This window comes from Acipenser ruthenus, chromosome 6, assembly GCF_902713425.1.
Source record: "Acipenser ruthenus chromosome 6, fAciRut3.2 maternal haplotype, whole genome shotgun sequence".
Lineage (NCBI taxonomy): Eukaryota > Metazoa > Chordata > Actinopteri > Acipenseriformes > Acipenseridae > Acipenser > Acipenser ruthenus.
In genome coordinates, this window is record NC_081194.1 from 26,435,764 (window position 1) to 26,579,942 (window position 144,179).

Below are 144,179 nucleotides of genomic sequence, written 5' to 3' on the forward strand. Positions count from 1 at the left end.
AATCATTTAACTTTTAATGTTATTCTTACAATTCATTTTAAACCAAATGTTATCTTAATTTCAGGTATATTCAATCAGCAATTTAAGACTGTTTGTTTCATTGCAGTCTTTATTTAAGTCCAATTTGACACATTGATTTTTGTTGGGTTTTAATCACTGCTGTTAGTTTTCAGTTTACCCAGACTACAAGGAGACATTCTTCTCCCTCATTTATGAATTGCTGCGTTCCTTTAACATGGCTATAGTTCTTGCACATCCGCCCGGAGCTCCAGGGATGATGTGAAGAATTATAATCGCATGTTGCAGTGTTTCGGATTGGTCTTTAGGAGCGTTCCCCTATATTTGCATCATTCCATCACATTGTACAGGCAGTTGACTTCGAATTACATTTTCTCTTCTTATCTTTAAACCTTTTGTGTCTGTCCAATTACTACAACACAGTTTACAACATTTGTATTGGTTAATTTTAATTTTTAACCTGGTTTTGTCCCAGGCCTGGTTTTGCTATATCACGTGATTATTTCTTAACATATTTCGTGCATCAATTTTAAATGCAAAAAAACTCTTATTCAAAAATGCACTTCAAAATGTAAAAATTCTAAAAATGTAAAAATTAAAAAATGCAAAATTAAAAAAAAAATATGCCAAGGCTTTGTATTACTTGTGGTATTATGTTACATTATACAGATGCGCACAAAAATTAGAAATATTACAATTACTTTATCTATATTATATCAAAATGAATTCGGCAGAATATGTTCGTGCTCCCCCATTTGGTCAATGGCCAAGGAGACATTTGAACATCTTTATTCTTTTAATTTATTCCACAAGGAGTTATTGGACTTATGACGCCATATATTGGAGGTTTTAAATTTAATTATTTTCCTTTCCATTTTTAGATATTGACATTGTCTTTTGTAGTTATGTTTCTTTCTCGACAGTGGTTGAGATAGGTCTTGCCTTTTCCAGAAAACATATTTTCTAAGTTTTTTTTTAGTTCTTCATTTTCTTTCTGCTAGCATTATTGTCAATAGAGTGGCAGTTTTTATTCTATTTTTTTTTGTTACATCTAATTTTACTGCCTGATTCCTGCCACCAAGTGGTTCTTTTGTTTCTTTTAATATTTTATTTATTTTCATTAGCGCGTGTTCATAATACGGTGGTATATTGGCCATGTTTACTGCAAACTGTTCTTTCTATAATACTGTAATGCTGGTGTACAACTCAGATTGATATCTCAGTATTTAATCTTTGACTGTCTGGACTGCAAATATGCACCTAGTCTGCCCGAAGGACTCACATACCAGGATTTAAAATGATTTACCTACTGCCCGAAGGACTCACATACTAGGATTTTAAATGATTTACCTAGTCTACCCAAAGGATTCACGTACTAGGATTTAAAGTACTTATCTAGTCTGCCCGAAGGACTCACATACTAGGATTTAAATTACGTAACTCTATTTGCCTCAAAGGGACTGTAACAGGGCGAGCAGCCCTGTACAGGGTTTGTTTATTTTAGAACAGGGTTTCCCCCTCCGCCCCCTGTGTTATTTTGTATTTGTTTATTGTGATTTATTTATGTATTTATATGACAGCGAAGCGCCGTATGTTTTGTTATTGTTTTTGTATTATTGTATGTAAATATGACGGCGAAACGCTGTGCGGTTTTGTTTATTTTTAAAACGCGTTCTGGCAGAGGCGAGATTGGTGCTCGTCCTCTGCCAGGAATAATTAATAAACTCATGCAGAAGATGACCATCTCCCAAATTAATTAAGTGATTAATTTTGTTGCTAATCGGGAGATGGTCACCTGAATATAAAAGCCTGCAGCTCTTGGCACTCGGGGTGGGTGTGTTAGGAGCGGAGAAAGAGCGAGAGGAACTAGAGAGAGGAAAACGGAACTAAACGACTCCAGGATCAGTGAAGGCTACTGCCCAGCCTGACCTGGATCATTTATTGTTTATTTTGTCTGTGTGACTTGTTTTTGTTTAACTATTTATTTTGCTCTGTGAGCACAGTTTCTTTTTGTTAAAATATTTGATTTATTTTTGTATTTAAATAAACGGCGCTGGCGCGTCTTTCTTTTGAACTGCAGTGCCTGGTGTCAGTATATTTTACTGCATCTGTCCTGACGTCACTGTCTCAGCCAATCCTGTCACAGGGACTTACGGTCGAGATTTTTGAGCTCACCTGATATGCCTCAGTGGGACTTATAGATCAGGATTTAAATTACATAACTCAATCTGCCTCAGCGGGACTTATTGTTGTATAAGTTGTATATAGACTTATGTCAGTATTTATACATTTGTCTTTATTATTCCATCTGACTCAGTTTTAATATTTATTTCTGTTTGTGAATTCCTGGAAGTCCCTGTCACTTAGAAAACCACTATTCAATTTTATTTTCCTAGTCTGGGATTCCCCACTGGGAATTCTAGCCCTGGGCACACTCGACCCTTACATCTTATTAATTTCACTTTCCTTTTTCATTATTATGTGTGATTATTCAAAGATTGACTCATCCGATCAAGATGACGATAATGGACCCGGTCATAAAAATGACAAAAATTAATCTTTACAACCAATGATTGTGAAACATTGTTTCAGGAAGTTTCTCAGGAATCCCGGGTATTCAGCACCAAAAACTGTAGGGAAATAAATCTGACAAATTATTTTTTTAATAAAAAATATTTTATATGTATAAAAGAAAATAATGTTAATACAATCGTGTAAACATTAGATATAAGCAAGCAAAGACGCGCAGGTCACAGCATGCCCTAATGTATACGTTTGTATCATAACACAGACGTCCGTGGAGTCAAATCAAAGAATTGACTGATGATTCAAACAAAAACATTACATTAAATACTATGAATATATTAGCATTTCCACCCCATTTCTTATACTCTCTTCCAATCAGTATGGATCCACCCTGCTATCACACACCTTCAACACACCTCCTGGTAAGGGGGGGAAACTCGCCCAAATCTATCACATTCTATAGTGCGTCACATTTAATCATTTTAACCTAATCTGTTAGAAACCGTTTCAAACTAGTCCTTTGTTTGTGGTGTTCTGTTTTCACACTGTGTCTCCACTCCTCCCTCCATCTTGATTAGACACCTGGTAACTTTGGCACTCTGCCCGGACTCCAAGATACAAGAGACTGCAAATGTCTAGTTTTTTTTTTTTAGAGAGAGACAGGAAAATTGCAGAGTCTTGTTTAGCTAGTTACATGTGCTTTTAATATGTATCAAAATATGAAAATATAAAAACTCATACAAATCAATTACATAATTAATACTTTATGAAGAATGTCACCATTACAGTAAACATCATACTTACCGTTGCAATGCCAATTATAACACTGACAGAAATATACCACGGCCAACTAAGTTACTAAAGATTCAACTTGCGCTTTCTAAAAACACCTCCAACTTCTCCAGAAACAGGTGGAGACTTGCCGGGGTATCTGGGAGAGTGTATTTCCATTGTGAAATTACTTCTGTTTTGTGGGCTTTTTGTATTTGGTGTTTTCTGTTTTTGTATTTGTGTTCTCTGCTTTTGTTTTTGCGTTATTTGCATTTGTGTTTTTTGGTTTGTATTTTAGTTTTTTGATTTCTATTTGCGTTTTTCAATTTGTATTTGTGTTTTGCACTTCAGGGCCACCATACAAATTGTATGCAAACTGCTCCCATTAACAAACTTTCTTTTCAGAGCCTCTCATTGAAAAATATGTTCTTCATTTCTATTTATGAGTAAAGGATATAATATTGTTACCATGAATAAAGTGGTACTGTCAGCAAATCCAGAAAAAGCTACTGTCATACTGTATAAAGCCTCCATATCCTTCTAAAAGCGCACCATATAAGCTACGTACTGGGTGTTTGAAGCATAAAAATATGAATTACGTATGACATTTAAATGTAATGCTCAGCAATTTTGCTACATAGCTTGAGTTTGCATGTTATCAAGCTTTGTGTACTTTGTTGGTTCCCAACATCTCAATGGTCAATTGTGAATATACTGCATGAGGTAGCTAGAAAATGGATCATAGAAATCCCTCTTTCAGCTAATTGTAGCCTGCCTGGGAATTGTCAGAAAGACGTGATCATTAAGTCCAGGTTTTCAACAAATAAATAAATAAATAAATAACCATGTGGTTGAATCTACTCCAATGCAAGTTTGTGACTGTAGAATAAATGACTGGATTCTTGATCCTTAGGCATCGTCTTGGTCCCCCTCAACCTAACCTAGCAATTTACCTATCTGTCAACTGAATTTGTGGAAGGTAAATCTATATAATAAATTCAATATTTTTGTGCTGGAGAGAGTCAGGATGTTTTATATTGCTATAGCAAGGCAATCAATAAGGAATACAATAGTGCTGTTTCATTAGTAGCATTAGTGCAGCAGCGTTACATTTAATTTAATTTTATTATTAGGGAGCGTGTCTGTCGACTTGAAAAGGGCCTAGTACTAGTGGTAGGACTCTGTGAATGCAGTAGCTAACTACATATTCATATTATGAAGGCAGGACTAAATGGCTGTGAAAAATACATTGTTGGATTTCTTTTCATGTGGATAATAATAATAATAATTACAACTCCCACAAATTATTTTTTGGTTTGTTTGTTTTAATGAGATAATATAACCAAGGCTTTAATGCATGTACTTACCTTTTTATTAGCAGGTTAAAATGATGCTGTAATATCAACAATGGTACAGTACAGTATCTCTGCTTACTCCTGCAAGGTTAATTTCTTACATTATTACATTTCTGTCATCTGACTGATATCATTACTTTCATAAAATACTCAGAACATAAGAGCAGTTGCCTCAAACTGTTCTTTGGAATACATAATATTCTGCTGTTAGCCTTCTCCTTCTCCTCCATCTAATGTTATATTTGACATTAATAATTAACTGTCTGCTGAATTGCCTGTGTGTTTGTGTGGGGAATATTGGGTTGGCAGGGAGGGGGTTAAATTTCTCTGTGTCAAAACACAGATGTATAAAATAGGTGTTCACAGATGTTAGTTTAGAATGAGTAGAATTAATATTGGTGATAGAGGTGGAGGTGCGTGTTTGTTCTGTGCTGTGCTGTCCCGTCTTATTTACCTTTGTGAGTTTTTGTAAACCCTTTTGTTTTAGCCCTTGTGCCATTTATTTTGTTAAATGTGCATTAGAGCATGAAACTTGCAGCTTTCTGTGTCTGAATCTCTATCCCCACCAATACCATCTCGGTTGTGACACTACTGCACAACATATGGTCTCAGAAGCAGGATTGTGCCCCTAGAGGAACTGCAGGTTATTTTGAAAAGAGAAAAAAAAGGAAAAAAATTGATTACAGTATGCTGCCTGTCGTGCTGAACACCTGGGACCAGCACAGGAGGGCAGAGGTAAAGAGATCAGATGCCAGGGACGTGCAGCGGCAGGAGGAGAGGGGGCAGCAGTATGCCATCCTCGCGGAGGTGAGGAAGATGTGCAAGCTAGCGTTGCCACTGCTGGAGTGCCCCGCGCTGAGGTCAGCATTGGCACTGCCATTGCTGCTGCCAGCACCACCACTGCCAGAGGGCCCAGCGCCGCTGCTGCTACAGTGCCCCGGGACATTACCAGTGTTGCCATTGCTGGAGTGCCCCGCACCGCTGTCAGCATTGCCAATAGCAGCATTTCTGCTGCCGGAGTGCCCCGCACCGTTGTCGAGTGTTTCCCACTGCTGCCAGCATTGGTGCTGCCAGCGTTGCCTCTACCGGGGCGCCCAGCGTCACCATGGCCGGAGCAAGGGATGCTGCAGCCAAAACTGGGAGGAAAAGAGCCACCAGCTTTAGAGAGGGGGGAGGAGGTCCTGGGTCCCAGGGCGATGCTCTACCAGGCACAGTTGGTCACCTACTGTGCTCCCCCTGAAACCCCCGACGTCACTGGGGTTTCCCCCAGCTTCCTGCTGGGTTCCCCCTGGGGGTTCAGATGTCACTGCGCCGGCTTCAGGGCTCTCACCTCTGCCTGCTGGGGCAACAGCCCGGTCACCGGCCTGTGCTGCAGTCGCCCCTGCCACCCTGTTTGGGTCCCCTGTCGGAGAGGCACCAGAAGGTCGACTGACCCCCCCTCCAACCTGTCAATGAAAGTCTGAAGGGATAAGGATGGACATGAGGGGAGCGGGATGTTGTTTCAGGAGGGGAGGTGGCTGATGGCGGCCATGTGTGCTACGCACAAGGGGAGAGGAATATGGCAGGGCGAAAGAGAAAGTGTGTTTGTGTGGGGAATATTGGGTTGGCAGGGAAGGGGGTTAAATTTCTCCCTGTCAAAAAATGTGGGAATGTGGCTGGAGCCAACAATTGAATAGATGATTAATTAGGATCCAGCCACAAGTGTATAAAATAGGTGTTCACGGGTGTTAGATTAGAATGAGTAGAATTAATGTTGGTGAGAGGTGGAGGTCCGTGTTTCTGTTCCGTGCTGTGCTGTCCCGTCTTGTTCACCTTCATGAGTGTTTTGGCCCTTGTGCCGTTTATTTTGTTAAGCGTGTTTTGTCTGTGTTTATTTGCACATTAGCAAGTTTTTGTGTCTGTTTCTTTCCTTGCCAATACCATCTGGGCTGTGATGCTACCGCGCCACACCCTCCCATTATGTTTTGGGCCTATTTGACCAGACTCTGGTTTCCATTGACCTTAAATGTTATATTTATATATATATATATATATATATATATATATATATATATATATATATATATATATATATATATATATAAGGAATAAAACTTCACTCTAGCTACATTAAGTAATACTAGCTAGTTATTTCAATATTTAAATACAAATTGTGTAATATAAATAGGCTACATCTTAGATTATAAGAACCCAGAAAATGATTGATACATTAAAACGCTATTTGCATATCATACATCAAGAAAATACACTTAGAATGATGAATGGATTATAAGTGCACGCACGTAAAGTATAAAGTCCATTTAAAACATTAAGAGTAACGTTAGCTACTAATTGGTGGTGCACTTTGAGTTGTGAGAGCGACCCAGAAAATGTATTTCGTAAACAATTAAAAGTCTAAACTACACAAGAACAACACTGTCCAATGCGTAATTAATTAAAATAATTACATGTAAAGTCCACAAGAAAGCAAAAAAAGAGACCGGAGACCGCATTACAGAAGAAAATCATAACTTCGTGCTCGGGTACGTGAATGGCTAGAAATTGCAGTGGGTAACATTAGCTATCTAACGTTAGTTAATGTAATTGTAATCGCTTTAGCTAGAGGAATAAATTATGCAAGGAGAAGTACAGTAGTCTGCCTACCTTATCAGCTTCAGGTGATCTCTCTGGAACAAAGAACGATTGAATAGCCTGATTGGTGTTACCGAATTTGCTATTATGTCCGAAATCGGTCAGCTAGGTTATATTTTTCATATCTACATAGCTGACAGCGGCACACACCACCCAATAGGATTTAGAACTGCCTCGCGTTAGTCGATCCTTTTCGCGCAGTATGTGTAAAGTGAATAATTGTTCATCAAATGAACTACTCCTCCCATAATTACCTGATAACTCTGAGATGGATCCGGTTCCGGTAGGAAGTTGGTGCTTCACCAGAGACGGAGATCTCTGACTTCTCATGCTTGAAAAATACATTTGGCTCAGCAGTGCAAAATACGGAACAAATTGTGTTCCGTATCGATTTGAAACGGAACGCAACATTGTATTTAACAATACGGGACGATTCCGTATTATACGGAACGGGTGGCAACCTTATTTCTGATGCACCTTTTCTTTGAATCAAATGAAATCCTTCATTTAAAATTTCCTTTAGTTTCCTAAACATCCCTCTGTTTTGTTCTGTTTTCACAGATGGCATTAATGCTATGGAATTCCCTAACAAACCGTTTTCAGAACACCAGGCCCCAGAACAGTTCACAATGACCTATCAATTACTTTGTAATAATTGTTCCATGAACTAACACAATATATAGCAGAGTAGAGAAATAATGTTATTATTTTCAAACACGTTGGATATTCTCATTTCCACTTGCTGTGGCTGCATTCTGAACTATTAATGTAAGTTATTGCAATAACATTATTGCAAATTTCGTCTTAAACACAATTGAGATGTTTTCCTAAATGAGCTCTGAATGGCAAAAGTATCTCTGAACAAGAAACAAGGAGATTGTATAAATGTAACAGGTTTTCTCTCGGAGGTAGACAAAACCTGTGAACTGTGTTGCAATCCACCGTATGAGTGTAACTGGTTACCCTACAGACACTTTGCCCACATTAAAATAGAAAACTACTCTTTAAGACCAGCTTTTCGCCGGTCTCAAATAATGCATAATAATGGTGGACGGTTCCCGTCCGCCCGCACACAAACACACATAACAATAATACTAATAATACAAATGAAAACATATGCATAAATACATATACATAAGGGCTGGGCACCCCGTCACACCATGTCATGCAAAGCTTCATTAATGTAAGACAAGCCGTTCTCAAGATAACCCACACAGTACCACGAATTTAAATGATTTGAATTTAAATATATGAACAGAGCCCTTCAACTGGGCATTTTAATTAAAATGGTTCAGACAGTAGTCCAACATATAGCTTTCAAACATTCTAAACTTTTTAAAGTTAGAACCAATCAAATGAAAACAAAAAGAAAATATATTTATTTCCCTTAAAACTATGGACAATAAAAATGCTCATTTAAAGAGAAGTGCACATTGGAAGAAAATGCAGGCTAATTATCTTGAATCCTAAAATCACCTTCATTTCATTGTTGTAGCTTAACCCTCTTATAACTTACATCTCTTCTTTAAGAATAACGTAATCCTAAGAGACAATGGCTTCCATTCAAAAGATATAATCAGTGGTGGATCTAAATATTATTACCATTTAAATCGTTACAAACTTAAGAGACTAATATGCACTCTTTGGTGATTTACCCCTTGTACCCTTTAATAATGATTTTAAATGTCATCATACCAGCAAGGCTTGAAACTTTCAGAAGCACTGTCTGATTCCCTTGACAACAAATTCACTTTTGGAGTCGTGGGCAAAGGTGGGGGTGCTAATAGCAATAACACCCTTCAGGGTGTTTAAGTATGGCCCTGAATCCACAAGCCTTGGCTGTTTAATAAAATGAGCTAAATTAACTATAGACTTCTTGTGTTATTACTTTCATAATACATTTGTACTATATGGACACAACTTAATAACTGGAATTATCAAAGCTGTTTTATAAATTAAAATACTGTTTACAGCAGTAGGTAAACCATACCCAGAAATGAAGTAGCCATTCCATTAATAAACACACCTGTTCTTAAGTAATACTGTTATTTCAGGTCAACATCTGAACTGATTTCTAGGAAAGCAACAGATACTGTACAGTAGGTCAACCAATCCCAGAAATAAAACAGCCATTCTATTAATAAACACATCTGTTTTATGTGTTACTTCAGGTCAACATCTGATTCCTAGGAAGGCCATTAATAGAAAACATCTGTAGTTTTGATGACAGCTCATTCACAGCAAGTACTTTGCTTATATGGTTCCTGTTCATATCACTAAAATAATGCAAAACTCCTGGCACAAAGTGTACAACAGTTACTGTAGTATTGTGCATTAGACTCCTGAGTTAAAGTTGGCACAAGTTCAGCAATCTGGTATCAGCCTTGGGTGTGTGAGTTTTTCTTTTCTGTTTATTCCCTGTGCCACTGTGTTCCTACTAGATTGCTCTTTATCTTTTCACTGAATGCTATTCATGGTCTTGCTGTATTCTATTTCTATTTCCCGTTACATGCTGGCACCCACTCTGCCTGGCAAAGCGCTGTATATTTCTTCATTTCTTTCAGTGTTCAAGTAGAAAAGTGTTTGCCTAGGGTGTGTGCTTGAACGTGATTATGCTCGTTATTAAGATACTAATGTTATGTCTGTGTTTTGATGTTTAGTGCTGGCTGCATTCTGGCCAGCCACTGTTTAATCTGTTTTGGTTTCACAGCAGTTGCTGTTGAGCTACTGCTTTATGGCTGTTGTACTGCACTGTATGTTTGTACACTGAGTCTAACTGCCATAAGTGGAGTGAATGTACAAGAGTCAGCGCGAATGTAATAAATATGTTGTTGTTGAAAGAAGCATCGTCTGTGTGTGTTTATGTACATAACAACTACCAGGTGGGTTATAAACCATGCAAGCTTTCATATAAACACACAAACATCCATTTATTTTTATAATTTTACACTTGATTAGTTCACATTTTATATAGTATTGTCTAGCACTTTGTAATTGATTTGTATTACTTTCTAGTAGCTTCTTCACCCAGTCCCTTATATCTTATTGGGCATTGACTCATTTAATTATTACACACCTGAATATAAATAGTTCCACATCTCTTGCAAACGGGATGGCCATCCTCAGGGTTTGTGTCTGTCCGTCCTTTGTTGTGGTTTTGTTTGTGCAGGAGTGGGAACGCAGGTTTAATGTTTGGAACATACAGTAACAGAAGGAAGTGAAACAGGCCCTTTCCTGATGAGAATTATTCGGCTGATGTACAATATGATGGTTTGAACAATGAGCTTGAGTGAATTAAGACTTTTTTTTATCCTGTTGGTAGCTGATTGGAACCTATGGTATGGAAACTAAAGTAAGATATTGTGATACAGATATTTCTCTCACTCTGATGTACCCTCCCCTGCACAGACGTGTTATGTGTTTTGATTTTACAATGGTCAGTGTTTGTGAAATATTGCAACTATACTGAGCATCAAAAGAAACTTCTCACTTATATTTGAGCAGCAAAAGAAACGTATCACTTATATTTGGATAAAATTCACTAGATGTGATCGAAAAATGACAAACTCTGTTTTAGAGCAGGTGCAGTGACTTTTTATTGTGCTGATTAACAATTGACATCACGAAGATGCTGCAAAATGATCTGTTGATCTTGGTCTCCCAGTTCATGGCCTGTCATTGACAGAGTGTGTGTGGTTATACCATCTCTCCAGGCTTTAAATTGCTGACTGTGAGCACCCAAGATGGTGAGCCACAGTACGTTGCCCTAGTCCAGCCTCCAACATGCCGATTGCATCAAGGCGCTGGTCTCTTGACAGACGTGGCATATAGTTTTTTTTCTGTGATTTTCTTTATTCCTTTTATTCAAGCTTGCAATTCAACAGCTGAAATCACTCCATATACAGTGTCCAATCAGCTGTCTCACTAATTAGGTGATTAAGTGCATATACTTTAGTCATAGTCACTCAAGCGTGTCATGGTCAAGGATGAATGATTGAGTGATTAAAAAGAAACCAAAAACATTTCGTCAATGTCCATCATTTATATACCTTTTTTTTTTTTTTTTAAATAAATGTGTTATAATAGTGATAAGTTTCTTTTGATGCTCGGTATATTTTGACAAATCTTAATTATGATGACCTGTTAATGGAAAATCTGTAATTGGTCACTTGTTGCTGAATTGAATAGTTGTGGTGCTCTATAAGGATATTGAACAATGTGTTGCTGCTGCTTTTAAACATGCTGTGAAATAATATAATTCTCATTGATTTTCTATGTATTGTCTGTGTTTTCCTGGTGACACTGGTCCCTGTATTTTAGATCTGGATCTGTATAAAAATAACCTCATACATTATGATCTAATATTTTGTTCTGTGCTTTATCGCATTGAACTGGAGTAGTCTGTTTACATATTAAAAATAACTTCTCTGTGTTGCAAAGCTCAGTTGATATACTGTTGTTGTAAGCCCTATGTCTGAGGGGGTGTTACACAGGAGTTCTCAAACTTGGGGTTACATAAAGAATTCAGGGGGTCATGACTAGGGCCCACATTTTTTACGACTTGTTTTTTTTAACCTGCAATTCAGTCCTAAACCTCCAGATGTCCGTGTAGCGACTTCAGCTAATCTGATCAAAAGAATAATTAAGTAATCAACCCATAAAATTCTAGCTAATTAGAAAACACCCTCTAATTTTGAGGGACAATTATTGCCATTCTGGAAACTGATGTGTTTAAAAAAAAAGCTTACCTCAAGACTTGCTGTTTTAGAACAAATAGATGCACCAACAAACTCAAAAAGCATTTCTTTGAGCAATCGCACGCAGCAATAGCCATCTGGTGGGCTGCACGCTGTTTGTAGTTTGGATAAAGAACCCCTCCCGTTAAATTGTATTTCAAGGTTACTGTAAATCAGAAATGGAGGGATATCAATTATATGCAGAAGAAAACGGTAGTGGAATTTCTCTAGCCGAATTTTGGAGAAATGCAGAACTATTTTCTAATTTAGCAAGAAAGGCTAAAATATATTTGTCAGTTGTTACCCAATTCTGTGGATGCTGAAAGTAGTGTTTCTTCATATGGACACATTTTCAGAGAGCAACGTCAATCTATGTAAGAACCGTGTAGTGTTAGAAAGTGGTACGCTGTCACATTGAAAGTGGTATGCTGTGAGATTTTGGTACAGGTGCAATCAATTGTGATGTGATGTGTTTTCCTATTGTCAAACAGAGGTACATTTACTATTAATTATACATTATTTTTTGCAAACCATTAATTATCATTAATAATATTTTTTTCATAAACTTAAACTGGAAACAGATAACCAATTTCTCTAAAAAGAAAAAAAAATATTCACGACAAACAAGACAAAAAAGTCCACCGCAAAGTTGCAGAGGTAAAAAAAATGTAAGACCCAATGTATTGCATATGATAAATATTTACATACTATTATCTTAATGGTGGGAAAATATGATAAATTCAATTTAAAAAGATTTAAAAGGCCAGAATCGGCATAATATACCAGATTTGAAGGGGCACTTCCGTGCTTTCTAAGCAGAAGTTGTTTAGGCATGCGCGAGCAAGTGCAGAGTGCAGAGTCCCACTTTTTACCTGAAAATAACACTACAACGAGTTAACCAACTGATGATGCTTAAATTTAACAGCAGAATATAATGCACAAGAACAGATAATTTTTTTGTCTTTCATGGAAACATGGGCTTCTTATGAACACATTTCTTTTTACATTATATTTAAAGAACAAAACAAAACCACTAGAAACAAAGAAAATAAACACTGCTTACATATGTTACATATACAAATCAAAGCCAAGATTCCAATAAATGGTTATAATATATATACTGTTCAGGGATCTGTGCCAGAAATGGGAAATCTATTGACGAAATGATTTACGGAAAAGTGAACTGGTAAATTTAAAACCTATAAATAATGAGTTCTCTGAAATAATATTGAAAAACAAAAACGTTATTTTAAAATCCTGTAATGCATATTCACAAGGTTTAATAACTGTCAGTAGCCACCTACAGTGTTCTGTTTATTAATCTGCTAATATGTTCTTTGTAGTAATTGGATGACCAATTCAAATGGTTAAAGTAACGTAATGAGATGATTGTTTAATGATTGCTCATTTACGTGGCTTGCTGTGGAGACTATATCGACATCTTGGGGCTGTAGGACTAAATTACAGGTTAAAAAAAAACAAGTAGTGAAAAACATAGTCATGACACACAAGCAGACCAACTTATTACTTTTTCATTTTTTATATACCTGCTCAGTCAATTGCAGTGAATCTTTTCAGTTAGATTATGAAAGTTAATACAAATAGTTATGTTTTTATTTTTGTTCAGCCAGCATTAAACACAGCTGGATATGTCTGGTGACACACTACAAGTATACCTCTAGCTTCAGATTGTCAACCCAAGTACATTTTAGAAACACCTGCTGAAATAGGGCCTTTTCTTGTCATGGAATTGACTGTTTCCAGAAAACTAAGACATGGTGGAAAAGACTCTCATGACGTACTGCAGTGTATTGTGAAATTCTGTGTTTTACTAGGAGTTTGAATATATTAGTCACACAATGTATCTTTCTTTAACATCTATAGTCTCATTCCCCAATGTGGAAACTTTGCATAGGTGACAATATTGTATTCAAAGTACCAGTAAAATACAGGATCACTCAAAATACAGTTTACCTCCCAAATCATCTTATATTTATACAGTTTATTAAATCTGGCTGACTGGCCTCAAGAAAATGCCAGGCCCAGTGAAAAACAATACTAATTGAAGAATGGATATAGTGAAATTACTTACAGGCCAGACATGTATTGCTACTGTAGCTGACCAAACACTTCATGTAGAGTATAAAAGCTGATTCAGTAGAAACTACAGCTGTAACAGCAGAATGTAATCTCTGTTTCATTGTCTATTATAAATCTTGCTGTGGCAGTCCACCAGTTAATGGTGCACCGAGCAGGCTTTAAAATTGATTATACAGCCTTCAAGATCATGACTGTGGACTGTACTATGATCTATTCCATACTCGTCCTTTCAATCTCTAACTTGTACCAAATAAGACATTAAGCATGAAATTATGTCATAAAGAAAACTATGACCTTCAAGGCAATTTACTGTGGACTGTACAACACTACTGCAATATACTTTATTACCCTCCCTGCCTCATAAATGTGCTGCTTTGTTTACATTCAAAAAAATACAAAGAAAGGAAAATAATACTGCAATTTGCTGTTTTCTAACATTTCATTGTACATTCCAACATCTATTTAACCAGAAACTACTACTTAGGCTGGATAATGTCTCCACTGCAACATGATTTGCCTAAAACTAAAGTTCATACTTTAAAGGCCATAATGTAGCTTTGAATGCTTCAATGATAGGGACACTATTGTCACAAAAATCAGTTTAGAGGAAGCTTCTTTAAGATTCAAACCATAAATACAACCTGAAACTACACAGTTTCAGGTTGTATTTATGGTTTGAATCTTAAAGAAGCTTCTACAGTGGTTCAGTTCTCACAAGTACAGTATAGCATTTTCATTGGCTCCATTACATTAACATCTATGATCACCAATAGGTAACATGTTGTGGCGGAGTGTCCCGCCCCTAGGTATATAAATATATATGTGCGTTGCTTAAATTATTTGTGTTATTGTTTGCGGTGCGGATGAAAAGCCACAGCCATTATTTGTTATTGTTTTGTATTTTTGATTTTACGTACCTCGTGAGAATGTCAGCTACGGTTTAACTAGCTGACAGTCACGCAGACTTGGTAGACCCAGAATGTGACCGAGGGATAATATGATAATTGACAGTTAGTTAGTCCCTCGGTCACAAATTATAAATGATCTGCCATTTGGCTGCACTCGGGGAAGGGGGTTCAGAGTGGAGAACGAATTTGGAGAGGAGGTAATAAGATAAACAGAGAGATAATAATTGCTAAACGTGCTGGTTAATAAACCAGCACGATACTTGTTGTTGTTTATTGTTTGTTTGTCTGTTTGGCCAACATGCCCTTTTGTTTTGTTTAAATCTTTTGTTTTATTATTTAATAAAAGCTGAATGCCTTAGCGTTAGCCAGTACTGTCTGTGTGTGTTCCTTTCTGGTCTGACGTCACCACTGCAGCCATCCTGTTCACACATGTTGACACATTACTAAACTAAAAGCAGTTCTGTGTGTTCAGCAAGTATTAACTTTAAAAAGTTGAGAGCTAATATTTTGGGATTCCTCCTAAAACACTCCCAATAACATGAATATGTAATATCAAAAGAACTGGGACAGTGAGACACACAAAATACATTTAAACTTAAGATAAGGTTTTTGCTCAAAAGAGCCAACTTCTCAAAGTTTCGGTACGTTTAACGTACCTTTGTCAAGGGAAAGTGTGTAATTCTGTATTGTACATTATCTAATTGTATTTCTTCTAAAACTACAAATTGTAGGTCATTTGTGTTATGTTAATTTTTTTTGTGAAGTGCCGAACTACTGTTTAATTTACTTTTGTATGTATTATGTTTGATAGGAGATTCTGTATTCTTTTATATAATGTTGTATCTGTCTCTCCTACATGTTTTATTTTGTTACATTTTTGGCAAAATGTACCATAAACAAGGTTGCTAGTTTTGCATGACGGGTTTCTTATGACTGAATATTTATTTTCTCTATTTGCGATTTCACTTTTATTTTTTCAGATATATTGAAATACTTTACATGTGCTCTTACAGGTTGTAATGTCCTTCAATGTGTCTATGATCCGTTTATGTTTGCTGTGGATCAAAATGTCAGCTAAATTTGCATCCCCTCTAAAAGCCACTACCGACGCTTTTGGAAATATTTTTTGATTTTTTCTGAATTATGAAGTAAACATAAATGCTTCCAAACTATTGGGTAATAATTTAGAACATGTAATTATTAATGGTAGGCCTATTCTTTCAAATGTATTTTCTCTTGCATTGTATTCAAGTAATTCATTTCTACTGAGTTGGTCAACTCTTTAATTCTCTCTCAGTAATCTGTTCTTTATATCCTCTTTTTCTAAGATTTATTTTCTCTTCCTTTCTCAGTTTTTTAGTCATTTTATCAGAACAGAAAGATAAACTTAAGATAGATACACTACAACCTAATCCAATTATGACCCAAAGGACCAAATTTGTACAACTACCAGGAGCTGAAACAGGTTTTCATGCAGGCTAAGTCAATGTCTATTTACCAAGCATGCAAATACTGCCAAATTAATGAGTAAGAAAAAAAATTACCCTGTACTCTGTAAACACATAAATTACCTTAAAAATAGTCGTTATTTGTTTTTGTTTAAGTTGTTGAGTAAGACTTATTATTTATGATCAGACTATAGTGGGTGTCTGGGTTGTGGTGGTGATGAGTCTACACAGATGAAGTGGATTACAAATCTGCAATATTATTTATTATTTACTTACTAGTTATTTTGAGTATTATTGCAATAGGGGTGGGGGTGCTTGTGTACAGTACATAGTAAAGTATGATTTATTATCAATCAAGCTTTTCAATCAATCTTTATGTTATATAGTGCCTTTCATAGTGGACCACCATAAATACAGAGAAATGCATAATACATGCTATACAGTTAAAAAAAAAAAAAAAAAAAAAAAGCATAATACATTAAATACAGTGGAAAGTGCATAATACATGATAGTACTATAATACATGAAATAGTAGCAGCAAAACAGCAGCTAATAGCACATATCAGGCTTAAAGCGTATGGAAAGCAAGAGAGAACAAGTGGGTCTTGAGAGTTGATTTAAAGCGAGCGACGGTGGGAGCATCACGCACCAAAGCTGGGAGAGAGTTCCATAGAGTCGGAGCCATTAAGCTAAACGAGCGTTCTCCAAGTGTGGTGCACTTTTGCTTAGGGATAACAAGCAGGCCAGAGTCAGAGGACCTCAGCTTGCAGGCAGGGACATAGTGGGTAAGCAGGTTGAGGAGGTACTCGGGACCTGTGTGATGAAGGGCATTGTAGGTGAGCAGGAGAGTTTTGAAAATAATCCTGAACTTTACAGGTAGCCAGTGCAGCTGGGCAAGATAGGGGGTGAGGTGATCACATTTTTTACATCTGGTAAGGATCCTGGCAGCGGCATTCTGGAATAGCTGCAGTCGGTTTATGGTGCATGCCGGGAGACCACCATATAGAGAGTTGCAGTAGTCGAGTCGAGAGGAGACAAATCCATGACAAAGTATCTCCACATCCGGGAGGGAAAGGTAGGGACGGACTTTAGAGATGTTTTGAAGATGGTAGAAGGAAGATTTGACCACAGAGGAGATGTGGGCATCAAAGGAGAGGTTGCTGTCAAGAAATACACCAAGGCTTCGTACTGTGGGGGAATTCCAGCATACTTCTGAAGGCAGTCAAGAAGAATGCCATGATCTATGGTGTCAAAAGCAGCTGTTAGGTCAAGGAGGACAAGCACAGAGGGAGCACCAGCATCAGCATTGAGCAGGAGATCATTCACAATCCAGAGTAGAGCTGTTTCAGTACTGTGATACGGTCGGAAACCAGACTGTTGAGATTCAAGCAGATTGTTATCCGTGAGATGTTTCATCAGCTGACTGACTACATCCCTTTCGAGAGTTTTTGAGAGAAAAAGGAGATTGGAGATGGGACTGAAATTAGATAAGTCAGCCAGATCAAGGCAATGGAGAGAGAAGAAGGAGAGGGCAGGAGGGGCAACCGGAGGAGCATCAAGGTGGTCAAGGGTTATTTGGGGATTTTATATATATATATTTAATATGATGGAGAGGTTAATAGCTGCCTATTGAATGTGCAAACTCAAAAACGCAGAAACTTTGGAAAGTGGTTAGTGGATGTATCTCTCCTAAAAAAAATACAATGCGTTGCCCTTTAAACCACACAACCTGTGAAACAAAACAACGCACACAACTCGTGAAACATATCTTTGTCAGTCTTCTGAAAAGCTAATTTTCGATCAACAAAACACACAATAGCTTGTGTGGGCAAAGTAAATTAAAAGCAGTTACTAGGTACTTTACAGGCATGTGACTTATTACGTGTCACCTGTCTGTATACCAGTACTACTTGTACAACATTAAATAATAAACCTAGGGGATAATTCCCAGAAGGTCATTATTATAAGATTGGTAGCAATATTTTGAATTGGTTAGTTTACTCCATGCAAACCAGTCTGAAGTGTAGTGTGAAATGTACTAAACAAATGCAACGCTGTTAACATCATTTTAAGGAATGCTTTGCAGCCGCAGTTCTATATAATATGTAATTCTGGGCGTTCCTGCAGAAATTTGCGAAAACAGGGTGGAGACAGTGCAAATGAGGGATCAAAAATATTGTAATGAGATGTACTAAAGCTGCAGGCAATTGCGACTCTTACAATTGCATAAATTTGTTAAGAACTTTCAAAAGCATGTTTTAAAACAGTCGCAGTTGTTGCTGGTATTTCCCAGTCCGCTTTTTGCCAATTGTGCTCAATGCATTTTTGAGACCAACACCCAAGAACCTAATTTTCACTAAAGTCAGCGTGTACTTACAAGCCTTGAAAACAAATTTTTCTGACATTTCTGGTTTTCCCAGCATGTTGGGAGCAATAGACTGCCGCTAATCCCTCCAGCTCATTCTGAGCATCTGTATAGGACCATGATCTATTGTGTGTTAATTGTCTATGCTACTAAGTAGACCAAGTAAAAAAATAATAAAATTAAATTTAAAAAACCTAAAAACATTTAGTTTCCGTTTAAAATAATCTTGTATTCGCATTGTACACCAATGTGTACAATGCAGCAGCATGATTTATTTTGTTACCAGTAGGCTAAAGTAAAAAAAAAAAGTGTGCTAGGTATTCATTTGATTTTACTGCTGTACTGTATAGGCCTACTGTACAGATTTATATTTTTACATAATATAATGTGTAGCCTACCCAAAACACATTAGTGTTATTTCAGCACAATGATTTATATTTAAAATACATCAATAAATGTAAATGTATGTGTGTGCGATTTTATTGTATTTTTTTAAACCCAACACCTCTTTATGTCAGACAGACATGTCTGGTTTAGCAAGGGGCTACTGTATGATTATGAAAAGCTTTTTGGGGGTGAAGGTTGGGGCCCCACTATAGAATCTGATGGGATTAAACTGCCTTTCATTTTTTATATATGTAAAAGTATCAAAATAGGTAAAATGAAGACGGAACAGAATGCATTGTACAGGTGACGTTTACATTAACAAAACAGTGTTATTTTGATTCTTGCACCCTTGTATAGACGTTATCCTTCGGACACCCTCTGCTGCAGCAAACCACAACTCAACTGCCACTATTTTATTTTAAAAAATGTCGCACAACTCTCGCTAGATATCTCACTAAGATGACACAAATAATATTCAAATGAATAGATTGCGGCTCTGTTCATTAACATATGTTTTCTTAATATATACGACAAAATGTGAACTTTGCAAATTGTTGTAACAAAAATGCAAACTGTGGTATGTTTGCACTGCGACTGGCCTATCATAGTACAGCTACCCCTTAGTGTTCTCAGTAGGTTGTTATAGGTAATCATAAGGTAAAAAACACACTCCAAATGCCAGTATTTTATCGAAATTTTGAACTACCTGAGCTGAGGACACCCTGGCCGACCAAACCGTCCCCCCTCCGCTCGGCCAATTGTGCGCCGCCCCCTGGGAGCTGCCGTCCACGGTGGGCTGTGGAATAGCCTGGACTCGAACTCGCGATGTCCAGACTATAGAGCGCATCCTGCACTACACGTGGAGCGCCTTTACTGGATGTGCCACTCAGGAGCTCCGGAAAAGTAATCTTTTAATTATCAGTTGCTTGTATAAAGGTATAATAGATGCCCTGGGGTTCATACATTTCCCAGATGTACTTACATTTCAAATAGTTCCCATATATTTTGGTTTTCTGTGCAGGTTACTGAATTGTCCTTTAATGCCAGTTGTTTATTTTTTTTTTAAAGAGGCTACTAGGTATATATAATTTTAGCATTTAATAAAGCCCAAAACAATGGACATATATTTTGTAAAAAAAAAAAAAAAAAAAAAAAGTGGGTTATATTTATTATTTTAATACTTTTGTTCATATTACGATTAACAATAGTAGACTATGTAATGCTGCTAGAATACATAGGCCTATTGTTTTTTTTGTTATTAATAAACAGAATCGGCTTTCATGTAGCCTACCCGTACCTGTAATATGAAGCCATGACAGTTTTTGCTTGCAGCTTTGAACATGGACAATCACAGACGCTTCTGGCGTTTAAGTATGATAATTCTTACAGAAAATGACACACTTACTCCATTTAGGTTTGAAAATAGCTCATTATTAATAAGATAACACATTGCAACAAATCAGCTGATCTAATCTCATTAAACTTAACTGGATCTGTTAGTTAGCAAATAAGTTTTGATACTCTCTAAAACTATCCATTTGTTACAGAAAATTCAATTAGAAAAAATAACATGGATTTCTGATAATCTTGCCTCTGACCTCAACTAAAATAACAAAAAAAAATGAAGAAAAAATATATCCTGTTCTATTTTTCTAATGCTAAAACTTATTTTGGTTTAACTAAAACAAGGAGAGGAAGACTGAAAGACACCACAACAAAATATATTTTACTTTTGTTAAAATAAAAAGCCCAGATATACTTGGCCTATTGCTTTGCTTTTCATCAAAATGCATTGAAAGCAGCAGCACGTATTATTTAAAAATAATGTGTCTTTAAAAAGTACACCCTTCAAAAATCCCAAAGTGGATGTATAGATTTGAGTGAGATCATTTGTAAAACATTGCAAATCTTATGTAATATATCTCATTGTCTGATGCTGAGAAACTAATTCATATTTCTGTGAATTCCCTACTTGACTACCGCAAAGCTGTATTTGTTGGGCTATATAACTCCCGTGGAGGCCTCACTGCACTGGTTCCCAGTGAAGTTTAGAGTTGATTTAAAATGTTATTTTTTTAATTATAAAGCACTTAAAGGTATGGTACCAGACTATATAAAGGAGCTTTTATTCACATATATACCTCCACGTGATTTAAGGTCTGCTGATGCAGGCCTTGTGTGCAGCCCACAAGGATACACATAGAACGTTTTACTCAATTTTAATATATTGTTTTTTGTTGTTACTGTGTTCGTATTATCTACATAAATGTATTTTACTTTGACTTTCTTTGACTAAAATGTATGAAGAATTCAATGACTCCAGCATTGCTCTCTTTGCTCTGAAACAATACTGGAGGACTGCTGTTTTAATGAAGGCGCCAGACTGAACAGACCTGCAGTGTCTGATCTGGTGAAACCATTCCACCCCTTCTGCCATGGAACATGTTCGGTTTGTTCAGTCGAAAACCTTTGGAAAATAATGAAAACATTGTTCAAACAGTGCATTGTTCAAATGCAAATAATATATGAACATTAACATTACACTTTAATTTTATTGCAGTGCAATTTACTAGCAACATTTGAAGGCGCAGCAAAATAGCTGATAAGTATAATTTATAGTGTGTACAGTATTGTTTCACTTTGGCACTGCAGGCTGTCTGTGCCTGCATTGCACCTACAATTTAAATGCTAAAAAACATATGGTTGTTTTTGTTGCGGAAGAGGGTGCTTTCAGTTTTAGAATAGACAAAAGCCAATAACCCTGCACTTCTTGTATTGTTAAATAAATACAAAACAATGATAAATATTGCATGTAAAATATACAGTATATTGCATGGGCTAAAAAAAATAAAAAGGACTTTAGACGCATATTTCCAAATGCATTCTCCATTTAAACAACAATCTTCACAAAACAAACCTTTATATTTTAAATTGTCAGTATTATTTTTTAGCAGATGCCCTTATCCAGGGCAACTTACAATTGTTATAAGATAACACATTATTTTTACATACAATTACCCATTTATACAGTTGGGTTTTTACTGGAGCAATCTAGGTAAAGTACCTTGCTCAAGGGTACAGCAGCAGTGTCCCCCACAGGGGATTGAACCCACAACCCTCTGGTCAAGAGTCCATAGCCCTAACCACTACTCCACACTGCTGCCCTTAGTTTTTCTAGTCAGTAGTTCTTCTAACCTCATTTACATGTCCCAACTACGTGCTGTACTCACGTTACACCAGTGTCTGTCGCCGGAACTGCAGAGCTTGGAAAAACAGTTCCTACTTTTCAACCTCTGCTATAAAAAGTCAGTATTTTCTGTCTTAGCAAGAGGAGTAAGTGGGTGCTTGTAATGCTCCAGATTTCACTTGCATGCATCTTTTTTTAATAATGTGTCAGTACTTATATGAGTTAGGAGCTGCCGGTGTTGTGCCAAATCGTGTCTGCCAAATAGTGTGTCCTGGCAGGATTTGGCACCTTAGGTGCCAAATACTGTCTCCAGGAAGATAATAAAATGTGTTTCGTAACCACATTATACAGGATATTATAGCGGCCGACCATGTGTGCGGATTCCAATGGTAAAGGAAGCTGACAAACAGGCCGGAGCGGGCTGCTCAAAAAGAACGAGAGAGAGAAACCAGCATCAGCAGGCGAAACAGACTTGCATTCACTCACATGCTGCAGTGCACATTACACATTATTGTAAACAGCAAAGTCCCACCCCCTTCCCCAGTCCATAACACAGTCCATTTCCTGCGTATCCCTTGTTGCAGCTGCCTCGCCGCTCCAGAATAATTAGAGATGTATGACTGGGATCAATGCAAACTTGGCAAGAAGACATCAATGATGTGTGAAAATTATCTAGGACCTGGTTCAATCATTTCCATATAAAAACACATCCCATCCAAATGGCTTGATAACTAAGTATAACCGCCCTGTAAAATCAAGAAAGTTGTCATTTTTTAAGAAACAGAACAACCAAGATCTCTAAGTTCAATTTATTTATCAATGATAAAAAATACTGAGATCAAATATGTTCTATTGTGAGGTGTTCAGTGATGTGTTCTATATAGGTGATCAAGAATACATCTAAACAAATTAAAACAAGGAGAAAGACTTGACAAAACAGAGGAAGATGCATTTATATAAATAACATTGACACCAGCATTGTCATTTTTAGATCTACATCTTTGAAAGAATATTATATTTTATTACAGGGTAAATCCAAGCACCTATATTTATAAGACTGGACTAATGCCAATCTACCAAGGGAAAAGTATGCAACAGAGTTTTACACTGTGTAATGTATAACCTGATCCAAATATCAACAACTTAGTTTTAGAAGTATTCAGGACAGGTCTGTTCTTAATCAAGGCCTGTTTATCTAAAAACGTTCGCTGAATCAATGAATCTGAATTAAAATACAATTTTATCCATTGAATTACACTATGTAATTATTATTGTATTTCTTGCTCTTATTGTATTACTTGTATTGTAACACTTGAAATGTATTTGCTTACGATTGTATGTCACCCTGGATAAGGGCGTCTGCTAAGAAATAAATAATAATAATAATAATATGTAACACAATTTTTGTTCCTGGGTAGTAAGTGTTATTTCCTAATTGCTTATGCCTCAAAAGTATAGAAAATGGCTATTATTCCCCACAAACTTTGCTTTTGTGACCAGGACAGTGATATTTTGAAATTTACCTATTTCCAGTGAGAAAACAGGCGAATTTGTGTCTTTTCGTTCACATAAAGTCAGAAAAAAAACAACAATTAACATGTATTTATACTAAAGTAATACAAAAATGACTACAAAAGATTTAGAAGTGAGTAGTTTTTTGAGATTTACGATTATACTGTAAATCACTTTCACGAATCAGCCCCCAAATGTAGTCTCCCATCATGTTCTCGTTATACTGTCCTTGGTAGCGGCGTTCAAAGTCCAGTATATCCTGGTGGAAGCGCTCGCCTTGCTCCTCCGAGTACGCTCCAATGTTCTCCTTGAATTTATCAAGATGAGCATCAAGGATATGGACTTTGAGGGACATCCTACAGCCCATTGTGCCGTAGTTCTTCACCAGATTCTCAACCAGCTCCACATAGTTTTCGGCCTTGTGATTGCCCAGGAAGCCCCGAACCACGGCGACAAAGCTGTTCCAAGCCGCTTAGTGAGCTTCTGGGGGAATTCATTGCACTCCAGGATCTTCTTTATCTGTGGTCCGACGAAGACACCGGCTTTGACCTTTGCCTCAGACAGCTTAGGGAAGAAGTCTTGAAGGTACTTGAAGGCTGCCGACTCCTTATCTAGAGCTCTGACAAATTGTTTCATAAGGCCCAATTTGATGTGCAGTGGTGGCATCAGCACCTTCCGGGGGTCCACCAGTGGCTCCCACTTGACGTTGTTCCTCCCCACAGAGAACTCGGTCCGCTGTGGCCAGTCCCACCTGTGGTAGTGCGCCTTGGTGTCCCTGCTGTCCCAAAGGCAAAGATAGCAGGGAAACTTGGTAAAACCGCCTTGGAGACCCATTAGGAATGCCACCATTTTGAAGTCTCCTATGACCTTGATGCCATCTCAGAAAAATGCAGATATGTATCCACTTAGGCAGCTGGATCTAAACTGAACTGGTGGGCTAAGGCCCCTGTATTTATACTACTATTTATATTACTGGAAAGTTCTAGAAAGTTCTAGAAGTTACTCCAAGTTTACTCAGCACTGAATCTATCTGGAATGTTCTGGAAAATAGGTCAATTTCAAAATATCACTGTCCTGGTCACAAAAGCAAAGTTTGTGGGGAATAATAGCCATTTTCTATACTTTTGAGGCATAAGCAATTAGGAAATAACACTTACTACCCAGGAACCAAAAAAAATAATAATAATTGTTACACGGTGTTATATATGTGAGAAAGATCACTAGTGGTGTATTATGTTTAGGATGAAAACCTGATTGATATGGAACAAAAATGTATTCTCAGTAATACTTCAACAGTGGCAACAATTTCTTAACTATAAGAGAAAACATATTCTACAAAGTGTGTGGAGAGTATTTAAAGTATAAGGGCTGAAAACACCAACAATCAAAAGCCGTAAGTATAAACCAATGCTAATCAAAAAGGATTGTACCTAAAGTATACATTATTTTTAAGGCATGTGCGATATTAACTTCTAAAACAATTAACATGTAACATACTTTTGTGAAAGAATATGAATCTCCGACGCACTGTTGTTTATTAAATTCAGCAGAAAAAAACCAAAATAAACAAAAAAAAAACCATCATGTTTGGGGTGATGAATGTGACAGTTAAAAGGAATACCAAGCAATAAATAATACTAAACAAGTTTTCATTTTTTTTTTAGTTAGTATTCTTTATTTTGGTAACTGTAACACTGAATGATCTTCAGTCTAGAAATCGTACCACCACAGTGTGGTACTGCAGGTTTAGCTACTTACGTAAGTAATTGTGACCAAGGCCATTTTTCTATGGGACCACGTGTTACCTTGTAACAAAAACAAAACCATGCGTTTAGAGAATTTCTGGTTATCCAATCAAAACGCAAGCAGGACTTCTGGTACAAACCATCAGGCACTTGTGACGGACATCCTGTTTAAAAAGCCGACAGTTTATAATATCTGTGGCTACTGGCACTAAGGAATCAAATAAGGTGTAGTTTTAATCGAATGTTTGTAATGCTTCTAGAAAGGTAAGCCATTAATTGTATTGAATTGTAATAACGATTTCAGTTCATCGTTCAATTTGAGTTTCTATAATGATGCGGCAAACTAGTATACAGCAGTACACTCAAATCTGGTTCTAGGCGGTTTAAACTGCCGAGATGTAGCGAATGGGTCTTGTTCTAAACATTTAGTGTTTTTTTCAAGGAAGTTATATCTATGTCTAAGTTTTCGTTATTTCCATGTTATATTTTATTAATTTTTTAAACGTTGGAAAGGTGGGAAATCGATTTTCTTTATTTATTATTATTATGTATTTCTTAACAAGACACCCTTATCCAGGGCGACTTAGAATTGTTACAAGATCGGTAACAAATTGCATATTATTTATTTTAAGAACGTGTATTAAATTAGCTACATTTGTTTTAATGACGTTTAAAATTAAAGTAGTCGCCAGTGGTGCTCTGTACTGTGTGTTTGAAACGGGAAAAAAGCAATAAATTATATTTAGTTTCCGTTATTTTATACCTATTCAGTTCTTTGGTCACAAAACCTTTTTTTTTCAGTCAGCTTGCCCAGTGTGGCAGTGACTCTGTCTCTACTGGATTTTGTTTTAGTTTGCTGTAGGTTATCTTATAATTAACACTTTAGCCGGTGTTGTGAAATATCCTGCACCTGGGGATTTCGCTTTCTTTCAATTTACTTGCACTCGCAGCTACGGAAGAGCCCTAGGGCCAGACAAGAAAATTCGATATTCTACATACGACCAGAGACTGGAACAAGCGGCGCTCGGAACTCCTCAAATTCACTGCAGTCGGGTTGTAAAAGTCTAAACTGTCTTTTCTAGTATACATTCCTTTTCCCCACATATGTTTATGTAATCATATCTGTTTATAAACAGCTAAATATTTGAATAAGCGTGTTTTTACATGATCAATAATGAATATACATTTCCCTTTAGGCAATATGCAGTTTTTAATTAAGGCTGTTTTATCAATACAAAGCATTTTGCCCCAACATCAATTCATCTTTTTTATACAGCATAGACAAATGTCTCTTTGAAACAATGCCTACGTTTGGAGCAATGCAAATGATTCATATCTTACGTTTTATAACGACGTCACCAAGTTGTCAGTGTCTTTAGTGTATGAAGTACGAATTTCAAAGGTAACTTAATTTTTTATATATGTGTGTGTACACATGTCTTGGGGGAAAAAAATGTTTTGAACCAATACGTTTTACACACCTGCCCTCACCCGCAACGTAATAGTTACTTATGGCTGGCCTGTCTGTTAAAGAACGCCTTGGAAACTATGAAATTCTTGGGGCAATGCGTTATTCATATAGAAATGACAGCTGCAATGAACCAGTTGGTGACGTCATTTCAATAGTTAATACAACTACGTAAATCGCATTGTCCCAAACCTTTAACTACACGAGTCTGTTACGAAACATGTCGCTTTAGCCTCAATAATTAGTGTCTGGTGTTGAGAAACGTTTTCTGAAACTTCGTGCTTACGTTTTCTTCAGTGAGTGATTCTTCAAAGTTTTATTTTGAAAAACTGTCATTCGGACAGCCATTTCTGTCGGATTTTCCACCTGTTTTTTTATATACAATTTAAGGGTGCTTTTACATGTGAACCACCTTAAAAGCAACCAAATTTGAATGAAAGTTGACCGAGTTGGTGACGTTTTTTTTTAGTAGCATGGCATGAAAGAGCAGGCTACATGAAGTATATAGATATACAACGGCAGAGTGAAAGCTGCATCAAGACGAAATTGCACTGACGGGGCACTAAATCAATGCAATAATAATAATTATGAATTTTCATACTTTAATTGTGTGGTGTAGTTTGTAAGTCGTTGCTCAATGATTGTGCCCTCATGGGGCTGGATTGTCTTTGTCTGTGAGCATTTTGATTGATTAAAAGATGCACATTACTCTAATTTGTAATATTTATAGTGATGGATTAATTGTGTGGTATAGTTTTAGACATTTCGCCCTGTTTTAGTCCAGTCCGGGCAGTGTTAAGATTGAAAAATGAACTAGTGAATCAAGGCCTTCTGTTAGATTATAAAAAAATAAATATATAAAAACACAGAGAAAATAAAAATGACAAACTAATCTCATGCAATTCTCAATTACAATGTGTAAACATTTAGACGACCTGGGTTATGGACTGCAATAATATTTTGACTGTCCTGTTTATGTACATGCATTAATGATCCGCAAATGCGATGTCCATTTTGTGGAGTTTGCGAATCTCAACTGTTTTTCCTGAGATATAGGTCCTACAATATGATACACTTGGCATTTATTCCAGGGGAAGGCATTTTTATATAGAAAAGCCAGCCTTAATGGAGTACCTCTGTAGGGCATGTTTTTCTTATTGGATTTCACGCAGCTTTTGATAAAGCAGGGTTGCCCTGGGTGGCAGAATGAAGTGCACAATGGCTATAATATTTGGCATCACCTGTCTTTCAAGGGTTAACATCAAATGACACTAATTTTAACTTCTCTTGTATTTGGTAGCACAGGAGGGTGTGTGCAGTGCTGATTAGCCCATTCTTTGGCTCCCTCCACCTTTTTTTTTTTTTTTTTTTCTCTCTAGGGCAGTGCGGTTCCCAACAAACTAAAAAAAATGCTTCCTCGCATTGGCAAGTCCAATTTCACAAGGCAAATAATCTTCGGCAGAACGTAGCGCCTGACGCTGTATTACACTAGTTGCCGCGTGTGACGTGTTTAGCCTGGTGACTAAATCGCATCACATGCCAAAACTCGCTGCACATTCGAAGCAACCCCATGTGGTTCATCCCGCTGTGGGAGGTATCAGCAATGGGTCACTGGATAAAAACAGGGTCTTTGAACAGGAAAGCGAGTGAAAATGAAGCAAGTGGCAGTGGAGTACAGAGGCAGCTCGTCTTAATTGAGAAACACATTTAAGCACAGTTAAGCATGTATATATTAAATACATTTAAGGTCACAAAGGTGCTTGTGACATTATAAAAGATCCCAAAAAAGAGACATTCAATTGTTAAGGATGGCAGAATAACACTAGGACTGGAGATTTTGAAAAAAAGATGGTAACGAACGAGACAAGGAGTCAGTAAAATGGCAGGCAGTGCTATGAACAAGCTATTGTTGGCTATGTTTCCTTCTTTCAGCTAGAGGCAAAGTTTCATCTCTTTTAATGGGCGTACAACTGTCAATTTCTTGCCATGACATGACAAGCTGCCTTGTTTTTTTTTTTTAATTAATGATTTTGTGATCTTGTATTTGTGTCTTTTTTATAGTGAATGTTCCACGCTATAATAAGATCCAAAATGGAAAAGTACCTATATAGTAACAGTATCCTGGGAGACAGTCAGCATGGTTTTAGGAAAGGGAGATCGTGTTTAACCTGCTTAACTTTTCTGAGACATCGACAGTGGATAACTGCAAAGCATATCACATGGTTTATTTAGATTTCCAGGAAGCTTTTGACAAAGTCCCACATAAAAGATTAATTCTCAAACTGAACTCGGTAAGGATTCAAGGAAATTCATGCACATGGATTGGGGAGTGGTTAACATGTAGAAAACAGAAAGTACTGATTAGAGGAGAAACCTCCAAATGGAGCGAGGTAACCAGTGGAGTACCACAGGGATCACTATACGGTCCTCTGCTATTCCTAATTTACATTCATGACTTAGATTCTGGTATAGTAAGCAAACTTGTTAAATTTGCAGATGACACAAAAATAGGAGTGGCGGCAAACACTGTTGCCAGAGTTCCCACGCGTCCTGGAAAACCTGGAAAATTACAAACTAGTCTTCCAGGCCTGGAAAATGCATGGAAAATGAGAAAAAAAATAAAATGTCCAGGAAAACTGTGTCCTGGAAAAATCATGTAAGATTACAGATGCCATAGTAACTTGAACGAATAAGCAGTTGCATCAATTCAAAACATATTTGGGCATACTGTAGCTTGTATTAACACATGGCGGCAACATCAGAGTCCAGGGAAGGTCCATTCAGTGCAGGTTGAAAGCATCAATAACTGCGCCGCTTGACCGCGCTCTCGGTTCAACTCGTTGAGGACAGAAACTGCGATGTGGTGAGAAGTAAGACAATTTGTGTCGCTAACATTATGCATTGAGACTGGTTGTTATGTTTAATTGCAATTACTTTGTTGTATGTTATAATCTAGCTGGAATCAAATTTAGTAATGATAGCAAGCTACCGAGCTAGTCAACATGTTGGCGTGAGAGATGGTGCGTGAGTGTGATCCTGATGCTGTGGTAATCTTTGCTCAGAAAGATAGGCTACTGGTAGCTAGCGAATCTTGTTGTTGGGAAACAATATGCAGCATGAAAGTAGCTGTTGTGCAGTGCTTCCTCATTGATGGATTCATGCTCACTTCGGGTAATGCATTGAGAATGAGAGCGGACTTGCAGTCACGCGTGTGTGTACGCGCACACACATGTGTATCAACATGTGAAGTCTCTTATCGAAAACTCAAAACTCTGTGTGAATGCACCTGTGAGTGTCTGTACACTGTGCTTGTGTTACTGTATTTCTGTGTGCATTCGTGCCTAACGTGTATCTCCTATGTGTAGTCTCTTTTCAAAAACTCAAACCTCTGTGTGAATGATGAGTGCTTGTACTGTCTGTGTGTGTGTGTGCGCGCACCCAACGTGTATCTCCATGTAGTCTCTTATCAAAAACTCCAAACTCTGTATGAATGCACCTTTTGAGTGTTTGTGCACTGTGCTTTGTGTATACTGTGTGTGTTTGCGCACATGCACGCATGCATAACATGTATCTCCATGTGTAGTCTCTTATCAAAAAATCCAAAATCTTTGTGATTGCACCTATGAGTGCTTACTGTCTTTGTGTGCGTGCACTTTTGGTTGTGTGTGTGGATCTCCATAGGTAGGCTGGTCTCTTTTCTCAGTATGTGACTGAAGGGTGTGTGCACGTGCAGCTGACTCATCCTGACATTGACTGTGTAGTTCAATGAAGCTAGAACCTAAACCCTCATTTGATATGATAGCTTGAGTAATAAAAATCCCTCAGTAGGCAACTTTGTGTATGGGTTACAATTTTCATTGGTTTGATATGATACAGAGCTCTCACTCCCAAGTTGGAATTAATTTAGAGCTCTATATCTATGGTGGCTCTTTGCTAATCGTTACATTCATTAGACGCTTTTCAATCTCAGTTGCAAAAGTGATTTAATGCTTTGTGTTTTATTATTAAAGGAGTGAGTGAGGAGGTCAGGATGTCAGGAAGGCAGTGAAAGTTTGAAGTGGAGTGGAAAGAGCCTCTTCAGGGACTGGATAGGGGAAGTATCAGGAGATGTGCTCAGGGCATATTTCAAGTTTTGTAGGAAATTCTTTGATGTCGGTAATATGGCACCTCGGCACTCGAGCCGTGCATGAGGCCAAGGACATCTGAAAGTGGCAGGACAGTTACAAAATGAGCCTTGCATGACACATTTTATGAGAAGGCCATCTGAGACGGCAGTTGAGGCAAGTGGCAGTCAGGGAGGAAGCACAGGACCACAAACGGCCAATGCAGAGGAGGAAAGTGTCAATCAGGGAGGAAGCAGAGCAGGACTACAAACATCAAATGCAGGTGCCGGTGAGGGAACAAGCTCGGGACCACAACAGTCTTCCTCAGTTTCAACTTTTTTTTCGAACGAAGCTGTACTTGAAGCAGAGATCCGCTGGATTATCAAAATTGTGATGTCACACTACTCCTTCAATTCATGCACAGATGTGGCTGACATTTTTGGAAAAATGTTTCCAGACAGTGAAATTGCAAGGAAATGTTCGTGTGGTGCAACGAAAGCAGCCTACCTTGTATGTTTTGGTTTCTCACCATATTTCAAAGAGAAGCTAATCAAGGACATAAGAATGTCAAAGTGCTACGTTGTCTTTTGATGAATGCCTAAACAAAGTTTCAGGCATTCATTAAATGCCTAAAACTTTTTGTTTACGACTGTAAGTCGCCCTGGATAAGGGCATCTGCTTAGAAATAAATAATAATAATAATAAAAGTAACACAGACAGAACAGATGGATGTGGTCGTTTGATACTGGAGTGAGGATGAGTGTAAGGTTGTGGTGCATTATCTTGAGTTTTTGGGACACACTCAAGCAGAGCGGCTCCTTGAGAAAATCAAAATAAGTTTCTCTCCTCTTGATCCAAAGAAGCTCCTTCAAATCTCCATGGATGGCCCAAAGGTCAACTGGAAGTTTCTGCGAATATTTGAAGAGGAAAGAAGACAAGTCTACCACATCTTCTCAACCTGGGAAGAGGTGGTCTTTATGTTGTTCATGGCAGTTTTCAACAGGGTGAGAGAGACTGATTGAAAACTGGGAGAAACACTGAGAGCCCTGTGGCAGCTCTTTCACGACACACCGGCCAGAAGAGACGACTTTGCTGACTTGATGAAAACAACAACATTTCCTCAGAAGTTTTGTGCCCACAGATGGGTGGAAGATCTGCAAGTTGCAGAGCGTGCAATTGAGATATGGCCAGCTGTACTCAAGTATATTGACAGCCACAAGAAACTTCCTAAAAGCAAAGTTCCAACCTCAGTGTCCTACACTTTGATGAAAGAGGCAGCTGCTGACCCACTCTTCGAGGCAAAACTGCATTTTTTTGCATTTGTTGCAAGACAGCTGAAACCATTTCTGGAAACCTTTCAGACAGATGAACCAATGGTGCCCTTTTTGGCAGAAGATCTGCAGTCTGCTCTGATGAGCCTGCAGTCTTGCTTCATCAAGAAAGACGTCCTGGAGAACACAGACAGTCCTCCAGATGCTCAAACTTGACCCACTGGACAAAACACTATGTACCAATCAAACAGCTTGAAGTCGACTTTGCCACCAAACAAGCTCTGGATAAAGCATCACAGAAACTTCAAGCAAATGCACTGAGGGGACAAGAGTTCAAGAAGGAATGCATCACCTTCCTCACGACAACCAGCAAAAAGCTGCTGGAGAGAAGCCCTCTGATGTATCCTGCGGTAAGACTCCTGAGCTCCTTTGACCCAGTGGCCATGGTAACTGAGGAGAAAAGTTCAATATTCAAATTTGAAAAACTCTTGCAACTCCTTCTCAATGCAAAATGGTGCACCGCTCCACAGTGTGACCAGCTCCTCCGAGTACAAACACTTCCTCTGATCCAGCACAACAAGGCTGAATTTCTGGATTTTGTCCACAAAAGTGATTCCTGCAGGGTTGATTAATTCCTTGGGAGATTTGTAAGTGGCAGAGCAGAGTATGAGAATCTCTGGGATTTGCTGAAGTGCCTTTTCACTCTCTCACATGGGCAAGCAGCAGTTGAAAGAGAATACTCTGTTAATAAAGACATGCTGGTTGAGAACCTAAAGGAGAGGACTCTTATTTCACTCCGCTTGGTCCAGGATTCTCTGGCTGGACGTCCCATGGAAGATGCCATTCCAAAGGCCCTTGTCCAACATGCCAAGGCGGCAAGGATGAGATATGTACAGTACCTAGAGAATGAGAAGAAGAAAAAAGTTGCAACAGAGAATGACAGGAAAAGAAAGGAGCTAATGTCTGACAGCGAAGAGGCAGAAGATTATCAACAGCATTGAAATAATGCAGAGAGGGGCGGATGAAATGGCAGAAAAGGCAGAGAAGAAGCAAGATTTCGCACTACTCTCGAAGTCAAACGCCTACCGGAAGAGTGTCAGGTGGCAGCTCTGGACCAGAGTCTTGCACAGTTAAAAGAGAAAGTGAAACAATTGAAGTAAAGAGACTAAAAGGTGTTTTGTTTTTGACCGAGAAATAGCTGTATAAATATGTTGTATTGAGTGACTGAAAGTGAATAAAGTATTCCATATCTGTCCTAAAGTACTTATGTTGGTTGTTTCATTTCAGTTCAAGTTATGACATTGGATGTGCTTTTCATGTTTCTACTATTCTCCACTCCTTGTTCTGGAGAGGTGCAGTGTGTGCAAGATTTTGTCTCTGACAAAGGTTGTCTTGCTGATTTAATTGATCAGGTGTGTTAATGGTGGGCTGTATAGAGAGCCTGCACACACTGCAGCTCTTCAAGACATGAAGTGAAGAATACTAACCTAATGAAAAGTCTGGGTGGAAGAGATTAAAGTAGCCTAATAAAGAAACAAGATGATCAATATTGAAGTTTAGAAACATGAACACAAGCCTATTAGTAAATCTTTAGATATTAAAGTAGTAAAGAAAAGGGAGAGGGTCAATATTGCTGTTTTAAAATGGGTTCATTGATAGGTTTAGAGATTGATTAGCAGGGATTGTGTAGGGACAGTCCATAGCCTGGAGCTGTTGCCCTGTAAGCAAGCACCAGGGTCTTGAATCTGATGCACCCTGCCACCGGAGGCCAGTGGAGAGTGCAGAGGAGAGGTGTGGCATGACAATGAGGTACCTGCTGAGCCTGTGTGGCAGCCAATCATTGATAGTAATTGCGTGTTTCGCCACTCGGTGAGTAATGTCTCCCTATTTATCATAAAATGTCATTGGAAATGTCCTGGAAAATTATTTCTTGAAAAGACTGGGAACCCTGTGTTGCAGCAGCAAAGGTAATTCAAAATGATCTAGAAAGAGTGCAAAGAAGAGCGACCAGGATTATTCTGGGTTTAAAAGGCATGTCATATGCAGACAGGCTTAAAGAATTGAGTCTATTCAGGCTTTAAAAAAAAATTAAAAATTACTATGCGGCTATCTGATTCAAGCATTCAAAATTCTGAAAGGTATTGACATTGTCAACCCAAAGGACTTTTTTCGACCTGAAAAAAGAAACCAGGACCAGGGGTCACAAATGGAGATTAGATAAAGGGGCATTCAGAACAGAAAATAGGAGACATTTTTTTACACAGAGGATTGTGAGGGTATGGAACCAACTCCCCAGTAATATTGTTGAAGGATCCCAGGGTGTCTGCTTTAAGAAGCTGCTTAATGAGATTCTGGGATCAATAAGCCACTGACAACCAAACGAGCAAGGTGGGCCGAATGGCCTCCTCCTCGTTTTGTAAACTTTCTTATGTACTTAATCACTTGTAGAATTAAATAATACATGGTTTTAAGTTTCTGATTTCTGAATTGATTATAAAAATTTGTATCTGCAATTCTGTAAGTTGTGTGTTTACAGTGCTAATGTTGCTTTTTTTAACACAGCGACTGCAGTCTATTTGAATGCATTATATATATTTTTTGTATTTGGTGGTTTTTAGGGTTAATTTGTTATGTCAATGCAATTGCTTTTTTGGGGAACCCCAACTGCCTTTACTTTGGTATCAAATTGCTGTAATACTTTGTGTAGCCTAGCGTGCTAATTTACAAACACAACATTGGAAACCAGTATTAACTATTGTAATGCTAACTGGGTTGGGGGAATATGCTGTTCCAACTGAATCATTGTTGGGGTCCCACAACTGGTTACATTTGGGAGAAACCACATAACATCTCATAATAGTTGGTATCTCTTGCCTAGTATGGTGGGGTAACATGTTAAAACAATACAACTGCCTGTTAGTAATCTCTAGTTATGAACATGCAAAATATTCCCTTTACATTGCACAGCATGCTACCTCATAATGGTTCATAAACAACTCCTACATGTTAATGTGAATAACTCAATTTAGACATCGCTGAATTTACTCCATAGCATCAAGACTTTCATGGGATGCAACATCATTCTTTAAGTTTGTTTGTATATAGGAGTTATAAACCATTGTATTTTGCAAGCTAGGGTACACAAAGTATTATAGCAGTTTGATACCAAAATAGTTTCCCAAAAAGTAATTGCATTGACACACCAAATTAACCCTAAAACCAACAAATACAAAATAAGCTGAAGTACTTTCTCATTTAATGCTAACCCCATAATATATGTAATATGTGGCATTCCCTCAGAATAAAAGAATGGGGAAGTCTAAGAAAGGGTAAAACAGCACAGCACACACCTTCCAGTGCTACCAAATACAAAATAAGTTGAATTGGTGTCTCATTTAATGTAAATCCTTGAAAGACAGAGGGTACTAAATATTAGGCTATAGCTGTATACCATAATAATAATAATAATAATAATAATAAAACGGGATTCAACTACAACAGATTACTTTACGTCAAAATAATGCACTAAAGCTATTTTGATTCAAACCATTGTGCTTTGAAAAGTTAGTAACGATCTGTATTTAGGTCAGTAAAAGGAGTCTTGTGTAATACGTATTTTTTTTATATTTTTGCCTACTGGTTAAACAAAAACCAGCACTCGTTTAAAATGTTATCTGGTTTTTTTTTTTAATTTTTATGTTACCGTAGAATAAAAATGGCACACAGCGATTACATGTTCTTATTCCAGTCTCCCTGTCGTCTGTCTCATAGCAGCAAGTGAAGTGAAAGAAACCAAGGAGGTGTTCTGAAGGGTGGGATGCAAAGATTCCACAGGATGCAGGATATTTCACAACACCGGGAAAAGGTTCTAAACGTGTTCCAGTATTCATTTTTACTACGGATTCTTCTTCGTACCAGAAAAATAAATTAACCCCTTCTCTGCTGAGACTCCTGCTGCAATAATTGTGTGATTTTGGGAGATGTCATTAGCAAAATCACCTGAAAGTTGGTTACTTATTCCCGGTTCGTTATGCTTGGTATAGTTGACAAAGCAGCGTGTCTTTTTCTGTGTGTTTTAAATAGCTTGAAATTAACCTAATAATTTGATTAGGTTAATTTGATGTAAATTTTCCAATCCCATTTTGGCGACAGAGGTTATGCAAGATTTACTTTTTATAATGACAGTGGACATTTCCTAAGAGAACACTTCGCCTAAGGAACATCCTTGTGGTGAAACAGATTTTTCCCATTATAAAATGCTCCGGCTAAAGGAACAGGAACTTCACTTAAAAGAACACCTTCTTGCCACCGATAGCGATTTGTTCACAACGGATTACTGTTTTGTAAAAAAGCGACTTGTCATCGCGAGAGTGTCTTGAGGGACACTGATTGGTTTATTAAATCTTTCCAGAACCGCCATCATATCATTGAATTGTTTTATATTTTAATTTCCACAAGTGCACCTCACTGCTACAAAATGGCATGTAAACAAACTGCAAAATGCACCTCTGTTTCTCTTGCTACACAAAGTTGGAAATTGTTCAAGCTCTTTAAATATATAAAACTTGAATCGGACACAATTAAGTCACTGAACAGTTTGGTGTTTCCCATTCTGGTGAGTTGCTTCACCAGTCTGTGAAATACTGTGCTTGTCTTATATATTGCTGCTGTATTTTTGTAATGTGTGTAGGGGTGCTGTGTTAATTTATTTTGACAGTTATTTAGGTTTATTAACATTAAGTTAACCCTAAGTAACAGCCTTTATTTTTGCCTTGCCATTGTGATAGACCAAAACACACCCGGCAGCTAATTTCATAGTACATAGAGATTTAAGCTTTTTGAACTGCCAGGTTCGGACACACTGGAGGAAGTGTGAAGTACTGTGACTTGTGAGAATTATTTATTTCAAACTGGCTACGGTACCTTTGTTTTTTAATTAATGCTTTAGTTATGCATTCATTTTTGTCTGGGGGGGAAAAAACACACGTTTAAAAAAAAAAAAAAAAAAAAAAACGTGCTCGGTTTGGATAACTGCATCGCATGAAAAGAAAATACAGCTCAAGTGTGTGAAAAAAATGTTTGTACTTACTCCCCAAACGCCTGTTACCATACAGGGATGTCGGTAAAATTCAATTTTATAAAAATGAGCACAGCATTAACATTGTTAAAGTGGTTAAGGTATGTAAGGCTTCTGTTTAACTTTGCAAGTAGCGTACAGTTACATTGTAGATAAATGCCGTTTCATTGTGCTTTAAACAAGTCATAAATGGTTGTTTTGTGATTTTATATTGAAGTTCAGTAAGACCATTAATGTAGCATTATGGATTTTGGTAACGGTAAAATATTTCTTTATGTAAGGACTGGGAATCGCCGACCCACATAAGTGTAATCCTGTTTAACTGTATAGCTAAATATTTATGAAAAAACGGCCATACAAGTAAGCGTGTTAAAGTGGGACTTAATACAACTACTACTAATAATAATGTAATATCAGAACTACCAATATATGCTTACTGATACTATCTTTTTATGGAGCGCTCACTGCAAACGAATGGGTTCAGTCTTTTTTTTTTTTTTTTTAATTCTCTTTTAATCGCTGAAATCCTTTACCCTCCTGTCTGGATCAGCAGGAATCCTGTAGAAGGAAACTTTATTTCTGTCCAGAACAAAAGAATCGGGCACTACTGTAATGTTACCGCGCTAGGCATTTTGGTCATCATCCACAGTAATGCTGACTGTGAAAGAGTATTCAGCTTGGGGACCAAAAACAAAACCCAACACAGAGCCAGCCTGAGCACAGACATGCTAAGTTCACTGGTAACACACAAAATCATGATGTCAGCGAAGCAGCAAGTGTCACACACAAACTTTTAGTGACGCCTTGCTCAGGAAAGCCAAGTCAGCCACCTATGAAGCTAAACATTCAAGATCTGAAAGTGCAGTTTGACCTCTTGGATTCCTTTCTGTTCCAAAACTCACTTTGTGGATAGCAATTACATTTGGTGCTGACTCGGTGACTATTTACAAGTTTTTTTTCTTTTTTTGAAAGTGCTTTGTTTCTCTGTTTTAGAAGCTTATACATTTCAATTTGTTATGTTTTGACAGTAAATAAAATACAAACATACTACAAAAATGGCTATTTTCTGTACTTGAAATAATTCAGTTGGTATAAATTAAAAAGGTTTCATCTTTACTAAAGTAAACAATTAAATTTAAACTGAAACAATCATAGCTATTTTTTTTTTTTTTTTTTTTTTTACTGAAAAATTCATACTCAAAACTCGCCAGAGTGTAGCATTTAGCTGTTTTATACCCTAAAACAATTCTGGGGGTGCATTATGTTTTACTATGCTATTTTTTGTTGCACAATTGGATTAATTTGTTGTAGAGGCTATATATTGCTGTAAAATATTAAACCGGAATAATTAAAGGTATTCTTAATTTGTTTGTTTTACAGGTGATCTCAGTCCATATTTGCTTGACATCTTCGACCATGGCTTGTACTCGGGTCACTTTTCAAGTGAGGGGAACAACCTCTCCAGGTAAGGCGGGCTACATAATCTAAAGAGAAAAGCTTCAAAGGCTGTAATAGAAAATAACTTGCGGTGCGCCATGCATTGTTAAAGTGAAATGTGTAGTGTGAATTTACTTTATTTTAAAGAAACGGTGAAAGTTGTAGATCAGAAAACTACTGTATGTACTTTGTTACATTTCCTCAATATAGTTTCCTAAAATGTAAGTCTACTATTAAGGACATTATGCTGCTTGCACTTTCATAACATGAATGAATCTATATTCACTATTTTTTTTTTTTTTTTGTGTGTATGGTTAAGCCAAGAAAACTATTTATTTGCTGTTGAACAACTGCACGATTCAGAGAGGTGGCGGCAGGACATTTACAAAAGAGAACTCGCATGACTCGGTGCCGGATTGCACAGTCAGATTTGTATTGATTTTAGACAGACTCAATCATGCTGTATTCCAGAACAGACAGGTTTCAGAATATAGAGGGTATTGCACCATTCATTTTAATAGGGATTTGGTAGGGAGCCGAAGACCATACTGAATTAGACAGAATGCTGGTATGTGGAAGGACTGGATTAGTCTAGGCCTAGCCTACGTTATACAAGGACTGTCCTCAATAGGGTTAACTTTTCTTAATATTTTTCCCCAGGTGAATTTTTAGCAGTTTGTGGCAGCTGTGGGGATCTCGGAAGCTGGCTTCCAAATAAAGCTGTGCTCCTAGAGCAAGATACAAATGATTGGTAAGCAAAACATAACATTTTTGTTCCGTTATCAGAAATAGTTTTAGATGTTTATTTGAATAGTGACCTATTTAAATCAACCCAGAATAGAAGCTTTAATGTTTGTGTGAACGATCGCACCACTCACAGGTTCGTGCCCCTTTAAAATTACGACCCAGCACAGAAAAATTGAGTTTTAAATATGACAAATGAAATTGCAAACTGTTTATTTGTCATGTTATTTGTATTTTGAAATGGAACCAAATTAAAGTAACTGCACCTGTTTCTAAACAGTCAGATGTGCCCTAGTGTTAACCACCAAATATTAATGAAAAAAAAAAGGATTTTATCCCTGATGTGTTAATCAAATCAAACTGGGTTTCTCCACAATTATTCCATGAGTTATATACTTAAATTACTGAATTGGGGTCTATTATCAACTGTAAAATTAACTAAGCACTGCAAAATAGTGCATGTTACAGTAGTAAAAACTCTATGTATTGTTGAAAAATAAAAATCTAAATCTAATCTTTCAACTTCAACAGCACACTGTGGAAAAAAGCAGTCGCTGTTCCAAGAGGGGCACCTTCAAACTATCGTTATTTTAAAGGCTTTTTTCTGACATCGAAGGTGAGATGCCCCATTAATAAAATGATTGTGTTCTTATTCCTGTTTAATTTAAGATGCCAACATTACACTGACACTATCTGACAATGTTGCATGCTCATTGCAAATAGAAAAAAACCTAAACGTAAACTTTTTGACATGAAGCACAATGATCTTCAAGTAAAACTATTGGAATGCTAGTTTTATAATAAAGGCTTGTTATTGATCTGATGTGTGAAATTTGAAATCTGTTATGTCAGTGCATTTGTTTTGAGCAACATGTGGAAAATAATAATTGAGTATATAGTTTGATTATTTTATTTATTTTTAAACCTGTACAATTCAGATTCATCTAATAAAGATGTTACTTTTGTATGTGACCCTTGAAGAGTCTAGGTGGTTCCTGAATAAAATCCCAAACTAGGTTACTACTTTTACCCAGTCCCACAATCCCTGTTTACTGGAATATGTGCATTAAATGTAACCAGAGAATGTCAATGTATTTCTTATGCTAATCACTGCATTTGCAGTTAAAATGCTGTTTCATATTTAAAATATATATTTGTATCCATCTAATAGTTTCAGCAACAAGTCTGTATCTGGTTTAGAAGCATACAAGAAATCAAGACTGTTGAAAAGCATATTTTTCGGGTATACAAGAGCCAATCTAATGCAATATACCTGAGGCAAATGTTTTTTTTCTTGGATTCTATGCCTTTTGGAGTTGTATGTTGGCCACTAATCTGCATCTGAAAATGTATTGACTTTTTTTTTATAAATGTTATATAAATAACCCTCTTCTGCCAATACACAGATATATTTTCCTGTCCAGTGGGGGATTCAAATTAAAGTGTAAAAGGGTCCTATATTGACACTTGTGTTCAATATAGAAATGATGTGCACCGCACAGGTTGGCTGATTTTGAATTGTACTTATGACTTTTGATACTGAAGCGCTGCGACGTTTTTATTTATTTACTGAAGTCTGCAGTAATTAAGCTTCATATGCAATCAACTTTTCAGAAGGAGGCCTTGATAAGTTTTACAGCTCTTGGTTGCAATCATAGGAAACCAGATTCCCATCCTCCTCTGAAACCTGCTCTCCTTTTCCCTCCCCTCCTGTGTTGCTTTGTGATCCAAACATAGATGCCCCTGCTACTACCTGCAGTTGTTACAGATTACAAATATCCACTTCAAGCTCAGGAATAACTCTGGAAGGAGAACTAAATAGGAAATGCCTATAAAAATGGAAAAGCATGATGAGAAGCAGTTTCTTTTTAATGGCACAATAACTAATTGACCTTTTTACTGAAATTATAATAATGTAATTGTTCACTTGGATGATGGTGTAGCTAGTTGGCATGGCGCATGTACTGGTCAGTTTCACCTACCTTTCCACTGGCATTTAAATGGGTCAATTTTCATATTGAAATGTTGACTAAAGCAAGAATTAAATTAATTTAATACAAAAATCTGATTTGCTTGATTTTAATGCAATTTTCAGGTCTCAACCTTTCTCTGCTCCCCACAACTGAGGTATTTGTGAATACAGCAGTTGAAATTATTTTGTTTGGATACTATATTATGCTAAAAATGACAAAGGTATGCCAAAATGCTTTTATTAATATTTAATGTTGGAATTGCAGAATGCAGGTGATCCATGTCCAGTCATAGTCAATAAGTGGGAGACCCATCAACATCCACGAGCATTGAATCCTTCAGGTATAAAGATGACCGGTTTTGTTAAAGGTGTATAATAAGCGACTCCTGATTTTATCCCTATATTTAAAACCGGTTCCCCATTGAGCATACCTTTTGTAAAGTAAACTGTTAAAGAAAAACATCCAGATGTTGTGAGTGGTTTGAATAAAGCAACCAGTTCAAGCATGTTCCAATCAACTTTATCGCCCTTAAATTTTAAATAAAACCTTCAACCATAGGACTTTTTTTTTTCTTTTTTCTATATACAGAATGTTGCCTACATATACAAGAATGGGTCTATGACCAACAGACAGATGTTCAATTTAAGATAAAGGGTGTGCACAATGTCCCCTTTTCTGATCTGCTTTTGTGTAATTTTGGAGCATTCCACCAGTACTGTATTTAAATATTCGTAACTGAAGCCATCATTAAGAGTAAGAAAAGTAAGTGTAGTGTGCGTCAAGGTATCAGTCTTGAGGGGCACTGATGGTTCCAGGGAATCTGTTAACTCGTCAACCTTTTTATTTTTGCTTCCCCCCCCTCCCCCTTGGGTTTCAGAAATGATGGCTTCGGTTATGAAATCCGTAACTAATATCTAATCTTATAAACGGTACTTTTGAGCTTATCGTGTGTTGGGTTGAAAGGTATTTCTTTAATTAAAAAAAGTGAAACAACCTTATCTGCATGTTATGCCTTATAAGAAGAAATGTAATCTACTCCTTATCTGAAACTTAATTTGCAAAGTTTCTGTGAAACGTCATTTTAAACTAGTTGACTTTGTCACCCATGAAATGTTCTTGGGGAATTTTTACAATGACATACTGGTACACTGTTTTTTTTTTTTTTAAAAAGTGACTCCTCTAATGCCTGTATTCGTACATTCTAGAACCAGAGCTGCTTGTTGATGATGGCGAGTTTGGTTTTTATAGTAAGTAATTGTTGTCTTGCTCACAATTCATTGTCATATCAGGATTCAGAATGTTGTATAGGCTGGTCATTTTAATATTTGATTGATACAGAACTAGAGCTAAATATAATTGGGGCTTCTGATTTTCGGTTTTAACCGATTAAAACACCCCGATACAAAAAAAAAAAAAATGAAATCGGTGGATAGCCAGTAAATACCGGAAAAACTGTGGAAATGGTTAATCCATTCATGTTGACTTTACCCTATTCCCATTAAAAAATAAAACCGACTACAACAATAATAGTAAATATATTTCCCAGTGCTGCTGGGCAATGTCCCACCTTCCTGACTTGAATCTTTCATTGATTTGTTCTCAATACTTTTAAACCTGCCCTAACTACTGAGTGACAGCACATTCCTGCATTTCTATTGGAGACTCCGCTTGCAAGATTTAAAACGAGATTACAATCAGGATGGAGGCTTGATAGCGGGATTTCAAGCTGTATTAGTCAAGATACATAGGATTTAAAACAGAATTGTGGCGAAATGTACAACAATGCTACACACAAAAACCCCAGAAGAATGTGCCCTACATATAATGTATCTTTAATAATGGCTAATACTTGTATGGACTGTTCTTTTGCAGTTATTAGTCTTTTTTTTTTTTTTTTTTTTTTTTTTTTATATGTAGATGACCATGAATGTGTAGATTCAGGATGGTTAACATTTCAGACTGAAATTCGCCTGCGACTTCATTACTCTGAAAAGCCTCCAGTATCAATTTCAAAAAAGAAGTTTAAGAAATCCAGGTTTAGGTAAGTTGAACCATTCCATATCCTCCCCACCCACGGCTGTTTTACTGCTCTGATTTTAGTAATAATCACACTTGCCAATGTCACAAAACTACGTTAGGGTGAAGCTGACATTGGAGGGTTGTGAAGATGATGATGATGATGATGATGAAGAGAAACTGTCTCCTTCCTCCTGGCACAAAATGGCAACCACTCTGGGAATCTCTTTAATCGGCAATGGTGATTATAAGTCCCGCCACTCCCAGCCGGATTTTGGTTATGCTTTAGACCCCAACCTTTGGACTGAGTACAGCATTCATACCATGGATCCAGATAACTTGGAATTGACATTTGAGTTTTTTGAGGTACATGTGTATTCTGTCTTTTCATTTTTTTTGTGTTCTCAGATATTTTCAGAAATCTGTTTATTAGCAAATAAATACACTGGAATTGCTGATATTCAGAGGCCAGCCGCTACCATATTTGTGCAGACATTTTTGTTAATCATGGCATTTTTTAAAGTTTCAAACAATTTGATTAAAACTGTAAATTGTGTGCTTCAAGAGCAAATGGTTTATATTGACTCTAGCTTGATTTTGTAATTTTTTAACTTTTTGATTCTCAGGAAGATTTGAGTGAGACAGTAGTTCAGGGAGACACAGTGCCAGGCCATGTGGGAACTGCTTGCCTGTTATCTTCTACTTTTGTGGACACTGGTAAAAACACTGGATTTGTCATACTTCCCATCATGGCTAGGAACTCCAGACAGACGATTGGAAAAGTGAGAGGTATAATTCTTACTATTGGCATTTTTCCCAACCCACTGCATCATGTGAATACAAGCATTTTTACAAAAATCACAAACCACTGGTATGAATGATTCCAAAATTATTTCTCTTGCAGCAAAACAGAATTTGCAAAAATGGTAAAACTTTAATTCTATTTAAAGAAAACATGAATATTCTTAAGCTTAAATACAGACCTGCTACCTCTACGCATTTTGCGTATCCGCTACGCATTTTGAGTTGGTAATACGCGGGTTTGCTTTTATCAGAGATGATACGCAATAATACGTAATCCATATTTCACTCATCGTCTATGATGTTGCCTGTAGTTGGTGAAAGTGTTGCATCTAATATCGGGGTCGACCTTAGGGCAAGGCAAGCAAGATAGATTAACCAATCAGTCTGCTAAGAAATAAATAATAATAAACCAATCAGGTTTTGAGTTTTGTTACGTGATAGAATAACCAATTTGCTTTTGAGTTTAGTTGACGATCCAACCTCTGTTTAAAAAAATAAAAAGTAAGTTATCATGGGTAGACTGACAGAAATTCCTACCACCCAGTTTCTTTGTATAATCACTGCCATTCTACTGTAGCCTATCAGGCTTTGTTGAGCTGACTCGCTTGTGTTTCAACTGCCAGTTTCGGACACACTGGAGGGAGTGTGAAGTACTGTGACTTGTGAGGAAATTTATTTATTTCAAACTGGCTACGGTACCTTTGTTTTTTAATTAATGCATTAGTTATGCATTTATTTTTGCCTGGGGAAAAAACCCCACTTGCGTTAAAAAGAAAAAAAAAAAAAATGGCGAGGGAGTAAGTTCAAACATTTATTATAATATAGTACAATATTTAAGTTTAATATTCTGTTTTTGGCTCGTTATGCCGTTTTTCACAAACGCCTGTTACCATACAGGGATGTCAATAAAATTCATTTTTATAAAATTGAGCACAGCATTAACATTGTTAATATGGTTAAGGTATGTAAGGCTTCTGTATACTTTGCAAGTAGCGTACAGTTACATTGTAGATAAATGCCGTTTCATTGTGCTTTAAACAAGTCATAAACGGCTGGTTTAAAACCCATTTGGCAGCTTGAGAGGCTATATTCATGTGATGGGTATACTCAATTGTAAAATCTGCTTTTTGTTTTCTTCTAGTTGACTACATTGTAATAAGACCAATTGAAGGTCAGATATGTGATATGAGTACTTCATTTACCAAGTACTGGAAAAAACGAACTGCTTTGGATGTGGGTCATAGGGGAGCAGGAAGCTCCTCACATATGGACAGGTAGATTTAGCTTTTATTTAGATGTGTCTATAAAATACATCCTCTAATTAAAAATAGTTGTTAGACACTAACCTTAGTAAGTGACTTGGATTTCTCAATGGAATTGTTTGAATAGCATTTGTTCATGGATGGCTATTGGGTAAATTGCAGCCATTAATACTGTATTCTCTGCACCCCTTATTTTGCAAGTGAGCATTTTCTTCATTTTAACAAGTCTCAAGCTATAACACTATTGATGAGCCTTCTCATTTTGTCCGTCTACATGAATTAAGTGCCTCATTCTGTTAAGCAGACACTTTACATGGGATTTGGCATCTTGCTTTATTAAGTGTGGGTCTGGTGATGATAGCTAATTTATTTACACTGAAATGAGAAGTCGAAAGCTAATTCAGGATAAGAAAAAAAAAAATTGTAGACAATGCCTAGGAAAAGTTCAAAGTGTAATATAAAAGAAGGTATGCATGTGCATAATATAGTTTTGTTTGGTTTTCTTTAGATATGCTAAAGTCAGGGAGAATACAATTGCTTCCTTCAAAAGTGCCGCAAGTCATGTAAGTATCTACTGTAGATTTGTGTGGGGGAATATAATTATTTTTTTTGGAATATTTTAGGGTTCTCCTGTAATAATTGGACATTGGTATAAAATTCAGGTTTTGCTACTGTGATACAGTATTGTTGCATGCATCCCCATAAAAAAAAAAAAAAAAAACTGTATTAGCTTGCAATCCACTACATTTACTTCTATATTTTATAAACCATTTAAGTTGGCAACTTCATATTTCAGTGTTGTGAGTACAGCCTAACAGCACCCTTCGCTTTGACCTGTAACCTAAGGTGGCTGGCATGTTGAATATACACAACCCAACATTATTAAAAAAAAAAATTAACATTTCTACTGTACCTGGACTAGTAATTTTGGCGGGGGGCGGGGGGGGTGGGATGGGAATAAAAATCTCACCTTTCTCTCTCACACTATTTTTGGTAATACCTTTTGGGTAATTTTGGGTTTCCATGTAGTGGTGTTTTAGGGAGAGACTCTCCTTCCAAAAGCAGATAACCTAATTTAATATTAAAATTCTTAAATTGGGTTTCCACAACGTTTTTTTAGGTTGTGTTGCAGCCTGCCTCGTTTGGACACAAATGTTTCATAAAACAAAAATGGGCAACAAAACAAAAACCCAGACCTAGCATTACACAAATACAAAAAAGGGGGGGGGATTACATAAAAAAGCACTGTGTACTGTCCTTGTATTTGCTTTTTGACAGCATAAACCTATTATACATGTACATAATATACCTACAGAACTGTAGCTTCAGTAATTTTGACTCTTTTATAGTCTATAAATGGAGCTAAAATACCAGCACTTTAGGTTAATGATATAAAAATGATCCAGTCAAAATGTTTAGTACAGTACATTTTCTAAATACTGGTAGTAAATCTGCAATAGTACCCTACTCTCCCACATATCCTACCACATTATATTGTAATAATAAATACTAGTTGTTGTTGGGGATCCAGTATACCGATAGTCCATAAGAGTTCAACAGATTAAGCCCCATATTTGTCTTTTTCATGTTTTTGTTATTCAAAAGCAAATCTTGCTCAATGAATTGGGTTTAAGCCTGGTGCAGTCGGTAGCCCGCAGCAATAATACAGGAGACCACTGGCACCAGTTCCCAGCTATGCTAATTTGAATACATGTTGGGGCATAAATGTGACTTGCCCTTGGTAGGTACTCATGATAGATGCTACTTGAGGCAAATGTAGAATAAATTGCATCATATTGCTAAGGGCCAGAAAAGTCTAATTAAAGCAATCCGCTATCTGATGACCAAACACGGAAGATAGCAAAAGTGTAAAGGATGAAAAATATACTTCTGCTTTGCAGAGGGCTTATGTATTTATTGCAAAGGGCTGCTTTTTTAAAATGTGTAGTAGCTTCAGTATTTTTCTATAAGCTTACTTATAAAACAACTAAACTATAAAGCACTATCATTGGAGTCAAATGTCAATAATTCGAAACCTTGAATAAAAACTGAATGACGAGGTCTCTATACCCCTGGCACGAAATCACACCTTTTGTGTGTTTGTTTTGTTAAACTTACCTTTTTCTTCCAGGGTGCTGCTTTTGTGGAGTTTGATGTGCACCTTTCCAAAGACAGAGTTCCAATTGTGTACCATGACCTTACCTGTTGTATATCCATGAAAAAGGTAACTTATGTTTCCATACTACAAGACTGAGCCAGATTAAAAATTGATAGATTTTGCCACAGAAGTGATTTTGGTTTGTAAAGTTGTGAATGAACAAGTTAAACCAATCAATTTAGTAGTATTTGAGGTTGCTATTACATTTCAGGGCTACTTGGCCAAGCATAATTCACTGCTCAAGGGACAAGTTTCGTTAGTCCCAGCCAGTTTCATCCAATCCAGTTGATGGAACTTCAACTTTTACATTGAATGACGGTGCTTGCTGAAATAGCAAGAGGTAGATAATAATTTACAAAATTATTGAAATTATCTCATGTAATTTTTAACTTGTAATCTGCATGCTTTCCAGTCATGTTTGCATAGATAATACTACTACCCATGTAATATAATCCAGTTCATATCCTTGTTTTTAGAAAAGTGATAATGATTCCTTAGAATTATTTGAAATCCCTGTGAAGGAGCTTACGTTTGACCAGCTTCAGTTATTAAAGGTAAGTCCTGTACAATAATATAGTGGAGACGCCAGTACATCCATACATTGCGTTGGAAGACCAGATCTTTGGTATTGCTCACTAGGGGTGAGTCGGCATACAGGATTTGCAGTTTAGCGTGGTCAAGTCCTAATTTGAACAACTGATTTTTATTCAACATCCTGTACAAAACATGTATCAGCTAATACTTGGCTTTCTCTCCTAACTTCATCAGTATAAACGTTTTACACAGGTAGATTACCGCAGCTAAAACATAAATATAATAGAACTCGCCTGACGCAAGTAAAAATATAAAAACCACTGCAAAGAGCTGAAGAAACATTACGTAATGTGCAATAACACTGCAAGCTTACTTGTGCAATACCACGTGACCTGTAGACATAAATCTAACAACATACGTCGTAGTGTTAAAATAAGTTTGATTTATTTAATGGTTTTGCTATACGTATTTGGGTTCCGTGCCAAAAATAAATAACTCTGCTCTTTAAATAATAACCTGTATTTGTAAATGTTTGTTGTAAGCAATATGACCAATCATTTCTTAAATCTGTTAACAAAAACATCACATTTTGTTTTTAAATTTTTACGTTGCAGAACCACGTTGTTTTGCGCAAATGATCAATCTTGACAGGAAAGGATCAATCTTAATAGTTAGAATAATACTTAGTGGCAGTATAACATTAGGGTGTTTTTTTTAAAGTTTTAAAATTCAGATTTAAGTTTTAAAATTCAAATTGCGATGCATTTTTTGCAGCTTTTGGTATAAGTTTTTAAAGCATTCTGTGTTTTTTCTAAAATTATATTTTCATGTTATAACTTGCATGACGCATATCGCGATATTAAGGTTACCACGGTATTTAATTGAGTCGGTAATCATACTGTGGAAATTTATATACCGGCACACCCCTACTGCTCACCCAAACCCAAAAGATTGCATATGTAATTCAACATTAATGTGAATGCTGGTCAGGGTGATATTTATTTATTTATTTATTTATTTATTTATTTATTTATTTAAGTAGTGGTTTATATTCTTTGCCAAGGGTGTGTGTTAATTCACTTTTGTACACATGTGATGGGCAATATCAATTTTGTGTTTTATTTATTTATTTATTTGATGTTCAGTTGTGCGGTCTGTGTACTTTCTTTAAAAAACACTGTATTTGTCTTGTTTTGAGTTTCCTTTCTGTCAATAAATATCTGTTTTAAATTATAAATTCTAGTTTTAAAACGAGGTTTAAAAAATGCCTGCTGCACAACTACTTAACATTTTTATTTTGCAGTTGGCTCATGCGGCTGCAGTCAAGGTGAATGACCCTACAGGTATATGTCGATACAGTGTTCCAAGTCAAATGGTATAGGCACCATTATTTGCCCTGTACAGTTTTTACTAGCATAAATAAAATAGAAATATATATATATATTATTTTATTTGATTGCCTACTAGTTTTATAGTGCAAGCTAGGGGTGTATGGATCTGAGCAATTCCCTTTTAAGGTGCTTTAAGTTGTTTAGATATTAATTAAATGGAATCAAATGTGTTAATTACTCAACACCAAACAAATCCTTACCCTTGGTTGCCCTTGTTTGCACACGTATTGCGTACCAATCAATAACAGCCTGAAAGTGTGATTTAATATATAACGTGATCAAATTAACAAACGCTGGTATTTTACCTGTGATTTATTTCTTCCTTTTCATACAAAATAATTTTGCTTGTTTCCGTAAAAATACGTTATTTCTGCAGTGAATTGTGCTATTTGTAGTCCAGGGCAAGACATAGAAATACATATAACGGCATGCACAGCGGTTGTTCTTCGGTTTAGGTCTAAGGAAAGCTATTGTGTATGTGATAAATTAGTTTCTTTTTGCTAGTTTTGCAGCATACAGAAATAAAATTGTCGGCGCTCCATGTGAAAGGAATTTACTTCTACCCAGCTTTTTAATCCCTTGATGCAGAATTTTCCATTGATTTGCTACCCGGTTGTAAAGAGGGCAAGGCATTTTTCCTGTGGTGAAATTAACGCAATAATTGGCTTGTTTGATTAATACCTGCCGACAAGGAACTTCTTAAAGGCAATTATTCTGACAATCTTGGTTCAATTAAACCCAAGGCTCAACTGTATTTTTAATAATAGTTAAATTGTCCATTTCATTGTATTGGCACACAATAGCCCTAAAGTCATTCCATTTTTTTTTTTTTTTTTTCCATTTGTGTAATTGGTATCTACTGCCATTCTGACCCACAATTTAAGCACTAGACATGTGCTCAGTTTCCATGTAAATTTGTTAAGTAAACAGATTTGTATTTTGTTTATAGCTCCTCGGGTCATGTCCCAGTCAACCGTTCATGTGGTTGAATGGAGTCATTTAGGGTTTGGTTGTTACAAGTAGCAGTTCAAGTATAGTCTTTGCTTGTAACCCTTCTGGGGCTGTTCTCTAACTATGTCAGTTGTTGGGGAACCAGCTGATCATTTGATGGAGGCTAATTAAGAACTTTTTTTTTTTTTTTTTTTGCACCACATGTTCACAACAATAACTTCTTATATATGAACAAATAATTTGCCATTTTTACTATGAATATGGGGAGGGTCGAGAATTGTAACAAGGTAATATTCCTGCAAGAGGAACTGGAACTGTTGAATACTGAATTTTGTCTTTTGTTTTCTTTCTGTTTTCCAGAATCGATTTTAGATGAGGAAGAATATATTGCAGAGCACCAGCCCTTTCCTTCACTTCTGCAAGTAAGCAATAAAATGTGTTATTTTAACAAACAAGCTTGACTATCGATTTTTATATAGGAGGGTGCACAAAATTAAAACGCGTTCCCCGATGTGTCATTCATGTTGTTTGTTTTCCTATTCTTGGTTCTTAGAAATATTTTCTCTGTTTTTAATGATTGAGAGAAAACAAGGGCATTTTACATCATCAATGTGAGAGTAAAGGTAAGAGTGAGACTAATTTGATTTAGTCAAGCTACAGCTAGCAATTTACTCGGCTAGCTCATCGCAGTGGAATTGTCAGCAGTGAAGCTTGCATGAGTTTTGGGGACTAGAAGCATCTAGTAATGGTCTTTAGTAAAGTACATTTATTATGAACCATGCTGTGGCAGGGCAAAAACCCTGTTTGTATAAGTAGTGTGTGGGAATGTAAGGTTGACCAGGGATTGGGTTAATTCTGACCCTGCCAACAATCGCAGGTGTGGTCATTCCCCAATTGGGTAATTCAGTGCGAATTGGAAAATGGTCACCTGTATAAGCAGGGAGAACGCTTTTGCTTGGGGGAGGGAGTTAAATGAGTATCCCTGTGTTTTTTGGTTTATAAACTTTTATAGTCATGGCAAGTGCTCAGCCTGGCGTTTTGTGTGTGTGTGTTTTGTTTTTTTTAATGTAAATAAAACCGTTTTATTTTGGCCCTCATGCCGGTTTATTTGTACCTGTTTTTGTATGTGTATTAAAAGTGCACATGTGCTTTCTCTTATTCATGCAGGGCTTTTGCCCTGCCATACATGCCAAGCTCAAACAATATAAGAATTATAAATTAGTATTTAACTGTAAATCACATGCTAAGTTTGTCAATTTCAAGTTTAGTAACTTTAAATGTAGGTTTCATTTTAGATCAAAATGGGCTAATCATTGCACTGGTTCAGAAATTAGGTACAACAAAATAATTGTGCCGCCTTTTTTTTTTTTTTTTTTTAGATCTTGCAAGCTGTACCAGAACATGTGGGTTTTAACATTGAAATTAAATGGCTCTGTCAACTAAAAGTAAGCGGTGGTTTTATTAATAGGGCAGCGGGTAGTAGGCTATTCTGAAGTGGAGCATGTATCTTATTGTTTTTAATGTATAAAATATTGTTTCCTTCCTGGGGATTCCGAAGGGAGCGTAGCATTGGCTCTGGCGCTCCCTTCTGTTAAGGAAGCAAAACTGGCAGGGACTGTTTCTCCTCTTCATGCTACATGAACCCTGCTGGCCAGGTGTCCAGTGAGCTAAAAAGCGGACACCTGCAGGGCTGGCCTTTGGCCACCAGGGGTCGGTAACTCGCTGACAGCCCCTCTTGTGTTCCTGGGTGTAAAAGAGGAAGCTGGCTTGGTCATGGCATCAGAGGACGCCCACTGAACCTTCAGTTCTCCTGAGCTGTAAGGGGGGAGGGGAGGGGAGGGGAGGAGAGGAGAGGAGGGGGGAGGAAGGAGGGGGGGAGGAGCGAGGAGGGAGGGGGGGAGGAGCGAGGGGGGGGGAAGGGGTGGAAGGGAGGGGGGGGAGGAGCGAGGGTGGGGGAAGGGGTGGGAGGAAGGGGAGGTGAGGGGGGAGGGAGAGGAAGGGAAGGGGGAGGGGTGGAGGAGCGAGGGTGGGGGAAGGGGAGGAGGGAGGAGGGAGGAAGGGAGGGGGGGTATTGGACATTCCACCTTGGGGAGAAAATCGGGGGTAAAATAATTGGGCACACTTTAAAAAAATAAATAAATAAATAAAATATAACCAAATAATGTTTGCTTAAAAGGAATGGGAGAATATATGGTGATATCAGTTGGGTTATCAAACTACTTTCTGTTTTTAAGGATGGTACCTGGGAAGGAAACCTGTCCACCTACTTTGACATGAACCTGTTTCTTGACATCATCCTCAAGTGTGTGCTTCAAAATGCAGGGAAAAGAAGAATTGTGTTTTCCTCATTCAACGCAGATATTTGCACAATGTAAGTAGGATATTTAATTTTGACATGCCCTTCTAACATTTCTGGTTAATCGGGCATATTGACATAGGCAATGCCATGCTTTGCATTTTTTTTTTGCCAATTTCCTTATTTGAGGTTTGCCATTCCTTGAAGATGTGGATAGGGTAGATCAGTCGATCAATGGCATGCTCCTTAAAAACACACTTCGGTCTTCAACAACTACCAGTTGAATTATTATTCGGGTTTTAAGAGGATCCAACATGGCTCTTGATGTAATGAGGGGGGTGTTGTAATAATTCTGTAAAGTAGTCTTATTATTTATTTCTGTTTTGTAAAATGCATATTTATTCTTTTGCAGGGTTCGTCAAAAGCAGAATAAGTACCCTATCCTGTTTCTGACTCAAGGCTTTTCTGAAGTCTACCCAGAGCTAATAGATCTTAGGTCTCGAACCACCTCAATTGCAATGAGTTTTGCACAGAGTGAAGACATTTTGGTAAGATAATATATGTATTTGTGTGTGTGTGTGTGTGTGTGTGTGTGTGTGTGTTTGTGTACATGGCATCAATAACTCTTGTCTGCAGTTCTGAAGGTGTGGGTTCAAGTACCTGTTTCACCAACACTGACGCTATAAATGCTCTTGGTTGTAGTCGTAGATAAATGGTATCGAGAACATCCACTTGCCTGTTGCACTGGTACAGTTTACTCTTAAATCTGTCCTTAATCGTACATCTTTCTTTCTTTCTTTCTTTCTTTCTTTCTTTCTTTCTTTCTTTCTTTCTTTCTTTCAGGGAATAAATGTGCACACAGAGGATTTGCTGAGAAACCTCGACTACATAAAGGAGGTCAAATCAAAAGGTTTAGTCCTTTTCTGCTGGGGTGATGATAACAATGACCATGAAAACAGGAGTAAGCTCAAAGAATTTGGAGTCGACGGACTGGTTTATGACAGGTGACAAGTTTTTTTTTTTTTTTTTTTCTTACAAATATTTTGACATGGAAATCAGTTGTATAACTTATTTTTTTTTTTTTTTTTTTTTGTGATAATAAGTAACCAAAGTGATATAATTTAAGGATTGTGTTCCTATTGACTCCTATTATGTTCTATGTAGGACATTGCAATGTGATAACCCAAGTGGCATTAACAGGAGTGATATTATGCAGATTTTACTGTTTATTGTATATTCCATTCATTACTCTGAATTATTTTCTATTTGTTAAACAATTTTTACTGAATTTCATTTCCTATTTGGGATAGCTTTCTATGGGCGAAAATGCACTTCACTCAACTCAAACTCTTCAGATAAGCAGTAATATTTACCTGTATTGGTTGCCTGACTTGCAAGGTGTACATTTTGTACAGGACCTGATTGATGTGGAGATTGACTGTTCATTTAAACTAATAATTAAACACCAGTATTCACTTTTATCTTGGCAGAACCATTTTGTTTGTGGTAGGTTTGTGTTTCTGTAAATGGACAGGAAGTGTTTAATCAAGGGTCAGGCTGATTTTGAAGAGACCACATAAATATATAAATTATGAAACCAAGTTACTAGTCAACTTCACAATCATGTCAGTAAATATTTAACCTAGTAAAACGGTTGTATGTCCATTAAATTATTAAATAACGTTGAATACTGAATGTAGAGTATTAAAGAAACATATTAAAATAATTTCATGTGATGCTGATGAAGAACCTGATAAAAACGTTTAGTCAAAATTAGACTATACATTTATTAGGCTGTAAATTCTGCCCAAAACACATAAGTAAAATGTGTGTGTGTGGGGGGGGGGGGGGTTGTGTGGTGTTTCATATGTCTGTGTAGTTAAGAGCCAGAAAACAAAGGTAAACGGCAGTTTTATGATTTAGTCTTATTTAACTGATGATTTGAAGTCTGGGTGGGACGGTTGCTTGTATAAACAGGAAAACCAAAAGCATGGCCACATGTTTTTGTAATACTAACCCCATACATTTCTTCCTGAACATGGATTATAGTCTGAACTGCATATACATATGACATATACATGTTGTCTCTGGTTTTATGCCAAACATGTTTACTTGATTCACGTGTGCATTTTATGAAAGTATTTTTGAAATATATTAAGTGTATTTCATGCATTTCATTTCTTGCATTGCCAGGATCTGCGATGCTCAGCCTGAGCAGCCTAACATATTCAAAATGGAGCAGCTAGAAGGTCTTAAGGATAGCATACCAGAAGAAACCCTGAAAAGCTGTGCCACTTCCAGTATTTGCCTGACTTGTTCTTCTGTGTGCTCCTGCAAGCAGGAGACTGGTAGCACAGAGTCTGATTCAGGACTCAGTAATGCTTCATTTTAAAATGCATGAAACATTAAATCTGTACAACACTAAAACTCACAAGCTCCATTGTAAGTGAACATTAATGATCTGTTTAGACAAATTGCCCAGTGTGTCAATTCCTTAAAATAATGTTTCCAATCTGTTTAAAGCTATTTAAAAGGGAATATTGTAATTGGAAACCTCCCTCAATACAATCCAGTCCATTTTATGATGTATAATGCATGCATTCATTCATTCATTCATTCATTTTTTTAAAATACCACTGCTGTTTTGAATCTATAAGAGTTTGTTAGTTTTGCCAGGTGTTCATCAAATTATTGAGTGGTAGAAACTGAAAGGAAGAATGTGTCATGTTTAACTTGCCTTGCCTTGTACTAACTTGTATTTGTGTACTGTATATACCAGAACTTCTGGTTATGAATGCTGTTAAATTAGTGCGAAACATTGCTTTTTAAACAAATTATTGCCTCTTACTAGCTTTTATTAACATTATTATAGGTCTCCTTATTTATTGTTTATTGTGCTCAGAACCTATTGTATTCCTCACCTGTGTGTTTTTTGTTTGTTTTAAAAAAAAAATCATTTTGGACATGCAAATATTTCAAATAAACTGCTCAAGATATAAACTACTGCATGCTGGTAGCTTTGCTGTAGATCACATATCTGATTTGCAGCTAGACTGTTGGTGTGAGTTTAAACTACAACCCATAAAGTGAAACAATCAATGTCATCTACAGCATTGTATTAAAATGAAATAACAAACCAGCAGTTGAGCAGGATAATGCTGATTTTGCTTATAAGAGGTATGGAATGTATTTTGAAACCTTGGTTAACTCTGTTTTTACATAACAGAAATAATGAATTGTCTTATTGACTGTACTGTATCTATTAAAGTGCCATTTTATTGTATGCATTCACAAATCATACAATGCATTTTGTTACATCTGTATATACAGCAATGTGATTGATTGCTTGTGTGCTACCTAATAATGTACACATGTATAATATGCATTTTACTTGTAAACAAGAACAAGTTATTTATGCACTTGTTGATGTACCTGAATTTGTCATTTCTTCATGTATAAAGTATTACATCACTGTACACAGTATTTGTGTTTTCTCTGTAACCATCTATGCATGAAAATGTACTATAGAATGACCTCAAATACTTGATACTTCCCAGGAGGTTGTAGGTTATCCCGTGAGCACTATGGCTGACCACTTTCTCCTACAAAGTTTTCACAAACAAATAAAATGCTGTAAAAGTTATGTGTCTGTATCTCTTTTCAGCAGAGAAACTTTTTTCTTCTGAGAAGGTTCATGCTAAAACCATAAGTCAATTGGGAGATGTACTATATCTGTTGTTTATGCTCTAATGTGCACAGCATGTAACTAGAGGAACTGCACATTGGGTCTGTAACATAGGGGACATTTTTGACCTTGGAAGGTTTGGAACACCTTCCTGAACGAAGGTTTGAATCTTTGATGGTACTAACTTGCATAGTTTACTGGTGACTCGTAGGGACTAGTTTTATATTTGATTGAAAATCCTATTACCTTACAGGTAATCCATATACATGGAATAAAACATTCACATGTGGTTTAAAAATACGTTGTATAGAACAGTAATCCTGTTTTTCTAATTTAAATAAAATACACGTTTATGTACACATTGATTTTGCTTGCAATATATACAGTGAGCTTGCATTGCAACAGCACCTTATTACTGTCAATTAAAAGAACTGCAGCTGCCTTAGGCAAAACAAAGCTTTTTAATAGTCACCATTCTGAGAAGGCTATCGTCAGTCACATTTTAATACTACTATTACTAATAAAACAAAAAATAATATGAACTTAGATTTGTCAAGTGATCCTGGAGATTTGCTGTGCCTCCATGATCCATCAAGCGTTGCTTGCATAATTTGCTTCAATATTTTTTTTTTTTTTTTTTTTTTTTTTGGCAGTACAACCTGTCCTGCTGAGAAGACAAAACAATAATCGGGGAGCCAACAAAATATGATGCAAGAATTAGTTAAGATAGTAAAACATGGGCTTCCTTTCAAAACTGTAACAGTAGTATGGTAGATTATAACGATTTGAACCAGTGTACTACCATGTAAGTATCAGTGTGCAATATATGTTTCAAATCTATTTTGTTCACATTGCTGGTAATGTTGTGGTCGACTTCTGTTTTGTTTTAGTGTTTTCCCCTCGGTCTCTTGATAATTTTATTCCAATAGTACCATACCTGATATTTCAGGAAAGAGGCGCCCTGAGTCCCTGCAGCATAAACCACCTTTTTAGATACACCTTTCATAGACTTCACTTTTTATTATTTAATCATTCAATCAATCTTTATTTCTTAGTGCCTTTCGTGATAAATCAAAAGATACAGCATAGTTAACATGGTAATTTTAACTATTACTTTAAAAAGCAATGATAAAAAGCAATGATATATTTTTATAAAAAATAAAAAGTAGACCCTTCAAAATACATATGTTTCAATCTTAATTTAAAAGCAACAAGAGGTGGTGCTTCCCTTAGAAATCGTGGCAGATCATTGAACAGCTTTGGTGCCACCTGCCTTCTTTCTCTGTGTCCATGGAGTACTAAGTAAACCTTTGTCCTGTGAGTACTGTGATTTATGTTTGCCAGAGCATTTATACTTAGAAAAATGCAGAAAAAATGTGCTTCACTGATTAGCATTCAGTTATATGATGACATGAAAACAGCAAAGTTCATGAACAGCACAGAGTGCTCTGAGCAGAGTTCTCTAGGTAGAATCGACAGACGCCTGCATCACCCACCCTAGTAATAGACATACTTAGAAAACCCCTGCCTTAAGATAAATGTGGAACAGAAGGACTGAGTTTAAAACTATGCTGCCATCTTGTGACAATGTGCAAATCTAATATTAAGCTGCCAATGCTCCAGTGGTGACTAATAAAGTTAGAACTTATAATTTGGTTTTATGAAATGGGTTTCATTGCCACTTTTTCAGTACTTTAATAATCACTAGATACCTACCTGATGAACCAGTGACATTATTTGATGGGTTTATAGCTAATTAAATAAATACTTACTTCTCTAGATATCTATGGTAGACGTTTCTTTAGAATTCTATGGTCAACATATTTTGTATAGATTTCTATTAATATCTATATATTTATATAAGACCTGAACCTGAAGACATTGTTTTAGAAGTCTAATATTTGTAGAAATACACTATTTACTAAAAAATGAAAGGAGCAAACATTAAATAATGTAAGACAAATGTGCTTGTGCAAATAATCCTGCCAGGATTGTCATGGATTATCTTGAGCAGACTATAGCAGTTATGCAGTGGCCAGCAGGAAGTACAGACTTTAATCCCATTATCACTGTCACCTGCTGTGACCCGGATGGCTTGCGTGGTGACGTCAGACCAGGAAGTCAGACACACAGGACGGGTATGGAAGCGCTATTGCACACGTTTAATAACAAAATAACAGTTTCAGACAAACAAAACACTTTGTAAAAAAATGTCACGATGCCAAAAACAGACAGACAAACAGACATGGAACAAAGCAAACAAGTATCGTACTGGGGTCTAACCAGCACGCGTAGCAATTGTTATTTTTAAGCTTTCTTTTCCTTTACCTCCCAACTCTCATTCCGCCTCTGAACACACCACACAGAGTGAGTGATTTGTGACTGCTTTTTATTATTTGTTTATTTAGCAGACGTCTTTATCCAAAGCGACTTACAGATACTAGGGTGTGCTTTTATCTACAGCTGTGCCAGGACTTGATTGCTAATTAATAATTCACTTGAATCTCTGCACAGTCTGCACGTGAACTCATTGTGAAACACTTGTGCCCAACGGAGGAATATTGTTCTTCGTGTGTCATATATTGCTGGAATTGGTGGCAACCTGTTGGTCGTGCTGCACTTGTCTTCCAATGCTAAGGCCAAACATCACACATTTGTCGTGTGACTCTACCAATGTAATTTCCAATCGAACCTTGGCGCACTTAAACTCCTCGGTTAGAGCTGAGACTGGCAGCTGCAGTATTCCTTTACCATACAGTCCCACTCTGCTGAGTCAGCATGGAACTCCTAACCATTTCCTGATGTATGAACTGATTAACGCTTCCAGCTTCTCTACTGTTGTCAAGGAAACCTCATACACAGTGAGTGGCTACAGAAGTCTTGGCAGTAGACCAAAATGAAAGCTCCAGTTTGTTTGCCTGGTAAAGCGCTGCTGTCCATGCTCTTCACTGATTGTTGTCTCATTTCTCCCACACAAACTGTCCTTTAGGTCCCCATCATACCAGTTGTTATTGCCTTACCGTTAATGTAGAACCTCTTATCCACTACTTTACCTTTAATTATATAGATGCTTCTTGACTTTGTAGGCTTGAATTGCATTCATGCCCATTCAGTGTTATTGATTAGTTTGCCCAATAACCAATTAGTGCAGGCTACTGTTGTAGTCATGATTGTCATGTCATCCATGTATGCTCTAATTGGTGCCATTCGCATTCCAGAAGCCAAGTGTCCTCCTCCCACTACCCATTTTGACACCCTAATAATTACTTCCATTGCCATGGTAAGAACCAGTGGAGAAATGGTGCATCCTGCTATTATTCCAACTTCTAGACATTGCCATGTAGTGCTGAATTCTGAAGTTGAAAAACAAAACTGCAAATCTCCAAAGTAGGCTTTCACTAAGTTTGTTATTGTCCTTGGTACACTGAAAAAATCAAATGCAAAGAAGTTCATGTGGTACTGAACTGTATGCATTAGCTAAATCCAGGAATGTCACTTGGAGCTCCGTCCTCTCCTTTTTAGCTGTTTGAATTTGCTGCCAGATCACACTGATGAGCTCTAAGCATCCTGGGAAACCTGGAATACCGGCTTTCTGTACTGAAGTATCAATGAAGCAGTTCTTCAATAGGTAAGATGACAATCTCTGAGCAACAATGCTGAAGAAAATCTTGCCTTCCACGTTTACAGGGAAATAGGGCGGAACTGACCGATACTCATAGAATCTTTTTCTTTGGGTATAAAGACCCCACCTGCTCGGCACCATGCTCTTGGTACAACCTGTACCAACAATTGTCAACGTGAATCAGATTACCCTGAGGGGACTTGCTGTGAGCCAAACCACCTTATGAACAGGAAAAATGAATCGCAATTTGAACAACCGTACACAACATGCATATAATCTAGTAGACCATGTATTCAATGTTTAGGTAACTAATTAGAGTACAGATTGTCACCAGCTATAACATCAACGTCACAGAAATTAATAAAGACATAATGACTAAATTAATGTCAAGGAACAGCAAGTGGAAATGTGCAAATTTGATTTACATCATTCAAAAAGGAGCAAAATGTTTCCACTGCCCACAGAGGGATCAATAGCCCTTGTCGTATCCTGAAAACCTTGAGCAAAGAAAAAATCAACTTAATGAAAGTAGTGAAAGACAGATGCCCCCCTCCATGATTAATCTTCAAAACAGCTGGATACACCAAGAAATTGTCCACTCCCTGGGAGCGAAGCTTCGCTCTCTCTTCATCAAAGGTCCTCCTCTTGACGGTAGTGACAACAGAGTAATCCACGTAAAAAGAGAGCTTCTGTCCCAGTACGACGAACGGAGCAGATTTTCGAGCAGCCTGGATGAGTCATTGTTGATCAGTATAATGAAGGCATTGAAATATCACGGTGCATGGTTTATTGGAATCCTGAGGGCCACCTGCGTATACGAGATGTGCTCTCTTTAACTCCAGGGAAGGGTGGTCATCAAAGGGTTTCAGTCTGACGTTACAACAACGATTTCTGTCCTTAAGGTCTGCTATTTTATCTTGCATAGCATCAATACAAGTACTGCACTGATTGATTTTAGTCTTTCTGTTGTCGAAGAGCAGCAGTTTTGGTTATGTTTCGAATCATGGGCCATAAAGCCACGTCAATTGCTTCCTCAACTGATCCACGAAAAGTGTGTACAACCTCTGCCAAGTGAGTGTCCCAATCATCGGGGCCCAGCGACCTCTTCATACGCTTTCCCTCCGGTGTGGATTAACCAGCAACCTCTTCATACGCTTTCCCTCCGGTGTGGATTAACCAGCGACCTCTTCATACGCTTTCCCTCCAGTGTGGATTAACCAGCGACCTCTTCATACGCTTTCCCTCCGGTGTGGATTAACCAGCGACCTCTTCATACGCTTTCCCTCCGGTGTGGATTAACAAGCGACCTCTTCATACGCTTTCCCTCCGCTGTGGATTAACCAGCGACCTCTTCATACGCTTTCCCTCCGGTGTGGATTAACCAGCGACCTCTTCATACGCTTTCCCTCCGCTGTGGATTAACCAGCGACCTCTTCATACGCTTTCCCTAAATAGTGAAGTGGCACCAGGAGGTCTATCAGCAAGCAGCCATCCCCATGGTAAGGTCACATGATTCTTCATATGTTGATATTTTTTACAAAGAATATGCACATAACATAGTGGCTTGAATTCATGGAACTTCAAGTCAATTCCACAGCGGGGCACGGCAGAGCCGGGGCCCGGTGGGGGAACACGTGTCTCTTCTTCTTTATTATTATTTCTATTATTATTATTATTATTATTTTATTCCTTAGCAGACGCCCTTATCCAGGGCGAGTTAATAGAAGAGGAAAGCAGAAAACAGCGATCGCTGTAAGGCTTTCAGCAGACTGCAATCGCAAAGTGATGTAGGCAGTTAATCAGAGAAAAAAAAAGAGTAAACACAGCATAGTAACTGGACAGGGGTGTCTAGCCTGGACTATGTGCAGTCACACGATCGGGGCAGCGCGTAGCTTACCGCGGAGTGAAGCACCTTCTACAGGCAGAAGGCAACGAGGCACCTCGTGCATCGAGCACCCGAGGCGCTATGCAACCCTGATGTACTAAGCACCTGCCTACCGAGCACCATACGTCCCGTGGGTATGATGCGTCGCAGGCCGTACAGGGAAGGACCCCGATATGGTGCTGACTTTGTGCATTAGCACTGAGGCACTGCTCGCACTACGTTGAACACTGGTAAGTGTTAACGTAGTGTGTCCACTCACTAGCGTTACAGCAAGGTATGCTGAGCCCCGTGCGCACCGAGTATCCTGTTTTCACAGATACTGTGCAGCACCGTGAGCTATGTGCCAAGTTGAGCAGTGCTTACACAATAACCTGTGCGTCCCAAGCGCACCGTGTACTGCATTCGAGATGCTAGGCAGATAGTCCTGACATCCTGGACGTCTGGCTTGTGCATAGCACTAAGCACTGCTTTCACTACGTTTGACCCACAGGTACTAACACAGTGTAAATTTCGCTAGCGCTACAGCTAAGGCTATTAACACCTCCTACCCTGCGCCGGGTACCGTGGGCACAAGTGCACCGTGTACTACGCAGCGTATGGGCACTAGTGTACAACCAACTAATCCTGCACCGTGTAATATGTACACCGCGTGCAGCGCTTGAGCTGAGCTCAGTGCGCACTGGTATTACTGTGTAGCACCACGAGCTATGCGCTAGTAGAGCAGTACTTACGCAACAAGCACAACGTGCACAGAGGGTATGGTTATCCTCTTGTGGGATACTGGCGTTACAAGCCGTACAGGCATGAACCCTGGCATGGGTCTGTTCATATTCAGCATCGTTCCCTTTTTTTTTTTTTTTTTTGAACTGATGCACAACAGACTAGGCCTGCACTATACCGTGCAGCACCACAAGGTATGCGCTAGCAGCTCAGTGCCTACGCAATGCGAGCAATGTGCACAGCACTGCTCGTCCTCGAATGTTCCAGACGCCTTGCGCAGCGGGAGCGTAACTGCGTACACTGCACTCTGTGCGTAACTTTTGGAAAGGAGCAACGAACACCTGTGCGTTGTATGCGCTGTGAATACTGTTCTACGTACACTGCGTACTGGGACCAAGTACTGTGCCAAGAGAATCAGGCTATGCGTGCGCTGCAGTACCGCAGCACCGGAGAGGACGCTACGCAAAGTGCGTACCCAGACCGCGTGGTCAACACACACACCTGGTCAGCGCAAAGCGTGTCCGGGGGGGGACAGAGGTCGAAGCCGCGGTGGGTGAAGTTTTTGTCAAGCAAAAATGACAGTTTACAAGAAGAAAGAAAAGGAGAGAGAGCACACCGAACGCACATGAACCGACACACTGCAGCGGTCAGGTTCGGCCGGCGACTCCGCTCGGACGGGGATACGGTAGTACCTAGCCCCGAGGAAGGGAGTGCGGCTGGGTCACTCGACAGCGGGGATACGGCAGGCCTAGCCCCGAGGAGGATACTTGTGTGACTCTCTATAGGAAAAGACAACTCACTCACGGGTGGCTGCACAGACAGCCGTTCACATACAACAGACAGCAAAGAGAGAGAGTGGCCCGCCCGCTGAAAGACAGAAAGACAAAAAACTGGGTCTTTTTCAAGAGTCGTTGATTCCGGGAAAGCGGCAAGCCAGCTTTCAGCACGAATGCTAGGAACTACAACAGACCCGAATCGACTCGAGGGCTCTTCCTATCAACACGCTCAGTTCTCGACACAGAGGTCCTACCTTACCGTCTTGAGAAGGAAAAAGAGAGAGATCTTCCGGTGAGTGACGGTTTTATACCCTCGGTAGGCGGGACCGAGTGCGTCATCACAGGAAGGGGCCTTCGGCAGCTCTGATATAGAGAGCTCAGTATTACCTACCTCAAGGGCAGGGAATATCCCATACTTAATGTTGGTGGTCGTCTTCGACTTGAAAGGGAATCAAATCGCTATGAGGTTTGAACATATCTGTGCTTACCAGAGTTATTAAATTAACACCACAAATGTATTGTTTAAAATACCATCTGAAACTGAGTCAGTATAAATTGTAACAGGTACAGTAACTAGCAGCGATAATAGTGGTCTGCTGAACTGGTTTGCTAAGGATTGAAGATGAACTCTTGCGAGTCGATTGTCCCCTTTCCAGTCAGCTTACTGGTTTAGCAATCCTATTCTATCATCACAAGAATGGGGCTAAAGTTCTTGATACCCTGTTTTCTTTTCGGCTGTCTATTCCGGGTAAGTGAGGGACTTCTTACTGACCCATTAACTTCAGCCTGAAGGAGAGGGCCTTCTACACTGACGGTAACAAGGAGCACCGCTAGAATGCCAAGACTCTCCGTTGGTGGACTGACGTCATTGGGTCTGTTTCTCTCCTGTGATTGTCTGGAGCCATAGGGACTACGAGGGATAGAAGCAGGACAACGGGCGTTTCCCCAAACCGGAGCTCACGGTACTGTTTCCACACTCACCATCTGTTGAACTACCAGTATTTCTGGAACTGTACGCGGCAGCGGAAGTAAAACCGTCTGGGACCATCCTTGGAGGACTGGGAAACATGCGACAGCGGCAAGGGCAGTATAATGAGCGCCTAGATGTGTGTGTGGAGCGTGCTGCCACCTGCTGGCTGAAGTAAAAACCTTCCTTTTACATTGTAAATAACTGAGATTAGTTCACTTTTCAATAAAGTGTAAGAGTTTATTTAGCGGGTAGAATATTTAGTTGTTTTTATTTTAAGGCTAGGGATATACATTTTCTATTTACTATAAAATAATTACTGTTTCCTTTCTATTGTTCCTTTCTATAGGACCGCCCAGTCCCTGACCACATTCCGGCGCCTCCTTAAGACTCACCTCTTCAGACAGCACCTGTAGAACTCCTCTGTTTTTCCCCTGGGACACTATCACCCTTCCTTAAATGCGTTTTATTTGCTCTTATCTGCCCCCTATTTTACTGCATTTAATCCTGTACTTCAGAGTACTGTAATCTGCCAAGTGTTTAATCTGTAATATTTTGTAGTTAATGATATCCTGATGTAACTATCACTGTCACTGTTATCTGCTGTATTATTGAATTGTATTTTGTCACACTTGTACTTGCTTGAACAAAAGTCATTGTATTTATCTTGCTCTTTATTGTATTATTACTTGTACTGTAACACTTGAAATTTATCTGCTTACGATTGTAAGTCGCCCAGGATAAGGGTGTCTGCTAAGAAATAAATAAATAAATAAATAAATAAATAAATATTGTTAACTTATGGTTATTTCTCTACAGATATTAAAGGTGTGTGTGTGTTTGAGTGAGTGTGTTTTTTTTTCTTCTCCATATTAGTCGTTATTCTAGATAAAAACCCCATCCTGGTACCCCCCTTTTCCAACCCTTCAGTTTATTCCTCCCCCCATGTATTGCCATGTACTGACTTTTTTTTTATTTTATTTTATTATTTTTATTATAATATTGTATTAGTTCTTAACCATGGTCATATTTACTAAAGTGAAACTGCATCAATAATGTATTGGAATAAAGGTCATACAGCACATTATAGCATTTTTGATTTAGGCAACAGTTTCCTTTGCTATTCTACCACATATGAATGGATTATTAAACATGTTATGGTAAAGGAATGCAGCGAGATGCTCAATTCACTTGAAATAAATTAATCATTTGATCAGTCAAGTCAATCCACTAATATTCTGAAAACCATAAAGAAGGAGGTGCTACTATCAGCTGTGCACACAGCGGCCCTACGAAGGCGTATCTAGCTTTCTGGGATATGTAGTTTAATTCTCAATAGGTCAAACTGAAATTCTTACCAATCAAAGTTGTCGTCTACTACATTTCCCAAAACGACTTGCAGTGGACTGTCGTGAGTGGGTGGAAGATACAGTAAATAACCTGTCCGCAATCTCTATCAGATAGACGCATAGTTTAATTGTGTACATTTCTAGATTAAAGAAAATATAAAAAATGGACAACTCTGGAAAAGAGAAGGAAGCCATCCAACTTATGGCAGAAGCAGACAAGAGAGTGAAATCCTCGCATTCATTTTTGGGAGGTTTGTTTGGGTAAGGAGACTAGAGCCGATATTTGTTGCATTGCATTTTTTAAGCTGGGGGAGGGTGCGTAAATAAACCATTCATTGTAGCTTTCAGGTCTGTCCAGTTCCCTTAATGTATATAAAAAAAATGTAAAGTTATTTCCAAAATCACTGTAGTAGATTGGTGTGTGTTTTAAAAATATATATATTTGTGTACCGTATCACGTACAATAAATACCTGTCAGGCCTTCCACCGTTTTATATGTGTTTTCAATTTTGGTTTAAATGTATATAAGCAACGCCAGTTTTTCATGAAACGATATTTTATGGAAATGCAGAATATTAAAATATTAATTAAAAGTATTACAAAAAAGCATTTGTTATATTAAAAAAAAAAAAAAAAAAAAAAAAACCTTACTGGGTGGGTGTCTCATTAAATAAATTAAGATACGCTTAAGTAAGATTTGAACCCAACTCCCTTTAATTTTAGTGAGCTATGTTATTGCTGTATTTCATCTCCTTTATTATTTATTTATTTATTTATTGCCCCTTCTTTTCTTTATGTTTCTTATGTTTGAGATGGTTGTGTTTTTATTCAGCTTCCAAGCAGCTTGGAACAATTTAAACGAGTCGGCTGCTACTAAAAATAAGTAAGGTGCACAGTGAACACATTTTTTTTATTATTTAAATTCCTTTGCCATTTGTTCCATTTGTTATATTTGATAGAATCACCTGGATAAAAACAAAGCAGAAAAGGATATTGGTATTTTAAAGTATGTTGGTTTAAGCAGACCCCTCGATAACCCAAAATAAAGATCAAGATTATGTATTTACTGTGGACTTGCAAATTATGTAACAATTTGGGAGGGGGAGAGGTGGATGTAGCTTTTTCAATTGAGAAAATGATTGTGAAATGTTGTTATAGGTTATGTATTTTAGGAATTTAATCTGCTGATGTAAGAATCATATGACCATTGTTACAAGTAGTTTTACTGTAGCATCTTGAAAAAAAAAAAAAAATCTAGAATATGCTACTTTATATTAACTTCAAGTTAAAACTGATATCTGACGAAACATGACCAGGTTATAATATATAAGAGCGAGACAGTTAAGTTTGCAGTACAGAGTACAGTGGTAAATAAGCAGGGCGACTCTTACTAAACTTGATGAGGATAAACTGTGGAGTTGAATCAGCTACATAGAAATCTTTGGATGACTGTGCAGTGTACCCCATGAACTAGGGTTCAGTTTCCCTCATTGTAAGTCATCTTTAAGACCGCAATGTGCTCTTCACACCTGGTTTGTAGCTAATTTTAGTAGTAATTCAGGATATGATCATTTAAGTGATGCTGTAACTTAAGGCAAGATGTCAGGCCACTTACTCAGTTGAAACTTCTTTTTTCAGAACGGTTGTAGGTGTGCCTTTTTTCAGCACTACCTGTTGAAATGTATTAAATGTGCAGTTTTTTTTTGCAAAATACTATACAGGCTTCTAATAGCCTACCCCAAATATTGCTCTGTTCTAAAACAGTGTATTTGTGTGTGCAGTAGTGGATTATGTAAGCAAAACAATGCCTGTGCATATAAATAAAGTTTAGCTTGTAATTTGGGATTTTTAATGGTACAAATAATGCTATATTTTGCAGTAGTGTTACTGTACCAGAATAGTCTCTCCAGCTGATGTTTTGCCAGGGTACTATAGCCTTGCAGTGCTGTTTAGAGCTGGCAGTGCTCTTGTGATGACGCTGTAGCCTGTAACTCGATAGAACAATAGTAACCGGATGTATAAACTTAAAACAAACAGTTAAGGCAATGCGAGAATAAATATCCTAAGCTGCATTTCTCTGCTATGATTCCTGATGCAGAGGAAGGCTGAGACTGTAAATTAAACACATAGCAGTATAAAACAGGAAACTGGCTTGGTCATGGGATCGGAGGACGCCCACTGAGCCTTCAGTTGACCTGAGCTGTGTGGGGAATTGCTGCAATGAGGTTGAAAAAAATATTGGGGAGAAAATCAGGGGATAAAATAATTGGGCACTCAAAATAAAACAGTTTTTTATTGATTCAGAGGATTAAACACTTATGACTGGTTTCACAGGCCTTAATTAGCACTAGTCTTGAAATACCTTACCTTATAGTCCCAAGTTTAGTGCTAATCGGGGTCTGTAGGAGGTGCGATTAATCATGCTTTACCATTTTCACAGAGAGCATGCATTTCTCATGCAGTATTCAGGGAATAATCCTTTTATATAATATTAAAAAAGAACACCAGGTAAAGTAAAAAAAATATATATTACAAGATGAAGTCTTATGCACAAATTCACATGCAGTAAGAACCCTTGTTTTCACATAACATGGTTCAGGTTAATTAAAAAAGGTGCATTCACAAAAAGAAAGACATTTGCTGGTTGGAAGAGTAGAGCAGGGCAGTTGGTCCATTAAGTGTTGTCTTGCGCTTGTTGGAAGGCAGACTGTAGGTGTTGTGGCAAAGTGGCTGATTGTGTACAGGTGCAGGAGTGATGCAGTGTGCAATGAACAAACAGAGAATTGCAATCCAGTTGGGAACGGGTTTTATTGATGATAATCCTGGTCTGATGACCAAACAATAACTCCAGGCAATACACAACAATGTGTAATGCACTGGAAGTAAATAAACAGGTTACAGTCCCAAATAATAAACACACATATCTTTCCCACAATGTACAAAACACGGTCACCAGTCCTGGGTGCGTGCTGTAGTGCTCGTGGTGGGTGATACAAATTTTTTCGTGACAAAAGAGAAGTGCTGGCCCTTGGCAACCGCACCGGAACATGATAGCCGTCTAATAATTACAAACAAGCAATTATAGACAAACAAAAACAAAACACTCGCAGTACTTTTCTCACTGGGTCTCTCACAGGTCCTTATGGTTTAAAAATTCAAACCAAACGAAGGAACAGATTGTGATTCTCCGTCCCCTTTTATGCCGTCATACATGACCCCTTGGTAAACGAGTGCAACCGCCTGTCCAATCTGCGGCTGCCACGTCGTTTCCCTTCCGGGTCAATGCGTTCTTACAACAGAGTCTCATCCAGACTGGCCGACTTCCCGTCCCTGGGAAAGAACGGGCAGACCAGTCCGTCCAAAGAACTGTTCTCGCTGCTCAGCGCCCTCACAGGTCGGGAGGGAGATTTACAACCAAGAATCGTATTTCTGTCACAGTGTGCATCAACTAAGTGTAAGCCCATTCATTAAAATATCTGTATTGTACCTGTAATTAGAGATTGGAACCTGGGGTAATGATCATTGTTGAATATCACACTTTTTTGTTTCCAGAACTCACACCAGGGTACAGTTTAGTATTTACTTCAGCTTTGTTTGCTCTTCACATTGTAACTGAACTGTGAAGTCTTGCAGAAACAATAGAATATGACCTTGTGGCATCTTGCCAGAGTACAGCAGACCTCCCGCTTACTCCCCTCTTGCCCTATTTCAGCACCTGTGCTTCAGTTTGGAACTACATACAGTAATGTTTGAGGACACTTCAGTGAAAAGACACTGATATTATTAACCTACAGTAATGAGTTATATCATTTTGAAAAACTGGTGTAAGAATTGATACAGTTTTTTAGAATACCAACTGTAGCATTTTTTGGTTGCTGTTAAGTGTGGATTAAGTAGTTTGATCCAATCAACTAAACGTTATTCTTACAATATCCTGCTGTGGTGAAGTACCCAGACCAGTAAGAGTAAAAATAAATATGTTTAACAAAACAGTCATGAACACAAATACTTCCACAAGTACTGTGCTGTTTATTTTTACTTTATTTTTTACTTTTACTTATGTTTTCTCTCGAACACCCGCTCTCGTTCCTCCTTCTTGAACCCCCACCTTGAACAACAAAAGCCGCAGGTTTTTATACATGTGGTCATCTCCAGATTAGTGTAATGCATAAATTAATCTGGAGATGACCACATTTTGCACGAGAGTTTAATTTGCGTGTCAATAATCACCAACTGCTAACCATGCAGTCTCACGAGCTGTCTGGCAGAGACAAGCTGCTAACACCCCTCTGCCAGACCACGTTTAAAACAACATTTCCCCTGTAAATGATCCCAAACCATACAATAAAATACAATGCATTTAAATACACCCATAAATCCGCCCATTCTAAAACCAAAACAGTACATTTTTAGCAAGGCTTTGCCCTGCCCCCTATTTATCTGCAGGGCTCTGCCCTACCACACCTGCCTAGAAAGGTTGGAGGATAGAAATTAGAAATACTGCTAGTAGGATGTAAGGCAACTATGAGCAGCCAGGTCAGCACTGATTCAACACGAGTCTTTTATCCTGCAACAGAATAAATGTTGTCAGGCATGCTGTTTCACACTTTAGTGTAAATGGGTAAAAGTACCACCCATTTACATAGAAGTGCATACTACATAAGGCAGGTTTTTTTGTTGTTGTTGTCCAACCTGTGTTTTACTCATTAACAGATCTAAAGTAAACTTGATTTTACTTGTTCATCAGAGCTAAAATTAAGGAAATGTTCCAAGGATCAAAGAGAATCTCAATAAAATAAATGTCTGGAAGAGTGATACAGTAGCACTGTGAGTGGTCTATGGGTGCCAAAACAGGGAGATACAGTATATGATTCTAGGCTTATTGTATGCATTAGTGCCATTTCCCTCATTTTAATGTCTGATACAGGCTACTTTTGTTAGATGCACATAGCCTATTCAAGGTGTGTTATTTAATGCGCTTTCTAAATCGTGTTTTTAGGGGAAACTCTAAAGTGGAAGAAGCATGCGAGATGTACGCAAGGGCAGCAAATATGTTTAAGATGGCCAAGAATTGGAATGGTAAGTTATTTTTGTTTGTTTTATTTAAATAAATTATAGTAATACAAATAATAATAATAAAGTAAAAATAAGGTAGTTTTTCATTTGTTTATTTATTAGTACAGGAAGTTTATTTTATAACTCGCATCATAAATATTGTCTTAATGTAAAGTTCAATATTAAATTAATTTAATTATATTAAATTACATTATTTACAATAATACAGCCTCTTCACATCTATAGTACTGGTGCATTTTCTGTTTGGTGTAGTTTTTTGTGACCTCTGCTGATTAGTTTTTATTGCACAGTTAAAATCACAAAACATAACCAGTGCCAGAAATTTCTGAGCAGACACCCTTATCCAGGGCGACTTACAATCGTAAGCAAACACATTTCAAGTGTTACAATACAAGTAATACATTCAAATCATGAAGTAATTCCAAAAAAAAATTATCCCACCCTGTGGAATTCAACCTTTAATTTTTTACTCGACGTTGGAAAGTATTTTTCCTCACTTATCAAACTTAAATTTTTCAAAGAAACAAATGTATACTTTTATTTCAAAAAAATATCGACCCTTTTTTTCATCTGGAATGTTTGTTTTTGAGCTGTGTTTCAAGGACCACTGGATTAATGGTTTTCTTTTATTTCTTTTTTTTCAGCTGCAGGAAGTGCCTTCTGCCAGGCAGCCAAGCTCCACATGCAGCTTCAGAGCAAGCATGATTCTGCCACCAGCTTTGTAGACGCGGGGAATGCTTACAAGAAGGCAGATCCACAGGGTGAGAAATTTAAAAATGTTATTGAAGCAAAGATCTGATTCTCTAGTATATACAGCTATGGCCAAAAGTTTTGCATTACCTTGAATTTTAGGATTGAGACATAATAAAAAGAAAAGATGTTTAAAATATATGAACAGAATTTTGATATTTTATTTCTTAAACTACAAAATGATATTGCAAAAGTCTACCGGGAGCCATAATAGTAGTACAGTATTTCATGTTAGATTTCAAAATGTCACATTTTTCAATTTGCCAGTTTTTCTGTAAGTATATTGAAAACTACAAAGCAGTATGTAATTCAATATGTTAACATAACATTATTCAGGAGGTTTCGTTTGACTTTAGGAAACAAAATGAGTTAATTCTACAGGGTGATGCAAAACTTTTGGCCATAGCTATACAGGATCAAGTCTTAGATTTTAGTAAAAATTCTTGAGGTTCTGTATGACAAAAATCCTGTTTTATTAACCTGAAATGGCTGGATCAACAAACAGTCAAAGCTACAATAGTAGACCTGGTACTTGTATATAAACCTTCATCCACACAAGTGGAAAATCTGCTGTTTCATCAAATTTAGCAACCTGTAGACATGCACATCTTGGGCTGGATTTCCAAATAATTCTGATGTGCTTTTCTCCTCAAAGGCTTCAGGACCCTGATGCGATTTTGAGTATTTGATTGGTTGCACCCCAGGCTTTGAGGATCAAGCTTTTATTTCAAACATACAAATTACTGCAGAGCCCAGTTGCTTAATGGGATTATGGTGTTTGCGTTATAAACTCATTATATCAACACATCATAATGTATTTACTCAAGGCACTGCTACCAACAACAGAATGTGGGATAGTTTAAATGAGGCTACTATGCTTTAATGCTGTCTTAGTGATTTCTGGCTTTACATTTTGAATATGAAAGATATGTAACTTTTTCATTCTGATTTATTTCCCCTTAGAGAATATTAATATCCCTTTTAATTAACTGGATTAGGATGCAAGTATTTGTGCACTGGAGGGCTTCTGTTCCTGAGCTTGTTCGTTTGATTGTGTTGTGATCAGTATATTGATTTTTTCATTCCTTTTTCCAAATGCACACCCAATAGAGGCTATCAACTGCTTAAATGCAGCCATCGACATATACACAGATATGGTAAGAAGCCTGTGAACTTGTAAACACCTGGCGTACAAAATGTAAATAACCTCTGTCTTGTATTGGGCTGTTTGTGCTGAGGTTTATATGTCTTTGGTGGTTATCTAATTTGTGTAAATTCTGATACACAGGGAAGGTTCACTATTGCTGCTAAACACCACATCACAATTGCTGAAATTTATGAATCTGAATTGGTCGATATCGAAAAGGTAATATGCGTTCATATACTACCAGCTAAATGGAAATAAACCACAAAAATGAAAATTGAGATGACAGTATAAGCCATATTTTAAAGTAAAGAACTGCTAATTTCTGCAACTATCTTGTTACATAATTCAATATCACTTTTTTATTACTCATGTGTGGTATTTTATATTGACTGTGCAAAAGTATAATGCAATCTCATTGTCTAACACATTTGTGTACTTGAATTTCCTTTAAGGTTTATAAATGATTAATAGTATTCAAAAGTAGTTGTTTTCTAACTATTGAAACGCCTATAACCACCTATACATTTTTTGGTAAGCCACTAAGCAAAACCACACAGAGCAATTTAATGTCACAGAACACAAAGGTAACACAGTAGCACATCAAGAGAATTGTAGCACCAAGTAATGCAGTGGCATAGATGTTGCTACAAAAGGCAACGAGCAGAAATTACCTTCTAATCATTGTTTAATTTTTTGGTTGCAGGCAATTGCACACTATGAGCAGGCAGCAGATTACTACAAAGGGGAAGAATCTAACAGGTTAGAGCCTGAGGGCAGTACTTTTTCCATTCAAGCACCAGTATGAAATATATAGGAGGCTGTGTGGTCCAGTGGTTAAAGAAATGGGCTTAGAACCAGGAGGTCCCCGGTTCAAATCCCACCGCAGCCACTGACTCATTGTGTGACCCGGAGCAAGTCACTTAACCTCCTTGTGCTCCGTCTTTCGGGTGAGACGTAGTTGTAAGTGACTGCAGCTGATGCATAGTTCGCACACCCTAGTCTCTGTAAGTCGCCTTGGATAAATGTGTCTGCTAAATAAAAACAAATAATAATAATAATAATAAATAACTACAGTGCTCCTTCAATTTTTCACGATTTGATAATTCACAAATTTGGTTAATTCAGTTAGGCCATGTTGACAGTACATTTTACCAGTACTATATTTTACTGTATAAAGGCCCTTCATTATTTCACCCTTTTTAATTTCAGTTTTTTGCCAGAACAGAGCGGTACGATGTAATTTATAACTATGTTTAATGGCGAGTAGTACCTGGAGCATGCAGGTTTCAAAATGTGGAGGGTTTCAGCTAAATATACGTTTGAGTAATATTAACATGATTAGAGAGTATTTTGGTCAAATAACAAGCTCACATTTGTGTTTTAGTTCGGCAAACAAGTGTCTGCTGAAGGTGGCTTCATATGGTGCACAGCTGGAGCAATACCAGAAGGCTATTGAAATCTATGAGCAGGTCTGTATTTTGAATGTGTATTAAAACAAGTATATCTCTTAAAATGTTTAAGTTTGTAAAAGTCTGCAGTAACATATTGCTAGAATATTTGCCTGTCTGAAACCATGCAATCTAGTATTTTACGTGGGGAAAATAGACCATTACTGTAACCCTACTTTTTAAAATAAAAGTGAATGTAAAAAAAAAAAAAACACAAAATAAACACGTGCAAACACCTTTACCCATATTTTGTATCTTCTTCCAGGTTGGGACTAATACTATGGATAACCCCTTGCTGAAATACAGTGCAAAAGAGTATTTCTTTAAGGCTGCACTGTGTCATTTTATTGTCGATGAGCTAAATGCCAAGGTATGCTTACTGTTTGTTCTTTGTAAATTATTTTCATAATCAATTATTTGCAGTACCTTTTGATTCCTGTTTAAATTCTGCATTTTGTGCTCTGAAAACTAAAATCTAGGGTACGAACATCAGTGTTTACCTTTCTAAATGCTTTTTTGCTCTTCTGTGCTCCACAAGTAGATGTATTTTAATTTGAAACCAGCTCCAGGTTAGTTTTTGCAAAGCTATTTTATGGTAACATGTAGTTGATGGACAGCTAAGGATAAAGCTAATGAAAATCAACCTTGGTTTTGAAACAGCCCTGGGCGTGTACACAATTGCACCATCTGCTATAGCTAGTAAGCTCCATAGCAGCTTACCCAGTTTAGTCAGTTTTTGGTCTAATGTTGTACTTTTTTTTTCATATTTAGCTTGCTGTTGAGAAGTATGAAGAAATGTTTCCTGCATTTGCTGATTCAAGAGAATGCAAGCTAGTGAAGGTACATTAGATATAATTGGCAGCTGTACTTGAATGAAGACATTGAATAGGACTCCTTGTCAAAACATTTGTCATTGAATTTGAGTTCTTTTAGCATTTCTTAATTCAGCTATATTGAGTATTTAATAGTTATGGGTGATATAAATAACTCATTAAACCATTCTGGAATACGGGTAGGGAAAATAAACCCAGAATCCAGAGGTTTCCATGCCATGTACAAGAATTAATATGATCAAGGGAATTATGTCATGGGTACTGACTTCTTTAAAAAAAAAAAAAAAAAACCTTCATACACAATTCCCCAGTTTACAGGCATTTACCTCCTGCATGTTATCCCCCTCACCTGTGTCTGGGAGGTGAGGATATTTGGAAAGTGAAGTAACCTATACTGTGCAAGCCATCTGGCGTGAGTAGGGAATAATAGTCTGTCATTGTAAATTGACTTACAGGGTCATTGCAAAGCAATAACAATAACTCTGTTTCTTTTCATTGCTTTGTTTGTTTGTTTGTTTGTTTTGTGTTTGAATAGAAACTGCTTGACGCTCACGAAGAGCAGAACAGTGAAGCCTTTACAGAGGCGGTAAGTGCCATTCTGATTGATGTGCAGCTTGACCTACTATGTATTAAAAAAAGAAAACCTAATCACTACTGTAAGGGGCATGTGGTTTGTTTAACTATCTGTAAAATTGATCAAATATCTTATTTAAGCAATCTTGTCCATTTAATTTGTTAATTTGTCGGGAGGGCGGTGAGCAGAATTATATATTATATATATTGCAATATTCAAACATTTTTTGACATGTATTCGGATACAAAAATCAAATGTTCGTATTCGCTACAAATGACAAAAATACCTTGCACTTATTTACCATTTCACCAGAAGTTGTGCGACAGTTTTGAAAATGGCAAATGAAAAAGAGCTCTGTGTATATTTTTTATATATATATATATATATATATATATATATATATATATATATATATTAAAAACAAAACAAAAAAAACGGATCAACACAGCAGCTCTTGAGCCTGTATTTAATTTTTAAGCAGCAAAAATTAAACAAACCAGATTATGCACATGCACGCATAGTGATCTCTATGAAAGGCCAAAAAAGCTTTGTGCTGCTTTAGAGCGAGTCAGAATCTCGTGGGACAGAAAAACGGCAAGCACGTCGTTCTGAAATGCCTCACTTAAACAGTGCCCAACTAGCTGGAAATATGTAGTGATTTTTATATAGATTGTATATGTTATATACCAAAATGGTGTTTTTTTTTCCCCCCTTCATTTTACAACGCCATTTTCACGTTTTGTTTTATTTGAAGTGTTTCCGTTTTCATTTGCTTGTTAAGCTACAAAAGGCACAAGTAAACCTTATGTTTGTACTTTATGAAAACGTGTCTGTGGCCACTGTTTACTGTGAAGAAACGGCAAGGAATGAAAAAGTTAAAAAAATAAATAAAATGCAGTGTCAATGTACTATATTTCGGGAATAAACAAAACAACGTTTAACTTGAACTACTATTTGGCATCACTTTAACATGTTACTTTGTGTAATGTCTTGATGTAAAATAAAGACACACACACAGGGGCCATATGCGTTCTGAGCAATATAGTGGCTTGTATTGCTTTTTGAAAATGAACAAATATCCAGACGAATATTTAAATTGAGCAAATATAACATGAAAATCTTGTGTTCGTCCCAGTACTTGTATTCCACATCCTGTATTTTATATAATCCTTGTTACATTCATACTTTAATGAGTGGATAGGCTAATTTTCATGTATTTATCAATCATATCTATCCATCTGTTAGGTCAAAGAATTTGATTCTGTATCTCGCTTGGACCAGTGGCTAACTACCATGCTGCTTCGTCTTAAAAAGACTATCCAGGGAGATGCAGGGGACCTCAAGTGAGAAACTGGAGGATACTGTGGCATGCCGCCTAATTTTATTACATTTTGTTTTGTGCAATGTCCTATGACCATTATTGTGTACATGATATGTTCAGTGCTAATAGCTGCATTTTTATTTCCTTTAAACCAAAACACTTGAGTATCGTTGAACCAAGCTGTGATCCGAGTTGCTCCTGTTTACCCCTTTGTTTCCCTGAATTACACTTAAGAATAAGGAGTGGGATAAATTTGAAGGTAGTCTTCCCCTTAAGTGCTTCTAAATACAAATCATCACATGTTATGAAAATGTAGCTACAGAGTATGTAGCTTTGAACAGTTTATACAACTGGCAACCAAGAAAAAAAGCCATTCCAGTGACAAATGTTCCAACTAGTTTTTTTCCACTTTCTCATATAATTACATTTGTGTAGTACTAATGCAAGTCTTGCGTGATGTACAGTTGTAATTATTTGATAATTTGCAGTGAGGATTAATCTGTATGTTATATATATTAATAAATATAGGTTTAAAATAATAAACATCAGTTTCTTCCTTTTGTTGAATTATGCTGTGTAGATAAGGACAGTTCATTTGTACTTTGCTCATGTTATGAATATTTATTGTGACCTATTTGCAGTTTTAATGCACAAGCCTGGTTAGTTTTATAGTTTTATGATACGGTAATCATGGCTTTTCCCGGTTTTTTTCTAAATTGGGGGAAAAAAATTGCCAATTCAATTTGGCTCAGTAAACATTTTGTGTTTTCAATGCAAATATCAAACCTTACAGATTTTGCTTGCTCTGTGTTTTCCATCAAAAGCAATCCTGCTTTGGTGCTAAAATGTGCTTCATTCTTCTAGTTATTCTAGGATGGAAGTAGGGGGCACAATTGTACAGACCATAGCGATTTGAGTGGCTGATGTTCGCGTGGCACAAAATATTTAATATTACAGTTTTGTTTCATTGTAAAACTTAAGCAAAAAAAATAGTATAAAATAACTTATGAAAGAGCAAAATTTTTAAAAAACACAAAAAATGAAATCTACGGCTCCCCGTAACCATGTAGCGCAAGCTCGCGTCCTGGCTGTGCGAAGTAGGCCAGTCTTCGCTGGGGTTAAGGAGGTAAAACCGGCAGGGACTGTTTCTCCTCATCGCTCTACAGCAGACCCTGCTGGCCAGGAACCCAGTGTGCTCAGGGCAGACACCTGCAGGGCTGGCCTTTGTCCTCCAGAGGTTGGTAGCTCGCTGACATCCGCTCTCGAGTTCCTGGGTGAAAAAGGAAGCTGGCTTGGTCGTGGGATCGGAGGACACCCACTGAATCTTTGGGTCTCCTGAACCATGTGGGGAATTGCTGCGGCAAGGAGAAAAGCAATTGGGCCTTCCAAATTGGGAGAAAAAATCGGGGTGGGGGGAATTAGAATTGGACCCCTAATTTAAAAAAAAAAAAAGCCATCTAAACATCACCAGACGTAATGTAATGTAATGTTTTTGCTCAACTTGGATTCAGCAGGAAAGTAATACTAATCGGTGTGTTTTGATTTGTTTTAAGTATATAAAGCTTCACTTTTTAAATGCTATTGTATTGAGAAGCACAACAACTCAGTAATTGTTCATAACACAAGAATGTTACGATGCAATTAAGAAAATAGTAATTTTTTGATTTGTAACATTTATTTTCTTTTTTAAAGTGTTCTACTGTAAACAAATGTGCTGTACAAAAGAAAAAGTTGGTGATGTCAGAATATGCATGTCAAAGGATGCCCTAAATCTTACAGCAACACTAGTGTAGTGCTGGGATAAACAATTTTAAATGTCTCTGCTCCCCAGACAATTCAATTTCTGTTTCATCACCGTATATAATTTGTTTTATTAAGACTAAAAAAGACTGCCAATAGTAAGAATATACAATCTGGCATTTAGACTTGTTCCAGTTTATTCCTTGATTTGTAGATGTTCCTTTTAATAACTGTGGTTACAGTTCCTCTGCTTAAGCTCTGTGTGGTTTGCAGTTTCTGTCAATTCAATTATAAAGTGTTTTTGCACAGCTGTGAAAGAAAATGCATTCAAATCCTTTTGGTGTCATTGGTGCAGTGAAAATAACCTCAAAATGTATAACATATTTATTGTATCAATTTACTGTGAATGTGTACCTGTTACAAAATACAATCTACAGCATGTTACATCATTAAACGTAATATAAAGTGAACCGCATTGACACTGTTTCAAACTAAATTACACCACGTAATTATTTGTTCCTTGCAGTCAAACAATTGCAGTGCATCATGAAGTCTCTTTTAAATGTAATGAAATGATTAGTCTTTCTCTACTAGCTCTAGCAGTGTGTCAATGTGTGTAAAACTGTACAGTAATAAACATAGATCTAAGAATAATGGTGTTGTGTGTTGAATTTGCACTGAGAAGTATTCATAAAAACTGCATGAACCCAATGAAGTAAATAATAAACACACAAAACAAATGTTCTTTTTTTTTTTTAACATTACAGTAGTTTAAAAATTATTTGAATTTTATTTTAAAGTCAAATAATCCTAACTGAACACATGAAGGATGTTTATCTTTGGTTGACATGAATACATATGCAATTTGAAATGGCTATAAACACAACAGCTGATTTATGTTAATTTAAGCTTAGGGCTTAAGGCCCCTGTATTTATACTACTATTTATATTACTAGAAAGTTCTAGAAGTTACTCCAAGTTTACTCAGCACTGAATCTATCTGGAATGTTCTGGAAAATAGGTAAATTTCAAAATATCACTGTCCTGGTCACAAAAGTTTGTGGGGAATAATAGCCATTTTCTATACTTTTGAGGCATAAGCAATTAGGAAATAACACTTACTACCCAGGAACAAAAATTGTGTTACATAGTGTTATCATTATTACAGTAATGCGCAATTGAGCAATTTAAACTAGTTCGACATGGTACTGAACAATGTGATCTGCTTATGTAGAACCAAATTTGTGTATAAAAAATTCACAATGCTATTGAAGGATATTGTACTCCAAATACAAATAGTAGTTGAGCCCGGCAGCTAAATTTCACATATTGGTACCACTCAGGAGGGCTTTTTATTATGAATAACTCAGTCAGTCTGAGAAGCCAGTGAAGAGTCTTGGGAGATGGTACGACGGGGATCTAAAGGACACAGTTCGTGTGGGAGAAGTTAGACAACAAGCAGTGGAAGGGTTGAAGAGCATAGACAGCTGCGCTCTACCAGGTAAACTAAAACTCTGGTGCTTTCAGTTTGGTCTACTGCCGAGGTTGCTGTGGCCACTGACTGTGTACGAGGTTTCTTTGACAACAGTAGAGAAGCTGGAAGCTTTAATCAGTTCATACATCAGGAAATGGTTGGGAGTTCCACGCTGCCTCAGCAGAGTGGGACTTTATGGTAAAGGAATACTGCAGCTACCAGTCTCTGCTCTAACCGAGGAGTTTAAGTGCGCCAAGGTCAGACTGGAAATGACATTAGTAGAGTCACGCGATAAATGCGTAAGGGAGGCAGCACCTGTGTTGAAAACTGGAAGAAAGTGGGCGGCAAAGAAAGCTGTGGAAGATGCAAAGGCTGCCCTTCGAATTGGTGATATCATGGGGCAAGTTCAGCATGGAAGAGGGGGTCTTGGTTTCAGTTCAACTCCTCCTACATGGCACAAGGCGGCCCCAGCTCAAAGAAGGAAGCTGGTAGTCAACGAGGTGCAAAAGCAGGAGGAGAGGATGAGGTGTATAAAGGCCATTTCCCAGGCCAAACAGGGAGAATGGATGAGATGGGAGAGTGTGGAACAACGCAAGATTGGCTGGCAAGACCTATGGTCAATGGAACAGAGCAGGATCAGTTTCCTCATCAGGTCAACATATGATGTTCTCCCATCACCACAGAACCTAAACCTCTGGGTAGGAGAGGATCCCTCATGTCCTTTGTGTTCATCACCTGCAACATTAAGGCACATTTTGACAGGATGTAAGGTGGCTCTTAGCCAAGGTCGGTTTACTTGGCGCCATGACCAGGTGCTGCGATGTTTGGCCTTAGCATTGGAAGACAAGCGTAACATGACCAATAAGTTGCCACCTGTTCCATCAAAACATTACACACAAAAGACAACATTCCTCCGCCCAGGAGAGCAACCACCAAGAAAAGGTGTTAAAACCAATCCTCGCCCAGGACAACTGGAAGCTGCTAGAGACTGGAATATGCTGGCAGATGTTGGTCAACGGCTTATTTTTCCACCTGAGATTGCCACCACTAACCTTCGACCAGATATTGTCTTGTGGTCTGGATCAGCACGCCTTGTTCACCTGGTAGAGTTAACAGTGCCATGGGAGGACGCTGTAGATGAGGCGTATGAGAGGAAGAAACTGCGGTATGCTCAACTAGCCACTGAAGCGGAACAGCGAGGATGGAGAGTTCGGGTTTACCCAGTGGAAGTGGGTTGTCGAGGATTTGTGGCACACTCTACAACCCGGTTTCTCAGAGACGTCGGATTCAGTGGCCAAGAGTTGCGTCGCACAGTGAAGAACTTATCTGAAGCAGCAGAGAGGAGCAGCAACTGGCTGTGGTTGAGACGGAAAGATTCTGGCTGGGGACAGGTAAGTAAGCTGGGCTGAGTTGAGTGGGGGACGGAGGGGGGTGATGCTGGGACGCCAGAATCACCGTCGAGCCCTCTTGAGGTGTCGTGGGCTAGTCGACGAAACACTGAGGATGGAAGGTGCCCACTTGAAAACCCCAGAGATGTACCCTACTAAGCTCAGTCCAGACGGTTGTCATGCTGATGCGCTGGGGAGGCCGCACTTTGGTTGATCCCCGGAGCCAGCATCGCAGCCGTTGTGTGTGCTGATGCGCCAGGGAGGCAAAATAAGCTGATCCCTGGAGCCAGCATTACACTTCAGCCATTAACACCAGACAGAAGGATATCTACATCATCATATGGAAGGAAACGTAAATGGATGGAGACGCATATGGATCACATTAGTTTACTGTAAAGCTACGTCTTAGTTGGTGCTTATCTTGGCGAGAGCCGAGTTCAAATCAGCATGAAGTTTTAACATCTACTCTCGTGTAATGGAAATCATGAAGATCTGGATACGTCCAGTGACTGCTGTGAATAGTGCAGCTGGCAACAAGGGAAAGACCTTGTGACAGCCTGGAGAGACAGCTGACAGGAGGAAAGAGACCCCATTGGGGCTGGTAAGGGTTAGCTACCCTTGTCGGCAGTATCCAGCTCTGTGTTTACAGGATGCTGGAGACACCCGCCCAAGGCTTCTAAGAAATTAAAGAGAAAAATACCCCTAGAGTCTGCGAGAGCGGGGGCGGAAGATGACTCAACGTTGGACAACACGGTTAACGACTTAGGAACGGAAACGGATATGAGTATGGAGAGTACTTCACAAAAGACTAGTTCAAGATCTGCAGTTAACAAAGACATGGAACTCCAGGTTTGTGTCTGCGGCTGGAGCAAGGCGACAACGGTCAGGGGTTTGAAGATTCATCAAGGGAGAATGAAATGCTTGAGGGAGAAGGGACAAGGGCCTCGCATTGATCAGTACTTCTTACGAAGTCAGTCAAGTCAGTCGAATGAAATCCAGCGACAGGAAGCAAACCACAGTTCGCAGGATATCAGCACCCCTGTCATAGATGTGAGGAGGACTTGCATGGACACAGTTAGTGATGAACCTAATGATCCTTGTGAACCCGGTCAGACAAACCAGCATAAGAGAGAAAAGAACCTCAACGGGCACAAGCCTGGAGTTAAATGGCCAAGAGCTTGTGAGAAAACTGCATGGGACACAGTAAACACAGATCTCTGCGTTGCATTGGAAAGATTAAGTGGAACAGTTGAAAAGAAGCTGGATAAATTTGGGGACATCATCTACGCATATGGAAGTGAGAGGTTTGGAGTTGAAAAAAGGAAGGAAAAAGTACAAACTATTCCTGGAAAGTCTAGACGGCAGCAGGAGATTGAACGCTTAGTTAGAGAAAGGAGACAGCTGAGGAACCAATGGAGAAGAGCAGAACAAAGTCAGAAGGAGGGACTCAATCTCTTACAAAGGGTCATAAAAGATAAGCTTGCAACATTGCGCAGAGCTGAGCGCCTACGGAAACGCTACAAAAAGAAGGAGCGTGCGAGAGCTAACTTTTATAAAGACCCATTCAAATTTGTAAAGAAGTTATTCACCAGTGAGAAGAATGGCACACTAAAAGCATCTAAGGTTGAGCTGGAGAGATATTTGGAGGAAACACATACAGATTCAAAAAGGCAGGAGCCTATGTCAATTCCGTCAGACATCCCACCTATCAATCCACCAGAATACCAAATGGAGGACTGTGCACCTAAGTGGAAAGAAATAGAGCAAGCTGTGAAAAAAGCAAGGGCTTCATCATCTCCAGGGCCTAATGGAGTTCCGTACAGAGTGTACAAGAGTGCTTCAGGAGTTCTACGAATTCTGTGGAAATTGATGAAAGTGGCATGGGAAAAACAGGTTGTACCAAGAGCATGGCGCCGAGCAGGTGGAGTCTTTATACCTAAAGAAAAAGATTCTACAAGCATCAGTCAGTTTCGTCCCATTTCCCTATTAAACGTAGAAGGCAAGATTTTCTTCAGCATTATTGCTCAGAGATTGTCAGCTTACCTATTAAAGAACTGCTTCATTGACACTTCAATACAAAAAGCGGGCATTCCAGGTTTCCCAGGTTGCTTAGAACACATCAATGTGATCTGGCAACAAATTCAATCAGCTAAAAAGGAGAGGAAGGAGCTCCATGTGACATTCCTGGATTTGGCTAATGCATATGGTTCAGTGCCACATGAACTACTTTGGGCAGCATTTGATTTTTTCAGTGTACCGATGACAATAACAAATTTAGTGAAAGCCTATTTTGGAGATTTGCAATTCAGTTTTTCAACTTCAGAATTCAGCACTACATGGCAATGCCTAGAGGTTGGAATAATGGCAGGATGCACCATTTCTCCACTGGCTTTTACCATGGCAATGGAAGTAATCATTAGGGCATCAAAATGGGTAGTAGGAGGAGAGCGCTTGGCTTCTGGAATGCGACTACCACCAATTCGAGCATACATGGATGACATGACAACCATGACTACAACAGTAGCCTGCACTAATCGATTATTGGGCAAATTAACCAATAACATTGAATGGGCACGAATGCAATTCAAGCCCACTAAATCAAGGAGCATCTCTATAATTAAAGGCAAAGTAGTAGATAAAACATTCTTCATTAATGGTGAGGCAATACCAACAGTGTCTGAGAAGCCAGTGAAGAGTCTTGGGAGATGGTACGACGGGGATCTAAAGGACACAGTTCGTGTGGGAGAAGTTAGACAACAAGCAGTGGAAGGGTTGAAGAGCATAGACAGCTGCGCTCTACCAGGTAAACTAAAACTCTGGTGCTTTCAGTTTGGTCTACTGCCGAGGTTGCTGTGGCCACTGACTGTGTACGAGGTTTCTTTGACAACAGTAGAGAAGCTGGAAGCTTTAATCAGTTCATACATCAGGAAATGGTTGGGAGTTCCACGCTGCCTCAGCAGAGTGGGACTTTATGGTAAAGGAATACTGCAGCTACCAGTCTCTGCTCTAACCGAGGAGTTTAAGTGCGCCAAGGTCAGACTGGAAATGACATTAGTAGAGTCACGCGATAAATGCGTAAGGGAGGCAGCACCTGTGTTGAAAACTGGAAGAAAGTGGGCGGCAAAGAAAGCTGTGGAAGATGCAAAGGCTGCCCTTCGAATTGGTGATATCATGGGGCAAGTTCAGCATGGAAGAGGGGGTCTTGGTTTCAGTTCAACTCCTCCTACATGGCACAAGGCGGCCCCAGCTCAAAGAAGGAAGCTGGTAGTCAACGAGGTGCAAAAGCAGGAGGAGAGGATGAGGTGTATAAAGGCCATTTCCCAGGCCAAACAGGGAGAATGGATGAGATGGGAGAGTGTGGAACAACGCAAGATTGGCTGGCAAGACCTATGGTCAATGGAACAGAGCAGGATCAGTTTCCTCATCAGGTCAACATATGATGTTCTCCCATCACCACAGAACCTAAACCTCTGGGTAGGAGAGGATCCCTCATGTCCTTTGTGTTCATCACCTGCAACATTAAGGCACATTTTGACAGGATGTAAGGTGGCTCTTAGCCAAGGTCGGTTTACTTGGCGCCATGACCAGGTGCTGCGATGTTTGGCCTTAGCATTGGAAGACAAGCGTAACATGACCAATAAGTTGCCACCTGTTCCATCAAAACATTACACACAAAAGACAACATTCCTCCGCCCAGGAGAGCAACCACCAAGAAAAGGTGTTAAAACCAATCCTCGCCCAGGACAACTGGAAGCTGCTAGAGACTGGAATATGCTGGCAGATGTTGGTCAACGGCTTATTTTTCCACCTGAGATTGCCACCACTAACCTTCGACCAGATATTGTCTTGTGGTCTGGATCAGCACGCCTTGTTCACCTGGTAGAGTTAACAGTGCCATGGGAGGACGCTGTAGATGAGGCGTATGAGAGGAAGAAACTGCGGTATGCTCAACTAGCCACTGAAGCGGAACAGCGAGGATGGAGAGTTCGGGTTTACCCAGTGGAAGTGGGTTGTCGAGGATTTGTGGCACACTCTACAACCCGGTTTCTCAGAGACGTCGGATTCAGTGGCCAAGAGTTGCGTCGCACAGTGAAGAACTTATCTGAAGCAGCAGAGAGGAGCAGCAACTGGCTGTGGTTGAGACGGAAAGATTCTGGCTGGGGACAGGTAAGTAAGCTGGGCTGAGTTGAGTGGGGGACGGAGGGGGGTGATGCTGGGACGCCAGAATCACCGTCGAGCCCTCTTGAGGTGTCGTGGGCTAGTCGACGAAACACTGAGGATGGAAGGTGCCCACTTGAAAACCCCAGAGATGTACCCTACTAAGCTCAGTCCAGACGGTTGTCATGCTGATGCGCTGGGGAGGCCGCACTTTGGTTGATCCCCGGAGCCAGCATCGCAGCCGTTGTGTGTGCTGATGCGCCAGGGAGGCAAAATAAGCTGATCCCTGGAGCCAGCATTACACTTCAGCCATTAACACCAGACAGAAGGATATCTACATCATCATATGGAAGGAAACGTAAATGGATGGAGACGCATATGGATCACATTAGTTTACTGTAAAGCTACGTCTTAGTTGGTGCTTATCTTGGCGAGAGCCGAGTTCAAATCAGCATGAAGTTTTAACATCTCTCGTGTAATGGAAATCAGGAACCGTTTCATATTTTTTCACCAAAACTCTGAAAGGCCCTACCTCAGCACAGACCCACATGTACCATACTTGGTTTGGTGCAGAAATTCAGTACAGTGTAGCCTGTACATGAGAGCATAAAAAAAAATAAGGATAGGAGGAAAAAAACGGCTATCCAGATCTTGTTAACCGCACAAGGTGGCGTCATGAAACGCTCCACGCTTTCATAACATTGCACGTCAATGGAACATGCAAATTTGTGGGCAATTCCAACTAACCATGGCAAAAGTTACTAATGTGCAAAGTTAGAGGTTTAACATTGAGCACCCAATTCAACCTTATAAGAAAAGTAATTGCTAAGCTGAAAACTCACTCGTTTAATAACTAGCTATTACTATTTTAATAATTAGTACTAAGCAAAGCATCCAGGGGTCAAATTCAGTTGCTGGAGTGCTGCAGTGCCTACTGGCTTTCACTCCACCCGGCACTCCCAGTTGCTTAATGTCTGTGGCAGTGTGCCCGCCCGTGTCTGTTATATGTTACGTGTGCTATGTTAATGTTGGTGTATAGGCATTGGTACAAGGGATATAAACGGGTCTGTGTTTCACGTGTGTTTAAAAATGTAGATTTGTATTTAAGCACGAGAATGGCACAAATCACTTCACGTGCTGGTTAAAATGTAATGTGTGGTCACGGGAGTACACATAATTAATTCACGTGCAGATGTATCAAGACTCCAATTGAATGATTGATTAGCAATTGAGTCTCGGTACAGATGTATAAAAAGCGCACCTTTTCACACACTTGGGGGTTAGGTGTACAGCGAGGAGGTACTGGAGAGGTTATTTAAAAATAAGCAATTGCTATCGTGCAGCACGATACTTGTTAGTGTTTAGTCTTGTGTCTTGTTTTGTTTATCTGTTTATTTTGGCATCAGTGCCGTGTCTTGTTTTTGTGTCTGTTTCAACCTTTTTATTTTCTGGCTGTCATTAAACTGCGCAGGAGCGCAATCACCATACCACTCCGTCCAGTCTGTGTTATTTCCCTGCCTCTGACGTCACCACTCTAGGCTGCTTGTCACAATGTCCAATTGAACAAATAATTAGATAACTTAAAATGAGAGCTGAAGTTGGAATAAAAAACTAAACTGGATTGGAGTTTGACACGCCTGAAATAATCAATCAATGATTTTTTATTGTTGTGAAGTTTATTTGAAAGCAAAATGTATACAACATATGATTATAATGAATACTTCTTTGATGCATAATAGAACTTAAGAAATGTTATAATGAAAGCTATGTATCACATGATACATATTTCAGATATGAAAAGTCCGCCTGAAAACTGAATTATTGATTATTGTTGATACTAAACACTTTAATACACCGAAGTTTGGAATTGACAGGATTCACCACCTGTTCTTGAAATACTGGTCAAGGCTTCACAATTCTGCAGTGTTTGCTAACCATGCTAATACATTCCTCTTTGCCATTCAGTTTTTTTTTTTTTTTTTTTTTTTTTTTTTTAATTAAACTGTCTAACTAAATTCAATTTACAAAATACAACAAACCTGGATCTGAAACACAGTGAAAGATGTCATTTTAGTTTATTTTAAAAAAATCGGGGCAATATTTTTTTTCTGATCTGAAAGTACAATACGAAATCTTAATACTCAAGTTGGTCTGGCATAAATGTTATTTTCTGACCTGCTACTCAACCCAAATCCATCTGCTCATTATTATATTTGTTTGCAGAGACTTAAAAGGTACACTGAGCCACTTGCTTAAAAATCTGAGAGGATTAACTGTCCACTGTCTGTATTGACGTGTAGGATGACAAACTCAAACAAGAGCTTTCTGGTATGGTAACTCTAAAAACAGCACCATTCCATAAGCGATTATTATCTATCCAATACTGCTTGTGAAAATCAAGGCAGAAAGGAAGTCTGTATCAACTGATTTGAGTCAGCAATTTAGAATATTTACACTGAATAACAAATCAGCTGTAATAGGTGCTACATGAGTCTTCCTGCTCATAACATTCAGTTTGCAAAAAGAAATGCAACAAAGATAGTTAGTCATGCATGTCCTTGTTTTACATTTTTGGTGGTGGAATGCTGTTTACATTATCAGCTGTACCTTCCACAGCTTAAACACTGACATTATGCATCACAGTTAGCTGGGGCTCCTCTGATGGCATGGGGACAGCTGTATTGCTTGGATCCTGCACAGTTGCGGATGACGGAGTCAAAATATTGTCAATATGACTCGAGACAGGTATGCAGAGAGGAACAGTAATGCCGACTTGATTGTCCAGCGATACCACTTGAGTATTAGTTTCACCAATGTGCTCTATATTTACCATTGCCTGTAGGTGATGCTGAGCTGCATCTGTGTGAATCACAGTATAGCCACTCAATGCAGTGGCTATAGAGGCTCCCTGATTGACCAAAGTGATGGCTGCTGGACCAGCTGAGTTCCAGTCAGTGGCAGAAGGCACTTGTTCAGGCTCTATTCTAGTTTCTTCTGGGGCTGCTTCAGTTGTATCCTCAATCTTTTCAGAACAAGACTCTTCCTGTAGTTTTGAAAACTGTGTTTGGTCACCTTGTTTCATCCTTCTTTTGGGATCTTTTTTGGAATTGCTATCGAGAATGACCAGGAAATTTTTCCAATGTGTTTCTTTATCATGGATCTGTTAAATAAACAAACAATACAAGTTCAAAACATGTTTATATTCATATCAGATAAAGTAAGTCTTCCCATAGTAATAATCAGAAGAACCCAAGCTTTACAATACTCTCCTATCTCTAGATGGGTATTTTAATTGATGCTGTTCTCTGGACCATGATGACAACAGTTAAGTAGAGCTGAAATAACACGCATCACAATATGCATGTTACTGTATGATACATATTACTGTAAATGTTACGGTCCTGGTGGGTTACTTTGTATGATGTGTAATGTTATAAAATGATGAAAATGTATAAAAACTTCATTTTCAATTTTTTTTTTTTACAGTGCTACAGCATATTATTGTTCTGCTTGCTATACTTCCTCATACATCATGCTTAACAATGCTTTAACTACATTATATTATACTGTGCTATATGACGCTATTTTTCCGGAACCCATGGTGCTTTAGTATCAGTTATGTGGATCTAGCGACTTGATTTTTGTTTCCTTTTAGGCAATTGTCAACCACTAATCCTGTTACACTACGTAAAGTATAATTCTAGTCCAGGTAGCCTGGTTGAATTTCCCTAATTGTTTTAGGTTTGGGGTCCGTATGGACCCATGGCGCAGTGTATCAGCAGGCCTGACCTTCGAGTGAATATCTCAGGCACAGTAATAGCTAGCTTCCTGGTTTGTTTTAAAGTACAGAACTAGAGTTTTCCAATGATGTATCGTATGTCCTAAACAGACGTTCCTAAGTGAAACTACAGCAAACCAAAACTCATGAGTCAGCTCCTAAGTTCCGTTTGTTGCCTATTACTCGGTCGCTTCAACAGATAGCGTTCCGGTTTCAACGTCATTTAAAACGTGCAGGCTTTGCGCTTTCCATTGAGGTCAGGCATGGTCGTATGTGTACTTTCTACACCCCCTCATTCAGTGCTCCAATGCCGTGATACTCAGCAAATCGGTAGGTGTGTTCAAGTGCCTGTAACTCGAAAACGGAAAGAGCTAGCAACACATAATACCAAACGAAAGAGGTGGCTTGGGGCTTTCCAATGATCTCTCACGTGCCTGCGACATGTTCCTAGAATAAACTACAGCGTCCAGAATACAGTGGTGCCTTCACTTGCTAGGAGACAGCTGTGCACATTGGGCATCTTACCCATTTTGCATAGCATAAACAACACATTATATCCAACGATGGCTAGAAGTAAAGGAAAACCCAAATAAATGTTCATATACACATTTTCATTCATTCATTCACTCCAGTTGTTAGTTATATGTTGTTTTATTGCTGGGGTCCAGTTGGACCCCAGGTTACCAGGAAAGTCAGTTTTTCCGAGGAGTCCTTATGAGGGTTCATCTTTGTTTCTCTTGGTAGAGTGTGAGGGGAATTGAATTGAGCTATATTACTGAATTGTCCTTGCCTCACTTTGTTGTTGTTGAAAGATACCGAGCTCCAGTTAGGCTGCGACTGACTAATTTGGCAGTTGTGGGTACAAGACTGGTTGCTTTTGTCGCTACAAAGTATTGATTGGCTGGTGTTGTCGGATAATAAAATTAATTTGGACCAATTGTGTCCGTTTAGTATTTGCTGGCCAATAGATCTGAGCTTTCATTACGGCAAGTGAAAATGAAAAAAGTCAGCACTTGTGCAAATTGATTTTAAATGTAATTACCATCTACCATCTGACAGAAGCCTGCAAGAACTGGAAGCTGATTGGCTAAAAGGTGCTTAATCATTTTCTAATGCATATTAAAAAAAAAAAAACACACAAAAGTACAAAGAATACTTAAAGTATGACTCCAAACAGCATTTACTAGACCTGGGGTAAATTGTGCAACTTGTAATTAATTGCAATTAATGTGGCACACCTGCATATTTGTATTTGATTGTAATTACAATATAAAAGATCAATTACAGTTCAATTACAGGCCTTTCCAAGCTTAATCATTCACAGTTCCATGTTGTGTTTTACATTGAGCAAACATTCTTCTCGTATTTTCAGCCACTTTTAGTGACCCTGTTTGTTTGAAAAAACGTTACATAGTATGTTTCTGTATTTATACCTGTGAATACTGCTTGCTAATGTGTGTAGCTATTTGTTACTTTTTTGTGTAATTGTAATTATACAGGTAATTGCAATTACTGAGTGATAATTGTAACTAATTGTAATTGAACAAAATAGCATTGTAATTACAGCAAACAATTATTTTTTAAACCCCAGGTCTAGCATTTACCAAGCAAGCTATAAATCATAAACATGTATGCACAATGGGGCTGTACACCAATTTACAGCACATACATTATGTAAAACGGTAGATTACACTTACACTTTAAATGACAGATTATTAGTTTAAGTCCTGTTGATGTTAAAAATCAAATACTACTTTGATCTTATCTGCAGTTTTTAAATAGTTAAAAGGAGATCAATAAAAACATAGCAAGAAAAACATTTGAGGAGTACAAAGTGCTTTATATTACACTATATTGCAACCTCAATCGCTATATAAAACTAGTCTAGTTTCCAGTGAGGTACATTACACTATCTAAAATCAGAATGTAAACATTTTACACTAGGACATGTATTATTACAGAAGTACAAAAATGGGAAAAAAATTCTAAATATAATAATTTACCCTTCAACAATTCATATATATATATTGTAAAGAATGAAAAATAAAGAAGTAGTACTGTTGCTTACCATAGTATGCCTTCTAACTGTGGATTTATCCGTAAACTTTCGACCACACAGCCTGCACATGTAGGGCTTCTCCCCAGTGTGAATGCGATGATGTCGCTGCAGGGCGTTGAGCTGAGTGAACTGCTTTCCACACTGATCACAGCAGTATGGCCTCTCACCTACATTACAAAGACAGAGTTCAGAAATTATACTGTGCAAAACAGCTCAACAACTTGCCTGGTTTACATTTAAGTAGCAAGTAAACCAGACAAAAGAGTGGTTAATACAGTAATACACCATTCTTGGTTTTCAGCAATAATTTACAATATAAAAAAGGTAAGGAAAAACCAGAAAGCAAAATTCCTGAAATTAGTCAAATTTTGCAGTGACACAGTACAGGTGTATCATATTATACAAAAAAACAAACAAAAAAAGCTGTGTATATCCAGTAAATCAGGAAAACCCTGAAAATAGTCTTTAAAACAAGATGACAATTACATACAGAGGACTGTTCTTGCTCACAGGATTTAAAACTATATTACAATGAAGTAGGGAGGATTTACAAACTCGTGGGATTTAAAACAGAATTAAAAATTGTGGCAAAATGTAAAGAAAATACCATGTGCTCGTGACCATAAGGATTTAGTTGTGGAAGACAGCAAAGGAAAGAAGGTACTAGTGTGCAAGTACTGTCAAGTTACTATACATATTGTCCCAGGAAAAAACACCCAAGAATTTTGGGAAGTAACTGTGACAGGGAGGACCCTGTAACTGGTTCCTGCGTGGACGTGTGCCTTTATGGAAGCAGCTGAGATGCCCAACAGGAGACACGTTGCTAGGCACAGCTCAAAAAGTGTCTGCGCCACAGCTCAAGGCTACTGTACGGCCATGGTTACACAGGCGGGCGTTGAGCGAAAGCTTGCTTTGTTTACATTGAGGAGGAGTGTCCGCTCCGCAGCATAACTACTATGGAACCCTTCCACTGCAAGACGGTGCCTGTGAAGGAGCTGCCCAGCCAGGACCGTTGGAAATACCGAGAGTCGCTGGGAGGCCGGAACTTCAGGAGCAACAGCAGTAAGTTAGTTTAGAGGATGTGGACCCCAACAGTATAGCGAGGGTTTCGGAGTGTAGTAGGTTCCTGGAGCGGGACGTCTCTTTTAGTGGGGCTTGCGTTCGCTGTGTACGGCAAACTTATTTATTAGCTTTGTTTTCTTTATTAAATCTTACACTACGGCTACCATTGCTGGTACCCTAGTGGCAGCACCTGTGTTTATTCAATCTGCAAGCCTGTGTGGCACGTCAACACCCAATGCTCTATGTCCGACGCCTTATTTATCAGCGATGACCCATGTAGGTAACATCACCCTGTTACATAACCGAAAACAATAAATCTCATACAGTGTATAAAAAGTGAAAGACCTGGAACAAAAAAGGATTTCAGGGTATCTACATAGAACTCAAAAATAGCTAAAATAATAATAATAATAATAATAATAATAATAATAATATTAATAATAATAATAAAAATAATAAACATTGAAAAAACAGAAGACCTATTTATAATATACAATTAGGGTCCAGCTGCTTTTCATAATATTGACATTTCACATATTTCTTAATGTTGGCAGCCTTACCTGTATGCACTTTCAGGTGCTGGTGAAGTGAGTTTCTCTGTGCAAATGTTCTGGCACAGACATCACATTTAAACGGTTTTGATCCAGTGTGGATTCGGCTATGATGTTTTAAGTATTCCTTGGAGGCAAAACTCTTCCCGCAGATCTCACACATAAAAGGTTTCTCCCCTGTAAAAAAAATAAATAAAGTGTTATTTGTTTACTGCACCAGTCTAACATTTTTTTGGGAGCGAACAGACCTGGACAATCTGATTCGTCGAAACCAGTCTGCTCGATGACTCATTCCAAAAATGTTTTACTGTTGCACATCCAACAAGCAGAACCAAACTGTTCTTCTATATTCTTATGCAGCAAGAATATACAGCCTGGTAAAATAGGGTATTAATACAATTCATTTGTATACATGGTTTACAGTTGTAATAATTAGTAGTTTCAGAAAAAAAGGATAAAACAGCACCTTTGAGTAACTTACCTGTATGACATCTCTTGTGGTATATTAACATATGATTTTGTGTGAACTTTGCGCCACATTCATCACAAATAAAAGGTTTCTCCCCGGTATGAATTCTGTGGGACAAACATAATAAAAAGAATGAAACAAGCAATCTTTGTTAGAATCACCAATAGGAGGCTGTGTGGTCCAGTGGTTAAAGAAAAGGGCTTGCAACCAGGAGGTCCCCAGTTCAAATCCCACCTCAGCCACTGACTCATTGTATGACCTTGAGCAAGTCACTTAACCTCCTTGTGCTCTGTCTTTCGGGTGAGACGTAATTGTAAGTGATTCTGCAGCTGATGCATAGTTCACACACCGAGTCTCTGTAAGTCGCCTTGGATAAAGGCATCTGCTAAATAAACAAATAATAATAATAATAATAAATAATATAGTGCTCTATACTTTATGAAATGCAAAGAATAATGCATTTTACTTGCTATCCCATCATATTAAATCCTATTTCCCCTTCAGTCAGTCCACCCTCCACACTTCATTTGTAGTGACCCAGTCTACTTCACCTTACCTCCTATGTGTCTTTAGCGCAGAGGGCTGGGAGAACTTGGTCTCACACTCTGGGCATTCATAAGGCTTATCTCCAGTGTGAGTTCTCTCATGGAGCTTGAGGGCAGTTTTGGAGCTCAAGCTTTTTCCGCACAGTGGACACATGTGTCTTTCCCCACCCCCCTCATGCACCTGGAGCACATGCCTCTTCACATCTTTTTTCCTCTTGAACATCTTGGTGCAGATATCACAGGGGAAGTTGCGTTCGTTGCTGTGGACATGTCTCTGGTGGCTTTTTAGGTTGCAGCGATTGGCGAAGGTCTGGTTGCAGGTGTCACAGCGATAGATAATTTCTGGGATAATGCCATGACTTAACTGGATGTGCTTCAAGTAGCTCTTTTCATACTGAAAATCACGCTGGCAGGTATCGCATCTGAACATCTCACTTTTGTCCTTGTTGCTTTCTTCCACATCCTTTGGGTGGTCCTCTTCCATCTCAGAGTCACAGTCATTGCACCCTCTCTCAGCAACATCCTGGTTTTCATTATCAGGGATGTTTTTCTCCTGGGCACTTTCTGCCTGAACTCCTGTTTCTTGAACCACCTCTTCCCCATTTTGTGACTCTTCCATTTCTGCATCAGGGGTGGACTGCTCTACTGCACAGCTCTCCACTTCTGAAGTTTGTTCTGCAGCCCTTTGCTCTTCCTTTAGCTTCCTCATGTACTTCTTTTTTGGAATGTCCACGAATACCTTACGCCCTGCTAATCGTGTGCTGGATCTTCTGCTCTTTGCTTGCACAGCCTTGCTGGCTTCCTTTTTCCTTTCTGCTTTGTCTGCTGGTTTTCCACTCTGCAGACTGGTTTTCATGCCACTCTTGCAGCTTGCATCCAAATGTATTAACACTTCTGAGCAAACAGGCTGGAAGTTGGCTTCTGCTTTGACTTGTATATCTGGAGGAGCTCTGTCAGTTGGTGTTTCATGTGAACTCTGCAGATCAGAATGTGATGGCCTACTAACAATATTCTCCAATTGGTTACAGGTTTCCACCAGGTCAGAGCACTCCAGTGCTTTAGCCACCTCTAATATTTTGTCAACTCTGCCTTCTTCAACCTCCACTCTAGCAGTATAAACAAACTCCAGAAATGAAGCAAAATCTGCAGCCTGCATGTCCTGCAAGCAAACTTTGTCCACAGGCCCATTCTCAGCTTTCTCACCAAGAAACAGTTCTTTGAAGTACTTGCTGGCAACTGCCAGTACTGGCCGGTGGGCCTCAAACTCTTCAATGACACCTTGGTGCTCCACCTGTATGGTCACGTCACAGAGGTGTCCCAAGAGCCTCAGCTTGTGCAGCTCATTCAATAAGGCTTCAGGGGAAGTATCTGATATTAGCTCAATGACAGTGTAGTTCATATTCCTTCCCTTTTGGTAGCAAAAAAACAAAAACAAAAACCACTCAACCGATTCAACAGTTTCAGTTTTGCTTCCCAAACGGAATACAGCAATAAGATGTAATTTATAACCACAACCTATGTAGCTGGCAGAGGCGTTATTTACAAGCAAGTTTCAAAGGGATAGAAGCTTCTGTTCTGTATAAGCATAGGTCCTCTTTTTCTAAAACGTCATGATCTGTAGAGTACAGTAAAAAAAAAAAAAAAAAAAATGCAGTAAACAACATACACTGATTAGATTAAATATTCTGTTTTTAACATAAACTAAACATGATTGTGAGACACGGTAGCTTTAAAATACACGTCAAAATAACTTGAACTACACATAATTGGGAGAAAAATGTACTTTAATAACTCTACCTGCCTTATGCACCCTGCAAAAACACTATTATTTTCATGTTTTGGTATCGTTTTTAATCAGTGTCATTTTGTCTAAATTATTGGCACGATAAACGACTGTCACCTACAGTACAATTTAGAAAACATCAATATACCGTAAATTCCATAACGCAACAAATGAAATGCAGTCGTAGTTTCTGTGCTTGTTGTACATTTTAAAAAAAATACAGTAAACGCATGCAAAACAGCCCTGTGTATAGTAGTACAAGCGAAGAAACCTGGGAGGTCCTGAGTTACTCCCTCACATTTGTCGTTTCTATGTAGACTGTTGTCATTTGATACATTACAAATTATTTTATTTATATATAGATTTCGTTGCAAATTTTGTGCTGGGGTTTGCAACTTTTTTTAAAATTTGCAATCCTGGCTAAAAAAATATAACGTCTATACCGAACAACAGTGTTTTGCACTGAAAAGTAAACATTGCTTTATTTACGAAATACCACCCTGGTATTGCAAACTATTGTCATCTAATATAGTTGAAAAAACACTTTCTTACCGTAAGATCGGTAAAATGGCAGCCATCTAAATCTGCAGCAAGCCGATGCAGTGCATTTCCAATAAAATCTGTACGCACTCATAGCGCTCAGTGATTCTTTTAATACGGGGCGGCCATGTTGGACATAGGATAGGAATGAGGCTGCAACTGCTTCCGTAATGGCGGCTCTCGAGATAACACAGGGAGCCCAAATTAAGAAGTCAGACGCAATGTGTATAATATAACAAGTGTGTCATGTAAGGATAGGTTGATAAATTATGTCAACCATGTAAATGACTGATCAAAGTGCATTTTGTGTACAAAAGAACTGTAAATTATGGGGAGAATTTAAATCTGGAACTCATTTGTTTAAATAAACATACCTTTCGCTTCTTGTTTTAGAATCATTAGTAGACTAACGGTGAAAAAAGTACTATATTATTTAGTTCACATTTTTGAAGTTTTGATGCCTTTAATGAGGAAGAAGGGTGTATGCCATCATATGTAAAACAACAGGACTGTAAACAAAGTCTTAGTGAACATGGGGGGGGGGGCTATGAATCCACTTTGTATCTAAATAAAATAATAACATTTCATATTCATTAAACTTTTGATCTGTTCTTGGCTAAGATAAGCTTTATGAAAAAAAAAAAGATTTGGGGAATATAGGGCCCTATATAATGTATGAATTTGTGTGTTCAAAATGTTTTCCAAATCTGTCATTGCCTGAAAGTAGTGCAGCCAGTATATTGGTTTTGTTGATTTAACTTCATTTTCCAGTTCTGTTTTCATTTGAAGACACTTTACTGTACACAATCACAGTGAGCACACCCAACAACTCTAAACCCAGGCGACAAGCAGTCTTCTATTAGTTCCTCACACACAAGAACTGTATGCATTACAATTCTGTGTATATTTTTGAAAAAAATGGAAAATTCTATAATAACCTTAACCAAAATGATGTATGTTTTATGTAGTTCCATGATGACAAAATAATACAAGTTTTTTTTTTGCAGGAGCTGTCGTTGGAAGATTTTAAAATGTGCGAAAGATCCGTTGTGTCTTCTGAAACTAAAATATGATCACTTACTTTTTAAAAGTTTTTTATTTATGAATTTCGGTACCTAGATGTCAAAGGGGCTGCATTCCCAATTCTACAATCTGACAAACCCTACAATCACTATAAGACAAAGTGGAGGAAGCAATACATATACACATACACACACCTCTATATACAGTGCAGCCTTTATAACTACCCTTTCACCCTATTACAACAGGTATAATTCTCAGTTTGAAGTTATTATGAATGACTGAATGAATCTGATAGAAAATTAAAAACTGTAGGGGGTATGCTAAATACATTTCAGAATAAAACCTGAAAAAAAACAAAGCCCATGTTAAATCCTGTAACACAGCCACATCTAGATAGCATTCAGAACTGGGAAGACACATGGTAAATTACATTTAATAGAGAAAAGTGTAAAGTACTGCACGCAGGCAATAAAAATGTGCATTATAAATATAATATGGGAGATACTGAAATTGAAGAAGGGAACTATGAAAAAGACCTAGGAGTTTATGTTGACTCAGAAATGTCTTCATCTAGACAATGTGGGGAAGCTATAAAAAAGGCCAACAAGATGCTCGGATATATTGTGAGAAGTAATGTTAAAACTCTACAATGCATTAGTAAGACCTCACCTAGAATATTGTGTTCAGTTCTGGTCACCTCGTTACAAAAAGGATATTGCTGCTCTAGAAAGAGTGCAAAGAAGAGCAACCAGATTATCCCGGGTTTAAAAGGAATGTCGTATGCAGACAGGCTAAAAGAATTGAATCTATTCAGTCTTGAACAAAGAAGACTACTCACTGTGATCTGATTCAAGCATTCAAAATCCTAAAAGGTATAGACAATGTCGACCCTTGGGACTTTTTTGACCTGAAAAAAGAAACAAGGACCAGGGGTCACAAATGGAGATTAGATAAAGGGGCATTCAGAACAGAAAATAGGAGGCACTTTTTTACAGAGAATTGGGAGGGTCTGGAACCAACTCCCCAGTAATGTTGTTGAAGCTGACACCCTGGGATCATTCAAGAAGCTGCTTAATGAGATTCTGGGATCAATAAACTACTAACAACCAAACGAGCAAGATGGGCTGAATGGCCTCCTCTCGTTTGTAAACTTTCTTATGTTCTTATGTAATGACTTTTTCTGACTTACTGAATAAAAAGGCAACAGTTCAAACAAACAAGGAACATCTCACGAAGTTGAAAAAGGTAATATATAGAAGGGTGCTCAAACTGTTTTTCACTAACGGTAGTCCACGAAGATAAATAGTAAAAAAAAAAAAAAAACATGCCTGTACAGTTGTGTAATCAAATACGTTACAGTTTACTGCACGCAAAATCGTCAATGTTTCCTTGTTTTTTATGTTGATCGGGTGTAGTTTTTTTTTGACTTGCTTCATAAAATAAAATGCCCTTTTCTCAAGATCAGAAAAATCGCCATTGTTTGAGCATACAAGTAAGTTTTGGTGTTACATATGGTAGATGTCTGTACCCTATAAGATTCTGTCCCTTGATGATTCCACGCCGGCACAGCTGCATTTCTTTTCAAATATCGTGGACATATTTTCATGTAATTTCAATGAAAATGTGTTTTAAAAGAAAAAAAAAAAGGTTACTTTAATCAAGGGTTTCGTGTACTGAGCAATGCAGGAGGCTGAATGTAGGCTATATCTAGAAAATCAGTGGTGTTAAATGTGCTATTTTATTTTGCCACATAATTAGTTTGGTCTTGTTTACAGTGTTTGTTGCAAGCTGCAGCAGAATTCAATGGAGAACACAACGGGGCTCGGGCACAGAAATATCACACGTGCACGTCCAGCGATCTTTTAAAAACTGCATGTGCACAAGCATGGAATAATGTGGGGATACAGAATTGTATGGGGTAATGTTACAGAAATCTGCGTAACACCTGTCAGAACAATTTTAACAGTTTTAAAGGAGCACCGTTAAATCCATTATTAAAAAATGGAAAGAATATGGCACAACCGCGACTCTGCCTAGAGAAGGCCGTCCACCAAAACTCAGTGACCAGGTAAGGAGGGCATTAGTCAGAGAAGCAACCAAGCGGCCAATGGTAACTCTGAAGGAGCTGGAGAGATCCACAGCTGAGATGGGAGAAACCATCCATGGGACAACTATAACCCGGACGCTCCACAAAGCTGGGCTTTATGGAAGAGTGGCAAGAAGAAAGCCATTGCTGAAAAAAACCCATATCAAATCCCGTTTGGATTTTGCCAAAAGGCATGTGGGAGACACAGCAAACATGTGGAAAAAGGTTCTCTGGTCTGATGAGACCAAAATTGAACTTTCTGGCCTTAGCGCAAAACGCTATGTGTGGCACAAAGCCAACACTGCTCATCACCCTGAGAACACCATCCCCACGGTGAAGCACGGTGGTAGCAGCATCATGTTATGGGGATGCTTTTCATCGGCAGGGACTGGGAAACTGGTCAGGATTGAGGGCAAGATGGATGGAGCCAAATACGGGGAAATTCTAGAGGACAACCTGTTTCAGTCTGCAAGAGACCTGGGACTGGGGCAGAGGTTCACCTTCCAGCAGGACAATGATCCTAAACACACAGCCAAATCTACACTGGAGTGGTTTAAAAACAAGAACCTGAATGTCTTAGAATGGCCCAGTCAAAGCCCAGACCTCAATCCGATTGAGAATCTTTGGCAAGACTTGAAAATTGCTGTTCACCAACGGTCCCCACCCAACTTGACAGAGCTTGAGCAATTTTGCCAAGAAGAATGGGCAAGAATTGCAGGATCCAGATGTGCAAAGCTGATAGAGACTTACCCAAAAAGACTCACAGCTGTAATTGCTGCCAAAGGTGCTTCTACCAAGTATTGACTCAGGGGGGTGAATACAGTGTTTTATTTTTTTGTTTAACTTTTGTGTCACAATAAAAAATATTTTGCACCTTCAAAGTGTTAAGTATGTTGTGTAAATCAAATGGTAAAAATCCCAATTAAATCCATTTTAATTCCAGGTTGTAACACTACAAAATGTGGAAAAGTCCACGGGGGGTGAATACTTATGCAAGGCACTGTATATACAGTATATATATATATATATATTGTGGTAGCGTGGCGGGCAGTCAAGACTGACTAGCGGCAGGAACAGCAAACACCCACAGACAGAGTTATTGTTCAGCGCCTTGGCGCACTTTTATTCTCACCAAATAAAACAAAACACAGGAACAAAGTAAATATTTGAACCAAAATACTATAAACCCTTTTACAAACAGAACAAACCAAAAGCCTATCTTCACTTGAAGATACTAACTTCACTGTATTGAAGTCCCTAACTCACCCAGGACAGCTAAGCTGTTTCCCTGTCTTAAATCTAGTTTATCAATTATTCTAATCACTCAGCACTTACGTTCTCCACATTCAACACTCCTGCCACCTCCTTTTTACACTAAGAACAAAAGGACAGTTTATATAGCACAGATAATTGCAAACACTCAGACAATCAACACCCTATCTACCCAATTAGACAGGTGTTTTTCCCTTTTCTGGCTGAATACCATCAGCCCTAAAGGCTTCTGGGAAATGTAGTTTCCCCAGCCACTTCGGCCATGACGCCTATCATGAACTACAAGTTTTTCACCTTTATTATTATTATTATTATTATTATTATTATTATTATTATAATAATAATAATATAATAACAGGGGAACATAGATCTTGTCAGCCTCAGACTGACATACTTATTAGCCCTCACTGCCCCACAATATATATATATATATATATATATATATATATATATATATATATATATATATATTATTTCTTAGCAGACACCCTTATCCAGGGCGACTTACAGTTGTTACAAGATATCACATTATTTTTACATACAGTTACATTATTTTTTACATACAATTACCCATTTATACAGTTGGGTTTTTACTGGAGCAATCTAGGTAAAGTACCTTGCAGCAGTGTCCCCCACTAGGGATTGAACCCACGACCCTCCGGTCAAGAGTCCAGAGCCTTAACCAATACTCCCCACTGCTGCTCCATTATATATATAAAATAATGTTCTGCGTACCTCCTCAACTTGCTGACCCGCTATGTCCCTGCCCGCAAGCTGAGGTCCTCCGACTCTGGCCTGCTTGTTATCCCCAAGCAAAAGTGCACCACATCTGGAGAACGCTCGTTTAGCTGCATGGCTCCGACTCTTTTGAACTCTCTCCTAGCTTTAAATCAACCCTCAAGACCCACTTGTTCTCTCTTGCTTTCCATGCTCTTTAAGGCTGATATCTGCTATTGGCTGCCGTGTTGCTGCTACTAGTTAATGTATTATGCTCATATCATGTATTATGCACTGTTTCTTTTTTTTCTTTTACTGTATAGCATGTATTATGCATTTCTCTGTATTTAAAGTATTAAGGATTTTCTTGTTGTTACTGCATCTTGTAAAGTGCTTTGTGATGCTGGTCCACTATGAAAGGCGCTATATAAAATAAAAATTGATTGACTGATTTATTGATCTCACAAATGTAAATGTGCGTGTTTAAAAAAAACAAACAACAAAAACATTTGTTATTCCACTTCTTGTTCTGTACTGTTTGAATACGTCAGCACAATAAAAATGTTTCTACAGTACAGCCATATAAAATATACAGTACTTTATTCTTTTCTACAAGTGTTTTGATTTTAAGGTGCACAACTGTCTTCTTATAAAAGACAATGGCACCTTATTTTCTCTATCCTTTACGTAGCTATTCATATAGTGGCAACACTTATTTTGCCAATGTTGGTTTCTAAGAAAGCTTGTGAGGGCACATAAATCGGGCAAAAAAATAATGTGCCATTAAAACACTTTTACTAAACTAAATACTAAACATGCTGGCAAATACTACAAACCCTTTCTTAAGAACTAACATTGTGAATCGCAGTCCCTTTTCTCACTTTGTGTTTTTCCAGTTCTTGATGCGCTTGTTCGAGCATATCAGTAAAATCGTGATTCACTGGGCTATCATCAATACATGCCCCTCCTAATGTTTCTATCTTGGACCAATTGTGAACTTTCTTGGTGGTGAGATCAATTGCATAGCTCCTCCAATCTGCTTTCCGATCATGAACCTAAAACATTAAAAAAAAAAAAAAAAATTAACAAACAAAATTGTGTTTTCAACAGTATACGTTGTTCATATTTTGTTACAGTATTTCTAGTTAAACCTAAAACCGCAAGTCCGTACATCACTTTATATTCAAATGTCATCTACATGTTTTCTTTCATAATGCTTTTGGCAATGGCATTACCGCAACATGTCTTCTCAAAGTAGACATGTCAGTGAAAGTCCGGTCACAGGCTTTGCATTTGTAAGGCTTCTCCCCAGTGTGGATTCTCTGGTGACGTCGCAGAGCCCCCTGCTGGGTGAATGTCTTCCCACACTGGTCACAGAAATATGGACGAGTTTCTGGGAAGAAAAATTGAAATACATTTAATGCTATTATTTTCTGCTTGTTTCCTCTAACTTTCTTGAAGTCAAGTTCACCAAGAAAACACCCTACAAGGCAGCCGTATTTGAAACCCCTGTAAAATTCCAAACCGTTCAAACGTAATGCGATTGAAAGGGACCTGGTTGGCATAGCAGTAGCAGCCATCACTGATTGACAAAATAATGAAATAATTATTAGCAAAAATGTAGTTAATGCAAAGTGCAACTTTAACACGATCAAGAGTGTCACTTTGTGCCGCTTGATTAAACAGAAAATGTGTATGCAACTTTGCTCTCTTTAAGCATCTTACATTAACCCTTTGCGGTCCATTGTCGGACTGGGTCCGACATTGCAATTATTCCTCACAGGTCCTTTGTCGGACTGGGTCCGACATCATTATAGCAACGCAATAAACGGGTGTTTAGTCGTTTTTTCTCCGGAAAAAGCCGAGAAAACCATTCAATTGCCGAGTGGGAGCGACAGGAGCCGAGACAAGTCGGAAAAAAAAAAAAAAAAAAAAAAGGCGTATTTCATGAATAGTCATACATGGTATCAGGTATCAGATAATGGGGCGTTCATAGTAAACAAGCTGGCTGAGTGCGTCAGCGCACTGAGACTATCATGGACATTTGCAGAGCTTTTTTCAGATGTTATAGTAATAAAATAATGACTTGGATCGCATTATTGAGGAGTTTGGTGATAAAACGAGTGATCCGGAGATGATCGATCGGTATGTACGACTATTATTATTATTATTATTTATTTCTTACATAGCTGAACGCTATAGCAAACGAAAGGGTGGGGCGGGGCTGGAGATGCCTAGTGTGTGCTTTGTTGATATGCAGGGCCATTTAAACCCGTTTGACTGTGAAAAAAAATACTTTTAAACAGCGCGTATAAAATTAACTGCGCGTGTGAAAATTAATTAGACCTGGCGTGCCTGACGCGCGATTAATAAATGGACCGCAAAGGGTTAATAAACTTTTTTTGCATTCGTTTTCTTAAGGAAACTGTTCAACGTACCTGCGTGCACCTTACTGTGCTGAACTAAAGATGCTCGAAGGCCAAATGTTTTCCCACAGACTTCACACTTGAAAGGCTTGGCTCCCAGGTGACATCGCTTGTGGCACTTCAGGTATTGCTTAGTGGAAAAGCTCTTCCCACACATATCACATTTGTACAGCCGCTCGCCTAGAAATTTGATAAAATACATTCTTTCAGGGGAGGTTAGCTGAACAGTTTACACATTTCTTATTACCCAACAAGCTATTTTAGACAAAAACTGCATTCAAATCTGTCAGATCGTTCTTTTAAAAAGCTCCACTTAAGTATGACTTATTTGACTATTTGCTTGAATGTTTTATATACCTGTACACACAATCGTAAAACAAATAATTTAATAGACTGGACAATTCAAGTTTCAATAAATTACTTTGTATCTGCTGTATTGAATACTTTTTGGGGCATGTTATGTTATTAATATAACTGCTTAAAAAAGTTAGGAATATGAAAACGGTTATTGTGCTTATTATGTACCTGTGTGTGTCCTTCGGTGAATGTCTAATTTGCTTTTGCCAGAAAAACAAGAACCACACACCTCACAGATATAAGGCTTCTCTCCAGTGTGGGACCTGCATTGAGTTTGAAAAGATTGTAACAAAATACTGTATAATTACATGAATCAGTTTAAGAAAATAAACAGACAATTATGTTACTGTATTACAGAAACTGAGACTGTATCTACATTTTTGCAAGTTTGTCATATTTTTCCAATAAATTGAGGTACTACATCCCCCTCACAGACTTTAACAACATGGACTTTTTCAGTTTTCAGATAAAACATTAAATTTAAGACAAATTGCATTTTCAATGCTTCCAAAGCACCAATTCCAGCACATAACCACCACCTGCAGTAAGTCTGACCAGTTCATAGCTGATTTAGGATGACCGCGATGGCTCAGATTATTAAACACCTTGTTTCTTTAGTTATACAAGTTTGTTTAGGCTAACTAACCTTTTTTGTTTTAAATTTTATTTTTATTTAATTTAGTGTGTCCAGTTATTACCCCTGCACACCACGTGGCTGCGCTTCGACCAGGTGAGCCACTCTCTGATCCCTTAGGCTAACTAACCTTACGTGAAGCTTGAGCTGTGATGGCTGAGCGAACCTTCCGTTGCACACAGAGCACTGGTAGGGCTTCTCTCCAGTGTGAGTCCTCATGTGGAACACCAGGGCAGTCCTGGAGCTCAGGATCTTGCCACAGACGGAGCACAGAGGACGCTTGTACCGGCCTTCATGTCTGCGTAGGTAGTGCGTGTGGACATCCCGCTTTCGCTTGAAGGCAGCATTGCAGAGGGTGCATGCAAACTTCCTCTCATTGGAATGCACACAGGCCTGGTGCTCCTTCCAGCAGCTGTAGTTGGCAAAAGCCTTGCCACAGGTGTCGCACTTGTAGAACTTTACCGGAAGGGATTGATGTGCCTCTTCGTAGTGGGCCACAAATTTCTTCCGAAAGGTGAACTGCTTGTCACACTTATCGCACTTGATAACGTACTGCTCCTTTTTGGGTTTGAGGACCATGCCGACTCCTAGTTTCATGCCCCTACCTTTTCTTTTCATTTGACTGCCGTTCCCATCCTTCAACTCCTCCTCATATTCAGAATCGCCACCGGAGGCTTCGTCTCGTTCATATTCATCCTCGCCTTCCTCATCTGTTTCTTCAACTTGTTCTTGGTTGCCTCCGTCACTCTTTACATCATTTTCATTCAGCTTCCCTGCTTCACCTCCTACCCTGTCCTTTTCATCACCTTCACTTTCCAATTTTTCTGTACTAGGTGAGCACACTGGCTTTTTATCAGTTGATGCTTTATTAAAAGGCAAGCTGCTCTTCTCCCCAGCATTATTTTTTCCTACATTGTTCAGTAAGCTTTGCTGCTCTTCGTTTTTCATTTTTTTATTGCGGTTTGCTTTTAAGTTGTTTTCATCCAATGGGTTACAGGTGGTGCCGTTACTACCGACTTCCTTGTCAAAAACAGAATCCTCATTTGGTGGAACAAGCTTCCAGTATACAGGTCTAGGCTTCCTTTCTATACCAGACAAGTGCATGTTTCTGTAAGAACATAAATAGCAATTAGCACATCATAAAAATGACTGCATTTTTGTTTAGCCACAGAACAGCAAAATAATTCTGCATATCTTAGCATTCACCAAGTTTATAAAATAACAAGTATATCTGATCTTTTTGGCCATCCGAGGGACAGTTTTTCTGTTAAGTTATTTCATGTTGAAAGAGTCAAAGTACGTTATAAGCCTGTAGCCATTTTTAAATCTCAAGTTGTGACTAAAAAATAGTTTAAATTGCTAACACTAAAAAAACTTTATCTTTGCTTGACCTGTATATAGGCCAACAGTGTTGAAAACAATAAGGAAAAGCCAACATCCATTTTGTGAACATGCCTATTGTACAAAGACTTGAATACAGTTGTGCTATTAGCAATATTAAAGCATTTTAGGCCGTTACTTTACCTCACATGGGTGTTGAAAGAGGACTTCTGGGCAAATTTTGCTGGACAATCTGGACATTTGTACGGCTTTTCTCCTGTGTGTATTCGGATATGAACAGTAAGGCCACCTTTAGAACTGATAATCTTATCACAATAGGGGCAAGCCTGCGGAGACCGCTTCTTCTCGTGCACTTTTCTGATGTGGTCGTTAATGTCCTTTTGGCGTTTGAACCTCTTGTCACACAACTTGCAAGCGTAGCGTCGCTCATCGTTGTGGACAGTTAGTCTGTGCTGCCTGAGGTTTTTATGGTTAGTAAAGAGCTGGGTGCACAAGTCACAGCTGTATTTGACCACAACATTAATACCATGCTCTTTGCCCATATGTGCCTGATACTTGTTCACGGTCTTAAATGTCTCATTGCACGTATCACAGGTATAAGTCTCCTTCAGCCAACCTGAGGCATTCCTAAGGGACCTTCGTAGACTAATGTTCCTTTCACAGTCCTCTTCTTTAACCTCAGGTATCCTCCTTATAACTATACAGGTGTTCAAGTCCAAGGGGGTTATCCATTTTATGCAGCCTGTTTTATTTTGATCAAATTCACCAGCATCCTCACTATCATTATCCACATCCTCATCATCCTTAGATTCTTCTGTCTTTGATTGATTCTGGTCAGATGACTCTGTCACAGAGGTCTTGCTGGAGGCACCATCCTCACCTATCTCTTTTGTAGATGCTTCTTTGCTGAGCTTGGGTTTTTGTTTAATCTGCTGCATACTCTTTTTTTGGGTTTGGTCACATAGCATAAATGTCATAGCTGAGGATTTTATTTTAGAAGTCTGATCTAAGCAAGGGCTTTTACTCCTCAAGGTCATTGCTCTAGGCGGGGGTGCTAGCTTTGAATCCTGTCTCTCATTGGCTATGAAACCATTGCAAACCTCCAACAGATCTTTGCATTCCAGTTTCTCAGCCACTTCTTTCAACCTCTGTAGCTTTTCTTGTTGGATCTGTACTCTTGCAGTGTAGACAAATTCAAGGAAGCTAGTGAAGTCTTCTGTATAGATGTCCTGCAAGGTTACTGTGGGCGATTTAGCAACTAACAGCTCTTCACTGACAAAAAGTTCCCGGAAATAATTGCTGGAAGCAGCTAATACAGCTTTGTGGGCAGAAAACTCTTCATGGACCCCCTGTTGCACTGTCTGGACAGTCACGTCACAGAGGTAACCAAACTGGTACAGAGAATGGAGAGCATTTAGCATGTTGGAAGCAGCTGCCTTGGATTCCATGGTGATTCTGCTGGACTCCATTCTGCAGACTGAAGGTAAAAGAAAGGTTATTACAGTAGATTGATTAGACAAGCCTCACTCACTCAATGTAACATTTTAGCAGAAATATTGTTTTCCATTAAACAGTTTAACACAGCTTAACAGACATATATAGTTAGCTGGTCAACTCCATAGCTGTATGTCCGTACAGATGAGGGAACATGGGGACACCAGTCTACGAAGCCTGGTAGTATAGGCCTACATGCATGGACGAGAATAAAGCTGCCTAATCACCAGAGCCCTGCTGTAAGACATTCCTAAACAGACTTGCCTAAGCTTTGCTTCCATTTGGGTTTTGAAACAAGATACAATAATTCAGATTTGGATGTTGATTCTAATTCATAAAATATTTCCAGATTTCATCCTCCCCTGTATTAACATGAGCAACTCAATTCTGACGAAACCCCCTTTGCTTGATGTTTATTTTTTAACTTTTTCTGCTGGTTCCTGGTGCCCAATCAGTTCCTGTCCTGTAGGTCTTAGTCTGACTGGAGGTATGCCATTGGAGTGAAATTGACATACACAGCCCAGGAAGAAGCAGCACTTTATTATTATTATTATTATTATTATTATTATTATTATTATTATTATTATTATTATTATTTATTTCTTAGCAGACGCCCTTATCCAGGGTGACTTACAATTGTTACAAGATATCACATTATTTATAAAAGTGTATTATAATTCCAAGGGTTTTTTTGTTTGTTTGTTTGTTTGTTTGTTTGTTTTTTAAGCAAAAAAAAACAACTAAAAGATATTCACAAGAAAATGGGGACTACAGACAATGTTTGTAGTGCAGATAAAAGGTATGAAACTGATTTTAAAAAGCTTGGTTATCAGGTTAATAAGTTACAATTTATAAGAAAGATCAGAGGTTCTTGGTGATTTTTGCAGAAAAAAATACATAGATGCAAATACCTTTTTGCCCCCTGCCTTGCACATTCAATTTGCTTTATTTCCTTGTCACCTCCTGCCCCCAACCAAAATCTGTTATGCATAGCCCTTTCGAAACTCCATTTTGTGCTCCACCCCCTGCCCTTTTTATCTTTATTCAACCATTTCTCTGTGGTCTAATAGGTCAAGTTTTTTTTTTTTTGTTTCATGTTTTTCTGTATTCTCTACATCTGAGCAGACACATGTAACACATACAAAATATAAACAATTAAAAATAGCTTTTTCAATGGGGGTTTCCATAGTGTACGTTATGGTAAGTTTATCTTTATGTCTTGTGACTTGTTTATCATTTTCAGGGCTTTGGGTAATGATTAATTAACTATCCGCTACCTTTGTTGTACAGCATACGTAATGCTTAAAGAAAGCATGATCCAGTGTGGTAAAATGCGTTTAACATGGCTAATCATGCACACTTCAGATATGCTTGAAAAGTGTATTGGTAAAAAAAAAAAAAAAAGAAAGAAAAGAAAAAAAAAACACGTAACATTCCTAAATGCACATGTCGCGTTTACTGCATGAATATGTAGGTGTACAGTAGTTATACATTTAAAAAAACCCGTAAAAGCCAATATCGGTACGCTATAGGTCCCATTTTCATTTTTTACTTTGATTTTTTTTTTTTTTAAGAAAAAAACTTTCAAAATCATAATAGAGTTCTAACGATCGCGAAAATTAGAAGCACGCTTGTACTTTAAGAGCTTAGAGACAAAACTACTGTATACACCGCCGTATAAGAATCACACTTATTGTACTTTAAAAAACTTGAGACAAAAGTACTGTATGCACCGCCCAATTGACCAGTAAACACTACTTCACTTCCACCTATACTATGTATCAAACATACCAGTTTTTTTTTTGTTTTTTTTTTGTTTATATAGGCCAGGCTCCCTTTGTTTTCTGATGGCAAAAAAGCAGGTAAAATACAACGCGGTTTATGCACGACTTATTACGGCATAAAAATCAGCATACATGCACAGAATGCACACTAGTCTTCCATCTCGTGTATTACTACAGCTTGTGATACCCCCACTGGAAGGTAAACAATGAAAGTGTAAGAATATGTGGGCGTGTGTATAAAAAGCAGTTCCGCGGCGCGCACATACCCACATTGAAGGTTTCCGGGGCACTTCATCTGCTGTATGATTCATTTATATAAAGAAACAAAAAGGTAATTAATATAACCTTTTTACTGCGCACAGTTACGACATAACAAATACCCAGATTGTAACAGCAGATTCTTGTATATAACACATTTAAATGAATAAATTAAAAATAAAATCAAAGTCTTTTTCTGTATCGTTTTGTATTTAGGAATGCTTACACTCGGTATTTTATTGTTAAAGTAGAGATCGTAATTTTCATAAATTTTATCATGACACAACCCCCGGTATACACTGACTACACTGCCTAGTATTTGGCATGATTCAAAACTCGAAGTAACTTAATACTCAATAAGTCAAGGTAAACATAAAGAATGCAGGAAGCTCACCCACCCCCCACTTTGGAGTGTCTATCAACAGGCTATTATTTGTTATGTCTTGAAATACACTAACCGTTTTGTCAAGCTGCCATTGGTTCTATATTAGAAATGAAAAGAAAAATATTATTAAGCATTTGTAGGCTATTCTATTGTACTGGTACATAATAATTGCTAATATATTTGTACTGGTGAAGAGGAGGCTGAACTTATTATTTATTTCTTAGCAGACGCCCTTATCCAGCCAGGGCGTCTTACAGTCGTAAACAAAAATACATTTCAAGAATCACAGTACAAGTAATAATACATTTAAGAGCAAGATAAATACAATGACTTTGGTTCTAGCAAGTACAAGTATGACAAAATACGATTCAATAACGGAGCAGATAACAGTGTCCGTGAATGTCAAAGGACAGCCAGGGCCCTCTGGTGAATGTTTAGGTACTGTACTGAAAAATAAAAACCACTTTTTTTATTATTATTTTGTGACTGTATGCAGACTTTGGTAGATGGATTGCTAGGTGTTTCTGTATTCTATAGTGCAAAAAGTATTTCTTTTTTACATTAAGGAACATTCTAGAAAAGATGAGAACATACTTTCCACTGATCTTTAGGATAGAGATGTATCTGCTGGATTTAGCCGTTTGCTGAATACACACTGCCTCTATACCGAATTCCATGTCAAATCAACCATTGCACTATTTTTAATTTATTTAGTCTTTTTTTTTTAATTAGAAAAATATTATTTGAGCACACAAAGACAAGTGCATCTTAATCTTGTACACTTTTAGCACTAAAAGGTCAGACTTTTACATCATTTTAATTCTATTGCCTTCAGCACATTTCTGATAATAAATTGTTTGAGAAAGTAAAGTCTACTGCCGTAAGTCCGTGGCCTATTCGAATAAATTGCACCAAAAAGGCTTTGATGCAAAACACTGAGCCTGAGTCAGATGACTGTATCACACTGCAACATTTGAAGTAAAATGTATTAAAAAAAAAAAAAAAAAAAAAAGTAGTTTCTTCTTCTAACCTTGCTTCAATGTTATAATTGTTGTAGCTAGAGAAAAGGTAAACCTACGAATGTGCATGTTATTAGGGAATAAGTGCAGGAATTGGAACAAATAGGCCACCGATTTTATACCATTTTATATTATAGGAAATATTTGTATTTGAGAAATTTCAAAATCGTTTTGTTACTCAAAGCAGTATACAATACAGTACTTTAAATGTAAACTTTCTGTGAGATAACAATTACACACATATGCCTCTAGATGGCATAGTGCACTAAGTTAATATGGTAAATGTGAAAAAAATATAAAACAGTTTTAGCCTTTTGTGAAAACAAAATACTGTGTGGTGTTACAGTAAATAGATAGAAAAACAATACCAACTAAAAAGAAAAAATATTTACAGCTATCTAAGTATTATTCTGGTTTTTTTTTTTTAAATGTAACTTGTTTTGTTATTTTTTCAGCAAAATTAATAGTCAATTTGGGGTTTAAAAAATCACTAAATCAGAGCAGTAGCAAAACTGTAATTACAAGATTTAGCATATGAAATGCACAGCACAGAATTGGCTTTTATTTGTTTATATATATATATATAAAATTAACAAATAAAAGCCAATTCCATTCCGTCTAATAAGTCTTTGAATTTTACGAAAAACACATTCATTATTCATGGCAACTAATGTTAAGGCGTATTCAACACGGACATTACTTTAGATAGTTTAGATAATTGTTTTATAATTCTTATACAATCATTTGCATGTGTTAACATAGTAACCAGCTGCACACACTGTGAAAACTAGGCCCTACTATACAGTAAATAATTAATAATGTAATATACTATATGTGATCTGAAATTAAATACAACATCATGATTACATGATGTGTGTTCTCATTCTAGACAAAGAATTTGCTCACCCATAAGGAAAGACCATCTAAACTATACCAACACCTGGAAATAATTTGTGCCATACATTGTGTTCTGTATTAGCAAAGGCTTATGTTAAGGGTAAAAAAAAAAACACTGGACATTGTTAATAGATCTATATATATATATATATATATATATAGGCCTTGTCAAATGGCAGTTGACTTGGTATTTTTAATGACGTGAAATCAGAACTTTGCGTCTTTTCCTTCGGGGAGCAAGGGCACATTAGGCTTCGTAAAGCTAGCCCTGTAGGTCTGACTAATCAAAGTACTGCATAGTAAAATGTCTTACAGATAATATTGGGATGATTATATGTAATATAGCACAACAGGGTGTGTGGTTGCATTGAGATAACTGCACATCTGGGGGTGTTACAGTACATGTGTTTAAACTGGTTTAGAATGCAAAGTAGCCCATTAACACCCAGTCCAAACACATGTCAGTACTTACTCAATATAGCTCTGTCAAAGGTGTAAGAATTAAATGGGGCAGTATCCAATGACCTTTTCAAGACATCTTGGTACAGACATTTTCACTTTAGGAATGTAATTTAAAAAAAAAAAATGTTGATAACTTTTATTGGAAACATAACAAGCTTTCAAGGACACATGGTTTCATGGGATTGAGATAAAAACAGTAGTATATTTATATTTTTAAAAGGAATTAGAACTTTGCAAAATGGAGCACACTGGTGCAAATATGGCAGCATTATGGTATTACAGTGAAAAAAAGCATAGCAGCATATAGAAGAACAACCGCCCCCCCCACACACACACACAAACAATAATCTATGCACATAACAATTTATTTTTTTTAAAAAAAATATTAGTAAAAACAATTACACAAAACTGTTGTGATGGAAAGAAAAATTAAATTGTATAAGAAAAAAAAATTCAAATATTTTTCTTTGAAAGTACAAAACTATAAAATATCACTCTACTCCCCATACAGTTAAATAATCCTTCTTAGGGGAGAGCATTGTGGAGACCACAACTGTGGACCAATATACAATATTTGCAATACAGGAAGTCCCAGCTTTTGTCCCCAAGGTCACAGACGGCCTGCAGTTTATTATGACTAGTAAGGCGTCTTGCTTTGTTGGCAGTCTGTAAATAAAATGATTTTTATCAACAAGCATGTATGTGTTCTGAATGTGTTCTGAGATCCACCTGCAAATTTTCTAAAAAATAATGGCAAGTGATGTGTGGGACAGTAGGGATTAACAATAACAAAAAAACAGCATCTAAGTGCAGCTTCAGATTTGGTAAGCGAGTCAGAATCAGGGTACAGATGGAGGTACAACTTGCAAGGTACATGTTAAGCATAGTGATCAACGTTTTGTTTTGTTGTGATCCTAGTATTTTCTGGGATAAAATGAAAAAAAAAAAGTCTACCTTGATGCTGTTTCTGCCTGAAAAATATTTTTCTGGAATAGATCATGGTAATTAATCTACACAGAAACACAACAGAGAAGCACACATAACATATTACTGTAACATAAGTAATAAGTGCAAAATAAATAAAAGAAACAGGGATATATGTTCTAATCCAAGGCTTTTATTGTAGCATGGCCAGGACCTGTTGTAGGTGAGTACCCAGGGTCTGGGAAGTATGGGGATGACTTCAAAGAATACTATGGTGATTAAAATGGTCAAGTACATCATTAGTAGTAGTAGTGCCTGTTACATAAAACACTTGAGGAGTATTTTAGCCCCTCTTGTGTATTGTTTGACTTAGGCCTTTTTTGTATCATTTTTTCATAGCACAGTTGTTTTTTTATACCATTTTTTATAACATCATCCCTTTTTTTAGGATATCTTGAAACAAAACTCCCTCTCTATTATTATTATTATTATTATTATTATTATTATTTATTTCTTAGCAGACACCCTTATCCAGGGCGACTTACAATTGTTACAAGATATCACATTATGTTTACATACAATTACCCATTTATACAGTTGGGTTTTTACTGGAGCAATCTAGGTAAAGTACCTTGCTCAAGGGTACAGCAGCAGTGTCCTCCACCGGGGATTGAACCCATAATCCTCTGGTCAAGAGTCCAGAGCCCTAACCACTACTCCACACTGCTGCCCTATACAGCAGTTACTGCATAGTGTAATATTTCTTAATGCTAATGGTTTAACTTAAGTGTTATATTACAGTACATGACTGAGTGATACAAGCAGAGGGTACAAAGCGTTCAGTATTTTCAGCTTCTTTGTTTATGGTGAATTGGTTATAATTGGCCAGTTTAAGTCTTATTTTGTATTTATAAATGTATCGTGTACCAATATTTATACATGTTATAGTATTTATTCATTGGCACTCAAATTGTCTCAATTTTTAAAATGTTTACACCCGGCTGTGCATATGAGAACTTTTTTGTTGAGAATTTCACCCCTGAATAAAACATATACAATGCAATTAAACTAGAGGGCACTGCAACTTTATAAAATAAGTTTTAAGGAAGCTTCTTCAACTCCCTGAAATTTGTAACAGCAGGCATACCAGCTCCAGCCAGCTTTCTTCCCAGAACTCATGGAGCGCAAGGGCCAATGCAGTGCTCCTCATTGATCCCCAGTCAATATTGTTTCTCCAAACAGCAGGGCTTTTACCTGGTGAGCCATTGGGGACCACATACATTCAGGCCAAGGTTCAGAGCTAACAGTTAGTTTCTTCAGAAAAAACACATTTGGGTTTTGTGAAAAAATAACCAGGTTTTTATATACCAACATCTGTTATTTTAATAACATTTTCTATTTGCAAAAACCACACACAACTCCATTGCGGACTGGTTGGTGTTTATGATCTCAAAACACATCCTTAAATTGTGAAAAAGAAATGGCAAAGGATTTCAATGATCTCAGCACAGAATTGCTACTGCTACTGGCTTGAAAGACATGAAGCCAATGCCAAATGTTTGAGAATGATTAGCAGCAGAGACTTTATGTGCCTGAGAAAATGTAGTAAAAGAACAAAGATGAAAAAGGGCCTGCCAGACTCTTTCACATAGTTTGGACATTAGGGACTGTTTTGAAAAAGTAAAATACTGTTAAGTCAGCGCCAATATAGTAATGTAAAACATACTTTGAACAAGGAGAATGTTTTCTTTATTTTTATGGGCTACAGAATCTACTCTACAATGCTTTTAATCTACTGTAACTATACATACTGCATCGGAAGTCTTTATTAAGCTAATGACTGTGTAAAATAAAATAAAAAAGTTTTCTGTATGAAGAACTTATTGTCTTTGTGGCTTATATCTTAATTGTTTTATTAGTTTAATGTGAGCAAAGTGGGTTTTTTTAGCTATTTACTGTATTTCTACAATGAGCATTTTCAAGGGATTGTTTCAGTCCCTGTGAGTTGGATGGCTGGTGGATGACGTCACAGACCCGGAAGGAACACACAGACAGGAAGTACTGAGGTTGAAACTGAGACGCTATGGCGCTCAGCTTTTAATAAAATAAAATAAAGATTTTAAACAGAACACAAAACAAAAGGGCACGTTGGCCAAACAACAAAACAAACAATAATTGTAAATGTTCCAGCACGAGTAGCAGTTGTTATTATATTTTATTATTTTACCTCCTCTCTCTCTCGACTACCGTTCTCCACTTTGAACCCACTCTCTTTGTGCAGCCAAACTGCAGTGCAGGCCTTTTATTTTCTGGCCAGAGTCTGCACGAGTTTACTAATTCTGCCTGACTGTCAGCTAGTTAAATCAGTAGCTGACAGGCAGTCTCACGAGGTAATTCTAAACAAAAACACAAAACAATAACATTGCTGTCATATATATATATATATATATATATATATATATGTGTGTATATATATATATATGTGTGTGTATATATATATATATATATATATATATATATATATATATATATATATATATATATATATATATACACACAGTGCCTTGCATAAGTATTCACCTAGCTTTGACTGTGTGCTTTGGGTCGTTGTCATGCTGAAAGGTGAACTTCTGTCCCAGTTTCAGCTTTCTTGCAGAGGGCAGCAGGTTTTCCTCAAGGACTTCTCTGTACTTTGCTCCATTCATTTTCCCTTCTATCCTGACAAGTGCCCCAGTCCCTGCCGATGAGAAACATCCCCATAACATGATGCTGCCACCACCATGCTTCACAGTAGGGATGGTGTTCTTTGGGTGATGCGCTGTGTTGGGTTTGCGCCAAACATAACGCGCTGCATTGAGGCCAGAAAGTTGCATTTTAGTTTCGTCAGACCACAAAACTTTTTGCCACATGGCTACAGAATCTCCTGAGTGTTTTTTTTTTTGGCATACCAAACGGGATTCAAGGTGGGCTTTCTTGAGTAATGGCTTCCTTCTTGCCACCCTACCATACAGGCCAGATTTGTGGAGTGCTTGGGATATTGTTGTCACATGCACACTTTGACCAGTCTTGGCCATAAAAGCCTGTAGCTCTTGCAAAGTTGCCATTGGCCTCTTGGTAGCCTCTCTTATCAGTCTCCTTCTTGCTCGGTCATCCAGTTTGGAGGGACGGCCTGATCAAGGCAGGGTCTTGGTGGTGCCATACATCTTCCACTTCTTAATAATCGTCTTGACCGTGCTCCAAAGGATATTCAAGGCCTTTGATTGTTTTTTATACCCATCCCCTGATCTGTGCCTTTCAACAACTTTGTCCTGGAGTTCTTTTGAAAGTGCCTTGGTGCTCATGGTTGAGTCTTTGCTTTGAAATGCACTACCCAGCAGAGGGAACCTACAGGAACTGCTGAATTTATCCTGAAATCATGTGAATCACTACAATTTAACACAGTGGAGGCCACTTAACTTGGTGTGTGATTTTGAAGTCGATTGGTTACACCTGAGCTAATTTAGGATTGCTATTACAAGGAGGGTGGACACTTATCCAACCAAGCTATTTCAGTTTTTATTTTAAATTAATTTCCCCAAAATTTCTAGAATATTTTTTTCACTTAGAAGTTGTGGGGTAGGATGTGTAGAGAAATTAAATGCATTTTAATTCCAGTTTATAAGGCAACAAAAGGTGAAAATTTTGAAAGGGGGTGCAGACTTTCTCTAGGCACTGTATGTATGTATATATATATGTATATATTGTGAGGAAAGGATAGCGTCGCCTTTAAGAAATGGCGGCGCTAAGGAAGAAACTACACAACCCAGAAATCCGAGTGTCAATTAATGGGGTGGGGTTTCTGGGTTTAAAAAGGAACAGGGCAGAGCCATAGGGGAGAAGTGTGGGGAATACGGCCCGGTTGTCCTGAAAGGAAATAGCGTGCAAGTTCCAGTGTGTTGGGAAAACAACTAAAAAGAAAGAGATCACATGGTAAAGCTATCGTTTGTGTTAAAATATAGTCAGCGTTTAGTTTTTTTCAAAGTGCGTTTTTTCCTCTTGTTGAGGTAGCCTTTTGTTTGTTAAAGTTTATTTTTATTTTCTGTTGTCGGGGTGCGACTGGAAGATTGGGTACTCTGTAGCAATTTAAGAGTGACCCGCGGTATTCTGTGCTATGCGGTTGTGCGCCGCCACAACCATAGTGTGCTGTGCTATATGCTTTATAACCCGGAGAGGTATTGGTTACTTACGTGTTGCTGAGACAGTAAATAATAACCAGAAAGAACAGGCTTGTGAGACTGGAAGTGCAAGACATTGTTTATTCATAACACAGACACAAGATACTTTGCATATAATGAATACAGGAAAAATGGACACTGGCTTTTAGAAGAAACACAATTTGCTTTTGTGGATGACCGGGAGTTGGCTGCAGGAGTTCTTTCTCCACAGCCCGGATATAACTTGTTTTATCCTTGTTCACTTCTCGGGACGTCTGGGGTTATCGCTGTTGTGTTCCTGGAAGTCTTCATTAAAAACAGATCCATTCTTCTACTCACCTGTGTCCCAGGATTACTGCATCAGAGGGAGCTTGTCTTGTGCTTACTTATGTTACAGGACTACCCCAGCAGAGGGAGCCTGTCTTGTTCTTACCTGTGCTACAGGACTACTCCAGCAGAGGGAGCCTATCTTGTCCTTACCTGTGCTACAGGACTACTCCAGCAGAGGGAGCCGATCTAATACTTACCTGTGTTACAGGACTACTCCAGCAGAGGGAGCCTGTCTTGTTCTTACCTGTGATACAGGACTACTCCAGCAGAGGGAGCCGGTCTAATACTTACCTGTGTTACAGGACTACTCCAGCAGAGGGAGCCTGTCTTGTTCTTACCTGAGTTGCAGGACTACTCCAGCAGAGGGAGTCTGGTGGATAGTTACCTGTGTGGCGGATATACTCCAGCAGAGGGAGCTCAACCTCCACTTACCGGTGACTCAGGCCAGCTCTAGGGAGGAGAGCTGGCCCTGTTCTTACCCACGGGCTGACTCACTTCAGTCGGAGGATCCTTGGACTTCTTTTGCTATCTCTCTATCCTGATATAGCTAGAGAGGGTTGAAGAAGTGAGTTAGTCAGTGGCCCGTACAGGGCGAGAACCGTGACAAAAACTGTTTATTTTATGTAAAGATTGTAAATAAAAATTACTTGCCTGCAAACGTATTGAGTCTGTGCCAGTTGGTGGAACGGGAAAGCAACGGTTCAGCAGCACGTGTCTACTGGATCGTTTACAATATATATATATATATAAAATCTCATACTAATAATACAGAAACAGAGGAAACTTTCTGAGATTTTGTCAAAACATACAGCATGCTAATTCCCTTTTGCATGGCAACATTGAATAACCTTTTCTAGAGCGGTTTACACAAGTTTTAATAATACAGTAGTCTGCTTGTGCACCCTATGTCTGGATATTTTTTTGAAAAAAGCCCCATAAAACCAGGAAATCAGTGTCAAAAAGGGGTGCAATACATGTATTTTACTTTCTTGGAAAAATCAGATGGGCACTACACACACAATAATATGACTCAAAGAACAATAATTAGGAAATGCCATTGGGGTAGTATATTCTGACTCCAGTTACATTTCCCATAATAAATCCTGTTTATTAAGAATACAACAGTAAACTGCAGCAATGACTTTCAGTAATATATATATATATATATATATATATATATATATATATATATATATATATAAGCTTCACCTTTGCTTGCCTTTTACCTTGAGTCAGGAAACTAAACATTTCCCACACATGATACACCCTATTATTCAATGGTGACTAAAATGCTTAACTTGCGTAGTTCTGTTGCTGCAAGGGGACTAACACAATGTTCTGTTATGTAAACACCAGGCGCCTGAGTTTCTAGTTAAAGTTTTTAGGAAATAATTAATGGCAATATGTCCTTTTTTGGCCAACGGCTGACTTTAAAAACGTAACTTCTGGAAAACCAAACATGTCACTTTATAACTGGCAGTATGCCCTTCATAAAAATTGTCATTGGTCTTATCTACAGGTTTTCAGTGTTTTTTTGTTTTTTTCCCTGTTCTCACAGGCACTTGTACACACAACCATCAGTAAACCCTTTTACCAATTGGAAATCAGCCTCTAGGTATGATTACATGGTAAATAAAGAGCTTTCTAAAAAAATGTAAGGTGTTGTAATGGTTGGCGGTGCAGAAAACTGTAACTAGGCTGTAACTAACTGTTTTGTTGCTGGGGCTTTGACAGGGCCTTTCCAGCTATGCCAAGCCCAGGTCATGGTCTCCTTGTTTCATTACCTGCCCTTTGATAGACGTCAAGCTGCAACAGTGCATTAAATATATCTCACTAAAGTGGTGGCCCCACTCAGTAAATATAGGTCAAACTCTGTCTCCTTATGACAGAGGGACAGTTAACCCCTTGTGAGACAGTACACCATTCATGTAGGCTAACACTGCAGGGGAAAATGAATGTCAGTGATGCTGCAGCCAATATTTAACTAATAAGACAAACCAGTGTATAAGTGACCATGCGTACATCACAGACTCACATATTTGTCACAATGCACTTCAATGGAGTATTTAAAATCTCAATATTCTATTCTCAAATCTCACTCTTTTTGATGCTCTGATCTACAATGATGTTAAGGTTTGTATGTACCCTTGGTAAACAGCATAAAATATGACTGCTCTGCGACAGTATAGGCAATTCACACAGACCAAAATGGTTCTGAGCGGTCATAACTCGTCTGTGTGAAAGGGGTATAATACTGCCTAATTTTACACCACGTAGAAACATTGTTTTAGAAAGCCACAAATTCAGACAAAAAACACAGTCGTCTGAAGGATCGATCAATTCGTAATTCATTAAGAGAACTAGCTAAATCATGTGAGTTTAGGGCACTTGAATCAGATATGATAAGAAATCAGCTTGTTGAAAAGTGTGCTTTCAGAGGACTGAGAGTTAAATTATTACAGCAAGAGGGACTGACATTAGAACACGCTCTCACAGTAGCTCGAATATTTGAAGTGGCACAGGCAAAACTGAAAGTGCTTTCGGCCGCGCTTCAAGGAGAAAAATACGTTTATGTTGATTATGCAAGACGGTACTCCGGCGCATGCAACCGCAAAAGTAAACAAAATGCCTCAAATCTGTCAAAGACCACAGTGAAAACCGAAACAAGCAGTGAAATAGCATGCTGTCATTGTAGAATGTCAACACACACTCAAGATGAATGCAGAGCCATGAATACTAAATGCCTATACTGTAAAACAATCAGAAAGAAAGAAGGCTGGAGCTGAACAGCAGACCGACAAAAGAAAAACTAAAGATGCAGGAAAACCTGTATGTGTTGTTAATGAGTCTAATTCCGATGCTGATGAGTTTGTCTATTTAGTTGATGTAGAAGGAAAAGAGACCGCGAAAGTCAATGGACAAAAGCTGAAAATGATCATTGACACAGGCAGTGAGAGAAACTTCATCAGTGCAGACATTTTCAAAAAACTGTTTTCAAGCAAAGCAAATGAACTGTTGCCAACGAAAAACCTTTTTTTGTTGTTGTTGTTGTTGCATATGCTCAGACCACTCCACTGCACTGTTTGGGATATTTCAAAGCTGAGTTGACTTGGAAAACTGATGCCATACATGACAATGTGTACATGATCAAAGGAAGTGTAGATGCTCTGCTAGGACGAAAGACCCATTTTGACCTGAAAATACTGAACATGGGAGATAATGTGAACCAAGTAATACACTCCGACAGATTTGAGAAGCTCACACAAGAATATGACTCATTATATAAAGGCCTGAGGTAAATTAAAGGATACAGCCACAAGGTTACAATTGATGAGAAAGTCCAGCCTGTAGCCCAAAGATTGCGGCACATCCCATATGCCATGGTGGAAGCTGCCAGTCAAGAACTAAATAAAATGCTCGATGAAGGAATAATTGAAGAAGTGCATGAAGGGACAGAGTGGGTATCAAACATTTTCTTAGTACCTAAGAAAGACAGTAAAGAGGTGAGACTTTGTGTTGACCTCCGAGAAGTGAATAAATGTGAGGTTAGAGAGCGTCACCCAGTACCTATTATTGACAACATTCTGCATGCAATGCAAGGTTCAAAAGTGTTTACTAAGTTAGACGTAGAAAAGGGTTTTGACAGGTGAGCTTATCTCCAGAATCCCCAAGTCTGATTACCTTCATCACGCATCGTGGTTGTTACAGGTTTTGTAAGGTTCCTTTTGGACATTCCAGTGACCTTGAAGCTTACCGTGGACTCCATGCTATGTGGCATGCCAAGTATGGTACATAGACGATGTTGTTGTCTATGCTGAAAACGAAGCAAAACTAGAGAAGAGACTCTGCAAGGTTTTTGATTGGTTTCAAGAAAAGGGATTAACCCTAGAACCGCCGCTTTATCACGGTTACATTTTAAACAACATCAGTATTAAAATGAAAGACAAACTATCAGATACAACTCCAAAGTTTTATTTAAGCACGTCATGTCAAACACCTGCACAGCCAAAACACTGTATTTAAATGAACAATTAAACAGAAAAGGGTTTATTTTCTAACTTACCACATATAAAACAGTACTTCAAAAAATGAAAAACTACAATAAAATAAACATCTCAAAAGAAACTAATGTGTAAACACGTATATGTATATACAAAACTGTAAAACTTTTGTTTTTAAAAGTAAAAAAGAATATAACCTAATTCCCATTATATAATGTGAATGCGCTTTCAGGGAAACAGACTTCAAAGTAGCACAATCCACACAGCTGTAACACTTGTAACTCAACTTTTCCTGTGCATTTACCACATACTTTTACATTGGGCAGATATCAGAAGTTTTATTTTTATTGCATTTAGCTACCTTTCTTGCGTATGTCATTGGGTGCAGCACTGAATTCAGGTTGAGCTGCATTTGCCTGCTGCTTTGCAGTTTTCTGATCTAAATGTATCTGCTGAAGTCCTGTGGCTGGCTTCAAGATGAAATCTCTCCTACTGATATTTTCCCCAGTGCATTCCTTGTACAAAACGAAGGAATTGATGGCTGCCAGGTCCAGTACATTGTAAAATACAGCAACTGGCCACCGGTGAGAACTGGCTTTCACTGAGTACTGACGTGCCATCTGGTCTAAAACATCCACTCCTTTGTGTCACTGTAGAAATCCACAGTCTCCAGCTTTTTCTTGTCAACAGTCCCGATGGCAACTGATGTATGAAGGGAGCTGAGAATAATTACATTCTTTCTCGGCTTGCACTTGTAAACAGTTAGAGTAACACAGTCATTGTGTTTCAGAATTGTACTGGATTACAGCTGTGGTTGCAAGTTTTGCACAGATGGTGGAAGCGCCCTTCTTGCTTTGTTCACTGTCACAACCAGACTTTTTTTTTTGTTCAACTCTTTTGCCAATCATTGTATCCTATGTGCCTCTGCTACAGCGTTGAACGTTGTGTAGCATTCGCATATCGATCAACAAATGAAAAGCACTGAGTGCTATCGATGTTACATTTTGTGTACGGCGTGGGACCTGAGGTTTCAGTCAAAACACTTTGTGCAGCCCGTCTTCACAGCATCAACACCGGGATTTATAATTTCCCAAATAGTGCTGTCCTTCTCAGTCTCCTGAATGCCTGTTCATGCTGGCAATGCAACTAGAGGCGCTGTCCTTGGTACTGCTGCGGGTGAAGCGGTTGGCATGGCTGGCATGCCTACAGCTGCTGCAGGAGACGATACAGGCAAAGCCGCTGGCACTGCAGAGGTAAGCTCAGTGGGGGTAGAGATAACAACAGCCTTATATATATAAAACAAATAGATTATTGTAGGTTATATTCAAAATAAAAAAACATGTATTGTAAAAGGCAGTCAAAATGACTGCTTTGGCGGTTCTAGGTGGGCGGGATTATAACTTGTTTATTTTTGCGATCCTGCCTTTCAATTGCCGTCAGGGTATTTAATATATGTATTTAGGAAAAGTCATACATGGACAACCACATAACTTTCAGACACACAGAGTAATTTAACTTTGAAAACCTCATACTTGACATTCGATAGAATCACAGTGCCTTTACAGACTGTGCACAGAAAGCTATACACTACATCATGTTTTCGTTTAATATTTCATTTAGTTTTTTGTCCAATAATCTGTTCTTATGTAAGGCTTTCTTGCAATGCATTTGGATATTACTTGGATAAATAACTTTTCATGTTCAGACAGAAGTATTCCAATATGTTATTAAACATTGTCAGCATTCTTGCCTATATATGAGAATGATATTTAGTTATTTGATTTACCAATGTATGAGTTAATTTGTCCCCTAGATGATCATGACTATATTATTTTATTTAGTTTAAGATCAACACCAACACTATTCATTCAATTAGTGCAGTGAGGCCCCAGAATGGATGTGGTACTATAGCTTTGTACCACAAATGGAACCAGGCTTAACGTGTTTGAATCTTTCTTAAGTGTGTTTATTAAAGTATGAAAATTGACATGTCTGTTTTCTTGAACTTGATGGTAACTGGAACTTGATAGCAATAACCTTTAACTACTAAGTACTAAATTTAAAAAGTGATAAAAATCAGGTAAATCAGGTACACTTTTTAAAAGCTGCTATGAAAATAGCTGTGCCATTACTCAAATATAATCCTAATAACTTTACAGAAAGACTTTCCTGGGTACCTATTTTAATAGTTTCTGTGTCTTATAATACAAAAAAAATTACAAATGGCAATAGATTATATTTTAGTATATTATTTGATGGGAGTTATCTTTCCTATACTTGTATACAGATATGCAGTGTTGAAGGAGTGAAAGAATAAAATTAATTATTTAACTAAATTAAACCACATTAGGGTTATGAAGTGATTAGGGTGAAACCCTCCGGTTTATCAGCTTGACTGTCTTGATGGCACTGGATGTCAGCTTGGTGTTATCGGTGCATTTTTTTTTTTATAGTTGCCTATACATTTCTTATATTGAATATTGAATCCAAAATGATTTAGGTCATAAGAACATAAGAACATAAGAAAGTTTACAAACAAGAGGAGGACAGCCCTTGCTCGTTTGGTTGTTAGTAGCTTATTGATCCCAGAATCTCATCAAGCAGCTTCTTGAAGGATCCCAGGGTGTCAGCTTCAACAACATTACTGGGGAGTTGGTTCCAGACTCCCACAATTCTCTGTGTAAAAAAGTGCCTTCATCTAATCTCCATTGTGACCCCTGGTCCTTATTTCTTTTTTCAGGTTGAAAAAGTCCCTTGGGTCAACAATGTCAATACCTTTTAGAATTTTGAATGCTTGAATCAGATCACCACTAAACTCCACTGACCTCCATTTTCTGATTTTGTAGCTAACATTAAAAACTGTTGAATGTTTTTTTTACTAAAGAATTGTTAAACAACAGTATGGAAGGAACAAAGCAGGGAAGGTTAGTATACATTTACCTTTTACTCTTTCAGAAGTGAGTAAAAAGTGACAGTATAGTGTGAGCTGGAGGGGCCTAAGGGGGCTTTTGGTGGGTCCTGGTCCTAATCCTTGTATAGGGCCTTGCCAGGATATCTGAGATAAATCAGTGTTTGGGGACCACTAAACAGAATGTACAACAGGCATTGCTAAAAAAAAAAAAAAGAAAAGAAAACTCCTAATGCTTAAATCTGATGATATGTAGTTGTTATGTTTTCAAACTCTATCCAAATGGCAGGTTTAATATCTAAACTACCCGGTAATGCTAAATGACTAGTGGGATCTGGTGCCACAAGGTTCTAGCTAGAGGTCAAGTAGAGAGATACAATTATGCTTACAATTCATTCCAATTTGTGCTCTGCCCCAAAGACTTTGACGGTCTACGCAGGGAAAATGAGATGTTTTTACAATAAACAGAGCAAATGTAGAATTATATATATATTTGAAGTCACATTACAAAAAACTGATTAAAAAATAAATGACAGTGTATATGAGAGCTGAAATAAGGCTGTTTTTTATGCAAACTGGAATTTATCAATAATTCAGTAAACTTCAAAAGAAAATATTACTGATAATTATATTTAAATTTTTGCTTCTTAGTGTAAAGTGTTTCCAAAGTTTGACAGTACTTAAACAATATTAGAAAGTACAGTTCTTTGGTGGTAAGACTTTAGAGTCTATTTTAATAATCAAAACTCTTCTGGCCTTAGACTCTATGGCAGTGGTTCTCAAACTGGGGTTGGCAGAGACTACCCAGGGGATCCCAAGAAAATGCTAAAAACTTCTGTCAAACAACACATAATTCTAATGTACAATACGAACAGTGGTACACTTTCATTGTTGTGGCGAGAGACAGGCCTTACAGACAATATACATTAAGCATGTTAACTTTCTCTTCTTTGCAGTTTCCTGTTTTGAGTTGGGGATCGCTATTCAAAATTATTTTAAAAAGCGTCTCCCCCAAACAAAAAAGTCTGAGAACCTCTGCACTATGGAAAAGATTATCAAAGCAATTAACTCAAATTCGTCATTAGCAATTCAAAAACAAATACTTAGGTGTTAATGACTGTACCAGGGCAGTGTTGTGTTTATGGGTTTATGGTGGTGGTTGGCAGGGATGGGGTTAATTCCTATCCCTGCCAAAAACATGTGAGAATGTGGATGTTCTCAGTTAGATAATTGGTGCTAATTGGGAACAGCCACATGATATAAAAAGGGAACTAGAAGTTTTGGGAGCTGCCTGGAGAGAGACAAACACTACTCTGTTTATGTGTAAACGCAACGTGATAGTGTAAGACTTGGGTGAGGGATTTTCTGTTAATTATTTGTGGTGCATGATTGTTTTGTTTAACCTTTATATTTTGGCTCAGTGACCTGTATTTTTTTGTTTGTCATTTGTATTTGTCCTTCCTACCTCCTGACCACGTAAGACACCTGGCTATCCTGTCACATATGGCGTCCTGCGTGGGATTCGAGCGCCACAGAGACTCAGAGCAGGACTGTAGTTTGAAAAGAAGGCAGCGAGAAAAGAGAGCCTTAGCTACAAGAAAAGACTGTGTCTGGCCGGACCCCGCCCAGTCCTCTGGGACCGTGTTTTGGAAGTCTTCCCTGGGGCCGTGGAGGATCAAGGAAGGTGTCTTGCCTGTGGGGAAAGCGGACACAGCTTTGCCTACTGCCTGCTCCAGGAGGAGGAAGGTGATCCCCGGGCGGAGGAGCAGAGCGGGCACTTCCCTGGGGATGTTTGGGTATCCCAGGGCCAAGCAGCAGACCCTCAGCAGCCACCGGAGGTGCTGCTGAGGGAAACACAGAAGGAGGAACTGCCTACCTGAGAGCCAAAGGAGGAGCTGCCTGCCCAAGCACCAAAGAAGGAGTAGCTACTTGGCCGAGAGCCAGAAAGGGAGTAGTTGTCATCCTGCGTGCCCAAAGGGGAGGAGCCATTGTCCCGACAGCCAGAGCGACAGGAGCGGCCATCTGTAGGAACAGTGCAGATACCGTGCCTCTCTCCGCAACCCCGGCACACGATGCTGAGGGGAGCGTGGTGGAAGCCAGGCATGTTACCGCCAGCACCCCTACCATCTACACATTCAGAGCAGCCGTCGCCACTGCCGGGGTGCCCTGTGTCACTGTTGCTTTTCTGCTGCGAGCGTTGACACTGTTGGCTGCATGTCCAGAGGAGCCAGCATTTCCGCTGCCAGCGTTGCCACTGATGCCAACACGTCCGGAGGATCCAGAGCCACTGCTAAATGGGCACCCCCATATAGAAGCCCAGTAAAAAATATTTGCAACTCTTCAGCTCCGAGTCTCCTTCCTACCTCCTGACCAGGGCCGCCCCCCACCTTCACCCCCAAATCAAAAAGGTTTTCATAATCAGTAGTCACTCTGGAGACATGAGTTGTCTGAAAAATAAAATGAATACCTGTAGCATTGTGTGACAGGGAGGTTTATTATTATTATTATTATTATTATTATTATTATTATTATTATTATTATGTTCGTTACTAATGTGTGTTGATATATCCTCTCTTCTTCTGGGATCTCTTTATTTTCTATTTTCTTGATAAAAGTGTGTGCATGAAGGTGAATAAAAAAGTTACTTACCTTTGCTTCTTTTCTTAAATTGCTGCAGCATCTTTGTGTATTGAAAAATGTTTGGTTTGGTCTTTTTCTCCAGCCCTTCAAAATGGCTGCCTATAGGTGGGTCTAGCAAACCAATAAAGTCTTTTTAAAGGGGTTTGGCAGGGGACAAATAATGAAACAAGTGATCATCCCTTTAAGACATAGTGTATTATGGGAAGGATTGTTCACTGTAAAAGGAGTGGACATTTTCAAAGTGGTAGTGTATGTGTGGAGACCGGTTGGCATCTGAGGGGAACTGCTGTACAAAATGTCTTTTTGTTATACTGCGTAATTCCAGTTTATTTGTTTTTGTTTTGTTTTATTCTGTAAAAAGAATAAACCGTTTATTCGCATTCTAAAGATACTGCAGTGTTTGGTCATCCTTTGTGCAAGCCTAACCCAGTCACGGCCGGTGACAAGCACACTCTTTATACTTTAGCCTACCAGTAACACAAAATAATGCTGCGTTTTACACATTACTGTACAGTGTGAACATAGTTTAAAATTAGTTGAAAATTAATTAAAACTAAATGATTTTAGTGCATTTTCTTTTTTTTTTTTAAATTGTCACCTACTTAGTACACAATTAACAGAAAACAGAACACACACTTTACAGAAATAATATTTTTTTATAAAATTGACAGTAGACTTATTGCAGTTTTTTTAATTATTTTTTTTGTAGTTTTTTTCTTTCGTTTTTGACATACAGAATTGTGTTTCTTTTTATTTGGAGGTTCCAGAGGTTTGGCAGGTTTCATTTTTTATGGTTTAAAATCGTATAATTATAATAGGCTGTGACAGAAAGACAATGATTCTTGGTGGTAAATCTCCCTCCCGACCTGTGAGGGTGCTAAGTTACGGGAACAGAGTACCCTGGACTGCTTGGCCTGACACTTCGTTCCTAGGGTTAAAAGGAAGTCGGCCATTTAGAAAAGAGGCGGCGCTTCGGTACATTAACTCATTGACCCGGAGTGACAGTATAAATAGGGGACGAAGCGGCGTAATCTGTTCCTTCGTTTTGGTTATTGAAAAAGAACCCGGAAGGACCTGAGGATTTGTGTATACATATCGTGAGTGTTTTGTTTGTTTTCCTAATTGTGTCTTGTTATTATTAGACAGCTAACACATTCCGGAACTGTCGCCAAGGGCCGGCACAAACCCGGAACAGCACTGCACTTGTATCACGAACAAACTGTATTTGCACCACGAGCACTAATTCACGCACTAAACAGACATTTTAAGTAATACAAGCCACTGTATTACTTAACATAATTTATTGTTTACTGTTTGTTTTGCCGTCATGCACTGAACATACAAATCATTAAACAACTTTGCACCTGGATTATAATTGTCTGTCTGTAATAATGTGATATCTTGTAAAAATTGTATGTCACCCTGGATAAGGGCGTCTGCTAAGAAATAAATAATAATAATAATATACACTACCGGTCAAAAGTTTTAGAACACCCCCATTTTTCCAATTTTTATTGAAATTTAAGCAGTTCATGTCCAGTGAATAACCTGAAATGGTACAAAGGTAAGCGGTAAACTGCCAGAGGTTAAAAAGTTTATGTTACCAAAAACTGAAAAATAATGTACGTTTCAGAGTTATACAAAAAGGCCTTTTTCAGGGAACAAGTAATGGGTTAACAACTTACAGCTGTTCTGCAGCAATGGAAGTAAATTAAGCCTTGAAAGTTGATGCTAACAATTCCTACAGGTGTCCCAGCTTTTGTTGATTACTTACAAACCCTCTGTCTGTATAAAAGCAGTGTTGGAACAGACTGTGTTGCTACACCCTCTTAAGCATTATTTGGACAGTATTGTACTGCAGGAAGTAGTATATTGCTCTCATAATGGCGAGAAAAAGGCAATTAACAAAGGAAGACAGACAGACCATTATAACCCTTAAAAGTGTAGGTCTTTCCTTTAGAGAAATTGCAAAGAAAGCCAAGGTGTCAGTGAGTACAGTTTCCTACACCATCAAAAGGCACCTGGAAACTGGAGGAAACTCTGACAGGAAAAGGTCTGGCAGACCCAAAGCCACAACAGAACCAGAAGACAAGTTTCTGAGAGTCAACAGCTTGCGTGATAGGCGGCTCACAGGACAACAGCTTCAAACACAGCTTAACACTGGTCGAAGTAAGCAAGTCTCAGTTTCAACTGTGAAGAGAAGACTTCGAGCTGCAGGTTTGACAGATCGAGTGGCAGTAAGAAAGCCATTGCTAAGATGGCAAAATAAGAAAAAGAGGCTTGCCTGGGCCATGAAGCACCGCCAGTGGACTACTGAAGACTGGAAGAAGGTCTTATGGACCGATGAATCAAAATTTGAAATCTTCGGTTCATCACGCAGGGTTTTTGTACGCCGTTGAGTAGGCGAAAGGATGGTTCCTCGGTGTGTGACACCAACTGTAATACATGGAGGAGGAAGCGTGATGGTCTGGGGCTCTTTTGCTGTATCCAGAGTCGACGACTTGCACAGAGTGAGTGGCACCCTGAACCAAAACTGCTACCACAGCATTTTGCAGCGCCATGCAATACCCTCTGGTATACGCCTAGTTGGTCAGGGGTTCATCCTACAGCAAGATAATGACCCAAAACATATCTCCAGGCTATGTCAGAACTACCTTAGAAGAAAAGAACAAGACGGTAGGCTTCAAATCATGGAAATGCCAGCACAGTCTCCAGACTTAAACCCCATCAAGCTGGTTTGGGATGAACTGGACAGAAGGGTGAAAGCAAAGCAACCTACAAGTGCAACACATTTGTGGGAACTTCTGCAACAGTGTTGGGAAGAACTTTCTGAACAATATTTGATTTCCATTGTAGAAAGAATGCCACGAGTGTGTTCGGCTGTTATATCTGCAAAAGGTGGCTACTTTTGATGAGTTAAAAATTTAGATTAAATTTTGTTAAACAAAACGATTCCATGATTTCTTTTTTATCTCCAATTGTTTATTTGTTCTATGCTTTAATTTCAGAGTACATTGAGACATTAAACTGCGTAAATTTCAGTAAAAACTGGAAAAATGGAGGTGTTCTAAAACTTTAGTGTGTGTATATAGGCTGTGTGGTCCAGTGGTTAAAGAAAAGGGCTTGTAACCAGGAGGTCCCCGGTTCAAATCCCACCTCAGCCACTGACTCACTGTGTAACCCTGAGCAAGTCACTTCACCTCCTTGTGCTCTGTCTTTCGGGTGAGACGTAGTTGTAAGTGACTCTGCAGCTGATGCATAGTTCACACACCCTAGTCTCTGTAAGTCGCCTTGGGATAAAGGTGTCTGCTAAAATAAACTAATAATAATAATATATATCAAACATTAATTAGGAGGCTTTAGGACCCTGGGGATTAGGAGAGGACATCTTAGTGAAACTGAAGTTACCAGGAGGCTATCTTGCTAAAGGCCTCACATATTGGTTAATTTATTATTCAATTTAGGGTAATAAGAAAATACTAATCAGCTGCAACTGATTAAGTTTGTGAATAAAAATACCGCAGGGGGAATGTTCTGATTGTTAGGGTTTGAAGTGGAGAAAGAGGACAAAACTGAGCAGTGAAAAGGTGTGTTTGAAAAAAAGGATTTTATGTTTATGAAACAAAAGTACGGATTCTGGCAACAAAACTGCTGGATTGTGATTTGGATTAGTTTAATTGTAGAGTTGGTTTAAACAGGGGAACAGGCTTACCCTTCCTTGCGTTAGATAGAGGTACCAGTATCCTGTTTAGTTAGTGCCCAAAGAAGGGCTAGGTTTTGTTTTGTGTTTTGTTTGTTTTCTGCACTCAATTTGTTAATAAACTTACGCCACGGCGTTTAAAGAGCACTTCCAGTGCACCGTGTGTAATTAAAAGGACAGACACTAACCTGAAAAAAACAACACAGGTTCCAGCTGAAAAGTTCTAAAATACTTTAATATATATATAACCACTGTATTTTCAAAGACAACTTCACATATCCAACATGCACATCCAAAACTACAGTTATTTTCTACAAATGGTAACTAAAAGATTCATGATTCATCCACCTACACTTTAAAACCAGTCTGTAAAAATGAATATAATTTTATTCAAAACGGGGCTGTCGTCAGTTCCATCTGCATTCTAAAATCTAATGTGCAATCATTGTTGCCAGTGGGCAGCACTGTGGAGTAGTGGTTAGGGCTCTGAACTCTTGACCAGAGGGTCATGGGTTCAATCCCAGATGGGGGACACTGCTGCTGTACCCTTGAGCAAGGTACTTTATCTAGATTATTCCAGTAAAAATCCAACTATATAAATGGGTAATTGTATGTAAAAAAAAAAAAAAAAAAAAGTGATATCTTGTAACAATTGTAAGCCGCCCTGGATAAGAGCATCTGCTAAGAAATAAATAATAATACTCAAACAGTCCAAGAAAGTCAAAGCTCCCCTGCATCCTGTTTTTGTATAATCGTTATTTTAAAATACATTTACCAACCTATATTATTCCTGTGATAGTATAATGTGTTCACATTCCTCACATTCTGACAACATTTTTTTTTCTGCAGTCCTTGATATTAAACCTGCTCTTTGAGTCCTTTGTAATGGATGGTCATTAGGTACCTTTCGCTGTAAGTGAGTATTGGAGAGAACAAGTTCTACCAGCCTTCAATCTTAATTTTCAAATCACTTTCAAGACAGTCCCACATACAAATGGAAACATGGATCCCAGGATCATTGTTTGTTTTATAACAGTCATATTAAAAAATGTATTTAACAAATTAGATTTTTTAAAAGAAAGGCTTTTGTCAATGACAGGTGCGCCAAATAACATCATGCAGGTAATCAGCCAATTTGGAAGAAATAGACAGGGAAAGAAAATGTTAAAAAAGGTTAAAAAAAAAGTTCCCAAAAAACTGTAATTTATTATAATAATCTAGTTTGACTTTGTCATGGATTCCTGGGTAATCTCAAATTTGGATCAATATCATTGTTGCCAAGTTAATATTTGTGGTCCATAACGCCCATGGTTTACTCCCAGGCCCAGATAAGTTTTTGGCAAAGCTTACATTCGCTAGTAATTCAACCTGCATGCCACTATTTAATGCAAGGCCACACATCTAGAGTTAGTTGTATCGAATTTGTACACATTTTCCAATTTAGCCACTTTTAAACTTAGAACATTTCCAAAGATATGTTGTCCTCCTGTTGATATTGAAAGGCTCCCATCTTGGGAGATTGCCTGCTCCAGGGGACTCTGATGGAGTCTATCCACTGGGACAGACCCTTGAGCTAAATACCAAAATTTTCTAACCAAAAGACAGACATTGCTCTTGCCATATGTATGTACACCCAGGTTATTTTTTATTTGAAACCACGTGCTTCTGATTCTTAAGCAACACCCCTGTTAGCCATGTGGAGAGATTCAGACTTATGTTGTCTCTGTGTATAGGTAATCCTGAGGCTTAAGTGTCCTTGGTTTTTGAGCAAGGGTTTGATATAGTATTAACCCTGCTAAATTCGAATAGTTGCCAGTCAGATATAAGATTTGTTTTCAAATTTGTAGGAGTTACTTTCACATCTACAGTGCACATAAATACATACTACTGAACATTTCAAGATAAACAACAGGCATGTCATGCCTATTGAATATCATATTTTTGGGGTTATAAATTCATCTTTTTGGTCATTTAGCTGATACCATCACCCCTCTTTTCTTGCTGTGGATTTTCTACGTAAGGTTCCTTTATATAAATGAAGTACCAAAGCCATGCATAGTAGAGAGCACAAATGTAATCCTACAGCTCATTTATTTTGAGTTTGGAAAGGCCAGCTGTCAGTTCTTATAAATGCCTAATGCTGGATTACAGATAGTTCCTGTGTCCCACAGTTAACTGGAGGAAATCCAAAACAATTATTAATATCGAAGTACAATATTTTCTCTCAGCAAAATTGTTGGAAAACAATAAATGCTTCCAGAAAAGGATGGAAACTTTGAATAAAAACGTAAATAAATCCAAATTCCTCAAAGGGCATGAAGTAGATTTCAATCATTTTAATACATTCCAGATACGTTAGAGATTTGGAATATTTATCGTGGCCATATTTCAAAACAAAATATATTGTTGGAGCTTTATGAATCACTTGTTTGTTAACATTACGTTTTTATTTTCTTAACTTTTTATGAGTCAAGAGAAACAATGGCTGAAAAAAATCCTGTTTCGGATATACCAGTACCCTGTACTCGAATGGGGACTTGCTAAAAAGTTAGTGCTAGCTGGTAAGATTATAGGGTTTGTTCAGATAAGAGGTTGTGACCCTATTTGGTATTAGGATGCCTGGTTGTGGCCCTATTTGGTATCAGGATGTTGACAGGATTATAATTTGTCAGTGATCAGTTATTTTAAGGACCAGAGATTCAGCAGAATGGCATTCATATTTTATGGCTCTTAAAGAAGGGAGTGGTCCTTAAACCACTATATATTGTAACCCATGCTGCACTCTCCACGGTTTGTTGCCCCTTTAAATGAGACCCAGACACAGGAACTTGAGTTTCGAAAGTGCTGACATGCTATTTTTAATAAACAAAATAAACAAAACGAAAACAAAAACCTAACTCCGTTTTGGAGCACTGACTAAACACAGGAACAGGAACCTAACTAACAACCAGGACAGCTAAGCTGTTTACCTGTTAAAACACAAACGCCAAACAAACAAAACAAAAACACACCGTTTTTAACAAATCACTAAAAAGGCTTTACACAATACCTTTTTTTTTCTGCGATTGAGTGCATTTTCAATGGAGCTTTTTCACACAGCAGCAGCCTTGAGCAGACTGCTTGCTCTTTATAAATACCCTGCACCTGGCTCTAATTTACAAGGGTAGCCAGGTGCAGGGGATCATTAAACAATAAACAATAATCAAACAATAACAAAACAATGAAACAAATACACGTTTCTTGAGCAGAGGGTCGTGGGTTCAATCCCAGGTGGAGGACACTGCTGCTGTACCCTTGAGCAAGGTACTTTACCTAGATTGCTCCAGTAAAAAAAAAATTAAATGGGTAATTGTATGTAAAAATAATCTTGAAACAATTGTAAGCCACCCTGGATAATAAATAAAATAAAATCTACAGTAGAGGTCAGCTGTCATATAATGTACATATGCAGAATTAAGATACATTGCACGGATAATTTCTTGGTACAGTAAAAACATTACACTGGGTGCAAATAATAGTATATTATTTTAACAATACAACAAACATTCTATAAGGAACAAATGGTTAAAACATGTGAATAAATCACATTCATAACCACAAGTACAGAAAAGGCTAAAACATTTTCATAACTACAAATATTTAATTAGCTAGGTAGTCTGTAAGAAATTAACTCTGGTCCTGTACACTCTCTCTCTGTATCATTGGCGTCACAACTGCAGTCTGATAAATTTCTGGTTTTAAGGTGAGTTATATACTCTTTCGTTAATTAAAACCTTCCTTTTCCAAGTGCAAATTAACTCCTGATAAATGATGACAATTAACACTGATTCGCTTTTAAATTCCCACACAAACAAAAGAAATAGTCACAAGAAACACTGCTCTTTAAGATGTTAACATTATTTCGTAAATCAACAATTTCGGAAACCACATTAGCATGATTATTTAATAATGTAATAGGCATAACGACTGCTTGAAAATGCCAAAATCAGTGCTACATACCGATTTGTTGGTTAACACTGGAGTTATCATTTACAACCTTTTGAAAATCGTGCACTTAATGTGATAAAGAAACTGGACAAGGAATGATAAATATTAGGAAGTGACCCTTAATCAGGGTCAGCCTCTCCCTTATTTATTTGATCTAATCAAGGGAAACAGATTGAACAGGAAGGCATGTTGTTCCTAATTGAGACTATTGATTTAGAGCTATTTTGTTAATTCAAGAGGCCTTTAGGTTAATCATGGAGGGCTGTCACATAAGAACATAAGAACATAAGAAAGTTTACAAACGAGAGGAGGCCATTCAGCCCATCTTGCTCGTTTGGTTGTTAGTAGCTTATTGATCCCAGAATTTCATCAAGCAGCTTCTTGAAGGATCAGGGTGTCAGCTTCAACAACATTACTGGGGAGTCTGTTCCAGACCCTCACAATTCTCTGTGTAAAAAAGTGCCTCCTATTTTCTGTTCTGAATGCCCACATAATGCACTCCCCCACTGAAGTACTACTATGAGCCATCCTTTGATCTTTATAGTTAATTATCCAATTCAATCAGGATTTGTCTGTAAACTATCGTACACCATTTTGTTTGTACAACGCACCATTTTGACCTGCTTCAAATCCTCTGGTTTTCTTTTCTTTAATAATACAGAAGCAAACACTGCTGGGTTTTTATTGATTTGCACAATTACTGCTGGTGTGCTGTAGGTCTGGCTACGGCATACTGTTTTTGTACGTCTTCCAGAAAAATCGGAACAAAAGGATTGTTCTACCAAGACCAGATTAAGGAGAATCCTGTGCCAAAACAAACTCCCCTTTTGGAGAAACTAATCCAATCAAAGTGAAAGTACTGTATATGACCTGCTTGTTGTTTGTATAATACATGCTTTGTACAATTGTATTTTTTATAACACCTCTTTATCACTTGACTGCAACAAGGACAACAATCACTGTCAGGTTTAAATTAGGCCTTAAATATAATTGATTCTTTAATGCTGCTGTAGTCAGGACCTGTATTTGGCTCAAAAACCTTAATGTGCTATGCAGCATTGTGCAATTCAAGTGATATGGTCATGTGATTGCTGTCTTAGAGTTGGTGAAGGGATGATCAGGGGTATTAAAAGGACTCATTTCAGGAAATCTTATTGTCAATTCAAAAGTCTTACGTTTTCATATAAGAATGTCACATAAATAATGGATAACGTATATTTTATTTTTTTCATAGCAATGGCTACTGCTCTAGTAATGTCTTCAGTCTTGCACTTCCAATAGAAGGAACACAAATTAAAAACAAGTCATAGGAATAGCAGGAACTGAGAAGGAGTGATCAGCAGTGGTGAGGAGTTGGCGCTGAGAGTTGGAGTCTGCATGCTTTACTTACTGGAATTATTTTGTTATTCCTGTGTCCTTTAATATGTGTGGTTGCTATGTTGATTTATTTTAGTTTTTCAGTAAAAATGTAATGAAAGCTGCTGTTACTTGACAGGGATTTTCTACTGTGGAGTGGCCAATTTACCTTAATTTTGACCATAGTGGAAAATATTGGCCAAGAAATCAGACTAAATCAACACTCATTTTTATACAGGCAGTTCTGAAAGTACTTTGAATAATAGAAAAGAAATTGTTGCTACTTAAGATTTTAAACAATTCAGCAATGCAGGGTAATTTCCATGTATTTTATTTTATTATAAAATGCATTTACTGTACCATACCAGGTAAAGGAAACATTCACTGAGATGCAACATGCCATTTACAGAATTAACCTGCAGACTGGCACTAAAAAAAGCCTGGCAGCTATTTTTTATCTGCAAGCTAAGGATAAATAATTTGGAGAGAACGTTTTGCAGGGCAAAAGCCCTGCTTGTGTAAATAGTACAGTTGGCAGGGATCGGGGTTAATTTTGTCCCTGCCAGCAACCACACGTGCTGCCATTCCCCAACTGGGTAACTGAGTGCTATTTGGGGAGTGGCCACCTGTATAAAGGGGAGCAGAAATCCTTTGTTTGGGAGAGGGAGTTAGGTGTGTGTGCCTGTTTAGTTTGAGGTGAAGGCAAATGCCCATCCTAAGTGTGTGTATTTTATTTAAACCTTTTATTTTGGCTCTCATGCCACAGTTTGTTTGTTCCTGTGTTTTGTGTTTGTGAATGAAACGTGCGCACCAGCACTTGAGTCTCTAATTCCTACCGGTCATCTTGGGCTGTGACGCTATGCTGTCACAGAAAGCCTTTTAAATTGTGGTTATTCATGGTACTTCTAAAAAAAAGTGAAACATTGCATAATCTTTGCATTTGTCAAGGTGGGGCAGTACCAGGGCCTGAACTAGGAACTGTGTGGAGTAGTTGGTGAGGAAGGGACACCAACTACTGTAGTTGCTGAGGAAGAAGCGACAGGAGCGTGCCAGAGTAGAGATGTGCCAAGAGTAAGAGAAGGAGGGTTCAAGGGTGACACCGAGGTTCTTGGTGGAAGGAGAAAAGGGTTGTGGCTTCAAGAGGAATAGAGAGAGATCAGCTGTGGGGGAGGAAGAGTGGGGAATAAAAGGAGGTCTGACTTGGAGAGGTTGAGTTTGAGATGATGCAAGTCCATCCAGGCGGAGATGGCTGAGAGGCAGGTCAAGATATGGGAGGAAATGTCGGGGTCAGATGGGGGAAAGGAGAAGATGATCTGGGAATCATCAGCATAGAAATGATACGAGAAGCCATGGGAAGAGATGAGGGGACCCAGGGAGCCGGTGTAAAGATAAAACAGGAGGGGTCCCAGGACTGAGCCCTGGGGGACACCTGTTGAAAGACAACAAGAGGCAGAGGGTGAGCCATGCCAGGACACCTGGCACTTGCAATCTGCAAGGTAGGAGAACCAGGCAAGAGCAGTGCCGGAGAGTCCCAGGTCACCAAGCGAAGACTGGAGAATAGAGTGGTTGACCATGTCAAAGGCTGCACAGAGGTCGAGAATTAGGAAAGAGGAGAGGAATGCGACATGGGCAGAGAGTAGAGAGTTAGTGACAGAGAGAAGAACAGTTTCAGTGGTGTGCTGTGCATAAACCAGGTTGGAGGGGGTCAAGTAGAGAATGTGTTGACAGGAAAGCAGAGAGCTGCTGATGTACTGCTCGCTCAAGGGTTTTAGAGAGGAATGGGAGAAGGGAGACAGGGTGGTAGTTCTGTAGGGATCAAGTGAGGGTGAAGGCAGAGGGGAAAGTCATAGAGCAAAGAGGTGTTGAGAAGAGAGGAGATGAAAGGGAGTAAAGCATGGGCAGCAGCCTGTAAAAGGTAAGTGGGTCCAGAGCACACGTGGTGGGTTATGGTTCAGGAGCAGGGAGGTTTCGACGGAAGGTGAGAGGGGGTCAGTGGAGCAGGAAGGGATGGGAGCAACAGAGAGAAGATGATGTAGTGGTCAGATGTCGAGAGGAGTGATCAAGAGGGCAGGGGCAAGCAGCCCCTTGTGAAGATGAGGTCCAGTTGACGTATGAGTGGGAGAGGGGACTAGGAGAGACAGAAGGTGAAGCGAAGGAGTGAAGAAGGGGAAGAAATCCAGCAGAGTGGTTAGTGTTGGAGAGGTGGATGTTGAAGTCACCTAGTAGAACAACAGGGGTGGAGGCAGAGAGGAGGGAGGAGAGTAGGAAGTCAAGCTCATCATGAAAGTCAGTAAGGGGTCCAGGAGAGCGGTAGAGAACAGACGGCAAGGGGATTTCAACAGCGTGAAACTCAAAGGTGCTAAAAGAGAGGAGAGAGGAGGTGGAACAGAAAAGAGCAGGGACAGAGAGAACAGAAGTCCTGTTCCCCCACCCTGTCCAGAAGGGCAAGGAGTGGGTCATGACATAGAGAGAGGAAAGGGCGGCCGTAATGGTAGTATTATCAGGGGAGATCCAGGTTTCAGTGAGAGCTAGGAAGTCAAGAAAGAGGTGAGAGGTGAAGGCAGAGATGAAGACAGCTTTGCTGGAAGCCGAGTGACAGTTCCAGAGGGCGCCAGAGAGAGTGTGGGGTTTTACATGAAGACTGATTTCTGCTAGAATTAAAATAGTTAATGGTGGGTTCCATTTTATGTTTAAACCACAAAATGACTGCATTGTTTTATTGAGTTAGATTGAATTGGTTTCGTATGTATCTTTAACTTAAACATTATACATTTGCTGCTGGTTCATGAATGAAAAGAAGAATATGTTACGGTGACTAGTAGACATGATATGCCATGAACTGTGCAGTGGGCATTATAAATAACAAATGTGTTTTGTGCTATAAATTTTGTTCACAGGATAGGGCCATATCAGGACCTAAAATCACTATTCAGTGTTTCCGCATTCAACTGGCCATGTTCCCATTACCCCCATCATTAGTTCACCTGATTATTTTGATTTATGTAATCTGTTTTGAGCTGCTCCGTATGTCCCTGTATATGGTGTTGTTATCTAGGGCTTGGTACCATATCAGGCAAATGTCATGCATATCTATAATGGAAACATATCATGAGTAAGTACATGTTCCTGTTGCTTCTTGCCAACAGGGTACAAAAACAAGTTGTACCAATTCAATCAGTTAAAAAAACACTTATCTGTATGTGTGGGCATGAGAAATGTCAGATTGAAAATACAGTGGAAAATGTCAATACCAGATACTTCTATAATGGACTGGAACTTGATTATTTATTTGTCTCAGTTTTCTTTGTGACTAACGTTGTCACAAATACACAGTACACTACCTTCCAATGTGTGTTGAACTGATGAATAATTGTAAAAACAGTGGGACTGGGACATTTATTGTGTGCTTAACCCAACCATACCCTAGAATAAATATTTTGGTTAAGATTAAAATAAAATAAAAAAACACACTCTCCCACAAAGTCATAACTAATGAAGCAATGACCGAGACACATACTGTATGATGTATGCTGGGAACTGGGGAAGCATATCACTGCTGCACAAGCTTTGTTGCACAATGTTTCACTTATGTATGTGCTTCAGTGCACATTGCAACACTAACATGAATTCCCCAACTCAACCTTCAGTCGTCTTTACAGAATAAATTGTTGGTGGATTAGTTTGTATGCAGCCCCAATAATGATCTGATCAGAAACAACAATAAAGAGCACACATAAGGGTGCACTACTGGGGCAGTTAAACAGATAAGTGCATTTCAAGTGATATATATATATATATATATATATATATATATATATATATATATATATATATATATATATAAATTCATCGGATTATTTCGATTTGTCTCATCTGCCTCGGGCTGCTCAGTATGTCCCTGGTACAAACAACATTTATTGGACCAATGGATGTATTGTTATTATAAAATCCTAACAATAACAAATGATTTCCTTTTATATCAACTGTTGCTGGGTTTGGATTTGCAGTTGGTTTTGTAATTTGATCAAAGACTTTAAAGTATGTTCCATAAAAATTCCAGCAACTGCTGGTGAGCTGGTTTCGAATAAGAACTGTGAATTGGAACACACATTTAATGGTTTCTTACTGGATAACCAGTTATAAACACACTGTACAGATAGCTGCTTGATTTATTGTGGACAACAATGGCTTTATACTGTATCTTACTGTATAAAATGACTTTTTCTTGAAGCACCTTGCTCAAGGGTACAGCAGCAGTGTAACCCACCAGGGATTGAACCCACAACCCTCCGGTCAAGAGTCCAAAGCCCTAACTACTCCACACTGCTTTTTAACAGATATAAATCTTAACATTATACTGTAAATATTTATCTACTGTGCATTTCCATTTTAGGAATAAACAGTATTATCTACCATGCCATATACTTCCTTTATAACAGGTAATGGACATCTTGGAAAACATATTCTTACAATCAGATGAATCTGTATTAATTAAAAAGTATTAATTAATTAAACATTAAACATGATCTGATTGCAGCTAACACATTGGAACAAGTATGAGCTACAACAGATTAAGTTACTGTATAAAGTACCAGGAATCAGTAGCAACTTTTAGTTAGCAAGTCTGGTATATAATGATCCAAGTAGAATCAGCAATAAAGAATTATACAAAACACAGACAGAATATTAAACAGGTAAAAAACAAAATATTCTAAAAATGTCTTACCTAGAACTATATACTGTACATATTGTTTTTTATTATTGTGATATAATATAGAATATCGGTCTGCATTAGAGCATACTGATAATGTAGTGAAAGAAAACACAGGAACATGATAAATCAAGTTTGTATGGTAAAGCTTTATAAAAAAAAAAGAAAAAGAAAAATACATGATGTAGCATGGAATAAAGGGCATCTGCTCCAAAGTAGCTATTCTCCAGAACATCTTCACCACCCCATATAAACACATCCTGCCTTCCTGCCCCCCTCCTCATTCTCAACTTTCTGACCTCCATCTGACTTAGACCTTTGTTTATTGCTCCTGGATTCCTGGCCAACTACTTGCACGCTGGATGCCCTTCCTACTCGCTTCTTCCAATCCATTGTCAGTCAAGAGGCATTCTGAGATTTTATCTCCTCCCCCATTAACCTCTCTGCTCTCTGGATCCTTTCCCTCAGCTTTCAAAACTGCGCACGTCACCTCCATGCTTTAAGAAACCTTCTCTTGGCCCTTTCTCTGACAGAATTATTGCCCTGTCTCTCTTCCTGTTCCTCTCCAACTTGAGCGAGCTGTCCACCGCCAGCTGGCATCCTTTCTCAATGAGCACTCTCTGGGGATCTCAGACTGCTCTTGCCTGGTTTTCCTCCTATTTCTCTAACCGTTCCTTCCAGATTTCATGGCAAGGCTCTCTCTCTTCCCCTTACCCCTTCCTACAGGTGTACCTCAAGGATCTGTGCTGGGACCCCTCCTCTTCACACTACACTCACTCACTACGCACTTTCATCTCTTTTGGCTTCTCCTACCACCTCTATGCTGATGATGCCCAGATCTTCCTCTCCTTTCCCTCCTTTGACTTCTGCATCTCCTCCCACATCTCAGAATGCCTCTTGACTGATTCAACTTGGACACATTCTCACCACCTTAAACTCAATCTCTCTAAATCTGACCTCCTCTCCTTCTGTCTCCTCTCCCTTCTCTGACATTTCTATCTCAGTATCCCTTGACTCTATCACTTTTTCTCCACCCTTTCTGCTAAAAACCTAGGTGTTATTCTTGACCCCTCCCTTTCCTTCTCTCAACACATCTCTTCCTTGACATGCACTCACCGCTTCTTTCTTAGCAACATCTACTGAATCCATCCATTTCTCAGTACTTATTTTACCCAACTCCTGGTCCAAGCTCTTGTTCTCTCCAGATTGGACGAGTGTAACACTCTCCTTGCTCTCCTTGATCTACCCCTCCTACTATGCACTGGACTACCCTGATCTACACACCACTTTACTGGATCCTCATATTGTATTTTAGTGGTATTGTTTGCACTTACTGTAACATATACTGTATTATATGTTAAGCTTGTATTGTAACCTTGTATTGCCCTGTAACACCTGTAAGTCTCCTTGGATAAAGGCGTCTGCCAAGTAAATAAATAATAAATAATCATCTTCATTTATTTTAGTACTATTCAAGTAAGATCAATCAATCTAATGGTTTTCATGTTTTTTTTGTTTTGTTTTTGCATTCTACAATCCAATCAACATAAACAGAAACACATTCTCACAATATCTTTCAGACATTGCTTTCTCTAAATTTTGCAAGGAAAACAATGTTCACCATCAAACGGAAATCTCTATAAACAACCTTTCAAACCAATTAATTATTTTGTCACTATAAAACACCTGAATTAAAACAGAATATGTTTTCCATTGTATTGCCTTTTCACTTAGGTCAGACCCTCATTTACAGGGCATTATTTAATAACATTCTGGTAGTGTATATAGTTTCCATGTTTTTCATGAATTAATATTCTGATTAATATAAGTTTTTAGTACTACTTTATGTTTAATGATTGAGGTTTTAAGTTATGGACAAACAGATTCAATGAATTCTCAGTAGGGGGTTTGTGGATGGACATGCTATGTAATCTTAAGACTTTGATCAAGGCAAACTGTGGCCCAACCCAATATGTGGTTGTGGTAGTGTGCCCCGCCCCTGTGTGTAATTGTTTTGATATGTTTAATGTTGGTGTATAGATATTGCTGCACGGGATGTAAATGAGTCTGTGTAGCACGAGTTATTTAAAATATGTATATGTATTTTGTATTTAATATGTGAACACAGGGTTGCACAAATTAGTTCAAATGCTGGGATTCAAGTGAATAATTAATTAGTAATTGAATCCCGGCACAACAGTATATACAGATGCACGTTTTACTCACTCAGGGTTGTGTGTTTGGTGAGTGGAGAACATGTGTGAAGAGATGGTAAAAACTATTTAAAATAAACTAAAGAAACTAATAACAACTGCTACTAAGTGCTGGAGAACCAGCCCGGTACTGCTTTTGTGTTTAGCGTTCATCCACCCTGTTTGTTAGTGTCTATTTGTTTTGTTT

General features: G+C 38.2%; 4 protein-coding genes across 6 annotated transcripts; 2 read left to right on the plus strand and 2 right to left on the minus strand.

The window, feature by feature from the left end:
* The first annotated feature begins 25,802 nt into the window (after positions 1–25,802).
* On the plus strand, positions 25,803–56,817 carry LOC117411053 (glycerophosphocholine phosphodiesterase GPCPD1-like). Of its 2 annotated transcripts, none has more exons than XM_034018098.3 (20): positions 25,803–25,953; positions 38,989–39,073; positions 39,706–39,796; positions 40,321–40,405; positions 42,027–42,102; positions 42,968–43,009; positions 43,680–43,803; positions 43,901–44,144; positions 44,405–44,567; positions 45,724–45,856; positions 46,353–46,407; positions 47,976–48,068; positions 48,479–48,556; positions 49,840–49,879; positions 51,239–51,300; positions 52,258–52,323; positions 53,113–53,249; positions 53,587–53,722; positions 54,018–54,178; positions 55,368–56,817. In XM_034018098.3, the coding sequence occupies exons 2-20, from the start codon at positions 39,025–39,027 to the stop codon at positions 55,564–55,566; spliced, it is 2,034 nt and encodes a 677-aa protein (XP_033873989.2). In that variant the 5' UTR covers positions 25,803–25,953; positions 38,989–39,024; the 3' UTR covers positions 55,567–56,817. The 2 variants fall into 2 exon arrangements, with proteins under 2 accessions (XP_033873989.2, XP_033873988.3); XM_034018097.3 differs by lacking the exon at positions 25,803–25,953 and adding an exon at positions 26,179–26,202.
* A 9,401-nt stretch (positions 56,818–66,218) lies between these two features.
* On the plus strand, positions 66,219–79,721 carry LOC117410465 (beta-soluble NSF attachment protein-like). The gene is made up of 11 exons (XM_034017033.2): positions 66,219–66,439; positions 71,178–71,257; positions 71,899–72,015; positions 73,115–73,161; positions 73,293–73,370; positions 73,855–73,910; positions 74,536–74,620; positions 74,865–74,969; positions 75,371–75,439; positions 75,968–76,018; positions 77,252–79,721. The coding sequence occupies exons 1-11, from the start codon at positions 66,342–66,344 to the stop codon at positions 77,351–77,353; spliced, it is 888 nt and encodes a 295-aa protein (XP_033872924.1). The 5' UTR covers positions 66,219–66,341; the 3' UTR covers positions 77,354–79,721.
* An 8,331-nt stretch (positions 79,722–88,052) lies between these two features.
* LOC117411510 (GDNF-inducible zinc finger protein 1-like) lies at positions 88,053–97,074 on the minus strand. The gene is made up of 6 exons (XM_034019124.3): positions 96,887–97,074; positions 94,563–96,166; positions 94,019–94,113; positions 93,547–93,714; positions 91,934–92,091; positions 88,053–89,247 (listed from the first exon to the last, which is right to left on the minus strand). Exons 2-6 carry the CDS (start codon positions 95,948–95,950, stop codon positions 88,705–88,707), a joined length of 2,352 nt encoding a protein of 783 aa, XP_033875015.3. The 5' UTR covers positions 95,951–96,166; positions 96,887–97,074; the 3' UTR covers positions 88,053–88,704.
* A 4,670-nt stretch (positions 97,075–101,744) lies between these two features.
* LOC117410876 (GDNF-inducible zinc finger protein 1-like) lies at positions 101,745–110,234 on the minus strand. 2 transcript variants are annotated; one of them, XM_059025284.1, is made up of 7 exons: positions 110,016–110,234; positions 106,914–108,207; positions 105,520–106,497; positions 104,924–105,018; positions 104,411–104,578; positions 103,208–103,365; positions 101,745–103,027 (listed from the first exon to the last, which is right to left on the minus strand). In XM_059025284.1, exons 2-7 carry the CDS (start codon positions 108,197–108,199, stop codon positions 102,815–102,817), a joined length of 2,898 nt encoding a protein of 965 aa, XP_058881267.1. In that variant the 5' UTR covers positions 108,200–108,207; positions 110,016–110,234; the 3' UTR covers positions 101,745–102,814. The 2 variants fall into 2 exon arrangements, with proteins under 2 accessions (XP_058881267.1, XP_058881268.1); XM_059025285.1 differs by lacking the exon at positions 110,016–110,234 and adding an exon at positions 109,136–109,575.
* Positions 110,235–144,179: the final 33,945 nt, after the last annotated feature.

Coding starts and splice junctions, on each gene's coding strand:
- LOC117411053 (XM_034018098.3), top strand. CDS start 39,025: ATGGCTTGTACTCGGGTCACTTTTCAAGTGAGGGGAACAACCTCTCCA. Junction 43,010..43,679: donor TGGCGAGTTTGGTTTTTATA/GTAAGTAATTGT, acceptor TTTTATATGTAG/ATGACCATGAATGTGTAGAT. Junction 46,408..47,975: donor TCAAAAGTGCCGCAAGTCAT/GTAAGTATCTAC, acceptor TTTTTCTTCCAG/GGTGCTGCTTTTGTGGAGTT.
- LOC117410465 (XM_034017033.2), top strand. CDS start 66,342: ATGGACAACTCTGGAAAAGAGAAGGAAGCCATCCAACTTATGGCAGAA. Junction 74,621..74,864: donor CTATTGAAATCTATGAGCAG/GTCTGTATTTTG, acceptor ATCTTCTTCCAG/GTTGGGACTAATACTATGGA. Junction 76,019..77,251: donor GTGAAGCCTTTACAGAGGCG/GTAAGTGCCATT, acceptor TCCATCTGTTAG/GTCAAAGAATTTGATTCTGT.
- LOC117411510 (XM_034019124.3), bottom strand. CDS start 95,950: ATGAACTACACTGTCATTGAGCTAATATCAGATACTTCCCCTGAAGCC. Junction 93,715..94,018: donor CCACAAGAGATGTCATACAG/GTAAGTTACTCA, acceptor TTTTTTTTACAG/GGGAGAAACCTTTTATGTGT. Junction 92,092..93,546: donor GCACCTGAAAGTGCATACAG/GTAAGGCTGCCA, acceptor TTTGTAATGTAG/GTGAGAGGCCATACTGCTGT.
- LOC117410876 (XM_059025284.1), bottom strand. CDS start 108,199: ATGGAGTCCAGCAGAATCACCATGGAATCCAAGGCAGCTGCTTCCAAC. Junction 106,498..106,913: donor TCTTTCAACACCCATGTGAG/GTAAAGTAACGG, acceptor ATGTTCTTACAG/AAACATGCACTTGTCTGGTA. Junction 105,019..105,519: donor CAGCTCAAGCTTCACGTAAG/GTTAGTTAGCCT, acceptor AACTCAATGCAG/GTCCCACACTGGAGAGAAGC.